This window comes from Staurois parvus, unplaced genomic scaffold (assembly GCF_062004578.1).
Source record: "Staurois parvus isolate SC_StPar_1 unplaced genomic scaffold, SC_StPar_1.0 ptg000246l, whole genome shotgun sequence".
Lineage (NCBI taxonomy): Eukaryota > Metazoa > Chordata > Amphibia > Anura > Ranidae > Staurois > Staurois parvus.
The window spans coordinates 2,816,880-2,961,058 of record NW_028318042.1 but is presented as its reverse complement, the minus strand read 5'-3'; the positions used below and the strand labels follow the sequence as shown (position 1 = coordinate 2,961,058).

The window sequence follows — 144,179 nt, the reverse complement described above, 5'->3', positions numbered from 1 at the left end:
GTATTGGAGCACCCTGTATTGGGGCACCCTGTATTGGAGCACCCTGTATTGGAGCACCCTGTATTGGGGCACCCTGTATTGGGGCACCCTGTATTGGAGCACCCTGTATTGGAGCACCCTGTATTGGGGCACCCTGTATTGGGGCACCCTGTATTGGAGCACCCTGTATTGGAGCACCCTGTATTGGGTCACTGTGTAGTAGAAGGTCCGTGTATCTCCCCGGTCGGACCGGGTGGCGGATGTATAGACGGGTCCCCCCTCCCCCCTCCAGGGTGTACAGACCGGGCACGGTTTCCCATCCCCCCCATACAGGACAGAAGGAATCCCCGGGAAGACGGTGTGCAGCAGTCGGGGATTCATGCACAGATGTCACTCACCGTGGCTCCGGGCCCCCAGGCCCCCGTGGGGGCAGCAGGTAAGGAGCAGTAGGCAGAGGACGGCGCCTCCATGGAGACCCATCCTGGTGCTGGAGCCCTCCGCGGAGTGTCGGATGAGGGGCCCCCGGGGCTCCCGCTCACACTGGGCACATACTTGGCGGAGCTCTCCCCGGCCGCGATCAGCACCACGGACAGCGACTGGAGAGCCGAGCGGAGACTGCGCCCGCTGACCCCGCCCCTCCGCCTCACTGCTCCGCCCCCCGCCTATACCGACCAGCAAGGAGCTCCTTATATGGACACGCCTCTTAACCCTTTCCTGTTCTCCGTGCCTGACCACCATGCCTGCTCCCAGGATGTAATAGGAAGGGTTGTCACCATGCTGCTGTATTGATTGATGCCTGGGATTAAAGGGCACGTATATATCTATATACATATATCCATTTTATATATATAGATATTATTTTTTATTTATTTATTTTTAATTATATATGGATAATTTTTTAACTATTTTTTTAAATTATTTTATATACAATATATTGTAATTATAGACATCATTTATATGTATATATCACTGTTTTAATTATATGCACACACTGCTCGAAAAAATGAAAAGAACACTTTGAAAACCCATCAGATCTCAATGGGGAAGAATCTCCTGCTGGATCTCTATACTGACATGGACGGGGTAATGTGTTAGGAATGTAAGGACACCCCATTGTTTGATGGAAATAAAAATGATCGACCTACAGAGGACTGAATTCAAAGACACCCCAAAAATCAAAGTGAAAAAATGATGCAGCAGGAGAGTCCATTTTGCTGAAATTTCATTGCAGCAACTCAGAATGGTCCTCAGTAGTCTGTATGGCCCCCACGTGCTTGTATGCATGCCTGACAATGTCGGGGGAGGCTCCTAATGAGACAACGGATGGTGTCCTGGGGGATTTCCTCCCAGATCTGGACCAGGGCATCACTGAGCTCCTGGACAGTCTGAGGTGCAACCTGGTGGCGTCGGATGGACTGAAACATGAGATTCCAGAGGTGTTCTATTGGATTTAGGTCAGGTGAGCGTGGGGGCCATTCAGTGGTATCAATTCCTTCATCCTCCAGGAACTGCCTGCATACTCTCCCCACATGAGGCCGGGTACTGTTGTGCACCAGGAGGAACCCAGAACCCACTGCACCAGTGTAGGGTCTGACAATAAGTCCAAGGATTTCATCCTAATACCTAATGGCATTCAGGGTGCCATTGTCTAGCCTATAGAGGTCTGTGCGTCCCTCCATGGATATGCCTCCCCAGACCATCACTAACCCACCACCAAAACAGTCATGCTGAACGATGTTACAGGCAGCAGAACGTTCTCCACGGCTTCTCAGACTCTTTCACGTCTGTCACATGTGCTCAGGGGGAACCTGCTCTCATCTGTGAAAAGCACAGGGCGCTAGTGGTGGACCGGCCAATTCTGGTGTTCAATGGCAAATGCCAATCCAAATCTATGGTGCCGGGCAGTGAGCACAGGGTCCACTAGACGATGTCGGGCCCTCAGGCCACCCTCATGAAGTCTGTTTCTGATTGTTTGGTCAGAGACATTCACACCAGTGGCCTGCTGGAGGTCATTTTGTAGGGCTCTGGCAGTGCTAATCCTGTTCCTCCTTGCACAAAGGAGCAGATACCGGTCCTGCTGATGGGTGAAGGACCTTCTACAGCCCTGTCCAGCTCTCCTAGAGTAACTGCCTGTCTCCTGGAATCTCCTCCATGCTCTTGAGACTGTGCTGGGAGACGCAGCAAACCTTCTGGCAATGACACGTATTGATGTGCCATCCTGGAGGAGTTGGACTGCCTGTGCAACCTCTGTAGGGTCCAGGTATGGCCTCATGCTACCAGTAGTGACACCGACCCTAGCCAAATGCAAAACTAGTGAAAAACAGTCAGAAAAGAGAAGTAGGGAAATAATGTCAGTGGCCTCCCCTGTAAAACAATTCCTGTTTTGGGGGTTGTTGTCCATCTAGTGTACCTGTTGTTCATTTCATTGACACCAAAGCAGCTGAAACTGATTAACAACCCCCTCTGCTACTTAACTGACCAGATCAACATCCCAGGAGTTTCATTGACTTGATGCTATGCTCTGAATAAAAAGTGTTCCTTTCATTTTTTTGAGCAGTGTATAATATATAAATATACAGTATAATATATATATATATATATATATATATATATATTTTTTTTTTTTTTATTTTAAATCTACACTTTATTGCCAAAAAAGTATTGGGCCGGCCCTCCAAATCATTGGATTCAGGTGTCCTAATCCCTTCCATGGCCACAGGTGTATACAATCAAGCCCCTAGGCATGCAGACTGCTTCTACAGACATTGGTGAAAGAATGGGTCGCTCTCAGGAGCTCAGTGACTCCAAGCGTGGTCCCGTGATAGGTTGTCACCTGTGCAATAAGTCCATCCGTGACATTTCCTGGCTACTAAATATTCCACGCTCAACTGTTAGTGGGATTATAACAAAGTGGAAGCAACTGGGAACAACAGCAACTCAGCCACATAGTGGTAGGTCACGTCACATGACAGAGCGGGGTCAGCGCATGCTGAAATTCACAGTGCACAGAAGTCGCCAACTGCAGAATCAATAGCTAAAGACCTCCAAACTTGGTGTGGTCTTCAGATTAGCACAACAACAGTGCGTAGAGAGCTCCATGGAATGGGTTTCCATGGCCGAGCAGCTGAATCCAAGCCTTACATCACCAAGTGCAATGCAAAGCCTTGGATGCTGTGGTGTAAAGCACGCCGCCACTGGACTCTAGAGCATTGTGCCAAGTGGAAAGTTTGGTGGAGGGGGGATTACGGTGTGGGGTTGTTTTTCAGGGGTTGGGCTTGGCCCCCTAGTTCCAGTGAAGGGAACTCTTAAGGTGTCAGCACACCAAGACATTGTGGAAAATTTCATGCTCCCAACTTTGTGGGAAGAGTTTGAGGATGGTCCCTTCCTGTTCCACCATGACTGCGCACCAGTGCACAAAGCAAGGTCCATAAAGACATGGAGGAGCCAGTTTGGGGTGGAGGAACTTGACTGGCCTGCACAGAGTCCTGACCTCAGCCCAATAGAACACCTTTGGGATGAATTAGAGTGGAGACTGTGAGCCAGGCCTCCTGCCCCGACATCAGTGCCTGACCTCACAAATGTGCTTCTGGAAGAATGGTCCAACCTTCCCATAGACACCCTCCTAAACCTTGTGGACGGCCTTCTCAGAAGAGTTGAAGCTGTTATAGCTGCAAAGGGCGGGGCCAACTCAATATTGAACCCTACGGACTAAGACTGGGATGCTATTAAGGTTCATGTGAATGTAAAGGCAGGTGGCCCAATCGTTTTGGCAATATACTGTATATAATGCATCTATTTATATATTATATGGATAAGATATATATATATATATAAAATATTTTAAATGATTATATGAGGGTTCTTCAAAAAGTTTCCACACTTTTTTTAACATGTTTATATGTATAAAAGTGCAGAAACTTTTTGAAGACCCCTCGTATATAGTTCATGTTGGCTGATCCGCCCTGAAAATGCTAGTTGCCTGGCTATCCTGTTGATCCCAATTCTTTCTAAATCACCGATCTGTGACATGCAGATCAGGAGTTCTGACCTCACTCAAGCTTTATTTAGCGACTCCGAGGGCAGCTTTTTTTTTTAAAAAAAAGGTCAACAATGGCTGCCTTTGCTATTTTTTTCCAATTAAGGTTTCCCTTAGAGCAGTGGTTCTCAACCTGTGGGTTGCGACCCCTTTGGGGGTCGAACGACCCTTTCACAGGGGTCCCCTAAGACCATCAGAAAACACATATTTCCGATGTGTAAAGAGCAGCTACTGTGTAGAAAGCAGCTACTGTGTTGAAAGCAGCTACTCTGTTAAAAGCAGCTACTGTGTTGAAAGCAGCAGTATTGGAGGTAAAACGACACTCATGAATTATAATTACTGGGTAAATAATTTTATGGTTGGGGGTCACCACAACAGGAGGAACTGAATTAAAGGGTCACGGCATTAGGAAGGTTGAGAACCACTGCCTTAGAGGTAACATTATTGGAGAAACAAAAAGGCTGGCAATACTGAGCTGTCATTCTGAAAATGCTAGCTGCTTGGCTGTCTTTCATGCTATAATAAGTTGAATTTCTGACTCGAAAACAGATGGGCCTCATTCACATGGACACTTGGAAGCACAGGGGTGGAAATCCCAGTGTTTTCCTACAGCCAAGGTGCATCAGGTGACACATGCAGTGACCATAAAGGTGAACAGCTGTATTTGCTTAAATATTGATGCTTTTTTGAATCGGCGTTTGCCTGCGTGTGTGTGACCTATTCCCCGAACAGGGACCTGCAGCCTGAATGTGAACGTTTTACATTGAAATACCCATGGACATGAAAATGTTGATTCAGCCAATCACCTCTATGGAGGACTGCACACACCGCCTGCAGCAAAATGTGAAGATTATTTTCTGTACCAGCATGACTCCATACAGCTCCATTGGACTTGCGTGTCCTGCACAGAACTCAGATCTCAACCCTACTGAACACCTTTACTGCAAGCCACTTTGCCTGAAGGGGCATAAATCTCCATGGACACACTCCAAAATCCTATGGAAAGCCTTCCAAGAAAAGTGGAGGCTGTTATAGTCACAAAGATATGATCCTTTACATTGGTGGTCAGTGTAGAGCTGACCTATTAGATTGGTGGCTTTATAGAGAAGTTACTTCTCTATAAAACCACCAACCTAATGAGTCAACTCCACCTTACATTGGTGGTCATTGCAGAAGTGACCCCTTAGATTGGTGGTTTTATAGAGAAGTAACCCCTTACATTGGTGGTCATTGCAGAAGTGACCATTAGATTGGTGGTTTTATAGAGAAGTAACCCCTTACATTGGTGGTCATTGCAGCAGTGACCCCTTAGATTGGTAGTCAGTGCAGAAGTGACCCCTTAGATTGGTAGTCAGTGCAGAAGTGACCCATTAGATTGGTGGCTGATACAGACGTGACACCTTACATTGGTGGTCCATGTAAAAATGACCCCTTCCATCAGGGTTGCCAACCTCCCAAAGTGTAATTTACTGACATGACACATAAAATTTACTGAAAGAGCCAATTTTTTACTGACAGTTCAGCAATTGGCCAAAATGACCATTTTCAGTGCAAATATCAATATTCAAGCTTCTGTACAAACATGTGCGATTAGAGATGTGCTTCAGGTATAACAAAAGGCAAAAAACATATTTCTCCTTTTACATGAGGGTCAGGTTAAAATAACCCAGCATAGAGTTTCTCCTTGCAGCAGAGTCTGCAGGGCTCCCCTTTACAGTGCAAATCTGTGAAGTCTAATGTAACAGGGAATGCTGCAGACTCTGGTGTAAAAAAAAACTGTGATGTAAGGAGGTCAATGGTCAGCAGAGCTCCCCCACCTTACACAAGATTCCAAAGAACTTCCCTGTACATAACAGTCCACAAACTTCTCCCTTACATCAGAGTCCACAGAGTTCCCCTTTACATCAGAGTTCACAGTGTTCTTCCTTACTGTAAGGGGGAACTCTGCGGACTCTGATGTAATTGGGAACTCTGTGGACCCTGATGTAAAGGGGAAGGCTGCAGACCATCTGGGATGTAAAGGGGAACTCTGATGTAAGGGGGTCTCTGGTCACCAGAGCCCTTCTGTCTTACAAAAGAGTCCACAGAGTTCCTCCTTACATCAGAGTCTGCTGGATTTCCCCTCACATTGCAAGGGGGAACTCTGTAGATCCTGATAAAAAGGAGTACACTCTGGTGTAAAGGGAAATACTGATGTAAGGTGGACTCTGGTCATCAGAGACCCCACTTACATCAGAGTCCGCAGTGTTCCCCTTAACATCAGGGTCCACAGAGTTCCCCCTTGTACTGCGAGGGGAAACCTGCAGACTCTGATCTAAAGGGGAACTCTGAGAACACAGGGAAGAACGCATGGATGTGTGTGTGTGTGGGGGGGGGGGGGACTCTATCCGTAAGGGGGTTTCTGATATAAGGGGGAAGCATTAGATCAGTGTACCCCTTACCTTAGTGTATTCGCTCCCCCCTCACATCAGTGACCACCCTTCCCCTCCGCCACAGAGACTATTTGGCCTAGCTGGAGGCTGGAGTAATGTCACAATGGCTTCCTCCATAAGAGAATGCTTCCTTGCTTGGCTTTGGGTGCAGCTCAGACAATCCTCTGGGTGACTCTCTCCTTCTCTGCTTTGTGAACCCTCACCAAGTCTGAGTTTGCCTTCCACCACCGGTCCTGTCCAGTCCCGGCAGCGCTCTGGACTACCAGCTCCCCCGTTCCTGCTGCAATTTGCAAAAGATGCCAAGCGGTACCATGACATCCCTACACATCGAAATCTGGCCATGACCAGCCGGCTTCAGAACTGCGCATGAGCAGCTGCGAGGACGGCCTGCACCCATATTTTGTTCGGCCAATATTTACAAATTGTAAATTTACAGACAGTTGGCAACCCTGTCTTACGTTGCAGAATGATATACAAATGACCCCTTAGATTGGTGGTCATTGTAGAAGTGACCTCTTACATTGGGGGTTGATATAAGAATTACCACATAAATTGGTGGCCAGTGCAGCAGTGACCCCCTTAGATTGGTGGTTGACATAGAAGTGGCCACTTACATTGTTGTTCAGTGTAGAAGTGACCTTTTAGATTGCTGGTCATTCTAGAAATGACCCCTTAGAGTGGCGGTCAGTGTAGAAGTGACCCCTTAAGTTGGTGGTCGATATTACATTGGCGGTCAGTGTAGAAATGACCTCTTAGAATGGTGGTCAGTGTAGAAGTGACCCCTTAAATTGGCGGTTGATATAGAAATGACCCTTTACATTGGTGGTCAGCGTAGAAATGACCTCTTAGATTGGTGGTCAGTGCAGAAGTGACCCCTTAGATTGGCAGTCAGTGCAGAAGTGACCCTTTAAATTGGCAGTTGATATAGAATTAACCTTTAGGTTGGTGGTCAGTGTAGAAATGACCTCCTAGATTGGTGATCACTGTAGAAGTCACCCCTTAAATTGGCAGTTGATATAGAAATGACCCTTTACATTGGTGGTCAGTGTAGAAATGACCTCTTAGATTGGCGGTCAGTGTATAAGTGATTCCTTAGATTGGCGGTCAGTGAAGAAGTGACCCCTTAAGTTGGTGGTTGATATAGAAATGACCCTTTACATTGGTGGTCAGCGTAGAAATTACCTCTTAGATTGGTGGTCAGTGCAGAAGTGACCCCCTAGATTGGCAGTCAGTGCGGAAGTGACCCGTTAAATTGGCAGTTGATATAGAATTACCCTTTAGGTTGGTGGTCAGTATAGAAATGACCTCCTAGATTGGTGATCACTGTAGAAGTCACCCCTTAAATTGGCAGTTAATATAGAAATGACCCTTTACATTGGTGGTCAGTGTAGAAATGACCTTAGAATGGTGGTCAGTGTAGAAATGACCTCTTAGAATGGTGGTCAGTGTAGAAGTGACCCCTAAATTGGTGGTTGATATAGAAATGACCCTTTACATTGGTGGTCAGTGTAGAAATGACCTCTTAGAATGGTGGTCATTGTAGAAGTGACCCCTTAAATTGGCAGTTGATATAGAAATGACGCTTTACATTGGTAGAAATGACCCCTTAGATTGGCAGTCAGTGCAGAAGTGACCCTTTAAATTGGCAGTTGATATAGAATTACCCTTTAGGTTGGTGGTCAGTATAGAAATGACCTCCTAGATTGGTGATCAGTGTAGAAGTGACCCCTTAAATTGGCGGTTGATATAGAAATGACACTTTACATTGGTAGAAATGACCTCTTAGATTGATGGTTAGTGTAGAAGACTAATGGTTGTCCTGGTAGATGACATCAAACTCCGGAATCCTGTTCCAGTGATCAGCACTTGGTTCTCGTACAGGTAGGGTTCAGAATATAGATTATCAGGAATATGTTTTTTATCTCTAGCATATAATATCATTTATCTCCTGTATGATGTATATATGTACATACATATATAAAAACAATTTTCAGATCACCACTCTAACACCCACTCACTCCGCTAGTAACCATAGTAATTGCATCATCTGTATGTCCACTCCACCCCCTATACATGACAATGATTAGTCTGGCAGATCTCCGTCTCTGGACTGCAGGGATGTATTATTGAACTGATGAAGCCTATAGCACCATACTGTCCAGTCTACACCTGTCCTCAGATGAAGCCTGATGATTGATGGGGGGACGGTCTATGGCTGAATGTCACCCTACCAGTGCATTCAGGAAAGACCAATGATGGCGTGGAAAGGCTAAAACCCCAATCAATTTTGAGGTCACTGGAGTCAGAACAATAAAAGATTATTGTTGATTGGTCGACGAGTTACTAAAAATAGCTTTTTGCTAAATTTATGGCCCAATAATGTGCACATTACATCAACGTACTGAATGTTACACGTGTTGGTGTGATGCGGTGCCATTCAGGATGAAGTGACCCCCTAACACACCTTGCCAATGGACATGTGTTGCTGTGCACTGATGTGCGGTGCATGGGGCTGCCAGAAATGGTACATGCACCTTTTCTGTGCGTTTTGTGCATTAGACCAGGTTCACACCTTTGCATTTTTATGGGCAGTTTGGGACACACAAAAACGCCTGTGTCATTTATTTATTTATTTCAGGTACTTGTATAGTGCCGTCAATTTACACAGCGCTTTACATATATATTGTACATTCACATCAGTCCCTAACCCAAAAGGGGTGTACAATCTAAGGTCCCTAACTCACATTCATACATACAAATATTAGGGCCAATTTAGACAGGAGCCAATTAACCTACCAGCATGTCTTTGGAGTGTGGGAGGAAACCGGAGTACCCGGAGGAAACCCACGCAGACACAGGGAGAACATGCAAACTCCACGCAGGTGGTGCTGTGGCTGGGATTCTAACCAACGACCCTAGTACTGCCAGGCGGAAGTGCTAACCATTTAGCCACTGTGCTGTCATAAAAATACATTGAATCCAATGGGGTTGTTCACATCTGTGCCCTGCATCTCCCGTCTTGAGTAACCTCTGATTCACATCTGTGCAGGTTAGTGCCGCTGCGGGACCAGCACACGTATCTGCAGCCGAACCACCCACACAGAGGAATGCAGGACCCACAGGCGGGTGCCACTAATTCTAATGGCACGCCGCCTGCACTGGAAATAGCAACCGTACTGGGAACATTGGTTCCCGTGCGGACTGCGATTTCCCAGGTACTGCAGGGACTTCTTCCCTGTGTGTCCCGGGGTAAGGAACTCCATTGAAATGAATGGGCTCTTGTGCCCACGCAAATCGCGGCCTGCATGTGAACCAGGGGTTAGATGGACTGAACTCGAAAACATTGACATTGCTTTGATTTATCTCCCCTGCAAGACCCATGAGTGACTCAAGGCCTGGTTCACACCTATGCGTTTTCAGTGCGTTTTCAGCTTGGCAGAAATGCACTACAGTCCATTTAACATGGTCTCTTATGGGTCACATCCACCATCTCTCCCACCCCACACGCCAAAGTCCTGGGTGTCACCCTGGACTCCCACCTCTCCTTCCTACCCCACATCCAACTGCTATCTAGATCTTGCAGGCTCCACCTCCGCAACATCTCCAAGATACGCACATTCCTCACCCCAGACACCACCAAACAACTCGTACACTCCCTCATCATCTCCCGCCTGGACTATTGCCATTCCCTTCTCACTGGCCTACCCAAACGAACGCTACCCCCACTCCGGTCTATCCTAAACTCAGCGGCCAGACTCATCCACCTCACCAACCGCTCCACATCTGCCTCCCCCCCTCTGCCAATCCCTTCATTGGCTCCCGATTGCCCAACGCATCAAATTCAAACTGCTAACTCTGACCTACAAAGCCATTCACAACGCCGCCCCAAACTACATAACTGACCTGATACCCAAATACTACCCTACCCGTGCCCTCCGCTCCTCACAGGACCTCCTACTCTCTAGCTCCCTGGTCTCCTCCTCCCACGTCCGATTGCAGGACTTCTCCAGGACTTCCCCCATCCTCTGGAACTCCCTACCCCAATCCATCAGACTGTCACCCACCCTCCTCACCTTCATGCGCACCCTGAAAACCCTCCTCTTCAGGAAAGCCTACCCCAACCTCACCTAACACCTGACCTCACATAACAACTAACCTCCTCTACTCCTCCCGGCTCTCCATCCCCCACAGCCATCTCCTCCTGTGCCACCTTCCCCTCCCTCCTAGATTGTAAGCTCAAAAGAGCAGGGCCCTCGAACCCCTCGTGTATTGTATTGTTACGGTCTTGTCTCATGTTCTGTCCCCCTTGCTCCTGTACAGCACTGAGCAAACCCTTTGGCGCTATATAAATACTGTATAATAATAATAATAATCTGTGTGTTTTCCACCAGTGGGTTTTTTTTGGTAAGGGTCAGAGTCAGGGGCTGACTGACAACTCATGGGGCCCCCGGGCAATAGGGGATCATGGGGCCCCTGTGTCCTTGCCCAAACTCAAAAAAGCCTATGAAAAAGGTATCAGGAGCATCTCATGGGGCCCCCTACTGACCTCGGGCAGTGCCTGAGTTTCCAAATGGTCAGTCCGCCCCTGGTCAGAGCCTTTTTATCCCGCAGCAGGTTGCGATTTTGGTTCCATAGATTTCATGGGAACAAAGCGGAAACTCATAAAAAATGCAGTGCTTGTGTTTTTGATGTGTTTCTTCTGCGTTTTTGCTGGTTTTTCCCACAAGACAACAGACACCTATCAAAAAAACCCCACAAAATGCATAAAAATGCATAACAAATTTGTCAAAAATGCATGTAAAACAAACACAAAATACAGTGGGAAACTGCATCAACTGCAATCTACATAGGTGTAAACCAGGGCTAAGCATTAATGAGCTATCCCTATCACTGGAAGGAGACATTCTCTGGGATAAGGCCTGCTTCACACCTATGCAGGGTGCAGTTAATGCGTTTCCCTTTGTGTTTTGAGTTTTTTTCCACACATGGTTTTAGGCGGTGTCTGTTGTTTTGTGGGAGAAACCAGCAGAAATGCAGCAGATTTGCATCAAAAATGCAAGCACTGTATTTTTTGTTCTTTTCTGCTGCGTTTGTCTATGAAGTCTATGGAACCAAAATTGCAACCTGCTGCTGGAAAAAGAAGTTGCTGACATGGTGGAAAACGCACAGATGTGAATGTGACCCATAGGAAACTATGTAAAATGGACTGTAGTGTGTTTCTGCAAAACTGAAAATGCACTGAAAAATGCATAGGTGTGAACCAGGCCTAAGACCTGTTTTGGATTTGTATGGAGCACCTAGACATGTACCTCATACATACAGTGCGGTCAGGGGCGTCCCTAGGGTTAGTGTCACCCGGTGCGATAACACTTGGTGACACCCCCTCCGGCAATCCCCACAGGATGGATCGGATCTGCGGATTGAGCATAATGGATCGGACTATGATCTATTATGCTCAATCCGCAGATCTGATCCATTCTGCGGGGATTGTCGGCTTGCTTTACAACTTACCTTTTCGTGGAGCGGGTCCGGTGTCACCCCGTATAGGTTGCATGACGATCCCCGCAGGATGGTTCGGATCTGCGGATTGGGGAGCATAATGGATCGGACTCCGGTCCATTATGCTCAATCCGCAGATCTGATCCATCCTGTTGGGATCGTCGGCTTGCTTTACAACTTACCTTTTCGTGGAGCGGGTCCGGGGTCACCCTGTATAGGTTGCATGACGATCCCTGCAGGATGGATCGGATCTGTGGATTGGAGAGCATAATGGATCAAAGTCCAATCCATTATGCTCAATCCGCAGATCTGATTCATCCTGCGGGGATCGTCGGCTTGCTTTACAACTTACCTTTTCGTGGAACGAGTCCGGTGTCACCCCGTATAGGTTGCATGCCGACGATCTCCGCAGGATGGATCGGATCTGCGGATTGGGGAGCATAATGGATCGGACTCCGATCTATTATGCTCAATCTGCAGATCTGATCCATCCTGTGAGGATCGTCAGCTTGCTTTACAACTTAACTTTTCGTGGAGTGGGTCCGGTGTCACCCTGTATAGGTTGCATGACGATCCCCGCAGCATGGATCGGATCTGCGGATTGGGGAGGATAAAGGATCGGAGTCTGATCCATTATGCTCAATCTGCAGATCTGATTCATCCTGCGGGGATCGTCGGCTTACTTTACAACTTACCTTTTCGTGGAGCGGATCCGGTGTCACCCGGTGCGGCACGCATCCCCCCCCCCGCACCTGCCTAGGGACGCCCCTGAGTGCAGTCACTACCCTTGAGACTAACTACATATGTATACAGTGCGTTCATAAAGTATTCAGACCCCCTTCAAGTAGTTCTAAAGCCTTAAAGGTTTTTCACCTTCATGCATTCTATGCATGAAGGTGAAATACCTTCTGTGCTGCAGCTCCCCCCCCCCTTTTTCTTACCTGAGCCCCATGCGATCCAGCAATGTGCATGAGAGCGGCGGCTCTATCTGCTGTCTCCCTCCTCATTGGGAATATTGATAGCTGTTGATGCTGTTAATCAAATAAAATACTGTGACACGGGTGCGGGGAGTAGGGCTGATCCGCCCGCTCTGTGTCAATGGATGCAGACGGGGCAGTTCAGGAGTGAGCCCACACGGGTGTCCCCATGGAACGAATTGCACAGAGCAGGCAAGTATAACATGTTTGCTATTTTAATAACAAAATATGAAGGTTTAAAATCAGTCTTACACTTTTTCACTTTTTTCAATGTCGTTATGTTGCAGCCTGATACTACAGTTGTTTAAATGTATTTTTTCCCTCTTTAATCTAGTACCCCATAATGACAAAGTGAAAACAGAATTTTAGAAATGTTTGCAAATATATGAAAAAGGAAAAACTGAAATATCACAGTCACATAACTATTCAGACCCTTTGCAACAACACTTGAATTGTAGCTCAGGTGCCTCCTGTTTCTCTTGATCATTGCTGAGATGTTTCAACACGTGATTGGAGTCCACCTGTGGTAAATTAAATTGACAGGACATGATTTGAAAAGGCACCCCCCCTCTCTATAAAAGGCCTCACAGCTGACAATGCATACTGTATCAGACCAAAAGCCATGAGGTCAAAAAAGGAACTGCCTGCAGAGCTCAGAGACAGGATTATTGCAAGGCACAGATCTGGGAAAGGCTCCAAAAAAATTTGTGTGGCACTGAAAGTTTCCAAGAGCACAGTGATTCCATTAATTCTCAAGTGAAAGAAGTTTGGCACAACCTGGACTCTTCCAAGAGCTAGTCATTCGGCCAAACTGAGCAATTGGGGAGAGGACTTAGTAGAGGGGACCAAGAACTCGATGGTCACTCTGACTGAGCTCCAGCATTCCTGTGTGGAGATGGATCAAAGTTCCAGAAGGACAACCATCTCTGCAGCCCTCCACCGATCTAGGCTTTATGGCAGAGTGGCTAGACGGAAGCCTACAAAACACATGGAAACTCGGTTGGAGTTTGCAAAAGAAGCACCCGAAAGACTCTTGGACTGTGAGGAACAAGATTCTCTGGTCTGATGAAACCAAAATAGAATTGTTTGGCCTCAATTCTAAATGTTATATCTGGAGGAAACCAGACACTGCTCATCCATCGGCCCAATACCATCCCAACAGTGAAGCACAATGGTGGCAGTATCATGCTGTGGGGGTGTTTTTCAGCAGCAGGGACTGGGAGACTGGTAAGGGTAGAGGGAAAGCTGAAAGGAGCAAAGTACAGAGACATCCTCAATGAAAACCTATTCCACAGCATTCAGGACCTCAGACTGGGCCACAGGTTCTTCCAACATGACAACCATCCGAAGCATACAGCCAAGACAACACAGGACAACTCTGTGAATGTCCTAGAGTGGACTAGCCAGAGCCATGACCCCTATTGAACATCTCTGGAGCAGGGGCGGACTGACCATTTGGAAACCCGGGCACTGCCCGAGGGCCCAGGGTCAGTAGGGGGCCCCATGAGATGCCCCTGGTACCTTTTTAATAGGCTTTTTTGAATTTGGGCAAGGACACAGGGGCCCCATGATCCCCTATTGCCCGGGGGCCCCATGAGTTGTCAGTCCGCCCCTGCTCTGGAGAGACCTAAAAATGTCTGTCCACCAATGGTCCCCATCCAACCTGGCTGAGCTTGAGAAGATTTGCAAAGAAGGGCAGAAAATACCCCAATCCAGGTGTGCAAAGCTTGCAGTGTCATACCCAAGATGACTTGGGGCTGAAATTGCTGCTAAAAAATGCTTCAAAAGGTCTGAGTAAATACTCTGAATACTTAAGTACATGTGAGATTTCAGATGTTCCCTTTAATAAACTCACAGACATTTCTAATATTTTGTTTTCACTTTGTAATTATGGAGTACTGAGTGTAGATTAATGAGGAAAAAATTTATTTAAACAACTATATTATGAGGCTGAAACACAAGATTAAAAAAGTGAAGGGGGTCTGAATACTTTATGAATGCACTGTATATTTTATATATATACACAAACAGGTGAAACCTAAAAAATTAGAATATCGTGCAAAAGTTCATTTATTTCAGTAATGCAACTTAAAAGGTGAAACTAATATATGAGATAAACTCATTACATGCAAAGCAAGATAGTTCAAGCCGTGATTTGTCATCATTGATGATTATGGCTTACAGCTCATGAAAACCCCAAATCCACAATCTCAGAAAATGAGAATATTGTGAAAAGGTGCAATATTCTCGGCTCAAAGTGTCCCACTCTAATCAGATAATTAAGCCATAACACCTGCAAAGGGTTCCTGAGTCTTTAAATGGTCTCTCAGTCTGGTTCAGTAGGAATCACAATCATGGGAAAGACTGCTGACCTGACAGTTGTGCAGAAAACCATCATTGACACCCTCCATAAGGAGGGAAAGCCTCAAAAGGGAATTGCAAAAGAAGTTGGATGTTCCCAAAGTGCTGTATCAAAGCACATTAATAGAAATTTATGTGGAAGGGAAAAGTGTGGAAGAAAAAGGTGCACAAGCAGCAGGGATGACCACAGCCTGGAGAGGATTGTCAGGAAAAGGCCATTCAAAAGTGTTGGGGACTTTCACAAGGAGTGGGCTGAGGCTGGAGTCAGTGCATCAAGAGCCACCACACACAGACAGATCCTGGACATGGGCTTCAAATGTCGTATTTCTCTTGTCAAGCTTCTCCTGAAACACAAACGTCAGAAGTGTCTTACCTGGGCTAAAGAAAAACAGACCTGGTCTGTTGCTCAGTGGTCCAAAGTCCTCTTTTCTGATGAGAGCAACTTTTGCATCTCATTTGGAAACCAAGGACCCTGAGTATGGAGGAAGAATGGAGAGGCACAAGGACCCCGAGTATGGAGGAAGAATGGAGAGGCCCAAGGACCCCGAGTATGGAGGAAGAATGGAGAGGCACACACTGCAAGATGCTTGAAGTCCAGTGTGAAGTTTCCACAGTCTGTGTTGATTTGGGGAACCATGTCATCTGCTGGTGTTGGTCCACTGTGCTTCATTAAGTCCAGGGTCAACGCAGCCGTCTACCAGGAGATTTTGGAGCACTTCATGCTTCCTTCCGCAGATGAGCTTTATGGGGATGCTGACTTCATTTTCCAGCAGGACTTGGCACCTGCCCACACTGCCAAAAGCACCAAAACCTGATTCAATGACTGTGGGATTACTGTGCTTGATTGGCCAGCAAACTCGCCTGACCTGAACCCCATAGAGAATCTATGGGGCATTGCCAAGAGAAAGATGAGAGACATGAGACCGAACAATGCAGAAGAGCTGAAGGCCGCTATTGAAGCATCCTGGTCTTCCATATCACCTCAGCAATGCCACAGGCTGATAGCTTCCATGCCACGCCGCATTGAGGCAGTAATTGCTGCAAAAGGGGCCCAAACCAAGTACTGAGTACATATGCATGCTTATACTTTTCAGAGGTCCGATATTGTTCTATGTACAATCCTTGTTTTATTGATTGCATGGAATATTCTCATTTTCTGAGATTGTGGATTTGGGGTTTTCATGAGCTGTAAGCCATAATCATCACAATTATGACAAATCGCAGCTTGAACTATCTTGCTTTGCATGTAATGAGTCTATCTCATATATTAGTTTCACCTTTTAAGTTGCTGCACTGAAATAAATGAACTTTTTTGAGTTTCACCTGTATATTATTATTATACAATATTTATATAGTGCCAACAGTTTGCTCAACGCTGTACATTACAATGGGAGACAATACATGAGACAGTACAATTACAATACACGAGGGGTTCGAGGGCCCTGCTCCTTGGAGCTTACAATCTAGGAGGGAGGGGATAGCGGTACAGGAGGAAATAACTGTGGGGGATGGAGTGGTAGGAAGAGTGGAGGAGTTCAGTAATTAGCTGAGGGCGGGCTAGGCTTTCCTGAAGAGATAGGTTTTCAGGGTGCACCTAAAGGTGGACAGAGTAGGTGATAGTTTGATGGATTGGGATAGGGAGTTCCAGAGGATGGGGGAAGCCCTTGAAAAGTCCTGGAGAGAAGCATGGGAGGAGGAGACCAGGGAACTAGAGAGTAGGAGTTCTTGTGAGGAGCGGAGAGTGCGTTTTGGGTGGTATTTGGATACCAGATCGGTGATGTAGTTTGGGGCAGTATTATGAACAGCTTTATACGTCAATGTTAGTATTTTGAATTTTATCCGTTGGGCAATCGGAAGCCAGTGGAAGGATTGGCAGAGAGGGTGGCAGATATGGAGCAGTTAGTAAGGTGGATGAGTCTGGCCGCAGCATTCAGGATAGACTGAAGCGGGGATAGCCTGTGGTGAGGTAAGCCGATGAGGAGGGAGTTACAGTAGTCAAGTCGTGATATAATAAGGGAGTGAATGAGTTGTGTATATATAGATGTATATATATATATATATATATATATATATATATATATATATATATACACACATACAGTATATAGTTTAAAAAACATTTTTTTTCCTTTTATTATGTGAGGAGAGCAGGGGGATAACAGAGGCATGAAAAGAACAGCACCACAAATGTTGGGTGCGGCCATATTGTGCTAACGGTGGGGTGGGCTTAAAGGGGTATGATTTAAAGTGGTTGCAAATGAAATATGAACAAAGCATATCCCTCTATAGTGTAAACCTGTGGTCAGGTGCATTGCTTTGGCCAATTACAAAGCACTGTCAGGGCGCAGTGCATTGCGGGAGCCCTTACCATTCGTGTGTTTGCCCCATACACCCCATCACTACTGGTGACAACCAGGGATTCCCTCACTCTGGAGGGATTTCCTCTCACTTCTGGCTTTGCAGTAGGACAGGAAGTGAAGGGAAGTCTCCCCAATGGTACAAAAAAAACTGCAGGGGTTACAACCTCCTTTACTCTTTCCAAATAAAGTTTTGTCTTTAGTTCTACTTTAGGCCTTAGAGGTGAGCCGTGTGCTGCATATAATGGGTACAACATGGTCTGCATGTCAGTGGCTGTTCTATAGGATGACTGCTAACAACACATTTTTCTCATAATGATGGTTGGTCTGCGGGGCTGTGAGGATGCACAGAGACATCTGCAGGGTAGGTAATGGTGGATGAGTGCTTTGCAATGAATGATACTTGCTCCCTTTGTACAGCGCCGGGCCTGAAGAGGCGGCAGTTATGACAGCCTGTCCTCTGGGTATAATTCTGGGAACTGGGTGACATTTCATCCATATTAACAAACAGAATTTGCAGGAGATAATGGCAGTAGCTGGAGGGGCTGCATTAAACAGATGTGTGAGATGCTTGGAAACAGACGACTAAAACCATTAAAAAGGAAACTCCGATTTTGTTGCAAAATGAAAATTACATATTTATCTGGTACATTAGATTTCAGCGCTGACGAGGATGAGCTCAAATGAAAAACACTTTTTCCAAGTCTACCTAACCTTTGACCTATGGCCGACTGTCAGACAAGCCCTAACATTTAACCCGTCTCCCAACAAACCCCAACACTAACCCTTTCACTGCCAGAGGCATTTTTGCAATTGTTGCATGTATAAAAAAAAATCGTTATAGGACAAGGGCGGACTGACAACTCATGGGGCCCCCGGGCAATAGGGGATCATGGGGCACCCTGTGTCCTCGCCCACACTCAAACCAAACCCAAAAAAAGCCTATGAAAAAGGTACCAGGGGAATCACATGGGGCCCCTTACTGACCTTGGGCCCTCAGGCAGTGCCCAAATGGTCAGTCCCCGTTATAGGATTACTTGAACACACACAATATTCTATATATTCTGAAAGCAGAGACCCTGGAGAATAAAATTATTTTATGTCACACATCAAGAGCTAAACTTCAGTAAAACAATACACTAAAGTTAATTGTAGGGCACATAAACACAATATATTACCTACTTTTTGGTAAAAATATAAAAGACGACCCCAAGGGTGGGGAATCAGTGTGTGGTTGTCCATCTGGTGCATCCCCTACCCTAGTGTGTCATGCCTGCCTTGTATTTATTTTCTCTTGCACTTGTTTCTTCCTCTCCCACCCACACCCTTTTCCCCACCTCCTACCCCCCCCCCCCCCGACATTTTTGGAAGGGTCAGCCTAGCTTATGAAGCTGGGCATTTCATGAGGAGCACTGGTGGCTACTTTTGTAGTGACCATAGGTGTGCACAGCCTGTGTGTGTGTATATATATATATTTTTATTTTAATTTATTTGTTAAGCAGTGCGCTATGTCCAGGGGGCAGCGCTAGAGGAGTGCGCCACGTCCAGGGGGCAGCGCTAGAGGAGTGCGCCACGTCCAGGGGGCAGCGCTAGAGGAGTGCGCCACGTCCAGCGCTAGAGGAGTGCGCCACGTCCAGCGCTAGAGGAGTGCGCCACGTCTAGGGGGCAGCGCTAGAGGAGTGCGCCACGTCCAGCGCTAGAAGAGTGCGCCACATCCAGGGGGCAGCGCTAGAAGAGTGCGCCACGTCCAGCGCTAGAAGAGTGCGCTACGTCCAGGGGGCAGCGCTAGAGGAGTGCGCCACGTCCAGCGCTAGAGGAGTGCGCCACGTTCAGCGCTAGAAGAGTGCGCCACGTCCAGCGCTAGAAGAGTGCGCCACATCCAGCGCTAGAGGAGTGCGCCACGTCCAGCGCTAGAGGAGTGCGCCACGTCCAGGGGGCAGGGGCAAGACGCTATCACCAGAGGTGGTGGAACTCTGTTCCAGCTGGAAAAAAAAACCCCTGTGCATACAGGGTGATTAGGGTGTGCCCAGACACATCTGGCACACCCTGTGCCCATGCATATGGGCATGATCAGTGACCTGGTGTGCATACAGTGGGACTTTTGCCTGGTCTGCAGGTGGCCATACCTGGATTGTGTTTTACCATGCTTAGTGTTAATTTTTAGGATATGGTATTCCACAGACAGTGCTAAAAACCTGGCAGGAGTTGTAATCATTCTCTACTCTACACACAAAACAAAAAAAATAATTTTTGCCTCAGTTATATTAAGTAACTGATGGGGTACTATTTTTCACATAATGTATGTTGTACCTTCCTACCCATTTACTATTCTAGCAGCAGAAGGAATAAAAATAGTTCATGTTGATGGACATAGTTTAGTTCCACTTTAACTCAGGGAGGTGAATTTGTACTTTAGGCTGGTGACATTATCAAAACCAAGAAAGGCCACAGACCTCCCTCTACCCCAGTGGTCTCAAAGACTTTCTATTGGCAATGCACAGGTTAATCACGTTTTTTTCACACTAGTAGGGATCTGTGCAATCTGCTGTGTCTGAGCACTTAGAGATATGGATCTACAACCAATGACGTCACGCATCTGGCAGGAGACCAGCAGGAAATTGGTCCAGGGAGGGAAAAAAAAAAAAATCTAATTTTGGAACCTGGAAGGAATTACCATTTCGTCCTTGCAGTGAAATTCTTAACAGTTTTATTGGAATCCCTGCATTGGCATTCCTGTGAATCAACAATGCCGCTATTCTGAATGGGCACCAAAAAACCCAATAGAACACACAATTAGAGAACAGATAAAATACGCACCTATAAAAATAAAAAGATGCATGGTTTTACAGCTTTTTCTCCTAGCAATGTATTACTTTTCAGAATTAAAGTAGATATAAACTGATCACTAAAGATGCCAAATTAAATCGTATAAAATTCTAATAAAATGATTATTAAAATTAAAGCTACTAATAAAAAAAAAAAAAAAAAAAAGGGATATAAAGCCAATCACAAAATATTATAATAAAATGATCAAAATTAAATTAAAATTATGAATAAAATAAAAAGGGGATGTAAAGCCGATTAAAAGATACCAAATTAAAACTAATAAAATAATTATAGTTAACACAAATACATTTATTAACATAAAAGGGAATGTAATGTAAACCCAATCACTAATCAAAATTATTAAAATCTAAATTAAATACAATTAATAAAAAAGCAGCTGCAAACTTTCACAGCTTTTTCCTGCAAATGTATTACTTTCTTGAATTAAAGTAGATGTAATCTTGATTACTAAAAAGGTACCGCATTTATAGCATGTTAATATCAAAAGACATGTTTGATCTGTTTAAATCCATATATTTAGAATACCTAGCAGTCCTGCCATAGTGGGCCTTGTCCAGGCATTTCCTCTTATGTGATGTGACAACACATTGTCCCCGACACCCAATTGCGCCCATACCTCCAGTGGAGACTTTTCTTGGCCATGCCAATGCTCCTAGCACTGGCGTGATCTATTGTTGTCGCCATTAAGGCTATGGCAAGAGGCATGTGTATCTTGGAGTGCATTTCTTCCAGATCTGTGCAGTAATCCAGTGTGAAACTTTACCCTCCTGTACTAAAGACTGCTCACTGCTGCTCTCTCTCCTTGTGCAGGGTGACTAGTCTTGTCTCCACCCCCTCCTGTAGTTTTCAACAGGCACCCTGTAGTGGGTGGAGCCTGATGGGCCCCTCCCATGGCTCTGCTCTTTGCAGCAGGCTGCAAACCCAGTTTTTACCTTGTAAAAGTAGTAATGCTATCAGCAAAGGCAGTTGGTGCACAAAAAGTGGATTTATACCTTTTGTGGTGATTGATCACAGAAACTGTCATTTAAAAATCCTCAAGTTCAACTTTAAAGAATAGTTCTAGGTGTGGATATTTTATACCTGGTTACACTGGTCCAGCTTGGACCTGTGTAACTATACATATACCATACGTGGCTGATGCCCCTGAAGGCTGGAAATCACTGAAGGGGACACTGTTACTCCAGTGAACTCCACCAGCTACTGGGTCTCGTGCCAAGTGGATATCCTGCTGTGATCTGAACACAAGAGGTCAGCTGCTCAGCATAGATGCCATTCAGAGAACAATTTTGCATTTTCTGAATGCATGCAAATCCTTCTCAGATTGGACAAGGTGGCGAGGAGGGGCTGCAATTTCAAAATCAATTGGTAAAAGACGATCATCATCAAGTCATCAAATGTACTGAGATTTTTCAAATGAACCATTCGTTCAAACATCTACTAGTGTATGGCCAGCTTTAAATTGTAACTAAGGCACAACAAAAAAAAAAATAATGACAGGCGTCAGGAACCCATGGACATTACCAAAGAATCAGAAAGGCGGAAACCCAGTCTTTGCATGAAGTCTGGCACCCATGGACATTACCAAAGACTGGGTTTCCTCCTTTATGATTCTTTGGTAATGTCCATGGGTTTCAGACTTCAGACAAAGAATCATAAAGGAGGAAACCCAGTCTTTGGTAATGTCCATGGGTGCCAGACTTCAAGCAAAGACTGGGTTTCCTCCTTTCTGATTCTTTGGTAATGTCCATGGGTTCCAGACTTCAGGCAAAGAATCAGAAAGGAGGAAACCCAGTCTTTGGTAATGTCCATGGGTTCCAGACTTCAGGCAAAGAATCAGAAAGGAGGAAACCCAGTCTTTGGTAATGTCCATGGGTTCCAGACTTCAGGCAAAGACTGGGTTTCTTCCTTTCTGATTCTTTGCCTGAAGTCTGGAACCCATGGACATTACCAAAGACTGGGTTTCCTCCTTTCTGATTCTTTGCCTTAAGTCTGGAACCCATGGACATTATCAAAGAATCATAAAGGAGGAAACCCAGTCTTTGGTAATGTCCATGGGTTCCAGACTTCAGGCAAAGACTGGGTTTCTTCCTTTCTGATTCTTTGCCTGAAGTCTGGAACCCATGGACATTACCAAAGAATCAGAAAGGAAGAAACCCAGCCTTTGCCTGAAGTCTGGAACCCATGGACATTACCAGACTTCAGGCAAAGAATCAGAAAGGAGGAAACCCAGTCTTTGGTAATGTCCATGGGTTCCAGACTTCAGGTAATTATTGCCAGTAAATGATTCTCAACAAAATATTAAAAAAATGAACATTTATGATTATATTCAATTGTCCAATTACATTTGAGCCCCTGAAAATGGAGGGACTGTGTAAAAATGGTTGCAGTTCCTAAAATTTGAACTTGATATTTATGTTCAACCCCTTGAATTAAAACTGAAAGTCTGCACTTGATTAATTTGGATGGTTTCATTTTAAAATTTATTCTGGTGGCATACAGAGCCAAAAAGTATATATACACATATACACACACTATATCTCTGAACTGATGATTGTGTGACTGGCAAGGCAGACAAACTGTCCTCCAAAGTGATGAGACACCTATCTCTGCAACTATTCTTTTATGCCATCAGAAAAGCGTATATGGTCACAGTGCCCCAGCGCTACCAGAGTATAGGCTCATTACCCGATCTTATTTGTAAGTGTTACCTGTCCTTAGTGCTGGGTTATCCATGGAACAACCTAGACAGGAGCCTAGGAACTGGCAGATGTCCTGAGGGCCCAACAACAGCCCTTCTGCTCCTGCAGTAACTCAGCAGGAGAGCACAATTATCAAATCTATGCACCTGCCAGTCACCTGTAGGCAGTTGGTGTCTGATAGGGCCAAGTCAATACAGACAATGAGGATTGCACAGAGAAGCTGCCCCAATTGCAAATCAATTGAAGGCAGGGGGGGGGTTGGGGTAAAGCTGCTATCTTGCCTAGGGCCCCATTCGTTCTTATTCCATTGCTGGTTGTAGGCATCTTTGTTACAGATGAATGTTATTAATGTACACACCAACTTGGTCTCAATCATGCCTCCCCCACCTTACTCCATGGCACTCCAAGCACAAATGGACACCCGAGGCAAACACCTGCATTGAGGACCCAGTTTGCAGACACCGGTGCCTGAAAGAGCAATTTCCAGCAACACAGAGGTATTCAGTGATCTAGCAAGACTATATTCACATGGAGGCAATGGCTAAGGCTCCGTTCACACCCATGCAGTTTGCTTTTTGTCAGTTTTGCACTTCTACCACGTTTTGTTCTAGGGTTTTTTTTTTCAATTGAATTTTTTTGTTGTTGGGCAGAATAAAAATGCAAAATTTTGCAAAAATGCACTACCATGCATTTCAGCATATTCTCCATTGAAATCTATTGTAGCAAAAATGCTGAAAAAAAAACAAAAAACAAAAAGTCCTTGATCCTTTCCAAAAATGTAGCAGCTCAAAAAAGCATAGATGTGAACATGTTCCATAGGAAACCATGTTAAATAGCCTGTAGTGCGTTTCTGCAAAAAGCACTAAAAACCCCCCCAAAAAAACAAAAAAAAAAACCGCATTGGTGTGAATGGAGCCTAAAATGCCACCTCTGGGTGCAGCAATACTCTGTGCTATGGCCGCATACAAACTGACTGATTAGCTGTGGCCAGAACGCTGCACCCCTAGATGCACATTGGGTCTTCAATTCAAAAGATTCACTCAACCGTAAATTCTTTCAATCCCCTGAAGACACCAAGTACACACCTCTATATAAGAAATCAGTAGAAATGCACTTTATCAAGTTTGGGCTATGTAACTTGACTCACTGCTTTTTGCCTTAATCACATTCAGACTTCCAGGGTAGGTCTAAATCCTATTCAAAAAAAAAAAAAGACCTTCAAACACATCTTATAACCAGCATTGTATTTTTACCATTAAGCACCCTCTTTCAAGTAGGGTTCTCCAGCAGGTGCGTTCCAGGCTCACCAGATTGCAGACAGAAGGGAGTGGGGTAGAATGGTTCAGTACAACTACGAATGCATGAAAAAAAAACCTGAATGACTCAGCAGGTCGGCTTTATACCGGGGAGAACCTTTAGGCTGCTTTTACATTGACTAGTTTTGTTCAGTTGTTCATTCAAAAAAACTGCGGAATTGCATTTGAAAAACCGCTGCACAAAAAATTGCAAAACCCACCATTTTTTTTCCATAGCGCCTCTGCTAAAAAAAAAAAAAATGCTGCCCAAGCCAAAATTTTTTATTTTTTTTTTTAGCAGAGGCCCTATGGAAAAAAATGGTGGGTTTTGCAATTTTTTGTGCAGCGGTTTTTCAAATGCAATTTTTTGGGAAAAATACACTTGAAATGAATTTCATTGCACACAAAACACAATACAATGTCTATTTTTGGGTAAAATGTAAAATGATGTTATGTCAAATGAATAGATACCAAACATGTCAAGCTCATATGACAGTCCACAATTGGCAAGTGGTTAAATGGAAAACACCTGAACAAAAGCACATCAAAAACTGACCAGTGTGAAAGGGCCATTTAAAACACGTGCCAAAAATGCAACAAAGGAAGCCTTTTAAAAATGCAACTGCACGGTGTGAAAACTTCCATAGGATTTAAAAAGGGATGCATTTTTCGTCCGCTTTCTTTTAACTGAAAAACTGATCCATGTGAAAGGCTCTTTAAGCTGAACAAAAAGCACATCAAAACTGATCAGCTTGAAAGCAGCCTTAAGGGAAGTGTGTTTTTGTTTTCCTAAATCTACACCCATGACAGGTAGTTGGTTTGGAAAAAAACAAAACAAAGCCCGAATTACACAAAACGTATTTATTTCACAGGCAGAGGGGCAGCTCTTTGTGCATTAACACCACACCCATCACACAATTAAACAGGGGTCCGGGCAAGTAGGGAGTAAGTGCTCTGATAAACGGATGGATGTGAACGTCTAATCCACCAGCAGAGAGCTGTTCACAGCTGGGTATTGTTCAAAGAATGCCTGCAAAGAAAACACAATAGATTTCAGTCACAACATACATAAAAAGAAGAAAAAAAAAAACCGCAAGATTTGGTCCTGTCAAAATTGCTTATTTGGATTGAATAAAAAAGAAAAAAAGGGAGAGAAAAAGGAGAAAGAGAAGGAGAGAAAGAAGGAGAGAAGAAGAGAAAGAGAAGGAGAGAAAGAAGGAGAGAAAGAAGGAGAGAAGAAGAGAAAGAGAAGGAGAGAAGAAGAGAAAGAGAAGGAGAGAAAGAGAAGGAGAGAAAGAGAAGGAGAGAAAGAAGGAGAGAAAGAAGGAGAGAAGAAGAGAAAGAGAAGGAGAGAAGAAGAGAAAGAAAAAAGAAGAGAAAGAGAAGGAGAAGAGAAAGAGAAGGAGAGAAGAAGAAGAAGAAGAGAAAGAGAAGGAGAGAAGAAGAAGAAGAAGAGAAAGAGAAGGAGAGAAGAAGAAGGAGAAGAAGAAGAAAAAGAGAAGGAGAGAAGAAGAAGGAGAAGAAGAAGAAAAAGAGAAGGAGAGAAGAAGAAGAAGAAGAGAAAGAGAAGGAGAGAAGAAGAAGAAGAAGAGAAAGAGAAGGAGAGAAGAAGAAGAAGAAGAAGAAGAGAAGGAGAGAAGGAGAGAAGAAGAAGAAGAAGAAGAGAAGGAGAGAAGGAGAGAAGAAGAAGAGAAAGAGAAGGAGAGAAGGAGAGAAGAAGAAGAAAAAGAGAAAGAGAAGGAGAGAAGAAGAAGAAGAAAAAGAGAAAGAGAAGGAAAGAAGAAAAAGAGAAAGAGAAGGAAAGAAGAAGAAGAGAAAGAGAAGGAGAGAAGAAGAAGAAGAAGAGAAAGAGAAGGAGAGAAGAAGAAGAAGAGAAAGAGAAGGAGAGAAGAAGAAGAAGAAGAGAAAGAGAAGGAGAGAAGAAGAAGAAGAGAAAGAGAAGGAGAGAAGAAGAAGAGGAGAAAGAGAAGGAGAGAAGAAGAAGAAGAAGAGAAAGAGAAGAAGAGAAGAAGAAGAAGAAGAAGAGAAAGAGAAGAAGAGAAGAAGAAGAAGAAGAGAAAGAGAAGAAGAGAAGAAGAAGAGAAAGAGAAGAAGAGAAGAAGAAGAGAAAGAGAAGAAGAGAAGAAGAGAAGAAGAAGAAGAAGAGAAAGAGAAGAAGAGAAGAAGAGAAGAAGAAGAAGAAGAGAAAGAGAAGAAGAGAAGAAGAAGAGAAAGAGAAGGAGAGAAGAAGAAGAAGAAGAAGAAGAAGAAGAAGAGAAAGAGAAGGAGAGAAGAAGAAGAAGAAGAAGAAGAAGAAGAGAAAGAGAAGGAGAGAAGAAGAGAAAGAGAAGGAGAGAAGAAGAAGAAGAGAAAGAGAAGAAGAGAAGGAGAAGGAGAGAAGAGAAGAAGAAAAGAAAGAGAAGGAGAGAAGAGAAGAAGAAGAGAAAGAGAAGGAGAGAAGAGAAGAAGAAGAGAGAGGAGAGAAGAAGAAGAAGAAGAGAAAGAGAGAGGAGAGAAGAAGAAGAAGAAGAGAAAGAGAGAGGAGAGAAGAAGAAGAAGAGAAAGAGAAGGAGAGAAGAAGAAGAAGAGAAAGAGAAGGAGAGAAGAAGAAGAGAAAGAGAAGGAGAGAAGAAGAAGAGAAAGAGAAGGAGAGAAGAAGAGAAAGAGAAGAAGAGAAAGAGAAGGAGAGATGAAGAGAAGGAGAGATGAAGAGAAGGAGAGATGAAGAGAAAGAGAAGGAGAGATGAAGAGAAAGAGAAGGAGAGATGAAGAGAAAGAGAAGGAGAGATGAAGAGAAAGAGAAGCAGAGATGAAGAGAAAGAGAAGCAGAGAAGAAGAGAAAGAAAAGCAGAGATGAAGAGAAAGAAAAGAAGAGAAAGAGAAGCAGAGATGAAGAGAAAGAGAAGCAGAGATGAAGAGAAAGAGAAGCAGAGATGAAGAGAAAGAGAAGCAGAGATGAAGAGAAAGAGAAGCAGACAAGAAGAGAAAGAGAAGCAGAGAAGAAGAGAAAGAGAAGCAGAGAAGAAGAGAAAGAGAAGCAGAGAAAGAGAAGCAGAGAAGAAGAGAAAGAGAAGGAGAGAAGGAGAGAAGGAGAGAAGGAGAGAAGGAGAGAAGGAGAGAAGAAGAGAAGGAGAGGAGGAGAGAGAGGAGGAGAGAGAGGAGGAGAGAAAGGAGGAGAGAAAGGAGGAGAGAAAGGAGGAGAGAAAGGAGGAGAGAAAGGAGGAGAGAAAAAAAGAGGAGAGATAAAAGGAGGAAAGAAAGAGGAGAGAAAAAAAGGAAAGATAAAGGAGGAAAGAAAAAAAGGAGAGATAAAGGAGGAGTGAAAGAGAAGGAGAGAAAAGGGAGGTGAGATAAAGGAGGAGAGAAAGAGAAGGAGAGAAAAAGGAGGAGAAGGAGAGAACAAAGTGTGAAAGGGTAGAAGAAAGCGAAAAAAAAAAAAAATTTAGTCCTGCCAAAAACAAAAAAAACAAACAAATACAAAGCTTATTTGGACTGATTGAAAAAGGAAGAAGAGAGCGAAGGAGAGTGCAAAAAGGATATAGAGCAAAGAAAAGAGAAAAAGGGATGGTGAGAGAATTTGATTTGTCCAAAAAATAAATAAAAATCTAATTTATTTTGACAGATGGAAAAGGAAGGAGAGTGCTAAAAAAAGGGAAAAAAAGGTGAGAGTGGAAGGAAGGAGTACAAAAAAGTAAAGGAGGAGAGAGCAAAAGAGGGTGCAAAAGGGAAAAAAGATCAAAAGGAAAAAAAAACACAAAAAGGAGTAGAAAGCAAAAAGGAGGATGCAAAAGAGAAGGAGAGTGCAAAAGGAAAGGAGAGCACAGGAGGGTGCACAAAAAGGGAAAAAAGAGCAAAAGGGAAGGGAGAGTGCAAAAAGGAGAGAGCAAAAGTGGGTGCCAAAGGAAAGGAGAGTACAAAAAGGAGAACAAAGCAGGGTGCAAAAAATGGGAAGAATGAGAGCAAAGAAAAAAGTGCAAAAGGAAGGGAGAGTGCAAAAAATGGAAAGAAAGATAGAGCAAAAAAAAAAAGTGAAAGCATTGGAGAGAGCAAAAAGAGAGAAAGGGAGAGAACAAAAAGAGAGAAAAGGAAAGAATGGGAGAGCAAAAGGCAGGTGTAAAAATGAAGGAGAGTACAATGAAGGGTGGAAAAGGAATAAAGAGCACAGAAGAGAGGGGAAGGAGAGAGAACAGAATGCAAGCCGCAGAACCTCTTTCACCAGTCCATGGAGTATAGAGAAATGGGATATTTGTATTATTTGGGAACGTGAGGCCTGGCACCGAGGGCCTCAGTCAGTAGTACATAATCTAGCATGGCACTATACACAGCTTTGTCAGCCCATATACAATAAAGCGGTGTCAGCCATGATTGTCCGTCGGGAGGATCACTGCCTGGTTATTGCACATTCTGTATTGGGGTGCTGCTCTGCGGTAACAGAGGATTACAGGACGCAATATGCGGCCCCGCCATCTCAACCAGTGTGAAACTACAAATCCCAGCATGCACCCGGCAAGGAATGATGGGATCTGTAGTTCCACGGGTGGCAGAATGCCATTTTTGCTCCTGTCATATACACTGGCTCCTCAGGATGTTCAGGGAAGAACCATGGTTCGATGAGGAGAAGCAGGACAAGGACCGGAGAACGCTCACACGAGGAAAACAAACTACAAGAAGGGGGGGGGGTGGGCTCATGTCACCATGGTGACCATTATATTATCTCATAGGCTAACACATCCTCTTTGCTCGTTAGAGATGTCTCAGTTTCACCATAGCAACCACTAGTCTAACCCACTGATGTCTGCTGTTGCCACAGCAACCACCCATTGACTTCAAGGCCAGTGTAGGTTGCCATGGCAACAGCCAATGAGGCCAAAGCACACACACAATTAGAGGCTCATACACACGACCCAACAGAGTCACACATGCAAAGAGATGCTTGAATACACAATAATATGAATGTACACAAACTATCCACAGCCCCAGATATACAGGAGAGGGGTGTGGAGGTTCTTCTACCTCTGAACAAGGAGTCACCCTTCTAAAACAGGGCACCGGGGTCACACCAACTAATAGGGGGGCATTCATGGGACAAAGCCGAGATCTGACAAACATTCGGAGCTGTAAGACGAGGGGTGGAATTGTCAGAAAGGTTAAACAATGATTTAATTGCAGAGGTAGAAGTGACTGTGAAATGCAGAGATTATGCAGCAGCACATCATGCATTTAAATCTCTTATTAAGGATCTGGAGCTGTGAATCAGCCAGAGATTGGAAGAAAGAAAAAAACAGATGTTTAAATACAACTCTGAAAATTATCTAAACCATTTGAAGTGATCATAACAAAAACAGCAGGATGACGCACTTGGGGGTCCCACATTAATGGCGCCACAACAAGAGAGAGAGAGCAAATGAGAGTGAAAGACAGAAAGCACACACAAGAGGGAGGCGGGGGGGGGGGGGGGGGGGGGTGAGAGTGCCAGAGAGATCGCATGCATAAGAGGGGGGGGAGAGCGCACATAAGAGGGAGGCGGGGGGAGAGAGCGCCAGAGAGAGCGCATGCATAAGAGGGGGGGGGAGCGCACATAGGAGGGAGGCGGGGGGAGAGAGCGCCAGAGAGAGCGCACGCACAAGGGGGGGGGAGCGCACGCATAAGGGAGGGGGGAGAGCGCACGCATAAAAAGGGGGGGAGAGCGCACACAACAGGGAGGAAGGGGGGAGAGAGCGCCAGAGAGAGTGCACACACAAGAGGGGGGGGGGTAGAGAGCGCACGCATAAGAGGGGGGGGAGAAAGCGCACGCATAAGAGGGGAGGGTAGAGAGCGCACGCATAAGAGGCGGGGAGACAGCGCACGCATAAGGGGGGGGAAGGAGGGCACGCATAAGAGGGGGGGGAGAGAGGGCACGCATAAGAGGGGGGGGGAGAGAGGGCACGCATAAGAGGGGGGGGAGAGAGGGCACGCATAAGAGGGGGGGGAGAGAGGGCACGCATAAGAGGGGGGGGAGAGAGGGCACGCATAAGAGGGGGGGGAGAGAGGGCACGCATAAGAGGGGGGGGAGAGAGGGCACGCATAAGAGGGGGGGGAGAGAGCGCACGCATAAGGGGGGGGGAGAGAGCGCACGCATAAGGGGGGGAGAGAGGGCACGCATAAGAGGGGGGGGAGAGAGCGCACGCATAAGGGGGGGGGGAGAGAGCGCACGCATAAGAGGGGGGGAGAGCGCACGCATAAGAGGGGGGGAGAGCGCACGCATAAGAGCAAGCACAAGAAAGCAAGAGTGTGCAAAACGAGAGAGAGTGCAAGCAAATAAAAGGAAAGTATAGAAAGACTGAGGAATAGGAGAAAAGAGCACAAGATGGAAAAATAATAGATTGCAAAGTGGAAGAAGGGAGTGTGAGTGCATGAGAATATAGAGGGAGAACAAGGAGGAAAAGTGAGAAAGGGTGAAAGAGGGAAGGAGAGAAAGAATAAAAAGGAAGGGATGAAAGAACTAAGGAGGACGAAGACGTCCATAATGGCAGCTCAGCTGCTTGTGCAAAGAAAAAAGAAAAACTGGAGAAGTGCAGAATTTTGTATATTCACTTTCATAGCGAAGGATAAGCAAATATGGAGGTTTACATTGCTATTCACCTTCATAAAATGCTAGATATCTGGCAATTTTGCCTCCAATTTTTTTTTTTTCATTGGTTGAACTGGATGAATTTGTAGCTCTTTATCAATCTGAACTATGTAACTCTGCACCGCAGCACATTATGCATCACCACAAAGCAGAATGTGAAGAGGACCTCATCATTAACCTATTTTTATTAGTAATTATTCTTCATTTGTGACACGGCGTTAGCCAATTACAATACCATCAGTAGACCTGTGCAAAAAAACAAAAAAAAATTGTTTACAACTAAATGAAATTTGTTAGATTTCAGAATGATTCAGTCAGTTCGTTCTTGGGATTCATTTCGGTAATTTGTATTCTAATTCCATTCGAAAACATTTCAACCAAATTCGAAAAGTCGTTTGCATTTGAAATGGATTCAACAAAATTTGTAAAAATTGTTCGAAATCAAAAATACTTCAACCAAGCTTAAAAAAAAAAAAAAAAAAAAACAGGGAGGAGGGGACCAGTCCTTAAAGCGGAACTTCCCCTTTTGGGTGGCGCTCCGACAAACATTTGAAAACAAATTTAAAGCGATTTTGTCTTCGAATTGAATTTTGTCCGAATTTTGTTTGGTTATTTTGAAATCATTTAAAATTACCAAATTTTTAGCTCCGTAAGATGCACGTCCCCCCCCAAAAAAAAATGGGGGAAAATGTCTGTGTGTCTTATGGAGTGAAAATGGAGTGGCCGGCCCGGTATTCCCTCCCCCCGTCGCCATGTTAGAATACCAGGCCGGCCGATTGGCTCTTCTGTGCAGCAGAACCTTCAGACCTCCCGCTGTCCTACTTGTTCCTCCAGCGGTGTCCTCACCGTCTTCTCTGCCCGGCACTTTTAGTGTGGGCACCTGGCTGCAGGGGCGTATCTGCCAGAAGGCAAACAAGGCGTTTGCCTAGGGCGGCAGTTTACAGGGGGGCGGCACACCCCCCAGGCAGAAGGGACACTGTGTGTCAGCGGCAGGGCCGCCATGGGTGAGGGTACAGCCAAGTCCACAAACAAGTAGGGTCACCCAGGCTAAGGGACCGGCTGCAGAGGAGAGCGGAGTGGTGGGTGGATCCCTTGTGTGCGCTTGAAGCGTGAGGGCCGGGCCCACTGTCAGTGTGCGCCGGGATGTGCAGGATGGCCAGAAGGTGCCAGCGGAGGAGGAAGAGGACGAGGTCAGGGTGGAGGAGCCCCCCGCTCTTTTGCAGCCACCGCTTGAGATCCTGGGGGAGATGGGACACAGGCGTCCCTCCTGAAGTGATCCTGACACCATCTGGAGGAGCCCCTGATGGACAGGTAAGAGCTTGGAGGACTGGTGCTTCCCCACTCCTGTGACCCTGACACACAGCCCCCCACCTGTCCCACTTCCCTCCCCCATACCATTGCCCCCTCTCCATCACACTGCCCCCTGTCACCCTGCACCCACCTGTCACTCTTTCCCACACCTGTTCCACTTCCCCCCTCCTGTCCCACACATTGTCACACTACCCATCTGTCCCTACTGCCCCTCACCTGTCCCTCTGCGCTCCTCCAGTCTTGCTGTCCTGATCCTGTCCCATGCCCCCATCACGCTACCCCACCTGTCCCCTCTGCGCTCCTCCTGTCCCACTGCCCCTCACCTGTCGTCCTGTCCCATGCCCCCTGCCGTGCTGCCCCCACCTGTCCCTCTGCACTCCTCCTGCCCCACTGCCCCTCACCTGTCTTTCTGCACTCCTCCTGTCCTACTGCCCCGATCCTGTCCCCTGCCCCCCACCTGTCCCTCTGCACTTCTCCTGTCCCACTGACGTTCACCTGTCCCTCTGCGCTCCTCCTGTCCCTCTGCCTCCCCACCCATCATGCTGCCCCCCATAATGCTGCCTCCCTCTTGTCCTGCTACCCTCCTATCTGTCCTGATCTCCCCCTTCATGCTGCCCCCTTCCTGTCCTGCTGCCCCCCCATCACGCTGACCGCCTCCTGTCTCGCGATCCCCCCCCCCCAACCATGTCACACTGCCCTCCATCATGCTCCTGTACTGAAAAGACGGATCTTAAACAGCAAGGGGAGGGACAAATTTAGATAGGGGGTGCCCGATTTTAGTCTTGCCTAGGGCAGCACAAAACCAAAATACACTACTGCCCAGCTGTGACAGCTTGCGGCTTCACGGCTGGGTGTCCACTGCGCATGCGCGAGAAGCTGGTCTCTGGTCATCTCCTGTACTACGTCAGCAGTCTCTGGTCATCTCCTGTACTGTGTATGCAGTCTCTGGTCATCTCCTGTACTACGTCCGCAGTCTCTGGTCATCTCCTGTACCACGTCCGCAGTCTCTGGTCATCTCCTGTACCACGTCCGCAGTCTCTGGTCATCTCCTGTACCACGTCCGCAGTCTCTGGTCATCTCCTGTAGTACGTCCGCAGTCTCTGGTCATCTCCTGTAGTACGTCCGCAGTCTCTGATCATCTCCTGTACTACGTCCGCAGTCTCTGGTCATCTCCTGTACTACGTCCGCAGTCTCTGGTCATCTCCTGTACTACGTCCGCAGTCTCTGGTCATCTCCTGTACTACGTCCGCAGTCTCTGGTCATCTCCTGTACTACGTCCGCAGTCTCTGGTCATCTCCTGTACTACGTCCGCAGTCTCTGGTCATCTCCTGTACTATGTCCGCAGTCTCTGGTCATCCCCTGTACTATGTCCGCAGTCTCTGGTCATCTCCTGTACTGTGTCCGCAGTCTCTGGTCATCTCCTGTACTATGTCCGCAGTCTCTGGTCATCTCCTGTGCCATTTCTGCAGTCCATTGGTTCAGAATATTTTTTTTCTAATTTTCCTCCTCTAAAACCTAGGTGCATCTTATGGAGTGAAAAATATGGTAGTAAACAAATCACTTAAGTGGGCTTCACTCTTCAAAAGGTTGAGCACCCCCTGATTTACACTATACAGATATCCTTTTTAGAATGCACTGACTGGGATGGCGGAAAAAATAGGGGACCCTACATGGAAAAAAACCTGAAAAAGATGGAAGATGAATAATTATGTTTAACCTCTTGTTTATTCATTATAGATTTTCTATAGTTCCTATAGAGGTATTACTTTTATTAAGTAAAGGAGTGCGCTCTGCATACTGAGGAACATATCGCCGCACTCCTCCCATGATAGATCTTCATATTACAAATGCTGACGTTCAGATGTGAGGTTTTTGAAGATCAAAAAGGTTCAGCAGTGCCCTCTAGTGGCAATCAGACGTACCTGGAACAGAGAGCTGGTCTGCAGGACCCCAGAGGTGCAGCACATCTCTCTTATGGAATGCATCGCCAGCTGAGGACAGCCCAAGTCCAGCACTCGCAGGCCAAGCTTACTGGCCAGGATTGGCCCAATAGTTGTACCGCATGGCACATCATTTCTCACCATGAACTCCTGGTGCAGGAAAAAAAAAAATTGCTGAAGAAAATAAAGCTTGTTGTCACATTTAGATACAATATTCTGTACTTTCAGTAGAAAAGCAAAAATAGACAATATGGAAAGCTAATCTCTTGCATTTAAAAAAGTGGACTTTAGTAGCGTTACAAGTTTACAAGATTAAATTCCTAATATCTCACATTATACAGTAGCTACAGGTATTGTGGAGAAATTCATCTTTCAGGTTTGAAAGAGGAGCAGAAATCCTAGCTCTTACTTTCTTCATAGCCTTGTGCAGAACAGAATGATCACAATGAACTGGTGTGGACTGGAGGGATTTCCACCTTTTTGTTGTTATTAAAAACAAAAAGGTAAAAAATGTATAACCTGCATATCCCTCCATATAGAATTTGTCTGACTTGCCCCTGTATATTCATGGAAGATGGAAAAAGGGTTGTCTAAAGCCAGCAATACATTGCAGGTTCAGCAGGGACTGGCCAAAATTTGATCCATGTATGGGCAGGGTGGCTGTACACTAATCAACCTCAGGTTACCACCATCAGAATACAATACCACAGTAGAAAGGATTCCCCCACCCTTGTGTGTGGATAGGGGAATCTGTTAATTTCCAATTTTCATTCAACAAATGAGTTGAATGTAAAAACAAACAAAAAAAAAAGAATAATAATAATAATAAAATTTGTGTGTGGCCAGCCTAAAGCTAGCCATAGATTTTGCTCTTGCTTAGCCCCACAGGCTGAACAGGAGAAATCCATCACTTCCCCTATCCATGCTAAACACAATGGAGGAATCTACACTGCCATCTTACACCCAGACAGCTGCATCACCTGCGGCTGTTTGAATATCTGAACAGCGACTATGTGATTGGATGCAGTCAGTCAACTATATTCTACCTGGCTCCTTCACATTTTCAAATTGAAATTTTACTGAGGTCACCCAGGGCATGAATATTAACCAATTGAGCAGGCATTCATTAAAATTTGAGCCATGTATGACCTGTTTAAGATCGGGTTCATACTGATGCATGACGCTGATGCGGGTGTCAATGTTACATTAATGATACCCCGAAACAGATCGCAAAATACAGTGCGATTTCCAGAAAACCGCATTGCATGGGTATAAGAAAAAATGAAAAAAAAACACAAACAAAAAAAAGGTCCTACACCTTTTTGGTGTGGATGCGATCTGATTTTAGCCATATAAAAAAAAAAAAAATGAATGGCTCAAATTGCACCACACACATGGCATGTAATTCACACAGGAATGCGGTGCGATTCCTATTTGAATTACTTGCGGAGTCCCACTCTGCATTATTGTGAACCGGGGCTGAAAGTCTAAACATAGGTGGTAGATGATTATATACATTATATACCCAAACACGGCGCACTCCCCGGAAGAAGCTAAGCTCTCTCCCTAATTATCAGCAGCTAGAGGGACCAACTCCTGGATCATGTGACCACTGTGATAGCAAATCACAATGGTCACATGATCGACAATCCTTCCCACCCCCTGGCTGTTCAGAACTCTTTAAAAAAGGGCAGAAAGGGCTTAGGAAGCTTACAATCTAAAGTCTCAATCCCATATACATATACAACACATACTAGGGCCAACTTAGACTGGAGTTCATGGACCTATCAGCATTTCCTTAGAGCAGCCTTTAACCTTTCTTACCCCCGAGGAACCCTCAAAATAGTTTTCAGGTTCTCAAAGAACCCCCGCTAAAAAGGGAATATACCTAGAGTGTGTGTACTCCAGCGCTCTAGGAAATGAATTGCCAAAAGGGAAGCCAAGGGGACCAGGACAGAGGTGGCCTAAAGATAATGCTTCAGGGGTGCAGCCCTCCTCAGACGGGGGAATCAACCACTGGAAAAAGAGCAGACAGATGGCGCACACAACTAGCGCATTATCCAAGATTTATTCAAAGATATAAAAGACAAAAACATACTCACAGACGAAGAAGCATGTATAAAAAGCTTTTGTATGATGGAGATGGCCACAACAGCGGGCAAGGTGTTCCAACTGTCAGTGCGGTCAGGAGGCTGACGCATTTTGGAAAGGGACGCATCAGCCTCCTGTCCGCACTGACAGTTGGAACACCTTGCCCGCTGTTGTGGCCATCGCCATTATGCAAAAGCTTTTTATACATGCTTTGTCTTTTGAGTATGTTTTTGTCTTTTATATCTTTGAATACATCTTGGATAATGCACTAGGTGTGTGCCCCATCTGTCTACTCTTTTTCCAATATACCTACAGTGCATACTTAATGTCCAGTCTAACCTTCACAGCCAGTTTACATTAGCAATTAGTGGAAAATTGCCCTTTTGCATTGGTGGTCAGTGAGGGTGAGAGATAAATCCACCATTTCTCAAGGCTCAAGGAACCCCTAGTAACCTCAGGAAGAACCATGGGGTTACAGGGAACCCTGGCTGAGAAAGATGGCTTTGGAGTGTGTGAGAAAACGAGAGTACCCAGAGGAAATCCACATAAGTGCAGGAACAGCCACCAACCCAATGCTGCCAGGCAGAAGTGCCATCTCTTAAGCCACTTTCCATTTAAAGGTTGCTCCAACCAACAATGATATTTTACTTATAAGTGACACCTGGTGGGCTGCATCAGTTCCCTGGCTCCTTATGGATCTTGGATAATCCAACAGTGAGACCTCTCTGCCAAAAAGTTCCTTATTCCACTCCTGTCCCTCAGGGCGTTTTGGGTGTTCTGACCCACTTATGTGTTCCAGGGATGGTGGGAGACCCTCATAATGGGTAAAGTAGGTGTGCAGACCCTGGAACCCAGAGATCTCACCAATAGCCCCGGGAAGATAAGAGTTATTGTCAGGTGGTTTAACTCCCTACTTTTGCGGGGTGGTGCAGTTTGCCATCAGTTCTCTACCAACAGGGTCTGTAAAAACAAAAAGAGCCAACGACCCGACATTGTCATGTTCCTCGGTGACCTATCAGTACCTGCAGGGGCACTCCAACGCGCCCAGCAATTTCACGCAACACAGCTTCAGTCACGGCAGTGGAGGCATAGCGCTGGTTGCTGTTCACTTTGATGACTGGTCCCTAAAAAAAAAAAATTAAAAAAAAAAAAATTAAAGTTATGTAGATAGCCAAAAGATTACAATTGGGAAGGATGACATAATTAAGAGTCGTAGATAAACAAACACAGAAGCTCACCTTGTGGAAAAGTGGCCTGTGATTTTCCTCATGTTTATCCCTGCAGAAGGAAAAACATTTATCCATATAAAGATGTATTCAACATACATATACAACAGTGAAAGCTTTCCAGTCTTTAGATGAGGTGCATTAGTACTCTTTTTTCCAGGCTAAAACATTTTCAGCAAGTACAGAAAATACCTACTGATCCTAACAGAAATGTGTCCTGTCACTTACTGTGCTTATAGGATAAGGGGAAGTGCAGCCACCCAGGGACAGAAGTGTGTTTAGGAAAAAGGTAAAAAAATAAAAAAAAAACAAAAACAAACAAAAAACAAAACAAACAAAAAAAAACAAAACACACCACATAGCCACATGTACAAGACAAATAACTGACACACACACTTGATCCCCTCCTGATATTGAATGTTTGCCCACTCACAAAGAAGTGATCAGTCTAAAGGCGCGCACACGCGCACACACGCACACACACAGATTTTGAATGTTTGCCCACTCATAAAGAAATGATCAGTCTAAAAATCGAATGTTCGGTGTATTGTAACACGGAGAGACAGAATAGCAACAAAAAGTCAAAACAAATGCATGTCTAACAAATGATGACTGATTTGCATGTTCCTGAGGGAAATAAGTATTTGATCCCCTATCATTCAGCAGGATTTCTGGATACCAGGTGTCTTTCATACAGGTAACAAGCTGAGATTAGAAGTAGTCTCCTAAAGGGAGTGCTGCTAATCTCATTTTGTTACCTGTATAAAAGACACCTGTCCACAGGAGCAATCAAACAATCAAATTCCAAACTCTCCACCATGGTAAAGACCAAAGAGCTGTTCAAGGATGTCAGGGACAAGATTGTAGACCTACACAAGGCTGGACTGGACTACCAAACCATGGCCAAGCAGCTTGGTGAGAAGGTGACAACAGTTGGTGCAATCATTCGCAAATAGAAGAAACACAAAACAACTGTCAGTCTCCCTAGGTCTGGTGCACCATGCAAGTTCTCAGCTCCTGGAGTGTCAATGATCATGAGAACAGTGAGGAATCATCCCAGAACTACACGTGAGGATCTTGTCAATGATCTCCAGGCAGCTGGGACCACAGTCACCAAGAAAACAATTAGTAACACACTACGCCGACAAGGACTGAAATCCTGCAGTGCCCACAAGGTCCTTCTGCTCAAGAAAGCACATGTCCAGGCCTATCTGAAGTTTGCCACTGAACATCTGAATGATGCAGAGGAGGACTGGTTGAAAGTGTTGTGGTCAGATGAGACCAAAATAGAGCTCCTTGGCATCAACTGAACTCGCCGTGTTTGGAGGAGGAGGAATGCTGCCTATGACCCCAAGAACACCATCCCAACTGTCAAACATGGTGGTGGAAAGATTCTGCTTTGGGGGTGTTTTTCTGCTAAGGGGACAGGACAACTGCACCGGATCAAAGGGACGATGGACGGGGCAATGTACCGTCAAATCTTGGGTGAGAACCTTCTTCCCTCAGCCAGGGCATTGAAAATGGGTCGTGGATGGGTGTTCCAGCATGACAATGACCCAAAACACACGGCCAAGGCAACAAAGGAGTGGCTCAAGAAGCACATTAAGGTCCTGGAGTGGCTTAGCCAGTCTCCAAACCTTAATCCGATTGAAAATCTGTGGAGGGAGCTCAAAGTGCAAGTTGCCAAACTTGCCAAAGACTTGGAGAGGATCTGCCAAGAGGAGTGGGACAAAATCCCTCCTGAGATGTGTGCAAACCTGATGGCCAACTACAGGAAACGTCTGACCTCTGTGATTGCCAACAACAGATTTGCCACCAAGTACTAAGTCATGTTTTGTGAAGGGGATCAAATACTTATTTCCCTCATGAACATGCAAATCAGTCATCATTTGTTAGACAGCAAGGAGAGCTCTGAGAGCAGATTGGAGGGAAGAGATACACCCCCTTCACACAGCACACTGTCAATCTGCTGGAGGCCCCTCCCAGTCACCATTTTTCTCTTGGTGTCAGGAAAACTCATCAGAAGTGACTCATGCTGACAACAGAGGAAGGAGGCAGCAGACAGAAATGACACTTAGTGCTCTTGAATGAGACAAATACATACTATAGAAGGATATGCTTGGTTCATATATCATGTCTGAGATTTACAACCACTTTAAAGGTTTCTATATGCATGCCATTTACTTACATGTAGTTAGGATGCACGGCGTGTGCCATATCAGCACTGATCATAAAGGATTTGGGCACAGATTCTTCAAAGGCAGTCAGATTCTGAGGGGTGCAGGAAATGCGACGCAAGATCAGCTCAGTAAGAAGTGACTCTGCTCCGTGCGCGCTCTCCGATCCCACCTGATTGGAAAAAAAAAAAAAACCATACACGTGACTAAATGGTTGAAAATCTGAAAAGAAAATCCCCAATATTTAGTAATAAATCTTCCTAACAGTTGTCAGCATCACCCAGTAAAATTCACATCAACATCCCTAATCGGCATGTCTATTCTGATCGGTTACTTAGGAAGTATTGAAGACAATGGGGTTGATTTACTGAAGGCAAATAGACTACGCACTTTGCACAGTGAAGACTTACGTCATTTACTAAGGTCTGGAGCAACTGCACTTTGCAAACAATAACCAATCACATGCAAGGAAAAAAAAAAAAAAAAAAGAAATGCATTTTTGGTTGCACGTGACCGGATTAGGGAAGTCAGCTCCTTTATTAAGCTTTGGAGCAACTGCACAGTCTATTTGTCTTTAGTAAATCAACCCCATTGGATCAACATGGCAGCCAGCCAACTAGCACCTTGTGACCACTGTCAACAATGGCAGCCTTTGCGTTTCCATCAGTAGAGGTTTTCTATTCTATGGGGTTGATTTACTACTAAAGGCAAAAACAGACCGAGCTCTTTGCAAAGTGCAGTTACACCCTGCAAGTGCATTTACTCCAGAGCCTCGTAAAGGAGGTAAACCTTACTTTGCAAAGAATACTCAATCACATGGAAGAAAAAAACAAAACAAAAAAAAACCCCACAAAAAAAAAAAAACAAAACCACAAAACAAAACCAAAAAAAAAAATCATACAAAAAAACCCCCTCCAAACCCAGCATTTTTGCATGTACATGATTGGATGATGGACGCCAGCAAAGCAGGACTACACTGGGGGAGTAGGGATGCTGCCATTCCTTCCCCCTCCCCTATATTTGAAAGAGTCTTTGATATTCATTTCTCCATTATCTTTGGAGCACACCTTGGATGGTCACCAACATATTTTCTGATACGATCAATTGTGCTTTTCATGGTGGATGTACGGCTCCACGTGCCTGGCGGTCACCGATACCTTTAGCTGAGGGCCTCTGTCCATACTCTGCCCTATATGTTATGCACTGGTCTTATGGGAGGCCATATCACCAACCGAAATGTATACTTTGTCTCCCTGAAGAAGCGGCCTTTGTCCCAAGAAACGTGTTGGAGCAATGAACAAAGTATCTACTTGTACTTAAATGCTGGAGCAATCAGAGTATTTTATCAGTACCAAAGATGTCAAGGAATCATCCTACGAGTATCATTATTTCAATCTGTGATTTATTGTCAGTAGGCTACATTTTGTAGTACTGTCCGTCCAACACATTTTGTAGTACTGTCCGTCCAACACATTTTGTAGTACTGTCCGTCCAACACATTTTGTAGTACTGTCCGTCCAACACATTTTGTAGTACTGTCCGTCCAACACATTTTGTAGTACTGTCCGTCCAACACATTTTGTAGTACTGTCCGTCCAACACATTTTGTAGTACTGTCCGTCCAACACATTTTGTAGTACTGTCCGTCCAACACATTTTGTAGTACTGTCCGTCCAACACATTTTGTAGTACTGTCCGTCTAACACATTTTGTAGTACTGTCCGTCCAACACATTTTGTAGTACTGTCCGTCCAACACATTTTGTAGTACTGTCCGTCCAACACATTTTGTAGTACTGTCCGTCTAACACATTTTGCAGTACTGTCCGTCCAACACATTTTGTAGTACTGTCCGTCCAACACATTTTGTAGTACTGTCCGTCCAACACATTTTGTAGTAATGTCTGTCCAACACATTTTGTAGTACTGTCCGTCCAACACATTTTGTAGTACTGTCCGTCCAACACATTTTGTAGTACTGTCCGTCCAACACATTTTGTAGTACTGTCCGTCTAACACATTTTGTAGTACTGTCCGTCCAACACATTTTGTAGTACTGTCCGTCTAACACATTTTGCAGTACTGTCCGTCTAACACATTTTGCAGTACTGTCCGTCCAACACATTTTGTAGTACTGTCCGTCTAACACATTTTGTAGTACTGTCCGTCCAACACATTTTGTAGTACTGTCCGTCCAACACATTTTGTAGTACTGTCCGTCTAACACATTTTGCAGTACTGTCCGTCCAACACATTTTGTAGTACTGTCCGTCCAACACATTTTGTAGTACTGTCCGTCTAACACATTTTGCAGTACTGTCTGTCCAACACATTTTGTAGTACTGTCTGTCCAACACATTTTGTAGTACTGTCCGTCCAACACATTTTGTAGTAATGTCTGTCCAACACATTTTGTAGTACTGTCTGTCCAACACATTTTGTAGTATTGTCTGTCCAACACATTTTGTAGTATTGCCTGTCCAACACATTTGGGCCTATTATGATATATGTGTCCTATTGTCATGCCCCACCAATATGATGGTTTTTTAGCTAATAAAAAGGCGGTAAACTTTTCTTCCACTCTTTTATTATTTTTGTTATATATGATTTGGAACATTAAAAACCCCATTAGTTTTTTTGGTTAGGGTTTTATTTACTTTTAAGTTCTGAAGCAATTGCACTTGCAAAGTGCACAGTCTTTCAAATCAACCCTTACATTCCATTGCTGAAGAAACATGCCACAAAAACATAAAATAGAGTGAGGTCAACATTTTGTTCTAATAATCCAAAATGCAATACACCAAGAATTTTAATAGAGTGTCATATTTATGTATTTTAGTTTTTTATTTTTACTACTGGCATGCTGGTGATACTTAGCATTCTGGACAGATTTACTGATGGTGTGATTGGTTTCACCAAAGTCACTCGCTATTCAAGTCTACTGCTGTAGGGCTGTGCTGGAACCATGGATCTATTAACATTGATATTATTTATTTCAGGTACTTATATAGCACCATCAATTTACGCAGAGCTTTACATATATATTGTACATTCACATCAGTCCCTAACCCTTAAGGGGCGTACAGTCTAAGGTCCCTAACTCACATTCATACATACACATACTAGAACCAATTTGGACAGGATCCAATTAACCTACCAGCATGTCTTTGGAGTGTGGGAGGAAACCGGAGTACCCGGAGGAAACCCACACAGGCACAGGGAGAACATGCAAACTCCAGGCAGATGGTGCCGTGGTTGGGATTCTAACCAACGACCCTAGTACTAGCCAGGCAGAAGTGCTAACCACTTAGCCATATATGATATATGGACACATTTATGGTAAACAGACTGTAGTGGAAAAAAAAAAAAACACTGATGGAGTAAATGGTAATATGAGTAGTGGCTGATGGGACATATCTCCAACAAGTTGAAGGTTACAAGTGCCAACAGACTAGTCATACGCGTGTATCCTTGTACATTTTGGGAGAGTTGCATCATGGACGCCTTTTCTGCCAAGTAAAGGTCACATGTTCTCCTGTCCATTGCAGCTGTCTGTAGGATTGCCCCCCCCCCCATACCATCTCCTTGTAATGTCCCCTCATATGCAGAGCGTGTGTCACAAGGACACAATGGGGGGAGAGTTACTAAAACTGGAGCACTCAAAAGCTGATCAGCCTCTATGCACAGCTGCACCAGATTCTAATTTCAGCAAGTAAAACGGAGTTCACCTTTTTATTTTTTAAATCTTTTTTGTTTTATTGAGTTAGTTGGGGGGACGACGACAAAAAAACAAAAAACCCACACACAAAAAACAAACAGTTGCCCTCGCAGGGGCAGGGCTAAGGCCCAACAAATCTAAAACATAGAACAAACTAAAAAGTGCAAAACAACCCCAAAAGGAGAAAAGGGGAGGGGGAGGGGGGGATTCAACTTTTGCTAAAAAAAAAAAAAAAAAAAAAGTGCCCATTTTTTTTTCACCTGTAAAAAGTGCATTTATTATTTTTTGTTGCAAGAACCTGTAAACCGTTGCGCCAGTGATCACTGGTGCCTTGCAAGTCTCCCGCAGACCTGTCCGTATATTTGCTTGCCCGTACGGGAAGTACAGGCACGCAGATATACTGACAGGAAGAATCGATGAACAACCACCGCGTTCCACAGTGCAATGGCAGTTCATTGAGAATTACAAGCCGACAGCCGCAAAGGCTGTTGGGACTTGTAGTTTCTCATTCACAGGACTCTCCGAATGAGTAACGTGGGCAGAAAGGTGCAGTTTTTAAAAATATTGACAGCTAGCAGGAGGAGAAGATCCCCGCTAGTTGTCAAAGCAGGGGGCGGTCACTTCATAACATGTTACACCCTGAATAGGAGTGTGACATGTATCGTGATATGAAAGGTGAACTTATCCTATAAGCTTTGACAATAAAATAGTTTTTAACCTCTGAAACTTCTAAGCAACTTATTCCCTCCCTTGTTATATCTCGCCTTGACTATTGTAACTCCCTCCTCATTGGCCGACCTCATCACAGGCTATCCCCTCTTCAGTCTATCATGAATGCTGCTGCCAGACTCATCCACCTTACTAACCATTCCATATCTGCCACCCCTCTCTGCCAATCCCTCCACTGGCCTCCACTCAGTCTCCTCCACCCCTCTCTGCCAATCCCTCCTCTGGCCTCCACTCAGTGTCCTCCACCCCTCTCTGCCAATCCCTCCACTGGCCTCCACTCAGTGTCCTCCACCCCTCTCTGCCAATCCCTCCACTGGCCTCCACTCAGTGTCCTCCATCCCTCTCTGCCAATCCCTCCACCCCTCTCTGCCAATCCCTCCACTGGCCTCCACTCAGTGTCCTCCAACCCTCTCTGCCAATCCCTCCACCCCTCTCTGCCAATCCCTCCACTGGCCTCCAGTGTCCTCCGCCCCTCTCTGCCAATCCCTCCACTGGCTTCCCATTGCCCAATGGATAAAATTAAAAAACATTAACAATCACATATAAAGTCATTTATAACTCTGCTCCCAAATACATCACCAATATTGTCTCCAAATATCACCCAAACCATCTTCTTTGCTCCTCCCACTACCTCCTGCTCTTTATTTCCCTTTTCTCCTCCTCCCATGCTCGTCTCAAGAGCCCCCCATCCTCTGGAAACCTCTACCCCAATTTATCAGACTATCGCTTACTCTGCTCACTTTTAGGCGAACTCTGAAGTCGTGTCTCTTCAGGGAAGCCTATCCTGCCCTCAGCTAATAATGGAATCTTCTACTCTTCCTACTAGTCCATCCCCCACAGATATTACCTTTTGTACCACCAGCCCCTCCCTCTTAGACTGTAAGCTCCAAGGATCAGGGCCCTCCTATCCCTCTTGTATTGAACTGTATTGTTGCTGTATTGTCTCTTTATATTGTAAAGCTCTGAGCAAACGGCTGGCGCCATATAAATCCTGTATTATAAGAACAATAAAATCTGGAAGCGGATTGGTTTCTATGCAGAGATACACCAGATTTTGCACCATGAAGTCTTAGTAAATAACACCAAATTTGTCCTGATAGGATGATTTCACCATCACTCCCAGCATGCCTCACCTCCTCGTTGTCATACAGCGTGATCATCCTGACATTGGAGTCATTGGTCAGAGAGGTGGATGACTCACAGGATTTCAGAAGAGCCTGCAGTATAAAGAGGAGAATGAGCAGAGAATGTATTAGGACACAGGAAGCATCAAGCAATGTAGAGCAGTTCAGGACTGACCATTTAATAACATTTCTTTTAGTTTTGCATAGAGGTTGGAGAGTTAAAAGTGTATGTAAACCCAAACACTGGTCTTCTCTAATGTTCTCCTTTTTGGTCTGTTAAAAGTAATTCTAAGAGGGTTTTTTTTTTTTTTAACCCCTTGTCGTCCGCCTGCTGTTTATAAACGGCAATGCGGTGGCAGTGCAGGGGTGGGTTGCCGTTCCTAAACGGCACCCGCCTTCTCTAGCTGTGCGTGCTCCCTGGGAGTGCGCAGCACCGCAATCCGGTGCCCGCTGTGTCCTCCGGACACAGTGAAACACCGATCGTCGGACGGGACCTCTGTATGAGGTCCCGATCATGTGATCACTGATTGGCCAATCAGTGATCACATGCAAAGTAGTAAGCAAGATGTCACTTGTGACATCATTGCTTACCACGTGTGAAATCTGTGAATGATCACAGAGGTCACATGGTACAAGGCTATTCACAACAGCCTTGTACCATGTGACAAGCTGTGACCAATCACAGCTCACTCAGTACTTCTCAATGACTGCAAGAATGCAGACAGAGAGAAAGAGAAATGATTGCTTTTACATCCTATATGGGTGTAAAAGCAATCAGTGTAAAAAAAGATATCTTCATCACCCCCCACAAGTAGTACAGTGTCACCATGGTGACACAGTACTGCTAGGGTGACAGTATGTAAAAAAAAAAAAAAAAATAAAAAATAAAAATGTAAAAAAAAAATGTTTAAAAATGATAATTTTTGGTTATAAACTAATTTGGATTTTTTTTTTTTTACTAAAAAAATAATGGAATACATTTTGGCCAAGATTTATGATGAAATATTATTTATTTGCAAAATGTTATAAAAAAAACCACTTTTTTTAAATTTTTGGACGTTTTCATTTACATAGCAAAAAAAATAAAAATCCCAGCGGAGAATAAATACCACCAAAATAAAGCTTTATCTGTCTCAAAAAAAATGGTAAAAAATTCATATGGGTACAGTATTGCATGACCGCGCAATTGTCATTCAAAGTGTGATAGCGCTGAAAGCTGAAAATTGCCCTGGACAGGAAGGGGGTGAAAGTGTCCGGACTGGAAGTGGTTAAACCACTTGCCCTCCTGAGGATTTAACCCCCCTTCCTGACCAGGCAATTTTTTGCGATACAGCACTGTGTTACTTTAACTGACAATTGCACGGTCATGCAACACTGCACCCAAATTAAATTTATGTCCTTTTTTTCCCCACGAATTGAGCTTTCAGTGGTATTTGATCATCTGTGTGTTTTATATTTTTTGGGCTATAAAAAAATAAAAAATAAAATTAGAAAAGCTACAATTTCTGGGAAAATTGTGTGAAGTGTCCTTGCCTCCACCAGTAGTCTACAACTGGAGTGGGCGGAGTAACTGGGTGGAGTGGCTTGTCACTCTGCTGCCTGCTCCCACACCTGGGTTCCTATGGCAACTCACTCTACAGCAAGGGCAGAGAAGAGCGGTTAAAACAAACTGCTCCAACTTGCTCACTTCACTGGCGGTTGCCATCTTCAAACGGTTGTAGTTTAAAAATGATAAATACTACACCGAAGAGCTTTATATTGTGAGAATCACAAGACCCAGACCTACATTTTGATGCATAGTATGTCTCTGAAATATTAAAAATGAAGGCACAGTCGCAGTTTAGAAATTGCCCTTCAAATTTGAGGTGGCTAGAGTGGAGTTTCAAGGAATGTCAATGGACAGCGTGAGTTGCAAACAAATGGTCATATTGTGAAAACTATCAGGACTATGGCTTAGCCGTGGACATTTTTAGTGGCAGCAGGGAAAGCTGAACAATTTCATATATAAGATTTGTGTAGGTGGGCTTGAAAATGAGGGAGTGATGGCAGTTTAGAAATCATGTCCTGATTTTTCATCTCCCACTCTAGTTTTGAACATTACGCCATTCATTCCTATAGGACCAATTTCACCACAAAAATGCAGATATTTTGTGAACCATTCAGCGAAATGCTCCACAAAGTAATAGCACACCAATCGGGAACAATCCGCACGTTTCGGTATATTACTGTCTATGTAGTGTAAAAACTGTGGGAGGAGTTAGGGGGGTAAATTTGGCTGTAATAATAAGAATATATAGGTGAGATAACAGTAAGTGGTCTGCCATGCAAGAATACTTAATAACAAAACAACAATTCTGAGAAAAATTTTTTTTTACATTTTGCTAATAAACATGTCCAGAGAAAACAAAACCAAAATTTTGTCAAATTTAGGCCAAAATGTATTCTGCTACAGGTCTTTGCTAATAAAAAAAAATAAAATAAAAATCCCAATACTTGTAAACTAATTGGTTTTCATGAAAGTTATAGCATATACAAATGGTGATAGAGATTACACACACTATATATATTTATTACACACACACTAATTATATATATATATATATATATATTTATATTATACACACACACACTTTTTTTTCTACTAGTAATGGTGGTGATCAGCGACTTATAGCAGTACTGTGGAGGACATCCTGGACACTGGGGGGGGAACTGACTTGGTTTCACTGACATCCCCAGTGACACCAATACAGTGATCAGTGCTAAAAACAGAAATAAATAAAAATAAAGCACTGACACTGTACTATTGGCACTGGGCAGGAAGGGGTTAACATGAGGGGTGATCAAAGGGTTAACTGTGTGCTGGGAGTGTTTTTCTAGGGGGCCATATCTGTGTGCTTCACTGTAAGCACACTGCCCTGGATGGCTGTGCACAACCATCCACAGCAGTGTGCCTGAGCTGACAGGGAGAACTGTTAGTAAACAAAACTTTGATGTTCGGGGTATCTTTGAATTCACTCCTCTGTAGGTCGATCATTTCCATCAAACAATGGGGCATGCTTATGTTCCTAACACATTACCCCGTCCATATCAGTATAGAGATCCAGCAGGAGATACTTCCCCATTGAGATTTGATGGGTTTTAAAAGTGTTTCATTAATTTTTTTGAGAAGTGTGTCTTCCCAGTTTTTTTTTTTTAAATCACAAAAAATGCAATAGGAGAAGAAAAAAAAAAAAGGAAGGAAAGAAGGGAAAGAAGGAAGGAAAGAAGGGAAGGAAAGAAAGAAAGAAAGAAAGAAAGAAAGAAAGAAAGAAGGAAAAGAAAGAAAGAAAGAAAGAAAGAAGGAAAAGAAGGAAGGGAAAGAAGGGAAAGAAGGAAGGGAAAGAAGGGAGGGAAAGAAGGGAAAGAAGGAAGGAAAAGAAGGAAGGGAAAGAAGGAAGGAAAAGAAGGAAGGAAAGAAGGGAAAGAAGGAAGGAAAAGAAGGAAGGGAAAGAAGGAAGGGAAAGAAGGAAGGGAAAGAAGGAAGGGAAAGAAGGAAGGAAAAGAAGGAAGGAAAAGAAGGAAGGGAAAGAAGGAAGGAAAAGAAGGAAGGAAAAGAAGGAAGGAAAAGAAGGAAGGAAAAGAAGGAAGGGAAAGAAGGAAGGGAAAGAAGGAAGGAAAAGAAGGAAGGGAAAGAAGGAAGGGAAAGAAGGAAGGGAAAGAAGGAAGGAAAAGAAGGGGAAGAAGGAAAAGAAGGAGAAGAAGGAAAAGAAGGAAAGGAAATAAGGAAGGAAAGGAAGAAAAGAAGGAAGGAAAGAAGGAAGGAAAGAAGGAAGGAAAGAAGGAAGGAAAAGAAGGGGAAGAAGGAAAAGAAGGAGAAGAAGGAAAAGAAGGAAAGGAAATAAGGAAGGAAAGAAAGAAAAGAAGGAAGGAAAGAAGGAAGGAAAGAAGGAAGGAAAGAAGGAAAGAAAGTGTTGGGAGTATTGGGGTAAACATCCAAAAATTACTAAGCCAGCAGGTGATAGACTACCAGACGTCACCCCTGATGGATGGATGAAAGCACGAGGTATTTGTACCAAAATATGACACTGGGCCTCCTGGCCCTTTAAGGCTACATGTACACCACTGCATTTACCCATGCAGACACCATGGAGTTTATTTACTAAAGCTGGAGAGTCCAAAATCAGACTCCCTTCTGCATAGAAACCAATCAGCTTCCAGGTTTCATTGCCAAAGCTTCATTGAACAAGCTGAGGTTAGATGCCGATTGGTTTCTATGCAGAAGGGAGTCTGATTTTGGACTCTCCAGCTTTAGTAAATAAACCCCCATGTATCTCTGGTGGACCGGATGTCCCAAGCAGAGTCATCCATATACTTGAATGGGTGAAGGTGGCAGTAATGTTGTATGTCTGTTATAGAGCCTTCTATTCCAAACTGCATACAAGCTTGTTGGCACCATTCAGAGAACACTGCATTTTTTTTCTCAAAGAAAGCAAACTGTTCTCCGATAGGACAAGGTGAAGATTGTGATGTCACCACCTCACCTCATCCAATCAGGGAAGTGAGCGATCTCCTGTGTGCACAATACAACAGGGCAGCCGCTCATCATGGGACAAGAAGCTAGTGGAAATCACTGGAGTAGTGGTGTCTACTACAGAAATTTCCAGCTTCCAAGGGTATCGGCCAGCTATGGCACATACATGCTCATCTTGGTCCTAGTTGGACTAATGCATGCCTGGAATTCAGCTTTAAGAAGGGTGTCTTTACAGTAACAGCAGTAAAGCCATGAAATGTTTAGACAGCTAAGTAAAAAGGCAACGGGTGTTTTTTTTTTTACAATTTATAACCTCCAAGTGTATAATAATTTAAGCCTGACATAGTAATATTTGATCCAGGAATGGATCCAGCCGCTTTTGGGGGTGGGGTGATGACTGTGCTAGAATTACCCTAGGGGTTTTGTTCTCTTACTCGGTTTCAAAACCGTTGGCGTTGTGAAAGGATGAACGTAGTCTTTTCTCAGTCTGATTAACTTTGTATGTATTTAGCTGCCAGGCATGGCTCATAGTATGGGGAAATTTGTTTTGCATTTAAACAGTTACGTAGAAAACTCTTCTTCTGTCTTCTAATGTGGATGCTGCAATTAATCCTCATAGTGGTGAAAAATAAGCTTCGTTCCAACTCCACAAATAACAAATCTGATTAATTTCCCAGATCAATCATGGATGAACGCCAATAACTACAGACACCATTTTTCATGGAGGTCAGACGGGTGATTTTAGACTTGCTGAACTCGCGTGATGGGGGTGGGGTATGAACTGCGTAAAAAGGTGTTTATTTTTGTCTACCCTAGATGACGTGGGAAACCAATGCTATGATATTCAATAAAAAAAAATGGCTTTTTACATAGTTTGTGTAAACTTGTCTTAAAAAGGAACACTGATGTCAACATTTTTTCCACAATGCCAGTGTATTGGCTGCCCTGATGTGATGCCTTTTCAGAATTACATCTGGTTTCTTTCCAGGTCCTCCCCTAGCACTGGCACCATGGTCTGGGTGGTGGGTGACCCCTACAGTGGTCCAAGGAGTCACCCTAGCGTGCATGCTCCCAGCCTGTGTCCATTCTTTGATAGTGCCCATTTGCAAGCCAACCCTCCTCCCATGTCCCCCCCCAGTACACACCCTCTACACAGAAGTTCACAGACGCTAGGGGGTTTATTTACTAAAGCTGGAGAGTCCAAAATCAGACTCCCTTCTGCATAGAAACCAATCAGCTTCTAACCTCAGCTTGTTCAATGAAGCTTTGGCAATGAAACTTGGAAGCTGATTGGTTTCTATGCAGAAGGGAGTCTGATTTTGGACTCTCCAGCTTTAGTAAATAAACCCCTAGGAGTCAGTACTGCAGGACATGGAGATAGCGTGTTGGACAAACAGAAGGGTGTGGGGGGGGAATTTAAATGTACAGGTGCATGTTTGACTGCTTGGTAGCAGCATATTAACAAGTGTTAGTATGAATTTAGGACTGAGGTGAATGCGCAGTACTAAAGTAAACGTCTTGGCACTATAGAAAATACTGATAAAAAAAAAAAAAAGTGTATCAAGTTCACTAAAGGAAGTTCTTGCAATGCAAAGGGCAGCTTTGATTCCTCAGCACTAGAAGGGTAACCCCTCATCTTATTAAAGTGGATCTAAAGCCCCATTTTTTTTGCTAGCTTTGGACAGAGTGTAGAAAAAGGTTATACCTATGAGGAGGAGTTTAGTGCTTTGCCTCCACTAGGGTGTCTGCTGTCTCTGAGCCTATGAGGAGGGAGAGAGCTAAGAGAGACACTGTTCTCACGCACAGCACTGGATTGAGTTTGGGCTTAAAGTGGTTCTAAAGGCTTAAGGTTTTTTATCTTCATCTATTCTATGCATGGAGGTAAAAAAAAACAAAAACCTGTGTTACTTGAGCCCCTTCCAATCCTTACTTGAGCCTCTGCTGTCTGGAGACTCATCCCCCTCATTGGCTCCCGATGCTGTCAATCACTGTCAGTGAGCCAATGTGGAGAGAACGGGGGGGGGGGGGGGAACGGAGGTCGAGCCAGACTCTGTGTCTAATGGACGCACACAGCAGTTGCTCAGGGACGAGCATGCAGCAGTGCCCCCAGGGTGAGTGGCTCTCTTGGGGCACTGCTCACGGGGAAGAGCAAGGAGCACCAGCGGGGAACTGGAAAAAGGAGAAGATCAGGGCTGCTCTGTGCAAAACCACTGCACAGAGCAGGCAAGTATGGCATGTTTGTTATTTTAGAAAAAAAAAATAAATAAATAATATATATATATATATATATATATAAAGGAAGCTTTTGTGTCACTTTAAGAATGTATAAGGGGGTATTGCACGTACTAAGATTTATTGCCCTATTCAGAGGCAAATAGCATATATACCCTGTCCCAGGTGGCATGAGTCTCTCGCTCTGGAATCAGACTGGTGGGGAGCGAGCTGTGCACAAAGGAGACCCAGTAGCGCCAATATGGATCAATGCCGTGCCACAACAGGACGGGGAAAGCTCTTCTAGCGTAGTATGTGAAAGCTTTTTATTAAAACCGCATCAATAAAAACAAACAAAAGTTGGAAATACACGAACATTAAAAATAATAAAAAAACAGAAACACGGCTGCCTATCTCAGCAGCAGCATATGACAGCAACAGGCAACAACTCTGCCCTGTACAGGTTTAGTCTGAATGGACATCTTTAGTGGCATCAGACGAAACCTGTACAGGGCAGAGTTGGTGCCTGTTGCTGTCACATGCTGCTGCTGAGATAGGCAGCCGTGTTTCTGTATTTTTATTATTTTTAATGTTCGTGTATTTCCAGCTTTTGTTTGTTTTTATTGATGCGGTTTTAATAAAAAAAAAAAAGCTTTCACATACTACGCTATAAGAGCTTCTTTCCCTGTCCTGTTTGTTGTGGCAATGCACCGATATCAATTCATATCACCTATCAGATTGTAAGCTCCTAGGATCAGGCCCTCCTAACCCTCTTGTGTTGAACTGTATTGTCTCCCTTTATATTGTAAAGTGCTGAGCAAACTGTTGGCGCCATATAAATCCTGTATAATAATAATATAACCATGATGGACAATCTTCCCCAATCTTTTGGTTGGACACTTTCTTACTTTTGTGATACTTGTGTGGCACTATTGTATGCGTTTCAGGATTTATTTTATGACTGTGTATTTTAGGTTGCACATATTGTTTTTGTCTTGGATAGAGCGGAGTTATTTACACCGTCATCCTATCATCATTCCACTTTTAGGTGCTGTATTTGTCCTTGCATGCATCTCTGCAGGTGCCAACTACCTGTTAGTGCAGACTTCTTCGATAGTTACTTTAGGGGGGATTTACTAAAACTGGTGCACTCTGGTGCAGCTGTGCATGGCAGCCAATCAGCTTCTTCAATAAAACTTGGAAGCAGATCGCTCTCTATGCACCAGATTTTGCATTCTCCAGTTTTAGTAAATCTCCCCCTTTGAGTCTATATATGGACAATCTTTGCTGAACTTTTGATGGACACTTACAACCCCCCCCCCCCCCACACACACTTTTGTGATATCCGAGTTTGGTACTATTTTACGTGTTTCATTATTTGTTTTATCACAGTGTATTTTGGGTTGCCCATACTTTTTATATATATATAGTTGAGTTATTTGCAAAATCCATCACCATCACCTTTTTACTTTTAGGTGCTGCATATACCCTTATCTGTTAGAAATTTGCATGCATCAAGTCCTTGCAAGTTGCCTCACTACCTATTAGCACAGACTCCAATAGTTACTTTAAGTATGGAGGGGGCTGGAGGAAAGACTGTACTCAGGGGTTTTTTTTCACCTTAATGCAGAGAATGCATTCAAGTGTTCCTAAACCCAGGCCCCTGCCTTTACTGTATCCGGTCTCCCCGGACCCCGCCTTTACTGTATCCGGTCTCCCCGGACCCCGCATTCCCTGTATCCGGTCTCCCCGGACACCGCATTCCCTGTATCCGGTCTCCCCGGACACCGCATTCCCTGTATCCGGTCTCCCCGGACACCGCATTCCCTGTATCCGGTCTCCCCGGACACCGCATTCCCTGTATCCGGTCTCCCCGGACACCGCATTCCCTGTATCCGGTCTCCCCGGACCCCGCATTCCCTGTATCCGGTCTCCCCGGACCCCGCATTCCCTGTATCCGGTCTCCCCGGACCCCGCATTCCCTGTATCCGGTCTCCCCGGACCCCGCATTCCCTGTATCCGGTCTCCCCGGACCCCGCATTCCCTGTATCCGGTCTCCCCGGACCCCGCATTCCCTATATCCGGTCTCCCCGGACCCCGCATTCCCTATATCCGGTCTCCCCGGACCCCGCATTCACTATATCCTGTCTCCCCGGACCCCGCATTCCCTATATCCCGTCTCCCCGGACCCTGCATTCCCTATATCCGGTTTCCACGGACCCCGCATTCCCTATATCCGGTCTCCCCGGACCCTGCATTCACTATATCCACTCTCCCCGGACCCCGCATTCACTATATCCGGTCTCCCCAGACCCCGCATTCACTATATCTGGTCTCCCCGGACCCTGCATTCACTATATCCGGTCTCCCCGGACCCTGCATTCACTATATCCGGTCTCCCCGGACCCTGCATTCACTATATCCGGTCTCCCCGGACCCTGCATTCACTATATCAGGTTTCCCACAGTACACACAACATGGAAATGCAATTTTAGTAAATATAAAACTGCTAAAATTCCTTTTCTCATCACCAGTATATAGCAGTCTTGTGACTTCTATCAACGTCTGGCTGAGCACTGGTTAAAATTTGTAGGAGGAGTTTTGATTCTCCCCTATGAGGCTGAATAACCCCTGACCCTCTGTCTGGACAGTGCCGATTGGCCTTGTTCTGATCACGCGCACTCTCCCAGAAACGAAAAAAAAAATTTAAAAAAACCCTCTCCAGCAATACACAACAAATTGAGCATGTGCAGTGTGACTCCTAGAGCTCTGTTCTATCAAGAGATGAGTTGGGGACAGGATAAATCTTTTTACATGATGCCGAAGATTAACCCCTTACTTTCCACAGCGAGTATCATAAGTATGCTTTACTGCATATACAGACTGATTTTACTGTTGTGGGTTTAGTAACACTTTAAATTGGTTCCAAAGGCTAAAAGGGACTTCTTTTTTTTTTTTTAAACAAAAAGAAAATGACACATGTGGCTTAAGCCTAAGTTAAAGCACTGAAAACTAACCTTGTGAAATGTACTATATTTTTAAACCCATTTAAAAAAATCTTGCATATATAAAAAATACAATTTTAAAAAAGGGTAAAACCACAGGGGCGATGAGCTATATTTAGAAGGACTCTAACGAATGTGCAAAAATAATTAAACAAAAAGGATATTTGAATACAGCTGAACTTTATATAAACCCCTGGGAGACATCAGCCCAGGATATTGATGAAGAAAGCGGTGATGGATGATACAAATAACTGCTCTCCCTACCATCATCAATCCCGTCCCCTCACCTTCAAGCGATGGGTGCTGGAAGCGTCAGCGTGATGGATCACGTGTCGGCGGCTCTGGCTTCGGAGTCGCACGGATTACAGCGAGCCTTCGATAGATTATCTACTGGATTCACAACGTGTGTGTGTGTGTATGTGTGTATGTATGTATGTGTGTGTATGTAATTTTGCATTTCTGGGTAGGGGGCGCGCACACCCTACCTGCGCTGCCATTGGAGGCGGTCACTCACCAAGTCCCGACCCGCCGGCGCCCGGTGATTACCAAGAATCTCTGATTTGGGAGGAAGGCTGTTTTGTTGGGTACCAACCTGAAGGGCACAATAGCAGCTGTGCAGATTGTCCAGGCGTGGTCCAAAGATAAACTCTTCATAGGCTCCTCCTAGAGTCTGATACAAAAAGAGTAGAAATTCAGGAGAAGTGATGATTGGCCTATCCACACATCAGGTGATAAATAAAACCGTACTCATTCAGTACAGATCATATATACTGGACTGTAGGCGTTGCTTTGGCACCACCATACATCACAGGGAATACAGCACTGCCACAAGCATTAACAGCCTATTCACACTAAAGCGATCCATCGCAATGCGGTAATGTGTATTATGCCGCTCATTACCATGTGTTGTGTCAAGGCAGCCCAATCATTATGAATGGGCAACCGAAGCACCAACTCGGATGAAAAATATCTGTTGCGGTGCATTGTACTCGACTGAACAATGAGTAGTACTGCAACACACGGAGTGAGGGCACTGCCATGCACTGTGGAAACGCTCGCCATTTTGTTTAGTTGCTACAATGCACATTTATGAATGGGTCCCAAATGACATCCTTTTAACCTCCCTAGCGGTCTGATTATGTCAGTATTTCTGTGCTCAAAGCGATACTTTTTTTGCATGGAAATATGTATTTTTTTTTATTGTAGGCCTGTAATTTTTAGGAATAACTCACTGAAATCTGTCCAGACAAGAGTCTAGTAAACATCCCGGGTATGATAAAACTTGAAACACGAAATTATAAATTATAATTTAATAAATAATCATAAAAAATATAATAATAAATTTAATTCAATAATATAATCAAACTAAAAATACTGAAATTTGAAATATAGCGCCAAGTCTGCACATCACTGAGCAAAGTCGCAGAATCGTTTTCAGTGTCTGATGATGAATTTCCCCCATGAATCATTATCACTCAATTCTGCAAGTGGTTCTGATTTACTATCGCTGTTCTCTAGCCGGTCTAAAACCGCTTTTGACCTAAAGGGACGCTTTTTGGACGCCATGGACGTTTCTCAGTTTCCAGGCAGAAAGAACAGTAAAAATGCAGGCAGGGCGCCGGACAAAGCACTCGGGACAAAATGTATGTGAAATGGTTTGATACAGGAATGTTATACTATGTGATTTTAGTGTATTTAGTGAATGTCACTTTTTGTCATTTTCAAATTTCCCGCCAGTTCCGTCCCCCGTACGTCCCGATGTCGCAGGGAAGGAAACCCAGATGACAGATGCCGGCATCCGCCGGATTACATTGCCTGGGACACTGCAGGAGGGACATCGTGGGAGCGCAGGACAAGGTAAGTGATCGAAGGATCGCGGATCAGCGCCACATGCTAAGCCCGAGTGTAGCTCGGGGTTACCGCTTGTGGTACTGAAACTTTACCCCGACCTACCCTCGGGAATACCGCCAAGGAGGTTAAAGAGCAACTCCATCTTTGTTGAGAGAAGGCAATCCCCTCTGGGTGCTCTATGTACATTGCAGGGATTTTAACTTTTTAGGGCTCATGTACACTGCAGCTGATAAACTGACGTATAGGAGCTTTTCTGCGTTTTTCTCAGCAGCACCTGAACTCTCCCTAATGTTTTCCTACGTGTCCATGTACACATCGTCAACAGTCAGTTTTTTTGAACGCACCAAACTTGTGTTCAGGAGTAGATTTTACCGGCGTTTCAATCGCTTGTAAACGCGGTTAACTGAGTTTATAAGCGTTTGCGTTTGGAAGCTTTTAACTGTTCAATGTCCAGAGCCTTTTTTCATCATCAGAAATGCATGCAAAGTGTTTTCCATGTACTCAAAATAGACCCGGTATACCAGCGCAGTCAGTTCCAGCTTTCGTGTGAAGGAAAAAAAAATATGGTAGAACGTGCCGCATTATGCTCAGGATGGGATCCATAGTGAATACAACCAGAAAAGACAGGTCATCTCCACACATACTGCTCTCTCTGCTTTTGCTCTCAAAAAAATATCTGAAACAGCTAATTTTTTTTTTACTATTTTTCAGTGCATTCTGGGCATTTGGGAAGGTCTCCTGAGGATCTTTTAAAAATGCTTCTAAAAACGCAAAACACTCAAACGCGGTATGCAAATGCGGCTAAACAGACGTTTTCCAGCAGTCAGTTTCCATCATTCAGAAGAGTTTTGCAAATGCCCCGTGACCATGAGCCCTTAAAATTTGATACAGATTCCTATATTTTGTTGTTCTGAGGCAATATCCATTTTTTTGTGTGCAGAATGAATCTGAATGGGAGTGACATTTTCATTATTATTTAGCGGATTCACTTGCAGTGTCTTAATGAGAAAAAAGTTGCAGGGTCTGCACTCTTTTAGAAGGGACTATCCCTTTGGGAGACGCTCTCCAAAAATTACATTTATGTTGCAGAGGATGCCTAAATTTTAACTTGTATCTTAGTGCAGAGTTCTGGGAAACTCAGGGAACCAATCACACAAGCAGGAATTGACATTTCTGGGGACGTTCTGTACACAAACTTTGCACAGAATCTCCAGGTTGCCATATAGCATTGTTTTTTTTGCAGATTGTTTTTTTTTTCCCTCACGAGAGTGGAGTGACCATATAAAGTCCAACTGAAGTCATGGGTCTTGATATTGCAGCAGTATTTTCACAGAAAAAAAAAGCCACAAAACCTGAAATGCAAAAAAATGGTACTATAAGAAAAATCCAATTTGCAGGATATCAGGATAGGCAGTGTCAATGTAGACCAGTACTGGACACCCAGGGGTTGATTTACTAAAGGACCTTGCAAAGTTCAGTTGCTCCAGAGCTTAGTAAATGAGGTAAAGCTTCGCACTTTGTAAAGAATATTCAATCACGTGCAAGGAAAATAAACAAACAAAAAAAACAAAAAAAAACAAACAGCATTTTTGCTTGCATGTGATTGGACGATGGAAGTCAGCAGAGCTTCTGCTCACTTACTAAGCTCTGGAGCAACTGCTCTTGCAGAGTGCACAGTCTATTTGCCTTTAGTAAATCAACCCCCTGGTGCAGTCTAGTCGGTGCAGTCCCCGATTGGACACCCGGTGCAGTCCCCGATTGGACACCCGGTGCAGTCCCCGATTGGACACCCGGTGCAGTCCCCGATTGGACACCCGGTGCAGTCCCCGATTGGACACCCGGTGCAGTCCCCGATTGGACACCCGGTGCAGTCCCCGATTGGACACCCGGTGCAGTCCCCGATTGGACACCCGGTGCAGTCCCCGATTGGACACCCGGTGCAGTCTGTGTGGTGCAGTGTCAAGCTTCTTTCCATCCAATCCCAATGACTTACCGCGGGTTGTGTGTCGGTCAGGCACAGATCCATTTCCAGGATGGATTCAGCTTTCACCCCGAGCCTTTCGCACAGCAAACTGAGCAGCAGAGAGTGATGGCGCTCCGTCTTATTCAGGAGACGAAAAAAAAAACACACACTTTTTATAAAGCAAATTACCTGGAGGATAAAGTCCTAATTTTAGTGTGTGATAAGCTACATTTTAAAAGTTTGGTTCGTACAGAGTGGAGAAGACTAAATCCAAAAACAATTGAATCTGGATTTGTTTCTGGAACTGATAGGGTCTCCATCAAGCCCCACTCTGGGCTGCTGGGGGGAGAGAATATATATATATATACATATACACACACACACACACACACACACACACACACATACATACATACATACATACATATACACACACATATATATATACACACATATATATACACACACATACATACATACACACACATACATACATACATATATAGAACATACATACATACTTTCACCCCATCCAACACTATATGGGCTAAAATGACACTAAACCACATTCTTCTCCAAAAATAACTCATACACCCACTACTTCATGGCCCTGTAATCCATTTTTCATGAAATAACTTCTGGGTTTTTCCTGTGTCTTTGCAATGTCCTCCATAAGCTCCCGAACCCTTCCCCCCCCCCCCCACTGTCATTTGTTTCGCACAAGAAGTGCATGTTGGTTGTGGTCATGTGCACTGCTCTATAGACATTAAAAATCCCATAGTCCATCTCGGGAGGAAGCAAGAGAGGGTGGCTACATTGCTACCAAAGTAGCCACACTCTTACAGGATGTCAGAGCACAGTAACAAAAAAGGCACGCAAGGGAGGCAGAGAGCAATAGAAAGGACTTTTTGGCGTTTAAAAAAAAAAAAAAAAAAATAGATTAGTATCACTTTAAATGCTTGGTTTTGTCTAGGGGAGAATAAAGCTGAATTACTTCAGTTATTCCTTGGTCCTGTAGGCTTCCTCTACATTGGACAACTAATCCCTTGCAGACTTTTTGCCACTTGCAGCTCTGATGTCTGTACCATACAATGCAGGAGTTGCAGTCCTGCACTGTACATGAGGATGCCAAGGGCCCGCATCTCACATCTCAGGAGCATCAAGAGCCAAGAAGAGTACAAGCTACCAGGGGAGCGAAGTGTAATTTTTGTTTTTTTTCCTCCCCCCCCAAAGTCTGTACTTCTTTAGCCATGATTCACTCCGCTGTGACTTCAGGTGCCACATGAGATTTACAAATCGCATATTTTATTTTATTTGTTTATTTCAGGTACTTATATAGCGCCGTCAATTTGCACAGCGCTTTACATATAGATTGTACATTCACATCAGTCCCTAACCCTCAAGGGGCATACAATCTAAGGTCCCTAACTCACATTCATACATACACATACTAGGGCCAATTTAGACAAGAGCCAATTAACCTACCAGCATGTCTTTGGAGAGTGGAACCGGAGTACCTGGAGGAAACCCACGCAGACACAGGGAGAACATGCAAACTCCAGGCAGGGTGTGCCGTGGTCGGGATTTGAACCAGCAACTCTAGTACTGCCAGGCGGAAGTGCTAACCATTTAGCCACTGTGCTGCATATGAAGTCACATCTAATGCGTTTCTATGGCACGGTCTTAATAGGTGCAATATCAAGTAGCTCAAGCATGACTTTCACCACTTCAGTGTGATTTAACCCTCATATACTAAGGTAAATGGCGCTGAAATCGCACCTGTGTCTAAATCAGCACTTCTTTGAAGTAGCACTTCAAATGGGACCAAATCACACCACTTTGAAATCGCATTTGGTGTGAACGAAAAACTTAGAGTTAGAATGGGAAGTTCGATCAAATGGCCAACCATAGCGCTTAGAAATATGGAAATTTTTCGTAACTCAATTGTGCTACTAAAATTGTTAATTGCTATAACAATTAACTCAATTATTAGATGGAACAAATGGCACCCTTAGGAGTGGGTTACAGTAGGATCTTGTAATCGTTTTCACATGATTAGAGCAATTCCCAGATAAATAGAAGGACAGCACAGTGGCTAAGTGGTTAGCACTCTCACCTGTCAGCACTAGTCATTGGTTCGAATCCCAGCCACGGCACCACCTGCCTGGAGTTTGCATGTTCTCTCTGTGCCTGCGAGGGTTTCCTCCAGGTACTCCGGTTTCCTCCTACACTCCAAAGACATGCTGGTAGGTTAACTGGCTCCTGTCTAAAATGGCCCCAGTATGTGTATGTATGAATGCACATTAGTTAGGGATCTTAGACTGTACGCCCCTTGATGGTTAGGGACTGATGTGACTGTGCAATATATATGTAAAGCGCTGTGTAAATTGACAGTGCTATTTAACCTCTTGGCCGTACGCAAATGTGCGGCCTCCCAGCGTCTGGGCCTAGACACCGAGTGGCTGCACATTTGCATTATAACAACAAAACAAAAAAATAATATATTTATTTCTGAGAGCGCGCGCCCAGCACACGTGTTTGGTACTCACGGAAAGGTCCCGATCTCCTCTTTTGATCTGGACCTTTCCCAATCATGTGACCACCGTGACAGCGAATAACAGTCACATGACCCTAAAACCCCGCCCCGCCTCCTGGAACCCTGAAAGGGCCAGGAGGCGCCGGCGCCAAGGGGTTAAGTAATAAACAAGTTATTCATTCTTACATTCTTGGTTTTTTTTTTTTGGCCGGGGTAGGGAATGGGTCAGTCCTTTCCCACTAGTCAAGGAAAGCATTTCCCCATGTAAACCAATCTAATCTGATAGGACTTAAATCTACAGTTTTTGGAATGACCCTTAAATGAAGCAGTCTGGTGATTCATACTATTCTTTCTGTGAAATATATTTGTTTGAAATTCCCAGTCAGGGTTCCCATCAGACTCAAAGTCTTTACTTCTGCTGCTGCAATTGGGATTACACGTGCCATTTCCATGTACACTAGTGGCAACAATGATCTACATATACTAGATTACAGATGGGCAGCCTCACCGGGTTTTGGGTCCCCGTAGTGGAGCGGCAGGATGACCCAGAATCCATGGGTTCCTTTTCCAGACCTTCTTGTATGGAGGAAGCCAGGATCGGAAGCCTGTAGCAGGAAGTATTGAAATTATGAATCTCACGTATGAACAGCGGAATCTGCACAGGCTCCAACTTTACTCACAGGTGCTGCTCCGTATTGGGTCCAAAACTTTCATTAATGTTCCTCTGAAGGTGAATTGCAAGGTGAGGGATGCGCAGGATTGGGCGCTCCACGTAAACCAGGCGGTGCTGCAGCCGGTGCCCTTCCTGAGAAAGACACAAGAGGTGATGTTCCCTTGGAAAGATAGTGTCAGTCAGTAGAGACCAAAAAGCAATATGAGACACCTAGATATCACACAATGTCTTATTCCCCTGTCCTACTGACCGAACAGATACATTGGTTTTAATATACTGTGCATATGGCAGCCAAGACTGGTTGCCAACGTTCAGCCCTTTGGTACTTTGTGTGGCTCTTGGACCCCAACAATCAGCAATGGTGATATTGATTTGTAAAGGGGCATCGATCACAGTGCATTATGTATTCCATCTTCAACCACACCCATAGCATGTCCCCAGTCTGTGACCAATTTCTTCTAGTAAGTCCTCAGTCTCTGACAGTGTACTGTAGTCTTAGCTAGTAGTACATTTGACGGAACTTGTTCTGTAATACTTAAGATGTTTTTTAGCTTCTTCAAGCCACTTCAACAAGTTTCAGGAAGATACCCCAACATTTATATCCACAAAAAGGTAGCACCAACACCTTAATCCATCCTCTGAAAATGTGTAGATGTGATTGTCCAAGAACAGGATGGGAGGTGTGAATGTTGTGGAATTACTATTCTAGTTCTACAAGCCCATTCTCAGTGTCAAGAAGTCTACACAAGCCCATCCTCAGTGTCAAGAAGTCTAAATATGTGTTAATTCCTCAAGCATAATGGCTAAAAGTGTGAATTGTTGTCAATCTCCAGGGTAGAAATGTTGAAACGGCACTATTTGTCAGAGACAGTAGGTATTGAAGGTCCCCACTTGGGTTCTAGCTTGACGTAGATGGATTCTTTCATGCCTGTGCACATTGCAAACCATTTGTGCGGTCTAAAATATGCACTTCACTGTCCTCAATGTTCTTGGAGGATCAAGATCTACCACATTCCATGGTGATTGCAATAAGGTATCTGTGCTACCTCGGTATGTAAATGTTAGGGTATGTTCCTCAAATGCATTAGAATTGAAGTGGCTTGGACAGCTAAGAAACGTCTTCAATATTACAAAACAGGTCCACTGAAAGTGACCAAATACTACTACTAGATGTACTCTACCATAACCTGGAGAGAGGCTCTCAACCTTTTTACCCCAGAGGAACCCCCAAAATAATGAGGTCTTGAGGAACCCTTCTAAAAGCAAGTCTTTGTGGTACAATGGGTCAAAAAAAAAAAAAAAAAAAACTTACATTGGTGATCAGTAGGAAGAATGCCTCCTTACATTGGTGGTCTGTATGAACGATATCACCCTTACAGACAACTAAAATAGATCATTGATGTCATGCTGCTGCCACTGCCAAGCAGTGTTGGCCCTGGAACTATGCAGGCACCATCAAATAGGAGGTCACTCAGTAAAAACCCAAGGCACCCCTGGTAAGCTCTTGAATTCTAGGGTGCCACGGAACCCTGGTAAAGAATAGCTGTTCTATAGCATTACATATACAGAGCATTATGTCCAATCCCTTGGTGATGAGGGCTGTAGTTGAGGTCCACATGATACCTGTCTTGAGGCCAGGCACTAAAATTCAAACAACTGCTAAGAGGGCCAATGCCACATATTGATAATATTGGCACAGTACTCACAAACATCCAATAGGAATATTCTAATCCTAACCCCCCCCCCCACTAATTGGTTGCACCCAATCAGAAGCCACATTCATTAGTCCCTGGTCCTCAACATTTGTCCTCAAAGCCAATCCATGTCTAACAAACAATGTTACGGGTTTGCTAAACATTTCAAAGGCTTTTGGTTAGCATTTCCCCCGCATTCCTTGTAAAAATATACAAGATAAAAATATTACCTGCTATCCAGTCATTCTTTTGATACAAGAGGTGTAAAAGATAATAATGAAGACCTTAATATAAATAATGAATATTCTAAGAAGGGGCAGGAAATGTTTGAGATTGCCTTGGTAATGCCCAACTTAATCTTCTGAGAGTATCAATTAAAATGTATGTACGCTCTTAACAGTGAACTTCCCCTATTTGCTCCTTTTTGGCCTGTACAGATACAATTCCAGGTATGGCAATTTTTCTATAGTTACATTGGTCCAGCTTGGAGCAGTTTAAGTCTGTATTTGCCATACCTGCAGGATCCCCGTTGAAGCTGGAAATCACTGAAGTACACAACGCTACTACAATGATCTCCACTAGCTTCTGGGTCTTATGTTGAGTGCATGCCCTGCTGCACTGTGAACACAGGAGGTCGCTTGCTCAGCACCTGCTCCAGAGCAGAGCAGAACAGCAGAGCAGGAGAAGAAGAGCCGAGGAGAGAAGAAGAGCCGAGGAGAGAAGAAGAGCCGAGGAGAGAAGAAGAGCCGAGGAGAGAAGAAAAGCCGAGGAGAGAAGAAGAGCCGAGGAGAGAAGAAGAGCCGAGGAGAGAAGAAGAGCCGAGGAGAGAAGAAGAGCCGAGGAGGAGAAGAAGAGCCGAGGAGGAGAAGAAGAGCCGAGGAGGAGAAGAAGAGCCGAGGAGGAGTAGAAGAGCCGAGGAGGAGTAGAAGAGCCGAGGAGGAGTAGAAGAGCCGAGGAGGAGAAGAAGAGCCGAGGAGAAGAAGAGCCGAGGAGGAGTAGAAGAGCCGAGGAGGAGAAGAAGAGCCGAGGAGGAGAAGAAGAGCCGAGGAGGAGAAGAAGAGCCGAGGAGGAGAAGAAGAGCCGAGGAGGAGAAGAAGAGCCGAGGAGGAGAAGAAGAGCCGAGGAGGAGAAGAAGAGCCGAGGAGAAGTAGAAGAGCCGAGGAGAAGTAGAAGAGCCTAGGAGAGGAAGAAGAGCCGAGGAGAAGTAGAAGAGCCGAGGAGAAGAAGAAGAGCCGAGGAGAAGAAGAAGAGCCGAGGAGAAGAAGAAGAGCCGAGGAGAAGAAGAAGAGCCGAGGAGAAGTAGGAGAGCCGAGGAGAAGTAGAAGAGCCGAGGAGAAGAAGAAGAGCCGAGGAGAAGAAGAAGAGCCGAGGAGAAGTAGAAGAGCCGAGGAGAAGTAGAAGAGCCGAGGAGAAGAAGAAGAGCCGAGGAGGAGAAGAAGAGCCGAGGAGGAGAAGAAGAGCCGAGGAGGAGAAGAAGAGCCGAGGAGGAGAAGAAGAGCCGAGGAGGAGAAGAAGAGCCGAGCAGGAGAAGAAGAGCAGAGGAGAAGAAGAAGAGCAGAGGAGAAGAAGAAGAGCAGAGGAGAAGAAGAAGAGCAGAGGAGAAGAAGAAGAGCAGAGGAGAAGAAGAAGAGCAGAGGAGAAGAAGAAGAGCAGAGGAGAAGAAGAAGAGCAGAGGAGAAGAAGAAGAGCAGAGGTGTCCCGTAGTCCTGCCCCAAGGCCCACCACTGCTTCTTCATAGATACAAATATAGAAGATCACCGCACAGTTTCACCGTTTGCATTGGCGATAAAACAAGGTTAGACATCCACTCACCTTAACGATCACTCTCCCTGCCACTGTCAGATCCCGGTCAAACCATGTGCTCCAGATTCCTCCACCGTAGCACTCCACCCCAACCTGAATGTAGCCAGCTTGACCACGAGTCGACCTGCGTTTTACCTGCATTCAGAAAAAGCCACAAAGAAAACTCATGGGATGGCTGAAAACACACAGATAGGACAGCAGTCCACTGACCCAGAGAGATCTTCTTACCCTCAGGCACGGGCTGTCCGTGTGGGCTCCAAGGATGGTAAATCCGTTTCCATGCTGGTAATGCCCTCCCACGGCAAAGGCCACCAAAGTGGAATAATTGCGGGTTACAAAGTACTAAAAAAGGAGATTGGAGAGAGTAAATAAATTGCAGCAATGTGCCTGATGTTCCAGGTTCTGGGGCAGAGCTCATACCTTGTGGTTGGGTTTGATGTCCCAGTGTTCAGTTTCCTTCAGCTCCTGGAATCCGGCCTGAAGAAGACGATTCTTACACTCCTCAACCACTGGAGAGGAAGACAATGAGTTCTATAAATTATTATTCAACTACTATGCAGCCCAGGGATAGCAATGACTGCAGCATCTTCACCTGTATGAGCAAAATCAGCATAATAAACATTAAAGCAGAATTCTGGCCTCCCCTTCAGTCTTGCACAGTTGTAGCGGCTCCTCTCCTGGACTGAAATGGCTTCCTCTGATTTCACTGCACACTGTGAGCCTCTCGCAATGTGCATTAGAAACTGCAACAAATTAGAGCCCACCTCATTTCCTAGCTGGAGGACGTCCTGCATCATCTAGCGCTTTCCTCCCCAGCCTGTCCCTGGCCTGCCCCTTTCATTCATTGGACTTCAGATCTCTCAATCATAGACGCTCAAAATCAAATGTGGAGAGCAAACAAGTCTGACTGTATGGAGCTGCAGTGACAAGTTTGCACAAAATGGTCTCCTAAGGGCAGGGGAGGACTGACAATTCATGGGGCCCCTGGGCAATAGGGGATCATGGGGCCCCTGTGTCCTTGCCCAAACTCAAAAAAGCCTATGAGAAAGGTACCAGGGGCATCTCATGGGGCCCCCTACTGACCCCGGGCCCTCGGCAGTGCCCGAGTTTCCAAATGGTCACTCCGCCCCTGCCTAAGGGGGGCAAGAGAGTGTGACCTTCTGTAATGTAAGAGGTCCAGGACTTAAGGTGAGAGCACATGTGGTGGAAGATAGATACATATAAAGTGTGGATTAATACTGGGGTGGATCATTGGGTCTATGCACTGATCAGCCATAACATTCTAACCACTGTTAAGTAAAGTTAAGTAACAAGGATTATCTGGTGACAATGGCATCTGAAAGGGAGTGAGACATAATAGGCAGCAAGTGAACATGTTGTCCCTGAAGTTGTGTTGAAAGCAGAAAAAAAAAAAATGTGCAAGTGTAAGGAATTGGGTGACTGTGAGGAGGGCCAAATTGTAATGTCTAGATGACTGGGAGACAGAGAGTATCTCCAAAACTGCAGCTCTTGTGGGATGTTCCTGGTCTGCAGTGGTCAGGACTAACCAAAAGTGGTCCAAGGAAGGAAAACTGATGAACCGGTGACAGGGTCATGGGCGGTTATGGTAGGCTGGTCCATATAGTCCAATCCAATAGAAGATCTACTGGAGCTCAAATTGCTGAAAAAAAGTTAATGCTGGTTCTGATCGAAAGGTGTCAGAACACACAAGTCCTGACAGTGGTCAGGGTGCCCATGCTGACCCGTGTCCACAGCCAAGCATCTACAATGGACACATGAGCATCAGAACCATCCAATCTGATCCATGGAAGCCCCACCTTACAGGACTTAAAGCGGAGCTCCACCCAAAAGGGGAAGTTCCGCTTTAAGGACTGCTCCCCCGATCTCCATCAAGGATTGACACCTTTGGGGAGCCGGTCCCCGAATTTGGCAGGTACCCGCTCCCACTTCTGGTGGGCCTAGGCGATCGGAAACGGAAGGTGTCCTCCCTCCCCATAGTCTTTTGGGACACGGGACAGGTCCCAGAAGACTACAGGACCATTCATGAAGTGCAGCGCTTCTCGCACATGCGCAGTGGGTACCCGGCTGTGAAGCCGCAAGCTATCACAGCCGGGTGCCCACAGTGAAGATTCCGGCCTCCTGGAATACAAGACGGCAAGTGAAACGGGCTGCGGGAGACACACCACGGGACCGAGGGACAGATAAGTGGCTGTTTTTTAAAAGTCAGCAGCTACCGTTTTTGTAGCTGCTGACTTATTTTTTGATAGGTCGAGTGGAACTCTGCTTTAAAGGATCTGCTACTGACGGCTTGGTGCCAGAGACCACAGCGTACCTTCAGAGCTCCATGCCTCAACAGGTTATGGTGGGTGGTCATAATGTTATGGCTGCTTGGTGTATGGCAGGGGCGGACTGACGATTTGGAAACTCGGGCACTGCCTGAGGGCCCGGGGTCAGTAGGGGGCCCCATGAGATGCCCCCGGTACCTTTTTCATAGGCTTTTATGAATTCGGGAAAGTACACAGGGGCCCCATGATCTCCTATTACCCGGGGGCCCCATGAGTTGTCAGTCTGCCCCTGGTGTATGGTGAAGATTCGCACAGAAGATTTTTCAACTGTATAATGAGCAAATCGGTCGTTTACCGTTTATGGGTGGACTTTGTACAGCAGTTTTCAGCGGATATGCTATGCAGTGATTGATTGCAGTTTTTCATGGATTGGGGATTTGTCAGTAATAGTGGTGTATTTTTTTTTTCTAATGGCACTAGTATAACATTTTGATGAGAATATCTCCCATATACACATGATCTAATCTTTATATTTAATCCATTTGTTTTGAGATTTGAGATGTTGCATTTTTTATAGTTTCATTAAATGTTCTCTATGGAGTCATTTACAGCGTTGTACACCCTGCATTCTTTCCACAACCCAAAAAACAAACATTTTGCTAGGATTTGCGTTTTATCCGAGTGCTTCTTGCATGACACTCAACAGTTAAAGGGGGTTTATGTATAAAAGATTCATTGTGTGGAGAACAAAACGGAGGAGAAAATTACCATACAGGCGTACCTCGGTTTACAAACTCCTTGGTAAACAATTTTCAGTTTACAAATGAAAATCCATTGAAAATAATGGCTCGGTTTACAAATTTTTTTTTTCGCAATACGAACGGATTAATTGGTTTTCAATTTTTTTTTGTAGTCATGTCCCTGTACAGTACTATGCCCTTAAAGTGCACTTTATAAAGAGCTTTCAACAGATAAGACTTGACTTTCTGACCTCCGGAACGGATCAATTGGTTTTCAATGCATTTATGAATTTTTAAATAATGTCCCTGTACAGTTTTTATGCCTTTAAAGTGCACTTTATAAAGCTTTTTGAACAGATAAAAAGACTTTTTTCTGACCTCCGGAACGGATTAATTGGTATTCAATGCATTCCTATGGGAAACTGCTTTTTGGTTTACAAATTTTTCGCAATTAGAAAAATCCCGCAGAACGAATTAAATTCGTAAACCAAGGTATGCCTGTACTTCCTCTATTACGGGATTCCTATATCCTACAAAAATAAATTTATATATATATATATATATATATATATATATATTTTTTTTTTTTTATATTAAAGTTTTGTGGCCATTAGATGGTGCTGATCATATAGGAATTGTACACAATAGAGGAGGTAATTCAATGCTCGCCCTGATTGTCACGTCTGCACAACCATGATTTTATGTATTATTTATTTCAGGTACTTATATAGTGCTATCAATTTCCGCAGCGCTTTACATATCTATTGTACATTCACATCCGTCCCTAACAGGGGCGCACTGACAACTCATGGGGCCCCCGGGCAATAGGGGATCATGGGGCCCCTGTGTCCTTGCCCAAACTCAAAAAAGCCTATGAAAACGGTACCAAGGGCATCTCATGGGGCCCCCTACTGACCCCGGGCCCTCGGGCAGTGCCCGAGTTTCCAAATGGTCAGTCTGCCCCTGGTCCCTAACCCTCAAGGGGCGTACAATCTAAGGTCCCTAACTCACATTCATACATACACATACTAGGGACAATTTAGACAGGATCCAATTAACCTACCAGCATGTCTTTGGAGTGTGGGAGGAAACCGGAGCACCTGGAGGAAACCCACGCAAGCACAGGGAGAACATGCAAACTCCATGCAGGAGGTGCCATTGGTCGGGAATCGAACCCATGACCCATTTACTGCAAGGCAGACGTGCTAACCACTAAGCCGCTGTGCCGCCCATGATATGTATAGTCCCCAAAGTGTCATTCCAGCCAATAAATAAACCCTCCTTTGTGTTGTTGCCACAAAATATACAAATATGTTACGGTTTTGTTTTAATTTTTTTTTTCCTTTTACTAGCCTTACATTATATGCAGGGTGGATAAAAATCAATGTTTTAAAAAAAAAAAAAAAAAAAAAAAAAAAAAAAAAAATCGGATTTTTTTTTATTTAAATAGAATTTTTTTTAAATAAAATGCTTGAGGAAAATATATTACCATCCAAAGGTTATTCCATCATGAAATAAAGATTAGTTTTTTAATTATGTAGAATAAGGCTGTATATGTTTAATTTTTTTGGTAAATAAATTCCATGAATCCATTCACAATGTCATGCTCTTCCAGAGGTTTTTGTAAGATTATTGGGCAGTTTCTCTGCCTACAAGATATTATCACAGATGTTGGTTTACTTTTGCAGTTCTCAAAACTGAATTTGACTCAGCGGAGATCACATGCCTCTTCTTCACAGCAAAAATGTTATACCGTATATGCCGGCGTATAAGACGACTTTTTTGCCCTTAAAAACATGCCTCCAAGTGGGGGGGTCGTCTTATACGCCGGGTGCACTTCAGTTGGGATAAACATAGCTGCCATAGTGGCCTCCCGATGCCCGCCCACCTCATTCTACATACCAGCCGCGGCGGGTCATCAGTGTGGCTGCGGCGAGCATCAGCAGCGATACAGGGGTGCCAGCCTTTTCGGCGTGACTGGCCCGTTCTGCTCGGCGGGAAGCAGCGGCACTCCGGCCCGCCCCTTGTCTACTCAGAGCTCGCGCATGCGGACTTGCGCACTAGTGCCAATTACAGGGAGATGCAGGGACATGGAGACAGGGAGGGCAGACAGGGAGCAGGGACCAATCCAATCAGGCTTTGTATACAGCCAACCACAGTACTGCACCATTGTACAGTACAATACAGCATAGAAAATGTCCAGCAGTCAAAGCCCTATCAACCCTATCATGGCACCAGCAAAAAGAAAGAGGGGGTAGTCTTATACGGCGAGTATATAACAAACTCTATATTTTGAGTGGAAATGTTGGGGGTCGTCTTATACGCCGGCAAATACGGTAACATGAACAGAGTTAAGAAAAAGACCTTCATCCTAACTTCTACAAACCTATGAATACAGAATCAACCCCTTCACTGCTAAGTTTCAAGAAGTTCAGTGAATAGAATAGAAACAATATTTTTCTGATTGTTTGGAGTGGAATAGATCTGCACAAGAAGAAAGTGAAACTAAGTGTGAGGAGGAAGGGGCTGACAGTCTAAGTTTCTTAAAATATATATATTTTGTTTAGCCAAATTAGTTACCAAACATGGATGTTGAAGCAAATCACATATGCTGGAATGTTATTGTTTCAGATGAATAAATCTATTTAAATTGTTATTATTAAGGTGATGATTATTTTTCTCCTTCCTAAGTACAACAGAAAAGTTGTCCAAATATGAATGATTAACCTATTAAACTGGGGATAAAAAAACTAATATGAAAAGTTGTTATTCTAAAAATCTTCATCTACTTGTATATTAAAGTTATACCAGCAAGAATTAGTCTTTATGTAGAAAACTAGGATTTAAATCAAGCCTTACTGACTAGTGATTTAAATCGTGATTTAAATCAGTTTGATTTAAATCAAATCCACCCTGATTATATGAATGCATTCAGCTGAATAAGACCATATTTCCTGTGCTGGGCTGACAATGTGATTCAGCCACTAGGCAAAATCCCCACAGCTTTGTGGCACCTGGAAGCAGTCTAGCATGCATGCACAGTTAGCCCTGGTTCACACGGTCTTGAGGGATGCGTTTTGTGCGGGCATGAGAGCTCATTCATTTGATGGATTCCCATGCCCTGTGGACACGGAGGGAAGGAGTCCTCAGTTCCCAGCACGGTTGCGTTTTCCAGTGCGTGCGCCGTGCCATTAGAACTAATGGCACCCGCCCGCGGGTCCGCATTCCTCTGTGCGGGTGGTACAGCTGCACGGATTTTCGTTCGGATCCGCAGCGGCACCACCCGCACAGATGTGAACCAAGCCTTAGTCCTCATGCACACTGGACGTTTTTATGGCGGCTGTTTTTGGCGGGTTTTTTTCCTACAGCCAATAAACCCCCCAGCATGTTCTCCTATGTGTCCATGCACCCAGACTGTAATCAGCTTTTTTTTGGCAGGGGCGTTTTATTTGGCTGGAGAAAACCCAGGACTAGTGGGTTTCTAAAGGAATTTATTTTTAGCTGTAAAAACGCTCTAACGCAGCAAAACAGCATTTTTAGATTTTGTGAGAAAAAAAAAAAAGCCACTAAACTAATACAAAACCGCTAAAAAAAAAAACCTCACTGTTTTAACGTGACTTTACACAGTTAACGTGATAAGCGTTATAAAACCGCCCCGTGTGCATGGAGCCTTAGCGTGACTGGCAGCTCACATGCAGTTAGTGACGTAGGCTTTGACCTGTGCATAGACTCCCTCTAGTGCACTGTTAGTATGACTGGCAGCTCCCTCTAGTACAGTGGTTCTCAACCTGTGGGTCGTGACCCCTTTGGGGTTCGAACGACCCTTCCACAGGGGTCATCTAAGACTATTGGAAAACACATATTTCCGATGTGTAAAGAGCAGCTACTGTGTTGGAAGCAGCTACTGTGTTGAAAGCAGCTACTGTGTTGAAAGCAGCTACTGTGTTGAAAGCAGCTACTGTGTTGAAAGCAGCTACTGTGTTGAAAGCAGCTACTGTGTTGAAAGCAGCTACTGTGTTGAAAGCAGCTACTGTGTTGAAAGCAGCTACTGTGTTGAAAGCAGCTACTGTGTTGAAAGCAGCTACTGTGTTGAAAGCAGCTACTGTGTTGAAAGCAGCTACTGTGTTGAAAGCAGCTACTGTGTTGAAAGCAGCTACTGTGTTGAAAGCAGCTACTGTGTTGAAAGCAGCTACTGTGTTGAAAGCAGCTACTGTGTTGAAAGCAGCTACTGGGTTGAAAGCAGCTACTGGGTTGAAAGCAGCTACTGTGTTGAAAGCAGCTACTGTGTTAAAAGCAGCAGTATTGAAGGTAAAATGACACTCATGAATTATAATTACTGGATAAATAATTTTATGGTTGGGGGGTCACCACAACATGAGGAACTGTATGAAAGGGTCACGGCATTAGGAAGGTTGGGAACCACTGCTCTAGTAGGTATGTGGGGTGATGGTTTCATAAGCTCTGAGAGCGGCACAGTGGCTTAGTGGTTAGCACGTCTGCCTTGCAGTAAATGGGTCATGGGTTCGATTCCCAACCATGGCGCCTCCTGCCTGGAGTTTGCATGTTCTCCCTGTGTTTGCGTGGGTTTCCTCCAGGTGCTCCGGTTTCCTCCCACACTCCAAAGATATGCTGGTAGGTTAAATGGATCCTGTCTAAATTGGCCCTAGTATGTGTATGTATGAATGTAAGTTAGGGACCTTAGATTGTACGCCCCTTGAGGGTTAGGGAATGTGTAAAGCGCTGCGTAAATTGACAGCGGTATATAAGTACCATAAATAAATAAATCTAGTGCACATGTGCAGTTATTGCATCAGTCTCCAGGATGTGTTGGCTCCCTCTACTGACAGGTTTAGGCTCCCACTACTGCATGTCTGCTTTCTGTCCTCCTTTAGTGCACAAGCATCAGTCCCCTTGCAAATCTCTGCCCACCACTGGAAGAGAAAAAGGACCATCATGGAGGTTTAGCGGTCACATGATTGCAGAGAAAAAAGTAAAAAATGCCAAACACTTTTTTTTTATTAGTGTTTGGCATTTTTTACTTTTCTTTTTTTAATTCTCTCTTTGCAATCATGTGACCGCTAAACCTCCATGATGGTCCTTTTTCTCTTCCGGTGATGGGCAGAGATTTGCAAGGGGACTGATGCTTGTGCACTAAAGGAGGACAGAAAGCAGAAATACTACTTCTCCTAGGTTTGATCCGCTGAGATTTAAAGCAGACGTTTCGGCAATATCCAATCAATGGCTCAAGTGGTCTCTATATTATATGTTCACTATCTGCTGTTTAATTTAAAAATAAAAAAAAAAAAAGTAAAAAATGCCAAACACTAATAAAAAAAAAAAAAAAAAAAGTGGTTTGCATTTTTTACTTTTTTTTTTTTTTTTAAATTAAACAGCAGATAGTGAACATATAATATAGAGACCACTTGAGCCATTGATTGGATATTGCTGAAACGTCTGCTTTAAATCTCAGCGGATCAAACCTAGGAGAAGTAGTATGTGTCTCTCATCTTATCTCTCAGATTGGTCTTCACTGAAGTCCGTACAAAGTCCATATCTATGCTTCAGAATAAGGACTTCAGCCTCAGAGCAAAGGGCAAGTTCTCCCCATAAGAAGCACAGGACACCATGTGAGAGGGCTGATGGACATGGAGCACAATCCAAGGACAATGTGCTACAATCAGTCCGATCTCATAGTAGATCTCAGATGACCATTCTCCAGACTACGTCTATCGGTGACCACCATGAAAGGCACCCTGGGCTCAATTCGTTTACTTATGGAAAGTAGACTTCAGGGGCGGACTGACAACTCATGGGGCCCCCGGGCAATAGGGGATCGTGGGGCCCCCGGGCAATAGGGGATCATGGGGCCCCTGTGTCCTTGCCCAAACTCAAAAAAGCCTATGAAATAGGTACCAGGGGCATCTCATGGGGCCCCCTACTGACCCCGGGCCCTCGGGCAGTGCCCGAGTTTCCAAATGGTCAGTCCGCCCCTGGTAGACTTTCATCCTAAACTGCTGACACTGACCTGCCTCCTCCTCTCCCTCTCTCACAACTGGGACAGAAAAAGATAACAATTTTTTTTTTTTAATTTTAAAGGGTAACTGCACTTTCATGGAAACAATAGCAGCAAAAAAATAAATAAAAAAAAAGTATATTTTATATATATTGCCATTTTGTTTCCATGAAAGTGCAGTTATCCTTTAAAATTAAAGAAAATAAATTTATGCAGATCTGTTCCTTGCCAGCAGAGGTTATATGCATGTAACTTCAGCTGGCAAGGAACAGATCTGCATGTAACTTCAGCTGGCAAGGAACAGATCTGTATATAACTTCCGCCGGCAAGGAACAGATCTGCATGTAACTTTTGCCGGCAAGGAACAGATCTGTATATAACTTCCGCCGGCAAGGAACAGATCTGCATGTAACTTTTGCCGGCAAGGAACAGATCTGCATGTAACTTCCGCCGGCAAGGAACAGATCTGCATGTAACTTCCGCCGGCAAGGAACAGATCTGCATACAACTTCAGCTGGCAAGGAACAGATCTGCATGTAACTTCCGCTGGCAAGGAACAGATCTGCATGTAACTTCCGCCGGCAAGGAACAGATCTGCATGTAACTTCCGCCGGCAAGGAACAGATCTGCATGTAACTTCCGCCGGCAAGGAACAGATCTGCATATAACTTCAGCTGGCAAGGAACAGATCTGCATGTAACTTCAGCTGGCAAGGAACAGATCTGCATGTAACTTCCGCTGGCAAGGAACAGATCTGCATATAACTTCCGCCGGCAAGGAACAGATCTGCATACAACTTCCGCCGGCAAGGAACAGATCTGCATATAACTTCCGCTGGCAAGGAACAGATCTGCATATAACTTCCGCTGGCAAGGAACAGATCTGCATATAACTTCCGCTGGCAAGGAACAGATCTGCATATAACTTCCGCTGGCAAGGAACAGATCTGCATATAACTTCCGCCGGCAAGGAACAGATCTGCATGTAACTTCCGCTGCGTTTATCTCTGAAAGTACAGATGGCTCGGAAATGAAGCATCCTCTGTTTTCCGGCTGCCATCTATTGCATTGTACTCAGGTCTGTGGGCTACATACCCCCCTACCACCTTTTTATAGAGGCAAGGAGAGAGTGAGGGGTTCTGTAGTCCTGGCACTCTGTTCTTGGGTGACAACACTGCTCCTAAATTGATACTGTACATTTAGCGTTGTCACCCTAAGACAAAGTATCTTACTGGCAGGATCAGCAGGTGAAAAGGAAAAAAAGATTGAAAAAGGAAAACTAAGGCAGCCATCACATCCAAGGACTGGCAAGCTGCAATATATTACATTTTTGTTGGGTTTACGGATTTATTCAACACCGTTTTTTTTTTCATATAAATGGCAGGCACACTGAACTTACCATGGTATGGGGAGACACCACGGTTCAGAAACTTGAGGAACTCCCTGGCTGCCAACAGCGATGCTTCTCGTGTGCCCTTCATGGCTGCCTGCTGCAAAATAAGGGAAGGTCACTATTAGGTGTTTTAAATGACACAAATCAATAGATGGCATATGTATGCTTACTGCAGGTAAGGAGAAAAAAAACAAAACCAAAACAGATTTTTAAGGGGTGTGCTTATAAAAAAAAAGCTACAGAGCTATTCATCCCTTATAATTACATGTACATTCGTTCTGTGTGAATGGGGGGGGGGGTCTAACTGAATTGTTAGGGTATTTTCTCTACAGAGAGAATCAGGAAAATACTACAATATGGCCACTAGATGGAGCCAACGATAAGAAATAAGTATTTATTTACTATGATTCTCAGCTCCATCTAGTGGCCAAGAAACGCCATTTCCCTGATTCAGGTCACATGTTCTTTATACAGAATAGCATGAATCAGGAAAATACTAAATTATGGCCACTAGATAGAGCTAATGATAAGAAGTGGGGGGGGGGGGTAGCACAGTGGCTAAGTGGTTAGCACTTCCATCTGGCAGCCCTAGGGTCATTGGTTCGAATCCCAACAGCAGCACCACTCGCATGGCATTTGCATGTTGTCCCTGTGCCTGCGTGGGTTTCCTCCCGAACTCTAAAGACATGCTGGTAGGTTAATTGGCTCCTGTCTAAACTGGCCCTAGGATCTGTATGTATGAATGTGAGTTAGGGACCTTAGATTGTACGTCCCTTGAGGGTTAGGGACTGATGTGAAAAAAACAAACAAAAAAAACGATTATTATATATATATATATATAAAATTTTCACATCAGTCCCTAACCCTATATATATATATCTCCTATGGGACACATTCACATCTCCGTATTTTCACCCGCTGCGTTTTTTGGAAAGGGTCAGGGACTTTTTTTTTTTTTTTTAAACACAAAATGTTGCATTTTTGGCTCTATAGACTTCAATGGAGACTGCAGAAAAGCATGTAGTGCATTTTTGATGCGTTTTATTCTGCCCAGCAACAAATTGAAAGACAAAAAAAAAGTAAAAAAAAAAAAAAAAAAAGAAAAGCAAAACGCATCATAAAACGCACTACGCACTGCAAAAACTGATCAAATGCAAACTGCATAGGTGTAAACCTAGCCTAACAAAAAAACTTTTTACTAGCGCCATCTAGTGGCCATGAAGCGTTATTTTCCTGATTCACTATTCTGTATGAAAAACATTCGACCTAGACAGAAAATAGCCCGATAACATTCATGTTTCCCTCTATTAAAGGATGAATAGCTCTGCCAGGTTTTTTTTTTTAGAAATACAGCCTTGGATAATCAGAGGTCATTAGTTCAAAATGTGCGCTGCGTGAAGCAAGGTGTCACGTGTCCCCGGACACAACACCGGGTTTTCTACAAGCTGAAAGGTATTATCTCCTTCTGGTACATGCTGTTACTTTGTGTAATCCAGCCAAAGTGCAGGATCATATTAAAGGAGGAATACGGAGAGTCCTACAAATGCCATATGGGGGGATGGATGGACGGGCGGATAGACGGGCGGGCGGATGGATGGGTGGGCGGGCGGACGGATGGATGGACGGGCGGATGGACGGATTGATGGACGGGCGGATGGACGGATTGATGGACGGGCGGATGGACGGATTGATGGACGGGCGGATGGACGGATTGATGGACGGGCGGATGGACGGATTGATGGACGGGCGGATGGACGGACGGGCGGATGGATGGGCGGGCGGATGGATGGGCGGGCGGATGGATGGGCGGGCGGATGGATGGGCGGGCGCATGGACGGGCGGGCGCATGGACGGGCGGGCGCATGGACGGGCGGATGGATGGAACGGATGGGCGGATGGATGGACGTGCACACTTCAGCCTAGGCAGCGCCTGATCATTTATCTCGCCATATCTGACCGCACTGCTGAATCTTTAGGAAGGTGACCAGTCTTTACCTCCTCCCAGAGAGGTGCCCGAGGACCCGTCTAGGCTCCTGTGTGCTTTACATGCATTTTCACGCCTGTAGCATTGTGCTGTAAACACGTTAAATCTGACCTCGCAGCTCCTCTCCTGGACTGAAATGGCTTCCTCTGATCTCACTGCACACTGCGAGCTTCTCACAATGTGCATTAGAAGCTGCAAGTCAACTTCCTGGCTGGAAGACGTCCAAAATTATCTAGTTCTTTCCTCCACAACCTGTGTTCTTTCGATCCTTGAGGCTCAGCATCACATGTGGGCATGACCTAGGGTGGTATGCATGCAAATACAGCCTGCCTAGGAATGCCAATTCCTCCAGACCGACATCCACCCATCAAGACATTTTGATATTTGCCTAAAGTGTTACTAAACCCCGGACCCCGCGTTCGCTACGCCCGGGCTCCCCGGACCCCGCGTTCACTACGCCCGGTCTCCCCGGACCCCGCATGACCCCTGACCCTCTGCCTGGACAGTGCTGATTGGCCCTGTGCTGATCACATACACCCTCCCAAAGAAAATAAAAACCTTAATACTCACTTAACTGAGCATGTGCTGAGTGACTCCTAGAGCTCTGTACTATCAGCAGATGGATTGGGGACAGTAGAAGGAGAGGATCAGAGAAGACAGGATCAAACAGCCTTTTTAAAGAATGCAGAGGATTAGCCCCTTAGGTTCCACAGTGAGTATAACAAGCATGCTTTACTTCATCTACAAACTGATTGTACTGTTGTGGGTTTAGTAACACCAACTCCTTCCAGGAGCCAGTCCACTGCTTGCATCAGGGCTTTAGGCTCCTGAGAGGAGTATAATGAGGCAGGGGGCTTGCAATGTTTTCAGGACGTTATGTACAGAACCTTGCCAGCCATGATCTACCTGCATTACATAGAGAAGCACAGAGAACCAGTGATGACCTCACTGAGATTAAAATAAAGGTATGTAAAGGAAGCAGACAGACGGACACGCACAAAACGGGACAGACACACGCACGCACGCAAGACGGGACAGACACACACACACGCACGCACGACGGGACAGACACGCACGCAAGACGGGACAGACACACGCACGCAAGACGGGACAGACACACGCACGCACGCACACAAGACGGGACAGACACACGCACGCACACAAGACGGGACAGACACACGCACACACACAAGACGGGACAGACACACGCACACACACAAGACGGGACAGACACACGCACACACACAAGACGGGACAGACACACACGCACACACACAAGACGGGACAGACACACACGCACACACACAAGACGGGACAGACACACGCACACACACAAGACGGGACAGACACACGCACACACACAAGACGGGACAGACACACGCACACACACAAGACGGGACAGACACACGCACACACACACGCCGGGACAGACACACGCACACACAAGACGGGACAGACACACGCACACACAAGACGGGACAGACACACGCACAACAGAATAAATCACTGCTTGCCTGGCTTTCAATGAGATTCGAAAGCCTACAGAACCTCACCCTCTACTTTAAGAGAAGGGAGGGGCAGGTTTCTGTAGTCCTGTGCTAGGGTGACAACACTGCTTCATTGTAGATACAGGGCAGTGAGTGATGTTGTCACCTTAAGACAAAAAGTGTGATATTGGCAGGATCACCAGGTGAAAATAAAAGTTAAAAAAACAAAATAAAAAAAATAAAAAGAAGCCAACACCTCCAAGCACTTGCAATATCTCCTAGATTGTAAGCTCCCAGGATCAGGGCCCTCCTATCCCTCTTGTATTGAACTGTATTGTTACTGTATTGTCTCCCGTTATATTGTAAAGCGCTGAGCAAACTGTTGGCGCTATATAAATCCTGTATAATAATAATAATAATAATAATATAAATCCTGTGTAATAATAATAATAATAATAATATAAATCCTGTATAATAATAATAATATAAATCCTGTATAATAATAATAATATAAATCCTGTATAATAATAATAATCCTGTATAATAATAATAACACAAAATCCTGTATAATAATAATAACACAAAATCCTGTATAATAATAATAATACAAAATCCTGTATAATAATAATAATAATAATATAAATCCTGTATAATAATAATATAAATCCTGTATAATAATAATAATATAAATCCTGTATAATAATAATAATCCTGTATAATAATAATAACACAAAATCCTGTATAATAATAATAATACAAAATCCTGTATAATAATAATAATAATAATATAAATCCTGTATAATAATAATATAAATCCTGTATAATAATAATAATAATAATAATAATAATAATATAAATCCTGTATAATAATAATAATATAAATCCTGTATAATAATAATAATAATAATATAAATCCTGTATAATAATAATAATAATACAAAATCCTGTATAATAATAATAATATAAATCCTGTATAATAATAATATAAATCCTGTATAATAATAATAATAATAATAATAATATAAATCCTGTATAATAATAATAATATAAATCCTGTATAATAATAATAATAATAATATAAATCCTGTATAATAATAATAATATAAATCCTGTATAATAATAATAATAATAATATAAATCCTGTATAATAATAATAATATAAATCCTGTATAATAATAATAATAATAATATAAATCCTGTATAATAATAATATAAATCCTGTATAATAATAATAATATAAATCCTGTATAATAATAATAATAATAATATAAATCCTGTATAATAATAATATAAATCCTGTATAATAATAATAATAATAATATAAATCCTGTATAATAATAATAATAATAATAATATAAATCCTGTATAATAATAATATAAATCCTGTATAATAATAATAATATAAATCCTGTATAATAATAATAATAATAATATAAATCCTGTATAATAATAATATAAATCCTGTATAATAATAATAATAATAATATAAATCCTGTATAATAATAATAATAATATAAATCCTGTATAATAATAATAATATAAATCCTGTATAATAATAATATAAATCCTGTATAATAATAATAATAATATAAATCCTGTATAATAATAATAATATAAATCCTGTATAATAATAATAATATAAATCCTGTATAATAATAATAATACTAATATATAAATCATGTATAATAATAATATTTAATGACATTGTTCGTAGGTTTAGTTTCAGTTCACACTATTGCTACCTGAAAGTCATGCGACTTGGCCAGGAACTACTTTGAAGCAACTTTCAGGGAATGTCTGGGTAATCTTCCTGTAATGTCGGATCAAAACACATCAACATAGAGGAGGATCCGACTTGGAGGCAACTTCCACTAAAGTCTATGGGCTGAAGTCAGAGAGAAGTCGCCTTGAAGTAGTCCAGGAACCTTTTCTAAACTCGGAGCGACTTCAGTAGTGCGGATTCTGATCGCTCCCACTGACTAACATGGGATTTCGCACGTCCTGCGACTTTGGGTCTCACCAGTCAGATCCCAAGTTGCAGAAGTGTGAACTGAGCCTTACACCCCGGTCACATCAAACCCGACTTCAAATCTTTCAAATCCTGCGACGTACAATGAATTTGCACGACATCCAACACAGAAGTCTATGCAAAAAAAAAAAAATATGATATCACACCAAAAGTAGTGCATGTACGACTTTAGAAATTGGTGCAGCTCCGACCATGTTGGAACCGCACCAATACGGCCGCTGTAGTCGCAATAGGGTGCGACTTGGCATGCGATTTGCAAATCGCATGCCTTTTCGCATCCAGTGTGACCCGGGACTTAGGCTGGCCACACACTATACAATTCTCTGTCCAATTTCCTATAGAAATACCTTCAACTACGTACTGCAAGAGCCCGCCTCATTGGATACAACTGAAAGTGTTGTTAGGTTTGACCTATTATATGGTTTTTGGTCAATCTAAACCAAAAATCTCAAGAAAAATTGTATAATGTATGGCCAGCCTTAGAGACACTTTAATAAGTCACATCCACATACAATGTATCCAATCTAGCAATCACAGAGCTGAGCTACTCCCGCTGCAGGTCAGAGAGGGAACTCCTCGCCCCGGCTGCGGGTCAGAGAGGGAACTCCTCGCCCCGGCTGCGGGTCAGAGAGGGAACTCCTCGCCCCGGCTGCGGGTCAGAGAGGGAACTCCTCGCCCCGGCTGCGGGTCAGAGAGGGAACTCCTCGCCCCGGCTGCGGGTCAGAGAGGGAACTCCTCGACCCGGCTGCGGGTCAGAGAGGGAACTCCTCGACCCGGCTGAGGGTCAGAGAGGGAACTCCTCGCTCCGGCTGAGGGTCAGAGAGGGAACTCCTCGCCCCGGCTGCGGGTCAGAGAGGGAACTCCTCGCCCCGGCTGCGGGTCAGAGAGGGAACTCCTCGCCCCGGCTGCGGGTCAGAGAGGGAACTCCTCGCCCCGGCTGCGGGTCAGAGAGTGAACTCCTCGCCCCGGCTGCGGGTCAGAGAGGGAACTCCTCGCCCCGGCTGCGGGTCAGAGAGGGAACTCCTCGCCCCGGCTGCGGGTCAGAGAGGGAACTCCTCGCCCCGGCTGCGGGTCAGAGAGGGAACTCCTTGCCCCGGCTGATAATCTGTAACATTGGGGGGGAGATTTACAAAGACCACACGTTGCAGCTCTGCACAGAAACCAATCAGCTTCCAGGTTTTACAGTCAAAGCCTAACTGAACAAGCTGAAGTTAGAAGCTGATTGGCTGTCAGGCACAGCTGCACCAGATCCTGAGAACTCCAGTTTTAGTAAATCTCCCCCACAGGGATTTCTATGGAGGCAGCTGTCAGGAAGGGGTTAAACCTCCCCAGCCAGGCGGCTCAGTGTCGTACGTCGCTCCAGCCTATGTCAGCGATGTCAGGGAAGCTTCTCCTACCTGGTGTCACTCACCTGCATAGCTGTGCTGTAATAAAGTGATGTGTGCGGGGCAACGGGCACTTCCTACAGACTCAGCCAGGATCATTGTCTGCGCTACTACAACTCACAGCCTGCTACGGCGGGGACCCCTAGAGGAGGGGAGGTGGTACTGCATCCATCTACAAACCGAAAGTCAGCGCTTCCCTGCAGTGTTCACATATCATGTCATCCATCAGAGCAGCGCGGAGTGACGGGATACAGGGGCCTTACATGTGCTGCTGGGGATCAGCAAAGGGCCACACATAATATACAGGGAATGTAATGCTATAGACAGGGGGGGGACTGACCATTTGGAAACTGGGGCACTGCCCGAGGGGTCAGTAGGGGGCCCTACAGGGACGGACTCACCATTTGGAAACTTGGGCACTGCCCCAGGGCCCGGGGTCAGTAGGGGGCCCCATGAGATGCCCCTGGTACCTTTGTCATAGGGTTTTTTGAGTTTGGGCAAGGACACAGGGGCCCCATGATCCCCTATTGCCCCATGAGTTGCCAGTCCGCCCCTGGCTATAGACAGCTGTCAGCCGTGATACAGGAGATGGTCAGAGACTGCGGACATGATACAGGAGATGGTCAGAGACTGCGGACACGATACAGGAGATGGTCAGAGACTGTGGACATGATACAGGAGATGGTCAGAGACTGCGGACATGATACAGGAGATGGTCAGAGACTGCGGACGTGATAGAGGAGATGGTCAGAGACTGCGGACGTGATAGAGGAGATGGTCAGAGACTGCGGACGTGATGCAGGAGATGGCCAGAGACTGCGGACATAGCACAGGAGATGACCAGAGACTGCGGACATAGGACAGAAGATGACCAGAAACTGCGGACATAGTACAGGAGATGGTCAGAGACTGCAGACATAGCAGAGGAGATGGTCAGAGACTGCGGACATAGCACAGGAGATGACCAGAGACTGCGGACATACTACAGGAGATGGTCAGAGACTGCGGACATAGCACAGGAGATGACCAGAGACTGCGGACATACTACAGGAGATGGTCAGAGACTGCGGACATACTACAGGAGATGATCAGAGACTGCGGACATACTACAGTAGATGGTCAGAGACTGCGGACATACTACAGTAGATGGTCAGAGACTGCAGACATGATACAGGAGATGGTCAAAGACTGCAGACATGATAACAGAGATGGTCAGAGACTGCAGACATGATACAGGAAATGGTCAGAGACTGCAAACATGATACAAGAGATGGCCAGAAACTGCAGACATGGAACAGGAGATGGTCAGAGACTGCAGACATGATAACAGAGATGGTCAGAGACTGCAGACATGATAACAGAGATGGTCAGAGACTTCAGACATGATACAGGAGGTGGTCAGAAACTGCAGACATGATACAAGACATGGTCAGAGACTGCAGACATGATACAGGATATGGTCAGAGACTGCACACATTATACAGGAGATGGCCAGAAATTGCAGACATGGAAAAGGAGATGGTCAGAGACTGCAGACATACTACAGGAGATGGTCAGAGACTGCAGACATGATACAGGAGATTGTCAGAGACTGCAGACATGATGCAGGAGATGTCCTCAAACTGCAGACATGGAACAGGAGATGGTCAGAGACTGCAGACATGATACAAGAGATAGTCAGAGACTTCAGACATGATAACAGAGATGGTCAGAGACTGCAGACATGAAACAGGAAATGGTCAGAGACTGCAGACATGATACAGGAGATGGTCAGAGACTGCAGACATGATACAGGAGCTAGTCAGAGACTGCAGACATGATACAGGAGATGGTCAGAGACTGCAGAAATGGAACAGTAGATGACCAGAGACTTCAGACATGATACAAGAGATAGTCAGAGACTGCAGACATGATACAAGAGATGGTCAGAGACTGCAGACATAATACAAGAGATGATCAGAGACTGCAGACATGGAACAGGAGGTGGTCAGAGACTGCAGACATGATATAGGAGTTGTTGTAAACTTAGGACATACTTCAAGAGATGATCATAAACTAGAAACATGTTACATGAGACTGCCAAAGCTCACTATTGTAGCCTGTAGGTGGGTCTTGTAGCTGAGAGATCACACACAGTCCATAAGGTTGTATCATTTCTTGTATACTAAGGTATAATTAACAGACGTAAGTACAATTACTGGTGCAGATGCCAGCATTCGAGTAACACACTGCGACTGTCCATAGAGCTGTCATAGAAGAGTCATTAATGTTGCAGCGATAATACACTCAGTCAGGCACAGCACTGCAGCAGCAGGTTACTCGGCAATGCACAGTCTAGCATTGTTATCTCAGTAATGGCTCAGTATTGCAGTACATATATTTCTTCTGGAGGGGGGACAGATAGTGACTTAGACCTGGTTCACAGCAATTCTGTGCGGGAAATTCTGCGAATCCTGTGTGTTTCCGCATTGCATGTTCATGCGATCTGGTGCGGGTGTCAATGATAACTTAATGACACCCCAAAACATCGCAAAATGAGATGCGATTGCCACAAATCTCATCACATGGGTAAAAAAAGGGTCCTGCACCTTTTTGGTGTGGATGTGATGCGATTTGAATCATACATAATGTATGGCTCAGATCATGCCGCACAGACATTTGCATGTAATTCACCCAAGAATGCGGTGCGATTCCTGTGCGAATTACATGCAGTGTCCGGTGCCGCATAGCGTGAACACGAGCTTAAAGTGGCTGTAAACCCTTCCATATCCTCAGTGAAGTGAATGGCCTCAGGTGATACACAGAGATGAAACAAATCTTCCTACATAAGTTGTACCTGTTTATCTACGGTGCTCTGTCCCCTACATCCATTCAAAGTGCAGAATTTACACAGGATCTCTCAGCTCTGAAAAGCAGGGGGCAGGGAGCTGAGGTTACATCAGCAAGTTGAGAGCTGATTGGAAGGAAGGGACGCACCCCCCTTCACACAGCACACAGGAACAGAGCTGAGGCTGTCAATCTGCTAGAGATCCCTCCCTTGTCACCATTTTTCTCTTGGTGTCAGGAAAACGTTTCAGAAGTGACTCATGCTAATATCAGAGGAATGAAGCAGCAGACAGAAATGACACTTAGTGCTCTGGACTGAGACAAGTACACACTATAGAGGGACATGCTTTGTTCATAGTTCATGTCTGAGGTTTACAACCACTTTAAGGCAGCAGCACTCTATTCCCCAAATGTCAGTCCTCCAAATACCAGAATGCCTGAAGAGAAATCAGATGTGTCCCCTCACTGTTACGTTCCCTCTCCTATCCACTTGCTCCAGACTAACCCAATGGTTCAGGTACCCCAATATATAGAGTACCATCAAATAAATGGCCACCAGAAGTTGCAGCATCCAATCAGACAGCTGCAGCCTTTGTGACACCCATGGAGTCTCTCAAAGATCCATTTTTCTATAGAGATTCCTCTCTGTCAGCACAATGCCACCTACTGGATGGAAGACAAAAAGCACCATCCTACAAGCCCTTTTGTGGCAGCACCCAGATATTGCAGAGTTCCCCTTTAAATTCTAACACTTCTGGCAGCCTCTGTTTGCAAAAGCAAGGTCACCAGATCACTTCCCCCCCTCCCTAATTTCCTGTGGAGTAATGTGTTCCAGCTTGTAGCTGGTATCCTTATCTGTAGCTGGAATTCAAGGCTATATACTGCACAGTTTAGAAAGCCTTTTGAATGTACAGAAAGTGAAAGAGGAAAAATATGCATTGTGACGTAATTGTTAATATGTATACTCTGTGAGATGTTTTTGAAGCCACTTAGCTTTGCAGACATGAGTCTGGCTAAGTCTCAACCAGCGCTGGTTAAATAAAAGGTTTGTTTTCCTCAAGGTCATGTCCGGAGTTTACCTGCTATCACCAACGTTGCCGCTACACTTTTACAAATCAGTTCTCCCACAAGTCATAGAGGAGCTTCGCCCCCCTTTGCTTTCCTTTCCTTCCCATCTTATCTGTTATGTGGGGTTATCTTAAGAAAGCATACCTGCCTGCCCAGTGAATCCAGCGTTGTCTTGTTGCCCCTCCTGCCACCCTGCTCCTGTGCCATCATCTTCCCTTCCTACATCATTAGAGTTTGGCTATCCCTTTCTTATAGCCGGCTGTGGGTCCCTACTCCTGCAGCCTCCGGGGATATGTCACCAGAATATCTCCGAAAAAATGTAGGAGAAGGACTTGTCTTTGGCCTAGGTAAGAATGGAGGCAGGGATGGGACGGAGTTAAAAAAAAAATATACAACTTTTGTACTGTGTATTAGGGGTTGCAGGGATCAAAAGTCTATTTTAGGAGAGAGGCAGTGGTGCCACTATGGGGGTATGGGGGGTGCGGACCGCACCTGGGTGACACCCGCCAGAGGGGTGCCATTCATAGGCATGCGCACAGGGTGTGCCGGTTGTGCTTGGGTACACCCTAGTCAGGGGCAGACTGACCATTTGGAAACTTGGGCATTGCCCGAGGGCCCGGGGTCAGTAGGGGGCCCCATGAGATGCCCCTGGTACCTTTTTCATAGGCTTTTTTGAGTTTGGGCAAGGATACAGGGGCCCCATGATCCCCTATTGCCTGGGGGCCCCATGAGTTGTCAGTCCGCCCCTGGTAGGGGGCCCCATGAGATGCCCCTGGTACCTTTTTCATAGGCTTTTTTGAGTTTGGGCAAGGACACAGGGGCCCCATGATCCCCTATTGCCCAGGGGCCCCATAAGTTGTCAGTCTGCCCCTGACCCTAGTCACCCTGCACCCAAGCATACCTCCCAATCTGGATTTGCCGGCACTTGGCTCTACTAATGTGCCAGGTAGGGGCGTATTAGAGCGGGCACTCTCTTCATTTTGTGGTTGACCGGGGCACTTCCTTGCATATGTTGATATTCTGGGGATTGGCAGAGTCCAGAGGTAATGATATGATTGGGCAGGACTGCGGCTGTGTCCGTCCGATGCTCTTGGGCTGAGTACTGCGGGAGTGGTTGGGTGAGACTGCAGGTCCTGCGATTTGGTGGAGTCTGGCGCTGGTTGTAATAGAGACATGCGGGATCAGTTGGAGGAGACTCAGGAATTGGCTGATGTCACTTTGGAGATCAAGTAAATCACAACCCCCATCCCCCTCCAGGGGAAACAACCCCCACATTCTCTGAGATCATATAACACACTGGTGATGTTTGCGGGGCGGGTGACACCATGTTTTACTGCACCGGGTGACACCAACCCTACAACGCCAATGGACAAAGAGTCCACTTTAAAATATTGTGAAAGAAATAAACCAGCCAGTTCAGACCAAAACACGGTGAGAGAAATCCACGTTCCGTGTGCATTTCCTGCACCATGTTTAAAGTGCAGAATTACTGCACATGTGCAGTAAGGTGAAGAGCATAAATTGTAGGGATGGAGACCATGAGTGGGTGATCCCTGCAAATTTTGAGGTGTACTCACTCAGATCCTCTCCTGTACCTCTTGCTGGTTGGCTCCATTCCCTGCCTTACAGGTGATCTTTGCTCAGGGGGCTAGTAAGTCCCAAGTTTTTCTCCTTTCCAGTTCCAGGCTCGCAGGCAGGCCCCATCCCACTAGGCCTCCTGGCAGCCTTCTTCTTCCAGCCTTACATCTTCCTCCAACTCTTTACACCTCTCCCATCACCACACTCCTGCAACTGAGCAGGCTCCAACACATTTAAGGGAGTCCCAGCCTCTTGCCAAGCCTCCTGGTTGAGGACTGACTGAGGTCCCTCAAGAGTGCAACCAATCACTCCTCAGACCCACTCACTGCCTCCAAGGCCCTTCTCCAAAAACCTCAGAACAGGGGGAAATTCCAGAGGGGCTGGCTTGCAGAGTCTCTCAGCCCTGACCACAATTCGACCCATCTGACTATCACACCTGAGTTGCTAACCATCTTCTGGCTAACCATTGGGATCTAGCTCCCCTTAGCTGAACTAGGAGGGTGCTACAAAAGCAAAGTGCCTTTGTGTATAGGCTTTTGTCAAACAAATTTTGCATCTGCATGTAAAAAAAAATACAAAGCCTGCTTGAAGTATGTAATCGGGCTAACAAAGCGTACCCAAGAAATGGGAGACGTCAATATACAATAATGCTTAAACATTGCTTTATGGTGTTCAAGGTAGGTTTTCTTATTAAAATTCTGTTTTTTGCTTCAACATACCTCCTTACACCTGTCTGTTTGGACAGTATAGTCACTTGCTGACTTGGCACCATCCACAGGCAGCTTTAAGCAGTAGTAAAGGTTACAAAAAATAAATCCTGCAAGGTAAAGGCATATTGTGCTAATTGCATACTAGCACTTCATGGAAGACTTACCTTGAAACAAAGCCATCCAGAAGCATGCTGTCACCGCTGCAGAGACTTCCATCTTCCAGGTTCATGGGCTGCGGCTGCTTGAATGGCTGAGCCGCAACGACGTCACTCCTGGGCATGCGCGTGGGAGTCACGGCAATGGTACAGAGCTCGGAAGGAATGGAATGGGCATGCCATTCCTTCAGAGCACATGCGCCAGTGACGCAACCAGCTCCTGCTCCCTAGAATATGCACCGTACTCCGTTTAGGAGATATTCTTTGAACCTACAGGTAGGCTGTATTATAAGCTTACCAGTAGGTTAAAATAAAAATTCAGCGTTTACTACCACTTTAACTCTTCAGTAAGACATAGAATTTGAATCCAATGTATTGATACGTCAGCAATACACAGAATGTTTTTTTAGTCTTTTGAAGTTTAAGAAGACAATGACTTTCCTAGGCCCTGTCTCTACAAAGTACTAATGCTGACACAGGGTACAAGGAAGAAGCAAGAAGGATCTAGCTGCGGCTGAATTAAAGCAGAGCTCCACTCAAAAGCGGAAGCTCCAGTTATTTGCCTCCTCCCCCCTCCATTGCCATATTTGGCACCTTTTTGGGGGGAGAGGATACCTGTTTTTGACAGGTACCCGCTCCCACATCCGACTCAGTATGCAGTGGTGAAGTAAGCCAGAAGTTCGGCCCCCTCCTTCCTCCTGCAGTCTCCTGGGAACCTTCACAGGTCCCAGAAGACGGCTAGACCAAGCAGAATGCACAGCGCGACTCGCGCATGCGCAGTGGGCTCCCAGCTGTGAAGCCACAAGCTATCACAGCCCGGTGCCCACAGTTGTGATGCCGGCACCGGGAAGAGAAGAGGCAGACAAGGGACGGTGCAGGTGAGCACATCTCTGGACCCTGGGACAGGTGAGTGTGTGTTTATTAAAAGTCAGCAGCTACAGTTTTTGTAGCTGCTGACTTTTAATAAACACAAAACTGACTGGAACTCCGCTTTAACTATCACTAAACAGGAGGGGAGGTCAAAGAGAGATACCATTCACATAAGTAAACAAGTAGCCCGGAACAGCCACTAGATGTCAGTATATTACAGAACAACATTGGCCTGCTGCAGTTCAATAGTACACAGAAACATGCATATAGCAAGTAGGACAGAAAAGTAGAATTCACAACTGGAGTGTGATGGCTTACTGACGGGGCTCATAGGATTTACAGCATATACAGGCGGAGAGGTGATGGCTGACAACAAGGGGTTTCCTTGGCTAACTGTAGGGGTGCAAATTCCTTTCCTTTAGAGGCGGTACCAGTTTATTATAGTTATGAGTCTTTAGAAAGTCTGTGCGGGATGCCAAGCTGGCTGTAGTGATGCCCTTCAAGGGAAGCCTGTGCTAGCTGATCTCATCTGGTTCCTTTATCCTAGGACTACACTTATTCTCCCCAACCAGGCAGGGGGTGTGTCCCTGTCCTACCAAGGGGAGTATTTACCACGAGGCGAACAAGGTGTTTGCCTTGGGCGGCATTTTTCATTGTTGCCTAGAGCACCACAAAAACAAAATACACTACTGGTCCTACACCACTGCTCCTACACCACTGGTCCTACACCACTGGTCATACACCACTGGTCCTACACCACTGGTTCTACACCACTGGTCCTACACCACTGGTCCTACACCACTGGTCCTACACTACTGGTCCACTGGCGTTTGCCTTGGGCGGCATTTTTCATTGTTGCCTAGAGCACCACAAAAACAAAATACACCACTGGTCCTACACCACTGGTCCTACACCACTGGTCCTACACCAGTGGTTCTACACCACTGATCCTACACCACTGGTCCTACACCACTGGTTCTACACCACTGGTTCTACACCACTGGTTCTACACCACTGGTCCTACACTACTGGTCCACTGGCGTTTGCCTTGGGCGGCATTTTTCATTGTTGCCTAGAGCACCACAAAAACGAAATACACCACTGGTCCTACACCACTGGTCCTACACCAGTGGTTCTACACCACTGGTCCTACACCACTGGTTCTACACCACTGGTCCTACACCACTGGTCCTACACCAGTGGTTCTACACCACTGGTCCTACACCACTGGTTCTACACCACTGGTCCTACACCACTGGTTCTACACCACTGGTCCTACACCACTGGTCCTACACCACTGGTCCTACACTACTGGTCCTACACTACTGGTTCTACACCACTGGTCCTACCTCTACACTGCATGTGGGCTAGGTGCAGCGTAGTGAGGCGGCAGTAAAGACATGGAGGCCTGGATGCAGAAATGAATGTATTCAAGAACTTGTCACAACAACCTGGCAGAGAGAATGCATGCCCAGGATCTTGCAGTCAGTGCAGGGTAGCGGTAGTAGGCCTGAGCTGAAGACAGTGCCTGGTGATGAGGGTGGAATGTGGCGTGGCCAGTCCAACCCAAGCGGGAGCTTGCGGAAGTGTAAATGTAGCCCCTACGCTTTCCCTACTCCTCTGGAACCTCTTGTCTTATCATCAGTGCTGTTTCTGACAGACGAGGTATCTCTCCCTACACTAGCCACTTCATAAATGTGCATTAAAACCTGGGGGCAGGCACTTAAAAAGGCTCAGCTTGACCCAAGATGTCTGCCAGAGTCACCTGGATGCAGAGTAGCCAACCAGAACGCTGCTCCAGGGGACCAAGGAAACCATAGAGTAACCAAATTTCTGTTAACCTCCTCTCCAGCTGCAGTACTGCTCCTTTTGAGCGCCACCTAGAGTGGAGAAAGCAGACTGCACCTGCCTACATGCGGGCATGTCAGGGTGACACTGAATATCAAGCACTTCTGTATCAAAGATGGTGTCCAAGTATCAAAGGGGGGAGTGTGGTCAGGTTGGCAGTATGTGGGGGGTGAGATCAGGTTGGTGGCATGTGTTTGTGTGTGTGGGGGGAGGGTGCGATCAGGTTGGCAGTATGTGTGTGTGGGGGGGGGGGGGTGTGTGTGTGGGGGTTCAGGTTGGCGGTATGTGGGGGGGTGTGTGATCAGGTTGGCGGTATGTGGTGGGGTGCAATCAGGTTGGCTGTATGTGGGGGGGTGCGATTAGGTTGGTGGTATGTGGGGGGTAGGTGTGTTCAGGATGATGGTATGTGGGGGGGTAATCAGGTTAGCAGTATGTGGGGGGGTTATAAGGTTACCGGTATGTGGGGGGTACGATCAGGTTAGTGGTATGTGTGGGAGGGGGGTGCAATCAGGTTGGCGGTATGTGTTGGGGGATGTGATCAGGTTGGTAGTATGTGGGGGTGTGTGATTGGGTTAGTGGTATGTGGGGGGGGTTGTTCAGGATCATGGTATGTGGGGGGGGGTGATAAGGTTACCAGTATATGGGGGGATTATCAGGATACCGGTAAGAGGTTGGGGTGCAATCAGGTTGGCGGTATGTGGAGGGGTGCAATCAGGTTGGCAATATGTGGGGGGGGGGGTGTTCAGGTTGACGGCATGTAGAGGGGCAATCAGGTTGGTGTTATGTGGGAGGGGTGATTAGGTTGGCAGTATGTGGGGGTGTGTGGTCAGGTTGGCGATGTGTGTGTGGGGTGATCAGCAGGGTATGCACTGGGGTATATGTATGGGGTAGTAGGCCTGAGCTGAAGACAATGCCTGGTGCGAAGGTTGGAATGTGGCATGGCCGGTCTAACCCAAGCAGGAGCTTACGGAAGTGTAGATGTAGGCCCTACGCTTTCCCTACTCCTCTGGAGCCTCTCCCCCTACCGTCAGCACTGACAGATGGGGTACCTCTCCCTACACTAGCCACATCACAAATGTGCACCAAAACCTGGGGGCAGGCAATTAAAAAGGCTCTGCTTGACCCAAGATGTCTGCCTGGATGCAGAGTAGCCAACCGGAACTCTGCTCCAGGTAACCACGGAAACCAAGTTTCTCTTGACTTCCTCTCCAATTGCAGTACTGCTCCTGTTGAGCGCCACCTACAGTGGAGAAAGCAGACTGCACCTGCCTACACGAGGGCATGCCATGTTGATGCAGAAAGTCAAGCACTTCGGTATCAAAGATGGTATCCAAATCTCAAAGGAATTTGGAGTCCAATTGGAAACGCCGGTCTCCCTCGATGGCTACCTGGAGCCCATGACGGGGACAACTTAGTACCCACTGGGTTCCTGCAAGCCTAAAGTAGTGACTCAGCGCCCTCTTCTGGTCGTTGGACACACTGCAGCACTGAGCCTGCCGACAAGCAGGTCAGAAGGAGGTCGACTGCAGGTCAATGAATTCTAAATGATCTCAGAAGCATCTCAAACTGATTCTATCTACACAAGCCTAAAGCCCACCTAGATAGACCCTATATAAGTTCCTGAAGATCTCTGTTGCCCAAGCACAATTTGTGTTCGAATTTTTGTGTTTGTGTTCAGATAACGTTGATAAAATGCATCGAGCAGCAGTAAGTGTGCGCTCTGCATCTCCATGCCAAGCTTGTCTCTTCTCGCATGTCAATCACAATAGCCCCGCCCCGATATGAGCAAATAAGCTTTGTCTCTGTAATCTGCTATATAACCTTATCTGACCCACCACCATAGGGAGCCCCCTCCCCCTCCTCTGTGCTGTAGGATACGGCGCTCAGCCAATGAATAAATGTTACTTGTCCATATTTTATTATCTTTTCCATCCTCCAACCCAGCGTGCCGCAACTTACGTAACGCTCCCCACTCTCGCCATAGTATTTCCTTATTTTCACTTCAAGTTGACCTACATACAGAATTTTACATAGCACTGCGCAAGTTCGGTCTGGTGCAGCTGTACCGCCACTTCCCATCACACATTCGCATCCCCAGCAGCGTGTCTGACGGCTACTGTTATACCGCTTGACACTAATCTCTTCTGAAAATAAAGCGTTGTCATAATAATTAATATTTCCCTACTTGTTGTAGTTCCCAAACAATTCTGTCGTTAATCCTAAAAGTGTAACCGGATGAGTTTAATTACTGAGACTTCAAGTGGAGGTTAGGATTTGTGGTTGCAAGCAAAAAAAGAAAATGGAACTTACCATTAAGATATCAGATACTGTTACACAGAAGGCTAATTATTTTACTTTGGACCATTTAAAGGAACTGTCCACTAGTTTCTGCAGTTAATCGGGATTTTATCTTACGTGATGTGGAACGTAGTTGTAAATTAACATGACAAAGGTTTTTTTGGCTAAGTCATAGATAAGTTAATGTCCGTCACTGACCAGTTTTTGTTTTTGAGATTTTAGGCACGCTTGTAATGTATGAACAACGATGTGTACACACTCAACAGACAGTCTGGCTTTTGGATAAGAGGATCAGGTTGCAATCATCAATGTCTGTGTGAACATAAAATTTCAGTATAGCTTCAGTCACTTCATCATGTAATGCTGGACAAAGATTTGGAATGCTGTTTATTGGCAAACTGAATATGTGAATGCATTTCCTAATACTCCATTTATGAAATAAGTATTTTTGACAGCTCACATATATATTATGTTGGATGACCAATTAAATATATCGTTGTGGGAGTAATGATGAAACCATTGTTGGCAGAGAAAGCTTGCAGTAAAATGGCCAATATAAGGTATCTTCATTGGGTATAATGATGATGACACCGTGTCGGATAAAGAAAATGTAGTATTATTGAAATGATGAAATCTTGAATCTAAAATATATTTAAATGAACAATAAGAAGTATCTTCATCAGGTATAATGATGACACTGTGTGAGAAAAAACAAACAGTATTCTTTAAAGCTTGTACTAAAATGTATTCAGTTGACTAATCCAAGGAATCTTTATCAGGTTTAATGATGACACCGTGTCAGAAAAAAATAGAATAGAGTATTCTCCAAAGCTGGAAATATGAAGTATCTTCATTGAGTATAATAGTGACAGCATACCTGACAAAGGCAAATGAGAATTCTCAAAAATGTGCACTAAAATATATTTAAATGGACAATTTGAGTTATCTTCATCAGGTATGATGATGGCATTATGCCAGAAAAAAAGGAAACTAAGTATTCCCAAAAGCTTGCACTAAAATATATTCAGTTGACTATTACACTGAATTTTTATTAGATATGATGATGACGACGCCATGTTTGACAAAGAGAACTGAGTATTCTCGAAAGCTTGTACTACAGTTTATTCAAATGGCTAATATAAATTATCTTCATCTGGCATATTGACAATGGCTAACAAAGAGGACTGATCATCCTCAAAGCTGGTTCCAAAATATATCCAATTGACTAATAAAACCTATCTTCATTGGGTATAACAATGACCCCATGCCTGACAAAGAGAACTGAGTATTCTCCAAAGGCTTGCCCTGAAATATATTCAATTGACTAATATAAGGTATTTTTTATTGGGAATAATGATGATCACATGCCTAAGAACAAAACGGAGTATTCTCAAAATCTGCCACTAAAATATATTCAATTGACCAAAGCAAGGTATCTTTATTGGATATAATGATGCTTGACAGAGTACTCTTGAAAGCTTGCACAAAAATCTGTTCAGTTGATTAATTCAAGTATCTTTATTGGATAGAATGATGACACCATGTCCAACGAGAAAAGACAGTTCTTGAAAGCTTGTTCTAAAATATATTCTAATACCACATTTTTGTTACCTTTATCTGGCATAACAAGGACCCCATGCCTGCCAAAGAGAACTTGAACAAAAATATATTCAGATATAACATATCTTTATTAGGTATATTTAAAACTGGTTCAATTGGTTCAATGGCTCTATTGGTTAATCTTTATTGGGTATACTGATAACCTCATTCCTAACAAAAGGAACTGACACTAAAATATATTCAATTGACCAATACAAGGTGTAGTGATGCCTGACAGTACTCTTGGAATCTTGCACAAAAATCTGTCAAAAATCTGTTCAGTTGATCTCTTCAAGTATCTTTATTGAGTGTAATGATGCCACCATGTCCAACAACAGAAACAGAATCCTTGAAAGCTTGTCTTAAATATATCGCAATACCACATCTATGTTACCTTCATCTGGCATGTTGATGACCTCATGCCTGACATAGAGCACTAAAATATATTCAGATATAAAAAATCTTTATCAGGTATATTGATGATCCCATGCCTAACTGAGCATACCTGAAAGCTGGCACTAAAATATATTCAATTGACTAATACAAGGTATCTTTGTTGGGTATAATGATGACCCATTCCCTGACAAAGAGAGCAGAGTATTCTCGAAAAGCTGGCACTAAAACATATTCAACTGACTAACGCAAGGTATTTTTATGGGGTATAATGATGACCTCCATGCCAAAGAAAGCAAACTTAGTATTTTTGAAATCTGGCACTAAAATATGTTTAATTGACTAATGCAAATTATCTTTATTGGGTATGATGATGACTCCATGAAAGAGAAAGAGAACTGAGTATTCTAGAAAGCTGGCTTTAAAATATATTCAATTGACTAATAAAACAAATTGTCATTGGGTATAACGATGACCCCATGGCTGACAAGGGGAACTGAGTGTTCTCGAAAGCTGACTCTAAAATATATTCAACTGCCTAATACGAGGTATTATTATTGGGTATGATGTTGATCCGATGCCTGACAAAAAGAACTGGGTATTCTCAAAAGCTTGCATTAAAATTGACACAACATCTTTATGGGGTATAATGATGACCCTATGCCTAACAGAGGGAAATGAGTATTCTTGAAATCTGGAACTAAAATACGTTCAACTGACTAATACAAGGTATCTATGTTGGGTAAAATGATGATCTATGCTTGACAAAGAAAACAGAATATTCTCAAACCTGGCTGTAAATTATATTCATTTGACTAATACAAAGTATCTCTGTTGGGTCTAACGATAGCCCAATGTCTGACCAAGAGAACAGAGTATTCTCAAAAGCTGGCTGTAAATTATATTCATTTGACTAATACAACAAATCTCTGTTGGGTCTAACGATACCCCAATGTCTGACCTAGAGAACAGAGTATTCTCAAAAGCTTGCACCAAAATGCTCAATTGGTTCATCTTTATTGGGTGTAATGATGACCTATGCTTAACAAAGAAAACAACGTATCTTTCTTGGGTCTAACGATAGCCCAATGTCTGACCAAGAGAACAGAGTATTCTCAAAAGCTTTCACCAAAATGCTCAATTGGTTAATCTTTATTGGGTCTAACGATAGCCCAATGTCTGACCAAGAGAACAGAGTATTCTCAAAAGCTTTCACCAAAATGCTCAATTGGTTAATCTTTAGTGGGTCTAACAATAGCCCAATGTCTGACCAAGAAAACAGAGTATTCTCAAAATATGGCTGTATATTATATTCATTTGACTAATATAACGTATCTCTCTTGGGTCTGACGATAGCCCAATGTTTGACTAAGAGAACAGAGTATTCTCGAAAGCTTGCACCAAAATGCTCAATTGGCTAACCTTTTTGGGGTATATTGATGACCCCATTCCTAACAAAAGGAACTGATATTAAAATATATTCAATTGGCCAATACAAGGTGTAGTGATGCCTGACAGTACTCTTGGAATCTTGCACAAAAATCTATCAAAAATCTGTTCAGTTGATCTCTTCAAGTATCTTTACTGAGTGTAATGATGCCACCATGTCCAACAACAAAACCAGAATCCTTGAAAGCTTGCATTAAATATATTTCAATACCACATCTGGCATATTGATGACCCCATGCCTAACAAAGAGCACTAAAATATATTCAGATATAAAAAATCTTTATCAGGTATATTGATGACACCATGCCTAACACAGAGAACGGAGTATTTTTTTAAAACTTGCACCAAATATATATTCAGTTCATCAGTAAAATATTCAATATTTACTAAATCTTCACTTTCTTGCTCCTATGGCTAACCATAGGGTACCACACATTACTGCTGATAAAACCAACCTGGCATTTCAAATGCTCTTCAGCAATGAAAGATATAACTTAAATTCTACTTTTGCTCACATCACAGATGACTTAATACAAACTTTAAATCTCACGGTGTTTAATGCATGAACATATGCGTCTGGCACATATTAGCCGGTATTAAAAGGATGGTCTGCTGGTAGTGTTACGGCTAGGGGTCAAGGGCAGCTGGGGATTTACCTGTATGTCTGGGTATCCTCCCTCCTCCCAGGTTCTCTTGCCCAGGCGAAGCATTTTAAGGTTCCCCCCTGCTGCCATTTCGACTTCTCGGTGCTGACTGTCTGCCTGGCTGTGCAGAGTGTATACTGCTGAGGTATGTGCGTGTCACTGTGTGTGCATGCATGCATGTGTAAATGTGTGCTCCACACAGAGGCGGGGGCTGTACACAGAGAGAGAAAAGGGGGGGCCAGCAAGGATTAGTGAGGTGCGGCCAGGGACAAATGAGAACACGCTGAGGCAAGCAGTACCGGGCAAACTGTTAACCTAATCACAAAGGTATAGAGAGGCACCCGGGGCGAGTATGTATAGAGGATCAGGAGAGGCTATACCCAACTGTTACAGCTCAAAAGTCAATCAGATTCACCCAGAAGGACAGCATATGTCACCGCACCAGGTGAACCATGCATACCCAACCCATCACACCACCTGTGCTTCAACAACGCACATTCACCTAGGGTGTATATTGGTGGATGAGTGCAGTCGTAAAAAATATATTAAAAGAAATGCACACAAATTAAAGTTATTATATTTAAAGTGCTGGTTTTACATGAATTAAAAAAACAGGTATTTACTGTATATACTATTGTCAATTTTATGTAGAGCTTTGCATTCACATGAGTTCCTGCCCCCAAGGAGCTTACAATCTAAGGTTCCGATTGCACGCACATACACACACATACAGTACATACACATACTAGAGCCATATAAACAGGAGCCAATTAACTTACCATCATGTCTTTGGAGTGTGAGAAGAAAACACCAATGAAGTCAGAAACAGCTTAAGCCCCACCCCATATATTGGCCACACCTCAGAGCATACTATTTTTGTGAACCCCCCCCTATTAATTTGATAAACATTTAATCACCATAACCAGTTCCCATTATTTTTCTGATAAAAACAGGTTCATATGAAGGCCGAGAGTTTCTTAAGGCTGACCTTAAACTTAAAAGAAATGCCTATATATTTATTCCCTGTCCCAACTCCAAAAGGCCAAAGCAAAATAAAAGACTTCCGTACCTTACCTTGGTTTCCACCCGCAGAACCTTGGGGAGTGGGAACTCACCATCTTTCTTGCAAGATTCCGGGGAAAACTGAGTATTACAAATGTAGTGTACCCCTCAAAGGGGCTCTGGTGAATTTAGTCCTATTTTCCCACTTAAAGCACACATAGCCAGGGTTGCAGCATTTTCTTCACTCTTTTACTGGCTCCAATGAACAGTCTAGGCGTTACTTTTAGAGATCTTGGATAGGGTGGGGGAACATGGGATACCCCAGAAGTGAAGAAATGGACATTCTGAGGACTCCTAGCTTGCTGAACTGTACTGAAAAAAAAAATCGAATGCTGACGGTGACTATGAATCCTCCCAGGGACTAAAAAGTCCAGCACATGAACCATCTACTCATACAGCAACAGGACCATTGGTTTCCTCCTTCTGACATCCATCAGGCTCTTCCTGGTAAGGGAGATGCAGGCTCACATCACCATAGGACAATTGGACACACTCTTTCCCCCCAACTTCCTTCTGGCTCTCCAGTGAGCTCTCTCCTGATCCAAATTGATTCCAAGACTTAAGCTTGCAAATAGACCCCCCAGCTAAGCCTAGGTATGTCTTCACAAGGGCTTCTTTAGCGCTCCTGCCTCAGGGGCAGATCCCCTGCACAAGGGTCTCCTCCAACAGGACTGGACCAAGGAACTTTGCACTGCTCCCTCAGGCCTCAGACTATTTATAGGTGCTCCCACCACCTACTGGGCACTGATCCCCATATATTGGTTGGCATCCCATAAATAATCAGGCTGCCTGCCTTGTTTTTCCTCTCACTATAGTTCTAGGTATTCTCTAGAAAACAGGGGGAAGTAATCACTGCAGCAGCCTGTTAGACACTAAGCAGTCCTAAGCAATCAGCCCCTGCTCCACTGATTACAGTGGAGCTAACTAAATTTACCTACTAGCATACACTACACTAGCAGGTTGCTATCCTTGTAGGAAGATGTTTCTGCACTGTGTATTATTTGATCACACAATCCCTGTATTGCTACATGATCTTGGACATGAGCGAGTATTCTTCATTTCAAATATTGAGGATGAAGAAAATAGTGCCAAGACCGATGCGGCATGGAACATCAGGAAGGGAGCAGCAAGAGGCAGTGATGCTCCAGCAGCTAGAGCTTACTGCCAAGTGGCTTCATCAGTGAGGAAGGGGCAGATGATGAGATGGTTGATCTGTTGTGGGTGTCACCGATTAGGTAGGAGAAAAGTTTTGAAGGGAGGACTTTTTCCAGGGGCAGCTTTGGGAGAACTGGAGGGACCAGCTTTCCTAATTCACAGGTACATATCACTGTTATCCTCAAGAACGGTTCACAGAGATTTGCAGCATGGATCTTTTTGAACATATCTGCTGCTGATGGACTGGAGCGTACCAGACAAGGTACTAGCCATTTGGTCATCGCATGCACATGGAGAAGCACAAAGCTCAGTGGAAGAAAACCGCTCTGAGATGTCATCAGCAAAAGACCCACACTCCTTTTCCTTTATTTTTCACATCTTTCCCTCCCCCCAGCCCCATCTCAATCCAGCGATGTGCACGAGAGCCTCGGCTGTCCCGGCTTTTGCCCTCCTCATTTGCTGAGACTGCAGCAGGATCCATTGGCTTGTGCTACACCACGGTGGCAAGTATCCAGACACCATTAATTTTCCCTGACGGCCATCCCTGCCCTCCACCAGCATGTGGAATGTGGAATACGTTTGTATTGCTGGACCACTCAAACAGCAACAGGGTACACAGGACCAGCAAGCATGAAGAAGTTATGTATCCTTCACGGCACATTGGCTTAATCTTCTGGTGACTGGGAAGGATTCAGGATGGGGAACACCACTCCTCGGAGCAGGGGCGGACTGACAACTCATGGGGCCCCCGGACAATATGGGATCATGGGGCTCCTGTGTCCTTGCCCAAACTGAAAAAAGCCTATGAAAAAGGTACCAGGGGCATCTCATGGGGCCCCCTACTGACCGTGGGCCCCCAATAGGGGATCATGGGGCCCCTGTGTCCTTGCCCAAACTCAAAAAAGTCTATGAAAAAGGTACCAGGGGCATCTCATGGGCCCCCTACTGACCGTGGGCCCTCAATAGGGGATCATGGGGCCCCTGTGTCATTGCGCAAACTCAAAAAAGCCTATGAAAAAGGTACAAGGGGCATCTCATGGGGCCCCCTACTGACCCCGGGCGCTTGGGCAGTGCCCGACTTTCCAAATGGTCAGTCCGCCCCTGCCTCGGAGCCACCAGTCCCCCCTCAAAAACCCAGGAACATAAGTCCCAGGTATTATGTACCCCTTACACTTTTTTTCCCAAAAGCTTTTTTTTTAACAAATAAAGGAAGCCTGCAGGGAAATGTGAATTACTGGTATTTTAAATTACTTGTTTTCCTTTGTACATGTCAGTTCTCTTTTACTATTTTGTTTACATGGTAGAGATGCGCCACTTAACAGACAGGTTTAGGGAACCTCCCAAGCAAGCTTTTTAATGGAATAGTGGATTTTTAATGTTGTACTTTCAGCATTATTAAATCCACTGCTCTTTGCAAAACAGTATTTACATTTTTTTTTCCATTGGTACATGCCCAGCCAGGCCCCCATGCACTTTTTCATCAATCCCTTGCCTATTAGCTTTTAAAATTATTTAAACCAATAATTTTATTCAAATAATACATTCTATTGTTTATAGCCTCTCTTTCTATCTTACATTGTGGCCTTACCAAGCTGCTTACATACTTTTCTATGACAATAGTTCAGTCAATAGTACAGTCTACTGTTTATTTCAGGATAAAATCTGCCTTGTCTCTCCCTCTTATGATCTTACCAAGCTGCTTACATACTGTCCAGCCACTGTACAACATTTGTGGATATTGTCTTTCAAATAATACACTCAAATTTATATTTCAAGATAAAACCAACCTTTTCTGTCATTCTCATATTGTGGCCTAACTAAGCTGCTTACATGCTGTTCAGCCACTGAACAATATTCGTGGTTATTGTCTCTCAAGTAACACAGTCTAATGTTTATTTCTGGATAAAACTTGCCTTATCTCTCCCTCTGGCCATAGACTGATCAAAATTCATCCGGTTCAGCAGGGGCCAGCTTAATTTTGATCCATGTATGACCATTCCTGCTAGATAGAAGTTGACCTAATGATTGGCTTCTTTTGAACGGGTATGTTGGAAAACGTTTGTTGATCAACAGCTGAGGAGTCCCACTATTATAATACAATGTCTCAGCAAGGAGAATTCCTCTATCCATCTCACTTGTGTGGATGTGGAAATCTGTTAATTTTTTTCAGTCAGCCCGCTGGCTGACCAAAAAAAAAGTAATCTATGGCCAGCCTTACATTGTGTCCTTACTAAGCTGCTTATATACTATCCAGCTTATATACTATCTATCCATATGTGTGGCTGCTGTCCTCAAATAATACACTCTAATGTGTATTTGAAAACAAAACCTGCCTTGTCTCTCTTTCTTATATTGCAGCCTTATTACGCTGCTTACATGCTTTCCAGCCACTGAACAATATGTGTGGCTATTGTCTCTAAAGTAATACACTCTAATTTCTATTTCAAGATAAAACCCACATCGTCTTTCCCTCTTACTCTGAGGCCTTAAAAAGCTGCTTACATACTGTCTAGGGGCTATATATTTTTGAAGATCACAGATATACGTTGTTATTGGACATTATTTGAGATTTTTATCTATTACAATATATGTGTGGTTGATGTTATATTTTAGAGATTGGTTTATTTATTCATTAATTAAGATTGGCACTGATCACATTTTTGATTGCTTCCCCTTTGACATAAGGGTTCACTTATATATATATATCACATTATTAGTTCATTTATTGAGTCCCTTATTTAGGGACAATGGGGGGGAGGTTGCTGTATTTTTATACAGGGATTCACAGAGTGTTGCAACAGGTTATTCCTGTGTGTCTCACTAGTTTTGCACTTTAGTTTTCAATGATTGGATCCTGATTGGATCAGAGCACTGTGTGTATATTACTATATGTTTATTATTCATTTATTGTATTATTTATATTTATTTATGGTTTAGCGCTTCACCATTTTATTTATTCATTTGAACAAACAAAATGAATTCTGAAAATAAATCACCTCCTCATAAGGAACAGAAATTCTTCAATGAATGAATGCATCCAAAACAAAATAATTGTAGCGCTACCCTCGAAGGAGCTGATGGGTTTGGGGCCTATTTCCCCCACACAGCACCCACAGCCAGGCAAAAGGAATTTTCCACATTCTCTCTAAAGGATCAATAAACAGTCTAGAGGATTTTGTTATTTTGGGGTTTACTGTAGAAAATGGAACTTGTATGGGGTTGGGGGAACATAGGCTGCTTAGAACTAAAGAACAATCAAACTTCAAACACATGATTGAGGTTCTGCTAATGTCTCTGGCCACTATATACCGACTCACACTAGGCACCAGTGGGACTGATGGTGCCACTGCAACAACAGGTAAAGGTTCCAAAAGACAAAGTCAAAGATGCAGCTCCTGGCTGTATTGCATGGCACTTGGTTGCTCTTGGTCAAAACGTAGAGATGTGGGAGTGCTTCTGGCTGTCTTGTACTGTATATAAGCTGTCCACTCAGTCCCAGACATGTGCAGTATTGCACTACACTGTCCTCCCTGTGGCTTTGGGTGTGATGACTGGTGTGTATTCACTCAGTCCCTTTAAGTAGCTGCTGCTGCACTGGCCTCTTTGCTGCACAGGCTAATTCTGGCTTGGCTTGAAGTATCCTTCTAAGCCTAGATAAGACTGTGGCTGAGTGGTGTCCTGGAGTCTTCCTCTTCTGTCTCTTCTCCTGCTCTCATCCTTCTGCCTCAGGAACAGAGACCACCAGGACACAGGTGTCCCTTCCAAGTGATGGGACCCTGGACTCTCTTCCCAGATTTCCAGGCTTCAGAATACTTATGGGCTACTTCCCCACCTTCTGGGTCCACTTTCTCAGGAATTGGTTTAAACCCCATAAAAACTAAGGCTGCAGCCCCTGTCCCTCCACCCACTATGTTCTGGAAGCATCCATTGGGTTCCAGAAGGCAGGGGGAGGTAACAAAGCCACAGCCTGAGAAGCTCTGTACAGCCTCCCTAACCAATTACTCCCTGATCCTCTGCCTATGGAGGAGCCAAACTAAATTTACCTACACTAGCAAATTAGGAGAGTGCTACACCCATGGCAATGCCCTTTTCTGACACCACTTGGCCCATTAGCCTTGAAAAGGAACAGAATTTAACCCCTTGGTGCCGAGCGTACAGAAATTAGTGGCCCCGCTGGACTGGCCTTTTTTCCATGGGGCCGTTAATTTGCATACCTGTCTTTGTGCTGGGAGTGCGCCGTGAGGGCTGGGTTGTCAGTGAGATCCCCGAGTCCCTTTCTAATGATCGGGACCCGGAACTCCTGATTCCAGGTCACATGATTACTGTGAAAGTTGGCCATCACAGTGATCAGTCTCTGTGAAGCCTGACCCCTCTTGTTTTCTCTCTCTGAATGGAGGAGAGAGATACATTGTATCTCTCTCTGTCCTTTCAGAGAGAAAAAAAGTGCTTGGAAAAAATAAATAAATAAAAATAATAAAATAAAAATACCTAGATCAAGGTTTGATCCAGGTCAGTGCCAGGGTTCGTGTTTGGGTCAAGGTCAGGGTCAAAGGTCAAGGTCAGGATTTAAAAAAAAATTAAATTAGTATCAGTGTCAGTTAGTGGCAGGATAAAAAAAAGCAAAATGTGCACTATTGTTTCTGGGCCGCACTACGGGTACAAACAACAGCTAACATACACATATGTGGTATCGCTGCAATCGTTAGGAGCAGGAGAAATTATTTTTGGGTTGTTTTTTGGTGGTTGGTCATGGTCAGGGGCGGGCTGACCATTTGGAAACTCGGGCACTGCCCGAGGGCCTGGGGTCAGTAGGGGGCCCCATGAGAAGCCCCTGGTACCTTTTTCATAGGCTTTTTTGAGTTTGGGCAAGGACACAGGGCCCCATGATCCCCTATTGCCCGGGGGCCCCATGAGTTGTCAGTCCGCCCCTGGTGGGGACACTCTACTACAGGAGGAGTGTTACTGGCCAGATCATCAGGTGAAAGCCTAACATAAGAAAACTAATGCAACCACCACAGCTCCTCTAGGGGTGCTAGAGAGGTAAATTTAGTGTGGCTCACAGTAGTGAAGTGAGCATGTCTGTTTGGGTTACTTTAGGACAGGCTGGAGGGCTCTACAGGTCAGGTCTCTGGCACTTCCCCCTGGTTCTGGTGTCTTCCTGGAGATTCTATAAGCTAGTGGGCGGAGGGGTGGAGACCAAGATCTGCATATTCATGGAAGTCTGACCAATCCCAGGCAGGAGACCTGGCAGTGTGCTGCATGGAGAGGAGAGAAAGCCACAGGGATTTCAAATCCCTAGACCTGTGAAGCAGCTTTCTCTCCTCTCCTTGCAAGTGATGACAGTTGGGGCTAGATGGCATCTGATTGGTCAGCACCGTCCATGTGATGGTGCTGCTGACCAATCAAAAGTCAAAACTGTCATCGCTGCAAGGGGAGGAAAGAAAGTAGCGGGGATTTCAAATCCCCACCACTTTCTCCCCTCTCTTACCATCAAGACTCAGCATGGGATGCCTGCAGGGAGTTTTCCTGCACCACTTCTGTGTGAACTCGGGCTATGACAAGCCTGGATTCACACAGGAGCAGTGGGGAAACCGCATGCAATTTTGACAGGAATCTCATTCCTGTTCAACTTGCATGCTATTCTTTATGGTCCACAAACACAAATTGCACTGCAGAGTATTGGTAACCGAAATCAGGGAGTACTTGACTGAAAGTTTTGTTACCCGTACTTGCCGATAAAAAAAAGGTAATTGTGCATCCCTACTTACAATTGTGTATTTAAAGCATAATTAAAGTAAAAAAAAACAAAAAATACATGTACAGTATGCTTCAAGTTTCAATTCTCATTTGATTCATTTTTTCTTCTATAAAACTGTGTAGATTCAATCCCCATAGATACCTTAGGAATGTTCCACAGATGCCCATCTGCATTCATCTCCTTTATGCTTGTGCCAGTGATGAGCCTGTGTGAAAAAACACATCTGTGGTCTCCCTTTAAATGAGCATATTCCTGTCTACTGGTCACTGGATGGTGCAGGTTTTAGCTGTCCTGCTGGGGATCAGCAAAGGGCCACACATAATATACAGGGAATGTAATGCTATAGACAGAGGGGGGACTGACCATTTGGAAACTGGGGCACTGCCCGAGGGGTCAGTAGGGGGCCCTACAGGGACGGACTCACCATTTGGAAACTTGGGCACTGCCCCAGGGCCCGGGGTCAGTAGGGGGCCCCATGAGATGCCCCTGGTACCTTTTTCATAGGGTTTTTTGAGTTTGGGCAAGGACACAGGGTCCCCATGATCCCCTATTGCCCGGGGGCCCCATGAGTTGTCAGTCCGCCTCGGTCATGGTAGTAGCAAGAAATATACAACTAAATTAAAAAATATTTTTTTTTTTACTATTTTGGGCCAGTTTTCCTTTGATAATAAAAAAAAAAATCAGGAGATATCCATTACCATTTACCACCAAATAAAAGCCCAATTTGTCCTGAAAAAAACAAGGTATAATCCACCTGGATGTACAAAGTAGCTGTGATGATATGTACGGTTTTGCTAACACATGTCAAAGTTGCAAATTTGTGCTTAGGCATTAAGATTTATTTTATATTTAGACATGAAGAAGTTAATATCAAGAACCCCCCCCCCCCCAGAATACAAAAGAATTCTCTGGTAAGTTCGGTGTTCCCGTGTTTGAAGTAGGATTCAATAAACTCAGGCCGATTTACTTATCCCTTTTACACATTTATAGGGAAAACAAATAAATGCAAAATATGACATAGAATCCAAAAATATCCAATAGAAACCTAAGGCAAAATAGATATTGTCAGATCACGGAACAGATCGCAGTGCAGACGTGACAACTGTTCCACATGGGGGGCTGGGCCAAATCTGAGCTTAAATATTTGTCTGTCTGGTATTCAGTTTTCTATATTTGAAATAAGGTAATTGTCTGCTCCTTTTGATGCAGAATTTATTGTATTTATTTATTAAAGGTACTTTGCTCAGTTTATGCAGCTCTTTATATATACTGTATATATTGTACATTCACATCAGTCCCTGTCCTTAAGAAGCATACAATCTAAGGTCCCTAACAGGGGCGGACTGACCATTCGAGTACTCGGGCACTGCCCGAGGGCCCGGGGTCAGTAGGGGGCCCCATGAAATGTCCCTGGTACCTTTTTTATAAGCTTTTTTGGGTGTGGGCAAAGACACAGGGGCCCCATGATCCCCAATTGCCCGGGGGCCCCATGAGTTGTCAGTCCTCCCCTGGTCCCTAACTCACATTCATACACATACTAGAGCCAAGTTAGACAGGATCCAATTCACCTACCAGCATGTCTTTGGAGTGTGGGAGGAAACCAGAGTATCTGGAGGAAACCCACACAGGCACAGGGCGAACATGCAAACTCCAGGCAGGTAGTGCTGTGGTTGGGATTTGAACCGACTATAATTGGATCCTACCATAATAAAACCGCAGGATGGGGCACAGAGACAGAACACACAGGGAAAGTTTACTTACACAAAGGACTATGTCCAGCTTAACATATGCTTAACCCCAGTCACTAAAATCTCATGTGAACTTTAATATGTTGCTGTAATACCAAAAGTAATTGTCTGTATTTTTATATCTGCACTCCCCATTAAATAGTCTATAGGGATCCTTGTTCAGGCTCATCCTGTTGCAGGGTGACAACATCCTGCGCTTGATATATGCTGACAGGAGGAGAGAGCAGAGTGAAAGGTAGAATAGCTCATCACTTTCATCTGTTTTACTGTCAAGTCACAGCAGACGGTGAATAACCTACACTCAGGGGCGTCCCTAGTGTTGGTGTCACCCAGTGCAACTTGGTGACACCCCCTCCGACGATCCCCGCAGAATGGATCGGATCTGTGGATTGAGCATAATGGATCGGACTCCGATACATTATGCTCCCCAATCTGCAGATCCGATCCATCCTGCGGGGATCTTCAGCTTTCTTTACAACTTACCTTTTCGCGGAGTGGGTCCGGTGTCACCCCGTATAGATTGCATGACGATCCCTGCAGGATTTTACTCCCCAATCCGCAGATCCGATCCACCCTGCGGGGATCGTCTGCATGCAACCTATACGGGGTGACACCGGACCCGCTCCACGTAAAGGTAAGTTGTAAAGAAAGCCGATGATCCCCGCAGGATGGATCGGATCCATCTTGCGGGGATCGTCGGCTTGCTTTACAACTTACCTTTTTGTGGAGCGGGTCCGGTGTCACCCCGTGTGGTAGGTGTCACCCGCTACGGGCCGCACCCCCCCGCACCTGCCTCGGGACACCACTGCCTACACTCACTGGCCACCTTATTAGGTCCACCTGTTCAACTGCTTGGTAACACAAATTGCTAATCAGCCAATCACATGGCAGCAGCTCAATGCATTTAGGCATCTAGACGTGGTGAAGACGACTTGCTGAAGTTCAAACCGAGCATCAGAATGGGGAAAAAAGGGGATTTAAGTGACTTTAAACGTGGCATGTTAGTTGGTACCAGACGGGCTGGTCTGAGTATTTCAAGAAATGCTGATCTACTGGGATTTTCACGCACAACCATCTCTGGGGTTTACAGAGAATGGTCCGAAAAAGAGAAAATATCCAGTGAGTGGCAGTTGTGTGGAGGAAAATGCCTTGTTGATGTCAGAGGTCAGAGGAGAATAGACAGACTGGTTGCTGTGACATTCAGATGGTAGGGTCAGAATTTGGCATAAACAACATGAAAGCATGGATCCATCCTGCCTTGTAACAACGGTTCAGGCTGGTGGTGTCATGGTGTGGGGGAGATTTTCTTGGCACTAGCAAGGTGTACCTAATAAAGTGGCCGGTGAATGTATAATGGTCTGGACTTGGTGAAAATAGGTTGAATGATGCTGGCTAACACTCAACCTGCAAGACTGAAGACATCTAATGACAGAAAAAGGTACTGCAGGTGACAGCTCTGGGTTGGCAGTGAGTATTGCAGGAGAAAGGCTTTTTTTCATGGACTAATAATTCTTTTTGTTTTACGTTTTGGCTGACGTTCGCTTCTGTCACACTGTAGGTTACAGTAATGGGTAACCTAACTACTTGTTATTACATACAGTATATAGCTGGGTCACACACCTGCCCCCAGCAGGGCCGTGGATAAGGGGGTATCACGAGTCCTCTTGTACAGGGTCCAGGCAGCTGGGTGAATTGGATGTGGGCAGGGGGGTGATCGGCACGATAGCGGGGGCAATTACTGGAACCGCTCCCCTGCATGACTCTCTCTACAGCAAATGAAAGCCGGCTTCTTCTCCTCTCCTTCCTGCTGGAATTCAGCTGCTGCAGAGAGAGCCATACAGGGGATCGGTTCCAGTAATTACCCCCCCCCGTCAAACCCACCACCCTCCCTGTGCACCATGCAATTCCCCCTTCTGCCCAGGCCCCCCTGTGTGCCTATAACCCCCACAGTGCTTCCGACTTCCCTCCTCTTGTTCCCACCAGCAGTTGCAAGCACACAATCGGATCTTCAAGGATGAAGAATGGGGAAAGGGTCCAGTAAATATGTCACATTTGCCAGCTTATTCCTTCCCTGAATGAACACAGTGGGTGATCGGTACCACTCACTATGTTCATTCGTAAGTGAAGCATAGTAAACTTTGTTTTCTTTGGGGGCTCTGTCAGGTTGGATGTATGGGGCCCTGTGGTTTCTAACAGCAGCCCTGGTCCCCAGGCTGCTGATTGGACCAAGAACACAACAGAGAAACAGTCCACTGATAAGTTCCCCCCTGTGCGCTCCACTCCTGGATGCATTGAAATGACAGCATTGTAGGATACAGGGGAGCTTGATCAGCTTGCCCTACTGCCCCTCTCTCTTCCAGTCTCAGCTTCAGTTTCCCAAGATGTTTATATAGTCTTCATATACTTATACACTCAGTATTTACAGCACACAATTGCATAGAAATGTGGCTGTTTATAGCACCCTCCCCACTGTCTCCCATGGCATTCAACATCTCTGAAAAGCAAACCAGTAATGTTCATCTGCAGCCTTTTTATTATCATAATCAAGTTCAACTCAAACATCAGCCATTTGTTTGTACGAAGAACACACGAACGGTAAGGGCCTTCGGCGGCCTGTTTGCTGGCCACGCCCCACAATGCACCGTGCTCTAACAGTGCATTGTGATTGGCCAAAGCAATGCACCTGACCGCAGGCCAGGTGCAATGCTTTGGCCAATCACAGCACACAATGATGTCACAAGGGGACGGGGTCACCTGATTGACATTTCTGGGTGGCCCCACCCTTTAGATATTTAAGAACTGCCAGGCAGGTGCAGCTGTTAGATGGCCTGGAACCAGCGTCAAGAGCTGAGCGGTTTTTATTTCTTTTTTCAGGTTGTTGGTGATGGCGGGCATCACAATTGACGGATCTACTTCAGGGGACTTTTTTTAATTTTTGTTTTTAATAAAGGACTCGTCAAAGACTCTTGTTTGTCATTTTTTACACTGTACTCTTTTTTTCATGAATGAGTAGCAGTACCATTTACCACATACTCATTCACATGGGGGGTTGGAATCTGGGGGCCCCCTTGTTAAAGGGGGCTTCCAGATTCCAATAAGCCCCCCACCCGCAGACCCCCACAACCATTGGCCACAGTTGTGGGGAAGAAGCCCTTGTCCCCATCAACATGGGGACAGGACAAGGTGCTTAAACGGGGGTGCTTAATTTTGTAGGAAGACGAGAGGCTGCATCAGGGGCTGATTTATGTCAGATATTTGTGAACCCAGAACTGCACAGGCAGCACAATTTACATTGTGTTACCCATGAGCTGTCATCTCAGTCCAGGAGGTAGACGCTGACCCTGGATGATGCCTAAACAAAGGTGGCTCTATCCTTCTGGAGAAAAAGGCAGATTAAGGCATTGTCAGGGGGAGTGCTGTAATGTCTATGAGAGGTTTTAAACACCTGGAAGAGTTCCCGTTACACATTACTTAGTATTCAGGGACATAACACTAAAAATATCTGACTTTAGCGCCAATTTATCGGCTTCCTGTCCACCCACATTACATTTACTGCGGGCGGGCGGGTGGGCGCATGGGCAAGCTCAATCACGTACATATACAGTTGGGGCCATATATATTTGGACACAGGCACAATTTCCATATTTTTGGCTCTGTATGCCACCAGAATAAATTCAAACGAAACAATCCAAATGAATTTGAAATGCAGACTTTCAGCTTTAATTCAAGGGGTTGAACATAAATATCAAGTACAAATTTTAGGAACTGCAACCATTTTTATACACAGTCCTTCAGTTTTCAGGGGCTCAAATGTAATTGGACAAATTAATATAATTTAGTTTTGCCTTCAGCAAGTGAAATGCATGCTCAATTGGGTTGAGATCAGGTGATTGCCTCAGCCATTGCAAAATATTCCACTTCTTTTCCTTCAAAAGCTCCTGGGCTGCTTTTGCAGTGTGTTTTGGATCATTGTCCATCTGTATTGTGAAGCCGTCCAATCACCTTTGCTGCATTTGGCTGAATCTGGGATGACAGTATATCTGTAAAAGCTGCAGAATTCATCCGGCTGCTTCTGTCTTCTGTCACATCATCAATAAACACCAATGACCCAGTGCCACTGGAAGCCATGCATGCCCATACCATCACACTGCCTCCACCATGTTTTACAGATGATGTTGTGTTCTTTGGATCATGAGCTGTTCCAAGCCTTCTCCACACTTTTTTCTTCCCATCATTCTGGTACAGATTCAGCTTAGTTTCATATGTGTAAAGAATGTTTTTCCAGAACTGTGAAGGCTTTTTTACATGTTTTTTGGCAAAGTCTAATCCGGCTTTTCTATTCTTCAGGCTTATGAATGGTTTGCACCTTGTGGTGAACCCTCTGTATTTGCTCTTGTGAAGTCTTCTCTTGATTGTTGACTTTGACAATGATACGCCCACCTCCTGGAGGGTGTCCTTCACTTGTCTGGATGTTGTGAATAGGTTTTTCTTTACCATAGAGAGGATCCTGCGATCATCCACCACTGTTGTCTTCCATGGACGTCCATGCCTTTTTATGTTGCTGAGCTCCCCAGTGCGTTCTTCTTTCCTCAGAATGTACCAAACTGTTGATTTGGCCACTCCTAATATTGCTGCGATCTCTCTGATGGATTTGTTTTGTTTTTGAAGCCTTACAATGGCCTGTTTCACTTGCATGGACAGCTCCTTTGAACGCATGATGTAGGTTCACAGCAATAGATTCCAAATGCTAATACCACATTTAGAATCAACTCCAGACCTTTTACCTGCTTAATTGATGAAGAAATAACGAAGGAGTAGCCCACACCTGGCCATGAAACAGCTTTTGATTCAATGCCCATGCCATCACACTGCCTTCACCATGTTTTACAGATGACGTTGTGTTCTTTGGATCATGAGCTGTTCCAAGCCTTCTCCACACTTTTTCCTTCCCTTCATTCTGGTACAGATTCAGCTTAGTTTCATCTGTCCAAAGAATGCTTTTCCAGAACTGGTCTGGATTTTTAGATGTTTTTTGACAAAGTCTAATCTGGCTTTTCTATTCTTCAGGCTTATGAATGGTTTGCACCTTGTGGTGAACCCTCTGTATTTGCTCTTGTGAAGTCTTCTCTTGATTGTAGACTTTGACAATGATACGCCCACCTCCTGGAGAGTGCCGTTCACTTGTCTGGATGTTGTGAATGGGTTTCTTTACCATAGAGAGGATCCTGCGATCATCTACCACTGTTGTTTTCCATGGACGTGCATGCCTTTTTATGTTGCTGAGCTCACCAGGGCGTTCTTCTTTCCTCAGAATGTACCAGACTGCTGATTTGGCCACTCCTAATGTTGCTGCTATCTCTCTGATGAATCTGCTTCATTTTTGAAGCCTTACAATGGCCTGTTTCATTTGCATGGACAGCTCCTTTGAAAACATGATGTAGGTTCACAGCAATAGATTCCAAATGCAAATACCACACTTAGAATCAACTCCAGACCTTTTACCTGCTTATATGATGAAGAAATAAGGAAGGAGTAGCCCACACCTGGCCATGAAACAGCTTTTGATTCAATTGTCTAATTAATTTTGGTCCCTTGTAAGAGGGGGGATGGCTACTCCTAAGAGCTGTAATTCCTAAACCCTTCCTCCAATTTGGATGTACATACCCTCAAATGAAACCTGAGTGCGCACTTTCAGCCCATATCCATTATATAACTATAGCTGGAATATGTTTTGATAAATATCTGGAAAAAAAAAATAAAATTGTGCCTGTGTCCAAATATATATGGACCCAACTGTAGGTCTGTTCCAGGTTAGGGAGTACATCGGCGTGCCTGCTACTAACCCCCGCTGTCACTTGCTACAACAAGATTTTGTAATCAGGTCCCATCCAATGATTTATGGCTAAGACCTGCTGATTGGCTGTAGCCAATCAGAGCACAGAGTCCTGTGTTTACAAACACAATCTGTACGCAGATCAGCAATCTGACTGTTTCTTCTCCCTGCAAAGCAGGGAGATAAAAAACGCCAGATCTGTATGTAAAAACAGCACATATTACACTTGTTAGACACACAGTTAACCCTTTGATTCCCAGTTGATGTTTACCCCTTCCCAGCCAATGTAATTAGCACAGTGACAGCGTACAGTATTATATCTGATTACTGTATTAGTGTCACTGTTGATGTCAGTGTCAGTTAGTGTACCTCCCAGCGAGGGTCTGTTAGTGCCAGATTGCCCGCAACAGTATCACAGTTCCACTAAAAGTCATTGATCACTGTCATTACAAGTATAGTATCATAGCTGTACAAATCACAGTCCACATACCATAGTTTGTAGACGCTATAACTTTCACACAGACCAATTAATATACATTTATTGGGAATTTTCTTACCAAAGACTTGCAGCAGAATACAATTTGACCTCAATTTATGAAGAAATTAGAATTTATTGGATCTTTTTTATATGAGAAAGTAGAAAACGTTTTTTTTTTAATTTTTCTGTATTTTTTCATTTATATAATATAAAATAAAAAACCCAGTGGTGATCAAATACCACCAAAATAAAACTCTATTTGTGTGAAAAATATGATATAACATTAATTTGGGTACAGTGTTGCATAAACAAGCAATTGCCAGTTAAGGTAGCACAGTGCTGAATAGCAAAACAAAAAAATGCCCTGGTTGTGAAGGGGGTAAAACCTTATGGAGGTCAAGTGGTTACTTAGGTTTCCTTTGCTGGTTTACTAAATAACCCAAATTGAACAACCCTAAAAATCTCAAAACTCTAAATAAAAAACAAATCAATTTTTTCAGGCAAATTTTGTCTAAGCAGCTCAAGACTTTCAGCTTCTGGGAAATTTCGCCAGGGGTAAAAACGATATAATTTGTTGGAAACATCGTTTTTCCGAAATCATGATGCTCCTCCCTACTCAAAACACATTTCAATTCATCTTTCCCCAATCTGCCTTCAGCAAATTGAAATTTGGTTGGTTCCAATGTATTAGCTCACTCTACACCCCATCATTGCCCTTCTGCCTTAATAACCCCATCTGCGTTCACATCTCAAATGTTCTCAATACACAAAGGCTGCGTGTTTAGAAGGGGTAGGAAGGTGTACTCCGGAGATCTTTGGATGCTCCAGGCCAGGCAACAGACTGCTGAGGCTTCACAAGCACTTACGTCCGCTTGGCTGCAAATCGACAGAAAATTCTCAGCTTTGTGCCTGGGGCCCCCGCCTCTTCTGCATGCCCAGGTGCAATGCGATGTGACTACAGAACTTACGCTTTGTTAGCTGCTTGGAATGGAGAACACGGCTCCTCCCTACTCAGTGCCTCCCCTACTAATCATCCTACACACCCTAATCCTCCCACATTATCTGCCTTCTTGCCTTTTCCCACACAACCACTGAGTTGGACAAACCAACCTGCCCCAGATGTTTTCAGAAAAAATCCTGGCCTATTCGAGACTGTGAGGGTTCTCATTTTTCCAGATCATGATATAGCTAGTAGTAGTTGGTCACATTCATCTGGACTTGTTCTGTGACATTGAAGATGTTTGATAGCTTCTCCAGCCCACTTCTTCAGTGCTAATAAGTGTCAGGAACATGCTCCCAATTTTGTATCCTCACAGGTAGCATAGCCACCTTAAACAATCACCATGGAATGTGTCAGGGCAGATGCTGATTGTCCAAGAGCAACATGGGAAGTGTCCAAGAACAGGGTGGGAGATGTGAAAGTTATGGGACTGCCCTTTTCTAGTCATGGAATGAAATTAGGTAAATTGAACAGGAAGGTTCCACAACTTTCACACCTTCCATCCTGTTCTTGGACACTTCCCATGTTGTTCTCTTGATACTTCCCATGTTGTTCTTGGACACTTTCCATGTTGTTCTTGGACACCTCCCATCCTGTTCTTGGACACTTCGCATTTTGTTCTTGAACAACTTCCATCCCGTTCTTGGATAACTCTCATCCTGATTTTGGACAACCCCCATCCTGTTCTTGGATAACTCCCATCGTGTTCTTGAACAACTCCCATCCTGTTCTTGGACAACTCTCATTCTGTTCTTGGACAACTCCCATCCTGTTCTTGAACAACTCTCATCCTGACCTTGGACAACCCCCATCCTGTTCTTGGACAACCCCCATTCTGTTCTTGGACAACTCCCACCCTGTTCTTGAACAACTCCCATTCTGTTCTTGGACAACTCCCATCCTGTTCTTGGACAACTCCCATTATGTTCTTGGACAACTCCAATGCTGTTCTTGGACAACCCCCATCCTGCTCTTGGACAACCCCCATCCTGTTCTTGGATATCTCCCATCCTGTAGTTTGACACTTCCCATCTTGTTCTTTGACATTCCCCATCCTGTTCTTGGACACTTCCCATCTTGCTCATGGTCAACCAACATCTGCCTTAACACATTCCATGGTGATTGGTTCAAAGCTGAATTCCAGGTATGGCTTTTATAGCATAGTTACAATGGTCCAGCTTGGTCTCTGGTCTCCCACATGTGTACTGTGGGAGACCAGATATAGTGAATGCAAGGTTCAAGGTTTAGTAACACTTTAACTTCCTCTCTAGCCTCTCTAGCTGCAGTACTGTCAAGCACTTCTATATCAAAGATGGTGTCCAAGTCTCAAAGGAGGGATTGTGGTCAGGTTGGCGGTATGTGTGGAGGGGGTGCGATCAGGTTGGTGGTATGTGTGTGTGTGTGGGGGGGGGGGGGTGCGATCAGGTTGGCAGTATAAGTGCGTGGGGGGTGTCCAGGTTGGCATTATGTGTGTGGGGGGTGTTCAGGTCAGGGGTTCTGCATCCTCCTAGAGCACAATGAAAACTTCTACATGCTTTAACATGTTCTCTGCTGGATACTGATAGAAGTCACAGGACTGCTATATACTGCTGATGAGAAAAGGTATTCAGCAGTTTATATTTACTAAAGTAATTGCATTTCCATGTTCTGTGTACTGTGGGAAACCAGACATAGTGAATGCAGGGTCCAGGGAGACCAGATATAGTGAATGCAGGGTCCGGGGAGACCGGATATAGGGAATGCAGGGTCCGGGGAGACCAGATATAGTGAATGCAGAGTCCAGGGAGAGCGGATATAGTGAATGCAGGGTCCAAGAGACCAGATATAGTAAATGCAGGGTCCGGGGAGACCAGATATACTGAATACAGGGTCCGAGAGGCCAGATATAGTGAATGTAGGGTCCGGAGAGACCAGATATAGTGAATGCAGGGTCTGGGGAGACCAGTTATAGTGAATACAGGGTCTGGGGAGACCAGATATAGTGAATGCATGGTCCGGGGAGACCAGATATAGTGAATGCAGGGTCCAGGGAGACAAGATATAGTGAATGCAGGGTCCGGAGAGACCAAATATAGTGAATGCAGGGTCTGGGGAGACCAGATATAGTAAATGCAGGGTCCGGGAGAGCGGATATATTGAATGCAGGGTTCGGGGAGACCGGATATAGTGAATGCAGGGTCCTGGGAGACCAGATATAGTGAATGCAGGGTCAAGGGAGACCAGATATAGTGAATGCATGGTCCGGGGAGACCAGATATAGTGAATGTAGGATCCAAGGAGACCAGATATAGTGAATGCAGGGTCTTGGGAGATCAGATATAGTAAATGCAGGATCTGGGGAGAGCAGATATAGTGAATGCAGGGTCCAGGGACACCGGATATAGTGAATGCAGGGTCCGGGGAGAGCAGATATAGTGAATGCAGGGTCCGGGGAGACCAGATATAGTGAATGCAGGGATCAGGGGGGACCGGATATAGTGAATGCAGGGTCCGGGGAGACAAGATATAGTGAATGTAGGGTCTGGGGAGACCAGATATAGTGAATGCAGGGATCAGGGGGGACCGGATATAGTGAATGCAGGGTCCGGGGAGACAAGATATAGTGAATGTAGGGTCCGGAGATACCAGATATAGTGAATGCAGGGTCCTGGGAGACCAGATATAGTGAATGCAGGGTCTGAGGAGACCAGATATAGTGAATGCAGGGTCCGGGGAGACAAGATATAGTGAATGTAGGGTCCGGAGATACCAGATATAGTGAATGCAGGGTCCGGGGAGAGCAGATATAGTGAATGCAGGGTCTGAGGAGACCGGATATAGTGAATGCAGGGTCTGGGGAGACCAGATATAGTGATTGCAGGGTCCGGGGAGACCAGATATAGTGAATGCAGGGTCCGGGGAGACCAGATATAGTGAATGCAGGGTCCTGGGAGATCAGATATAGTGATTGCAGGGTCCGGGGAGACCAGATATAGTGAATGCAGGGTCCGGGGAGACCAGATATAGTGAATGCAGGGTCCGGGGAGACCAGATATAGTGAATGCAGGGTCTGGGGAGACCAGATATAGTGAATGCAGAGCCCGGGGAGACCAGATATAGTGAATGCAGGGTCCTGGGAGATCAGATATAGTGATTGCAGGGTCCGGGGAGACCAGATATAGTGAATGCAGGGTCCGGGGAGACCAGATATAGTGAATGCAGGGTCCGGGGAGACCAGATATAGTGAATGCAGGGTCTGGGGAGACCAGATATAGTGAATGCAGAGCCCGGGGAGACCAGATATAGTGAATGCAGGGTCTTGGGTTTAGTAACACTTAAAGAATAAATGGCACCCGAATGCACGTTGTGTGTTTTACCACAATTTTGCATCACAGACAGAGTCGTGGTCTGACAGCGATTCCAAATTTCCAAGTGTGAATAAGGCCTTACCTTTAATAAGCATATAAAAGTAATAATAAACATAAGAGAGATTCCAACAATTCATGGCTGGCTTTATCCAGTGTGATGTAGTAATGATCACTGAACACTAGATGGCGATGTAACAAATGGTAACACCACAGTCACTGGTTTGGTATACATGGAGAAGGCAGATGTAGTATAAAAGTTATACATTAATAATTGATATCCTGGATGTGTTTATGACTAAACATATAAATAATTTAGGAACAAATGAACCTTTTGTGTCAAGGAAAAAAAATCCTATTTTTCTTCTCTTTGTTGATTCCATGCCTTCAATACATTGATCTTTAAAAAAATGATTTAACTGCCGCACATTCATGTCACATTGTCAGCCCATGTACAGGAAAAGAAGAATATAGAAGGATAAGAAATAAAACATTTTAAGAGATGCTGAGTTCGTACCATGTGACATCAGCCAGACAACTGGGAGCAGGATTTTGGTGCTAGGAGGCCTTGTATGATGGGACTCCTCATACACCCCGAGATTCACACACCCAAGGTCTGATTATAGACTGCACACAGTTTACAATAAAACATAAGGAAAATGGGACCGGATGGGTCTTTGTTTACATTTTTCAAAGCACTCCCTTATGCGGTTTCACTTACCCTTGAGTTTAATGATGGGTAACGCAACACAGCAATGAGTAACATTTAAAGAATATGTAAACCCAACATTTCCTATTCCTGATATGTGCCTGCTGTACCATGTACTTGTAGGAAAAAGTCTCCTGTTCTCTCTGTTTTGCTTCTTTTGTGTGAATTCTCTGGTGTTCCTGCCAGTTACTGCTTTCCTTTTAGAAACTGACCACGCTACACATAAGAGCAAAGCGTGGTCAGTTCTCTAGCTGCGCTGTAAACTCTGTATGCTCTCTCCCAATGATCAAACATGTCCTGACATGCCCCCCCCCCACACAGCTATTCACTGGTAAGACCAGTGTCTGTTATTTCTCCTCCTCCAGATCTATTTGCAACTGAGAACAGAGGAAATGTGGTCACTTATAAAAAAGGGAAAAGGATATTTTTAATGTTTTTATATCTATCCACAATTTTTTGTTGCCTTTCATTTCTATCTTAACCACATCCCGGCCTATTGTAATATGATGGCTGGGCGGGATTTTGACGATCCGGGTGGATATCATATGACGTCCACCTAGAACGCACCTTGCGCACAGCAGTGGGAAATGCTGCAGCACGATCTGTCACCGGTTGTGTCCACCCGACACAGTCAATGAACGATCACTGTAGCGGCCTGCTGCCGGTACCATGTTATTGCTGTGACCAATCACAGCAGATCACAATTGTAAACACAATTGTAAACAATGAATGGCTTCCTTTCATGCCATTTATTTGTGTTTCTAGGTGTGACTGATCACAGTGATTACATGGCACAGAGAGGGCCAATCACAGCCAACCTGTACCATGTGATTAGCTAATCAAATCATAACAATACACACTGAATGAATCAGTTTTATTTAGTAAAAATGGTTGTTTATACCAGTGAAATTCACTGATCACAGTGAAACAAATCCTGGTCACTTGCCCAGAGTAGTACAGTGTTACTATGGTAACACTGTATTGCTCTGGTCACAGGGGTAAAAAAAAAAAATAATAAAAAAATAGTAGCCGCAACCTATTAGATTGTAAGCTCCCAGGAGCAGGGCCCTCCTAACCCTCTTGTATTGAACTGTATTGTTGCTGTATTGTCTCCCTTTATATTGTAAAGTGCTGAGCAAACTGTTGGCGCTATATAAATCCTGTATAATAATAATAATAGTAATAAATTTTTTTTGAATGTATTATTATTTATTTATTTTTTACATCTTGTCACCAGTCAGTATCCCTGATCACCACCACGCCAGTTATATGATACTGCTATACTGTACTGGTGACAGTATGTAAGAAAAAAAGTGAAAAAAAAACATTTTAATTTCTTCATATTCCAAAAAATTGTGACAAAAAATAACAACTTAAAAAAACTCGCCATGCCTCTTACTAAATACCTTAGACTGTCATTTGGGGGGTATTTGTACTGTCCTGACATTTTTGGGCCGAAATGAGATTGGATGTCAGTATATCAGGATTGATCAATTTTCAGATATATTACACAGATTGTAGATTCTTTAACTTTCCTACCAACTAAATAATAAATACTGATTTGGGTTATCTTCAAAGAAATGTAGCAGAATACATTTTGCCCTGAATTTATGAAGAAAAAATATTAATTTACAAATTTTACAACAGAAATAGCAAAAAACACATTTTTTTTCAACATTTTCAGTCTTTTTTCATTTTTTTTAGCAAAATCTAAAAAAGCAGTGGTGATTAAATACCACCAAAAGAAAGGTTTGTTTGAGTGAAAAAAAACATAAAAACTTCATATGGGTAAAATATTGCATGACCGCGCAATTGTCATTCAAAGTGTGATGGCACTGAAAGCTGAAAATTGGCCTGGACTGGAAGGGGGGGAAAGTGTCCGTTATTGAAGGCGTTAAACTGAATGGGTTGCTGCACAAGGTCAGGGTTTACATATATGTTAAGAGTTTTCTCCTTCCAGGAACTCCGACATTCAGAAGGGCTAAACATACGCCGTGTGTGCATGAGGCCTAAAGGAAATACTATCCCCTCTGTCCTCTACTAACAAAGTGATTTAAAGTATATGTAAACCCTCGCCTTCTAAAAATACCCATTCAGTTTAAAATAGAATATAAAGGTAAAATGTCTGTGTATAGATAAAAGAAAATTGTTAATAACTTTTTTTTCTTTTTCTGTGATCACATAGTTACATAGTTAGTTGCTGAAAAAAGACAAAAGTCCACCCAGTTCAAAAAAAGTTATAATCCTATACCCACAGTTGATCCAGAGGAAGGCAAAAAACCCAGCAAAGCATGATCCAATTTGCTCCTGCAGGGAAAAAAATACCTTCCTGATCCCCCGAGAAGCAATCGGATATTCTGTGGATCAACTTTACTTATAAATATTCGTATCCAATTATATTCTGTGTATCCAAGAAACAATCCAGGACTTTTGTAAAGCAATCCACTGAGCTGGCCACAACCAACTCTTGAGGGAGTCTATTCCACATTTTCGGACAGAAGGGGGCGCCAATCTGAGTGTAGAGGGTTATTGATTTATTAATAACATAAGGTAATACAATTTTCCTCCAGTCGTAAAGAGTGCCCCCTTGTCCTCTGTGATGACCTCAGGGTGAATAACTCTACACCGAGTTCACTATATGAACCACTGATGTATTTATACATGGAGATCATATCCCCCCTTATGTATTTATACATGGAGATCATATCCCCCCTTATGTATTATACATGGTGATCATATCCCCCCTTATGTATTATACATGGAGATCATATCCCCCCCTTATGTATTATACATGGAGATCATATCCCCCCTTATGTATTATACATGGAGATCATATACCCCCTTATGTATTATACATGGTGATCATATCCCCCCTTATGTATTATACATGGTGATCATATCCCCCCTTATGTATTAAACATGGAGATCATATCCCCCCTTATGTATTATACATGGAGATCATATACCCCCTTATGTATTATACATGGATATCATATCCCCCCTTATGTATTATACATGGAGATCATATCCCCCCTTATGTATTATACATGGTGATCATATCCCCCTTATGTATTATATATGGAGATCATATCCCCCCTTATGTATTATATATGGAGATCATATCCCCCCCTTATGTATTATACATGGAGATCATATCCCCCCTTATGTATTATACATGGAGATCATATCCCCCCTTATGTATTATACATGGAGATCATATCCCCCCTTATGTATTATACATGGAGATCATATCCCCCCTTATGTATTATACATGGAGATCATATCCCCCCTTATGTATTATACATGGAGATCATATCCCCCTTATGTATTATACATGGTGATCATATCCCCCCTTATATATTATACATGGAGATCATATCCCCCCTTATGTATTATACATGGAGATCATATCCCCCTTATGTATTATACATGGAGATCATATCCCCCTTATGTATTGTTGTGGTGGTTTATGTAAGGATATATATTATTTATAAAGGGCGTGTCCCTTTCCCTTAGATGAAATATTACAGTGCCTCCAGCCGTTAAAATACGACAAATATTTAGTAAACCAATAATTTGGACACTTTGATAATTTGATCACCACTTATTATTATACCTTGAATTCTTTTAGCCAATATGATTTCGTACCATACACACAAAATTTGCCTTATAATAGATAAATATAAAAATTTATTTATGTACAAAAATTATATATATATTAACACAAAACGCAAAAGACTGGTGATAAATGAACATTGGTACACACAATCAAAAATATATCCTACCAATGTGAGACACAATAATAAGGTCTCTAACTAATTACATCAATCACAAATTTTTAATGATATGATTTTTATTAAATTTATTAATAATTAATAATTTCGAATATCTCAAAGGTTATATTCTTACAAGCCGTGGCCATAGGATTGCAAGAAGGAAGCCCTTGATATATGATACTCTGGTTATTAATATTCAATAAATTATGAAATATGAAAAAATTTATAATATGGCAATAAACAATTTTTAACAGTAACACAGTATCTTTCTACATATATCTAACTACTCAATATTGTTATGATACACTGAGGTAATTTTATGATTCCACACAACAGAGAAAATAATTAATACAAAAATCAAATAAATATCTCACCACACCCGGAATTCAGACTAGGCAACTCTCCCGTGGATTTAGCTGGCAGTGGAACGCCTTTAGACTGATATATAGGGCAAGTGATAGATTCAGTAGGGGAGAATGTAGGAAGTTATCAGATTAGAGGTTTAAAGTTTTAGGAAGTTTGAAAAGATGGAAGAGTAGTTATTCAGCAGATCTTCTTCAGATGTCAGGTCTTTCCATGAGGTTTTTATGAGGGATTTTTTTTTTCCTTAAAGCACATGGGCTTTTATATCCACTAGTCCATTGTTCTAAGATACCTTCCCACCAGGCTTCCTGATTGGCTAGTTGAGAAATGTGTGCACATAAGCTATTTCTCACCTGCCCGCCAGGTGGCGGTCATGTATCACAGAACAATGTGAGTATTTGAGATGACTCATACCTTGGGTGGAATCTTCAGGTAATTTCAGGAATAAAATATACGGCTCTATCCAGATATAGCAGTGATACCTATATTATTCTAAATAGGGACCATGGAATATAGGTGTATATTCGGTTATTCCTCCTTGAAGTACCATCCTGTTTGTTTCCTGATAAGACATGTAACTAATGCTAGTCTATAATACATCTTACTTCCCATCATCTCAATACTCAAATTAGTGATATATAGTTCCCATTGCTGAGTATTTAGTGGTGTTTAAAATCTATAACATCTTATTTATGATATGTTTTTGTAGTATATTTTTGTCATGATATACAGTGAACTTTTAAACTTAAATGTCCTGAATTTCACCCCTTTGTTTCAGAATCAACATTTTCTCTGTGTAGGAAAAAAAAACTCTCTGTTTGCATGGCCCTTGTATTGGACTCATGGTAAACAATTGTTAATGCTTTCACCCTTGGTGAACAATAGTATATGGTAATAGTTTCAGAGGTCTGTTAGTTCATCACACTCTACAGGTTTTGGTTAAGCTTTCAACCAGTTGAGTTCCCGTCTCATTCTTGTTGAAATGTTTAAAAGTCAAAGTCCTATCTGGCTATGTGTTTGACTTTTCTGTATGTGCATTCTTCTCAACCTCCATATACAAATAGTCCTTGTTGACAGTTCAAACAGGCTTATTGTCTTGGAAAAGACTCACTTCCCCCATTCTCCATTTCTTAACTAGAATCCTTGATGGTTCAACCAAGACAAAATTAACTCTTAGCATCCGGCTATACTGAGCTGTTTGCCACATAATATTATGTCTTGATAAAAGTCATATTTTTGAGACGTGATTCAAAAGTCCACAACAAATCCCCCTTTGTTTTTGGGGTATAGGCACGCGTAGAGGGGTGTCTGTATCGAAAAACATGAGTGGGACTTTTGGTTAGAGTGATCGTTCGTCTTCTCCGGTGAAGTGAATGAAATTAAAAAAAAAATTTTTTTTTTTTTTTTTTATAATAAAATGGCAGCGGTGATGCTGGTTGGTCCTCAACTTGACTCGGCGTCTTTAGATGGATACTTCCGATGACGATCCTGGTCTTGTGATGAGGCCGGCCTGGCCTGGCACATCCACCTTGGGGTCCATGGGTCCTCCGCACGACAGGTCTCTTAGACGGTCTCCTAGGCGGGTCTTTTCCTCTGGACTGGCCCTTGGTGGCCTGGGACATCAGGTTATCGTCTCCGGATCGATCTCTGGCATCTGGCCTTTCCCACAGGACATTATAGCTTCCTTCTAGGGTCCGGTCATTGACACCTCCGATCGCCGGTCTGGTCATAGTCTGGGCCTTCCTTTCTAAATTATTAAAATGAACAGTTTAAGTATGGGATATACATAAAATTATGTTACTGGATCCTGTAAGGCAAAAGATGAATTATATGTTTAAAGGAAATTTAATAATGATCTCAATATCTCCAGATAGGAATTGGTGGGTTCAGTCTTCCAACAACTGCAATTGAGACTTCGGATGGCAAGCACGTAATTGATTGATGTGCACCCATCTATCACTGATTTCACCATACCGGGTAACCTGCAATTTATATGCGACCGGAGAGATTTTATCAATGATAGAGAACGGACCTTTCCAAGATGGAAGGAATTTCCGTTCCTTGATCTGGTCTCTTGCAAAGTTGTATAGATAGACCTTGTCACCAATCTCATATTCCTTCTTGGAGGTTTTGAGATCATAGTATGTCTTAGCACTAGTTGCAGCTCTTTCCAAATTTCGCTGGGCAAAGGCAAAAGCATATTGCAGATGTTTACGTAAATCCTCTATGTACTGGTGTGTGGTGGTAGCATTGATCAAATTTTGATCTGTAGTGCGATACAATAAGTGCTGGGGCAGTACCATCCGTCTACCTGTCATCAGTTCAAAAGATGACATTTTTGTAACTGTATTCGGAGTAGCCCTCAACGCCATCAGGACCAGCGGGAGCTTGACATCCCAATCTTTGCCTGTTTCCTTAACAAATTTCTTAAGGACATTAACGATGGTCTGATTGTATCGTTCTACACCACCACTAGAGGCTGGCCGATAGGCAATATGCAATTTCCTTTTAACCCCCAAAATTTTCCACAATTTGGCCATCACTTCGCTAGTGAAGTGCGATCCTCTATCAGACTCTATCCTCTGAGGTAAACCAAAACGTGAAAATACATGATTTATTAGCAATGCAGCACATGTCTCGGAGCTGTTATTTGGTGCTGGTATACATTCGACATACTTGGTGAATAAACATGTAACTGTTAACATATACCGATTTCCTCGTGAAGATTTTGTTACGGGCCCAATAAAATCCATCTGAAGGTCTGACCAAGGCATACATATCCCCCTCTTCTGGAGAGGTGCTCTGTGAGTTGGCTTGGTAGGTTGAAATTGGGGACATATTAGGCAACCTTGGCAGTACTCCTTCACATCACGTAACATATGAGGCCAGTAGGCATAATCCCGCAGGATCTCATACGTGATCTTCTCTCCACGATGACCGGAAGTGGGAGCATCATGGGCATGCTGTAGCATCAAACCTCTAAATTTAAGTGGGACGACCCATTGTTGTACGCCACCCTTTGAGGTTCGTATCAACAATCCCTGGTATAAAGAGAATTGGGATTTGGATTTCATTAAGATACGTAAATCCTCCTTCCCACTACATACTTCCTTATTTATGGGATTTTGGTTGGGATCTTCTATATGACTATAAAACAAGCCAATTATTGGGTCTTCTTTTTGGGCAGTAATTAAATCCTCACTAGGAGAATCGTGACTCCACTGTAATGCATTCGGATCACCAGCTGTTCTGGCCTGTTGCCTGGTGACAGCTTCAACCTGTACGGTACCTAAAAATTGATCAATGTCTAACAGTTCACCGGTGATTGCCCCTTCCTTGGCTAGAGAATCGGCCAGATCGTTCCCTTCTTTCTCGGCACCTAGAACCTTGGAGTGGCCTTTGGTCTTCTTGAAGTGCAGGGTGAGATCATTGGACCTTACCAGTTCATCGATGTGACAAAAGAGCTTACCATGTTTCACGGGTTTGTGATTACTCTTGTTCATGTTGTTTCGCTTCCACCTAGGGAAATACTCCACAAAACTATTCCTGACATAATTGGAATCGGTTATGATGGCACACTCTCTGATGTTGAACTCTATAGCCATCTCAACTGCTCTAAGAATTGCAGTAAGTTCAGCAACCTGACTGCTTTTTGGTCCAAGTTTGTATCCCACAGAAATTGGGGTGACACCTTGGGTCCAAACGATTCCAATACCTGCCACTAGTTGGAGCTGTTCCCCATCCTTGTGATGAAAAGCACAACCATCCACATATACACACGGCAGCTGTTTACAGTATTCTTCATCGTAAACCTTGTAGGGAGAGAACAGTTGTTCTTCCAGAAAGTCAGTGTCCGGGCCCTCCATAGCAGGCGTAGTTGCGGAACAATCATGGAGCTCGGCTAGGCCCTGGGCTACTGGACTTTCCTTGTTCTGTTTGTACCGAATTTCAAGAGGCCACCCTTGCAAAGACAAAGTCCAAGCAGTGATGCGGCTATTAGACACATTTCCTCCCTTGATACGTTCACTCTTTAAATACTGTAAAGGCTGGTGTGCCGTTTCAACAATGATTCTCTCTCCCTGAATGTAACTGCGGAAATTCTGTAATGCCCACACGGTGGACAATAGAGCTTTTTCACAGTCACTGAACTTTACTTCAACCGGGGACAAAGTTTTACTGGCATAGGCAATCACCTTACTGACATCATCACGTTTCTGGTAAAGAACAGAACTCATACTTACCTGCGTAAACCCTGTCTCTAGATAGAAATTTTTACCCCCTTCGGGATATCCGAGACACGGGGCTTGTGTGAGACGTTCCTTTAATTCCTTCATGGCGTCCTCCTGTTTCTTACCCCACGACCATTCGACATCCTTCTTCAGTAGGTGAAGCAGTGGCTTGCTTATCTCGGCGTAATTATCAATAAACTTACGCGAGTAGTTTACCATACCTAGGAATGATCTCAATTCTTTAAGGTTAATAGGGACTTTACAATTCAGAACCGCCTCAACTTTCTTCTTTTGCGGGTTCAAACCTTCAGCAGTAACTTCATGGCCTAGGAAGTTTACCTTCGTGCGACACCACTGGGCTTTTTGTAAGGACAGTTTTACTCCTGCTGCTTTTAATTGGCCCAGGACATGCCGAAGTTCTGTAATGTGTTTGGCCATATCTGTACTTTTGATCAGGATATCGTCCACATATGCCAACGTCCCCCTTTCGAAGGCGTCTGGCATGGCCTTGTGCATGAACACAGCAAATTCATGTCCGGAATTTATGAATCCGAAAGGCATTCTCACCCAACAATATTGTCGATTCCCAAAACTGAAAGCCAGTTTGTATTGGTCTTCCTCACTCACCTTTATGGTCCAATACCCCTGTGCACAATCCAAGGCTGTGAAAACTTGGGATCCTTGGAGCTGGGCGAGACATTGGTCTATGTATGGGACAGGCCATCCTGACATGTACACACGTTTGTTCAGCTGATGGAGGTCAGCGCACAAACGCCATTGTCCATTGGGTTTTAAAATACCCAGGATCGGGTGGTTATAGGAGCTGTGGATGGGCCGAATTATACCCCTTTCATGTAACTTCCTGATAATCTCAGCTAGAGATTCATAGGAAGCTAATGGTAACCTATACTGTCTTACAAATACTGGTGGGGCATCTGGATCTGTTTGGATCCTAGCGATGTGTAGGTCAGTAGTCCCACAATCGTAAGAATCCTTGGCAAAGATTTCTTGGAATTCAAGGAGAAGCTCTCGGAGCAATTGTCGGTCGAGATCATTGGAACACGCATCGGCGAGGGCCACCATCTCTTCCACTAACTCCTTGAATCCAGGAAAGCTTTCCGGCTGACCTATCTCATATGCCTCTTCAAGTTTTGTAGTGAGGTCATTGGGTATGTGATGTGTGTGTGTGTTCTCCTGCCATCCAGGTTCTTTGGGGTACTCTTGTTCTTTGATTGGGTGATCAAAGACGATTGATGTCTCTTCGATTCGACAGGTGCCATCTTTAGAATTGAATGGATAAATGGACTCTATGGTGAAAATACCCTCTGGTAATGAATGGAATGTTTGTTCAATTAATTGTTCCTCCGACAAATATTCATCGGGGATGAGTCCAATCACCTGGTTGGTGACCCCAAAGGTGTAATATTCAGTCTCTACCGCTAGACCAATAAGGGTCTCTTTGGGTAAGACGATGTCCTGATTGGACAGATTATGTATGTAAATGTACATCGGGGATTGATGTGTGTTGACTAGGGGCGTGTGTGTAATGTTCAGTCCCTCCCCCTGCATTTTATGGGAGAGGCATACCAATGCATCTGACCCCTTCAGTCTATGTCCCTTTTTAACTTGGATGGGGAGTATGAAGTTATTTATGCCCTTAGGAATTGTAATCTTTTGGGCTACCTGGACTTCAACAGCATAAGGCATCTGTTGCTGGGATTTTAAAGCTAAGTCCAGATTTTGGTATTTTTCGGGGTCCCCCTTTAGTCGACTCCATAAACAGTCATTAATTAGGTCGACTTGCATTGCAAAGCGATGTAATACATCGTTGCCAAAATAAATTTTAGTTTGGGGATTATCCAAGACTAGGAACACATGGGTGGCTGTTTTGTTTCCTACAGTGACGTTTAAGAGACACCTAGCCATTGAATTGTGATCATCAGAGTCATCAAGGGAGTCTGAAATCCAATGACGCTGAGGTGTGGAGAAACGGATCATTTCCATTTCGGTCAGGTGTTTTATCAACCCATGGCTTACAAAGCTGTGTTCCTGTCTCAAATCTAGTTTGGCATATTTTGACCTATTAAGACCATTTATCCGGATGGGGATAAACAAGTCGCTGTTAACCCTTTCAATACCTGTCAAGAATTGGGTGTGATCTCCCCCTTTTCTTGGTTTATCCTCCTGATGAAAAGATATCGTAAGGATGTCATCTTGGAGGGAAATATCTTTTATTTTATCTTGGGGAATTCTAAAAATGTGTTCCTCATCTCTTCTGATAGGGTTATGGTCATCAGGTTTGATAACCGTTACATCAGGAAGTTGGCTGTTCCTGAAATGGATTTCTAATGATCCAGGCCTTTCTTCCACCAGGTGGCAGTGTTGTCGGGAATGGGGAGTTTTAAGTTTTCCATATTTAATCGGGGTATTTACCTGTGACCACAGTACTTGGTTCACACAGTCAACTATGGTGTTCAGCCTTTTTAGGAAGTCCATCCCAATTATCATGTGGTGCTGGGAGATACTGGCAATGATGATGGGGTGTCTCAGTTCCTTATTACCCAGTTTCAATTTAAGCCAGGCGGTACCCATGACTTGTAACGGGTCTTCACCTACACCAATCAATGAGCTGTCAAAACTTTTAAGTCTCGGCTTGGTGGGCATGACATTCGCCACTTTGTCAAAATGTTCCTGTGACATGATGGTTGCTTGGGATCCAGTGTCTATTAAACCGACAATCGACAGATCACTGGCATCCTGCACCTGTACTGTGGCATAATATCTCCCATCAGATTCAGTCAGCTCACACATGAAATTAGTGTGGTTGAAGATCTGTGGGCCCTTCAATAACATATGGCTGGCTCTTATCTCACCGCATGTGGTGGACACATTACCCTTATCCTCCCTGGTGGGATTCTTGGACTGTCTCAAGACAGAAGCACAACTAGAAGTTGGTGCTCCGTCTGGCTTGTCAATCCCGACGACTTCCGATGCCGCGACTATATTAGGGGCAATAGATGGACACTGAAAACCAGGAGAATCATTAATAACCAACAACTGGTCCCCCTTTGCCTGAGAACTAGATTCTCTATTAGTAGGCGTGTCAGGGACGGGGCACACATCTCCTGTCATTTGACTCAGTGTCCTCCCCTGTTGGTTTAAGGCTTGGTTGCCTGTTAATTCTGTGACCCTCGGTTGGTCACAGGAGCTGCTCCTAAAAAAGGATTGGATGGAAATTGAGTGACAAGCCTGTCCATTTGTTCAGCCATTTTGCTGACCTGTGCCTCTATTTGTCCAATACGCTCAGAGGAGTCATTCTGTTGATTCCCCCTTTTCCTATACTTGCGCTTGTATTTTGGACGAGACTGGTAATGAGACTCAGAGTCAGAACTACTGCTCTGGTCCCGACGCCATTGTTCTCTCTGAGGTTTTGGGGTCTCCCTGTTATTAAAGGGAGCCTGGGGTACTGTATCCCCCCTTTGAGCCTGAGGGTGTTCTTGGCGTGGAGGAAATCTTTGGAAGTCGGAGTTTTTATTAAAATTGGGATTCTTATTGTAATTATGGGGCCTGTTGAAATTGGGGTTCCCATAAAAATTCCCATGTTGGTTTTGGCGAGGATAATAGAACCTCTGAGGATACCATTGCCTCCTTTGATTCTCATCACTATACTGGCCCTTACCATACTTTTTATTCTTCTCACTTCCACTACCGTAGTTCCCTGGCTTTTGTCTATCCTTTCTCACCCACTGGTTTTGGGGTGCAAAGTTATGGACCTCCTTCACTTGCTGGGTTTGAGGTACAAATCTAGGGGAACCATTGGTTTTACCCCCACGGACTACTTCCGCATATGATTTCTTCTCTGCCTGCAAATTTGGATTTGGAGGGGAAACGGTAGTGGCTGCTACTATCTTGGGGCTATTTTTGGGTTCTCTTTTTATCCCGCCCTCACTGGACTGTTGGATCGAGAATAAATAGTCACTCTCTCTCACCAACCAATCAAGAGAGCATCCCTTTCTGTAATCCTTTGCAAGTCCCAATTTTATGTAAGCAGGTAATGCTTCATAGAATAGTGTCTTGAATTCTGGCTGGTTAGGATTGGGATCCTTTTCAGCCAGGAAATAGGCATTTCTGAGGACAGCCAGAAATTCTGCAGGGCTTTGGTGAGGACCACACTTTAAATTGTAGGCCGCAGCCTTGGCAGAGGTTACAGTTTTATAAGGCCCAAATTCCATGTGGCACTTATGTTTAACCTCTCTCCAGGACTGATTGGAATAGGCCCTCAAGGTCTCAAAGAATTGCCGGTATTTCTCTTCAAACACCCATGGCAGCAATTCTATTTTGGTGTGGTCATCTCTAATGCCCAGAATCTCTAACGTCTGTTCATATGTTCTCATGTGTTCGGTGATCTCAAGGGACCCTTTCTTAGAAAACATAGGAACAGTGTCCTTCAGGAACTTAATGACCTTTGGGGTGTCATATCTCCTGAATGACCCCTGGGATTTCCCTTCCTGCCTATATGAAACCTCATATTTTTCTTCTGAGCGCTCTGGAGTATATCTTGAAAGCTTAGGAGGTGACCTATATTCTGACCCTGACTCACTATCAGATACTTCGCTGTGATGCGGGTATCTCCGCTCATCAGCCTCTGGCTTGACTGGGTTGGTCCGTCTTTGAACCCCAGAATTTATTTGGGCCGTCAACCTTATAATCTGCTCCTCCAGAGTTTTCTGCTCAGATTTTATCAAGGTAAGTTCTGACTGGTCATGCTTATCCCCTGGGTGAACTTTAATTTTGACAGGAGATAACCTCTCTGATCTGAAGTACTCCACCTCATCTTTTAAGTCCTGATACTTCTTTTGAAGTTGTTTTAATTCCTGAAAGTTTCTTTCATATAGGTCCTGAGCACTTCGAAAGTCTCCGACCAATCTATCATAATGTTTCTCGGATTCGTCTAAACGAACACCGGCATGACCAAGCTTCCCTTTCAAAGACTCAATGTCCTGATTTTTGCTTTCTAACAAGAGGCGGGCCTCTGACAACTCTTCCCTTAGAGTCATGGTCTGCTGGGCAGCTCCAGCGGTCATGAACCATAACATGGGCCAAGCTTCTAGGAGAAGTCTGTCACGGCTTCTATCACTTTCTGCTCCAGCAAATGCTATTAAAAACCCAACAACCTGGCCCTTTTGGTTGAACAGGTCCTCAAAAGTGCTAATAGCCTGCTTTTTCTCTTCATCCACAAATTCCTTATTGCTATCCCCCAAACTTAATCTCTTGTGGAGATAATCTATTACTTCATTTTCAACATACTTCTGCCAAGCACCGGCAGCTTTCCGAGCTGGCTTCATAGCTTCTTGCTCAATGCCTTGAGCCGCCATATTTTCCTCGTTATGCTTGGAAGAGGTGGATCCGTGATTACTGGATGCCATTTTGATACAAAATATATGTTTGATAAAGTGTACAAATATACAATCACCAGTGCGTTTTGTGTTATGGTACGATTTCTATGGCTCTCAGCAGTGCCTCCAAATTTATGTTGTGGTGGTTTATGTAAGGATATATATTATTTATAAAGGGCGTGTCCCTTTCCCTTAGATGAAATATTACAGTGCCTCCAGCCGTTAAAATACGACAAATATTTAGTAAACCAATAATTTGGACACTTTGATAATTTGATCACCACTTATTATTATACCTTGAATTCTTTTAGCCAATATGATTTCGTACCATACACACAAAATTTGCCTTATAATAGATAAATATAAAAATTTATTTATGTACAAAAATTATATATATATTAACACAAAACGCAAAAGACTGGTGATAAATGAACATTGGTACACACAATCAAAAATATATCCTACCAATGTGAGACACAATAATAAGGTCTCTAACTAATTACATCAATCACAAATTTTTAATGATATGATTTTTATTAAATTTATTAATAATTAATAATTTCGAATATCTCAAAGGTTATATTCTTACAAGCCGTGGCCATAGGATTGCAAGAAGGAAGCCCTTGATATATGATACTCTGGTTATTAATATTCAATAAATTATGAAATATGAAAAAATTTATAATATGGCAATAAACAATTTTTAACAGTAAAACAGGATCTCTCTACATATATCTAACTACTCAATATTGTTATGATACACTGAGGTAATTTTATGATTCCACACAACAGAGAAAATAATTAATACAAAAATCAAATAAATATCTCACCACACCCGGAATTCAGACTAGGCAACTCTCCCGTGGATTTAGCTGGCAGTGGAACGCCTTTAGACTGATATATAGGGCAAGTGATAGATTCAGTAGGGGAGAATGTAGGAAGTTATCAGATTAGAGGTTTAAAGTTTTAGGAAGTTTGAAAAGATGGAAGAGTAGTTATTCAGCAGATCTTCTTCAGATGTCAGGTCTTTCCATGAGGTTTTTATGAGGGATTTTTTTTTTTCTTAAAGCACATGGGCTTTTATATCCACTAGTCCATTGTTCTAAGATACCTTCCCACCAGGCTTCCTGATTGGCTAGTTGAGAAATGTGTGTACATAAGCTATTTCTCACCTGCCCGCCAGGTGGCGGTCATGTATCACAGAACAATGTGATTATTTGAGATGACTCATACCTTGGGTGGAATCTTCAGGTAATTTCAGGAATAAAATATACGGCTCTATCCAGATATAGCAGTGATACCTATATTATTCTAAATAGGGACCATGGAATATAGGTGTATATTCGGTTATTCCTCCTTGAAGTACCATCCTGTTTGTTTCCTGATAAGACATGTAACTAATGCTAGTCTATAATACATCTTACTTCCCATCATCTCAATACTCAAATTAGTGATATATAGTTCCCATTGCTGAGTATTTAGTGGTGTTTAAAATCTATAACATCTTATTTATGATATGTTTTTGTAGTATATTTTTGTCATGATATACAGTGAACTTTTAAACTTAAATGTCCTGAATTTCACCCCTTTGTTTCAGAATCAACATTTTCTCTGTGTAGGAAAAAAAACTCTCTGTTTGCATGGCCCTTGTATTGGACTCATAGTAAACAATTGTTAATGCTTTCACCCTTGGTGAACAATAGTATATGGTAATAGTTTCAGAGGTCTGTTAGTTCATCACACTCTACAGGTTTTGGTTAAGCTTTCAACCAGTTGAGTTCCCGTCTCATTCTTGTTGAAATGTTTAAAAGTCAAAGTCCTATCTGGCTATGTGTTTGACTTTTCTGTATGTGCATTCTTCTCAACCTCCATATACAAATAGTCCTTGTTGACAGTTCAAACAGGCTTATTGTCTTGGAAAAGACTCACTTCCCCCATTCTCCATTTCTTAACTAGAATCCTTGATGGTTCAACCAAGACAAAATTAACTCTTAGCATCCGGCTATACTGAGCTGTTTGCCACATAATATTATGTCTTGATAAAAGTCATATTTTTGAGACGTGATTCAAAAGTCCACAACAGTATTATACATGGAGATCATATCCCCCCTTATGTATTATACATGGAGATCATATCCCCCCTTATGTATTATACATGGAGATCATATCCCCCTTATGTATTATACATGGAGATCATATCCCCCCTTATGTATTATACATGGAGATCATATCCCCCCTTATGTATTATACATGGAGATCATATCCCCCTTATGTATTATACATGGAGATCATATCCCCCTTATGTATTATACATGGAGATCATATCCCCCCTTATGTATTATACATGGAGATCATATCCCCCCCTTATGTATTATACATGGAGATCATATCCCCCCTTATGTATTATACATGGAGATCATATCCCCCCTTATGTATTATACATGGAGGTCATATCCCCCCTTATGTATTATACATGGAGATCATATCCCCCCTTATTTATTATACATGGAGATCATATCCCCCCTTATGTATTATACATGGTGCTCATATCCCCTCTTATGTATTATACATGGAGATCATATCCCCTTATGTATTATACATGGAGATCATATCCCCCTTATGTATTATACATGGAGATCATATCCCCCCTTATGTATTATACATGGAGATCATATCCCCCCTTATGTATTATACATGGAGATCATATACCCCCTTATGTATTATACATGGAGATCATATCCCCCTTATGTATTATACATGGAGATCATATCCCCCCTTATGTATTATACATGGAGATCATATCCCTCTTATGTATTATACATGGAGATCATATCCCCCTTATGTATTATACATGGAGATCATATCCCCCCTTATGTATTATACATGGAGATCATTTCCCCCCTTATGTATTATACACGGAGATCATATCCCCCCTTATGTATTATACATGGAGATCATATCCCCCTTATGTATTATACATGGAGATCATATCCCCCCTATGTATTATACGTGGTGATTGTATCTCCCCTTATGTATTATACATGGTGATCGTATCCCTCTTATGTATTATACATGGTGATCATATCCCCCCTTATGTATTATACATGGTGATCGGATCCCCCCTTATGTATTATACATGGAGATCATATCCCCCCTTATGTATTATACATGGAGATCATATCCCCCCTTATGTATTATACATGGAGATCATATCCCCCTTATGTATTATACATGGAGATCATATCCCCCCTTATGTATTATACATGGTGATCGTATCCCCCTTATGTATTATACATGGAGATCATATCCCCCCTTATGTATTATACATGGTGATCGTATCCCCCTTATGTATTATACATGGAGATCATATCCCCCCCTATGTATTATACATGGTGATCGTATCCTCCTTATGTATTATACATGGAGATCATATCCCCCCCTATGTATTATACATGGTGATCGTATCCCCCTTATGTATTATACATGGCGATCATATCCCCCTTATGTATTATACATGGAGATCATATCCCCCCTTATGTATTATACATGGTGATCATATCCCCCCTTATGTATTATACATGGAGATCATATCCCCCCTTATGTATTATACATGGAGATCATATCCCCCCTTATGTATTATACATGGAGATCATATCCCCCCTTATGTATTATACATGGAGATCATATCCCCCCTTATGTATTATACATGGAGATCATACCCCCCCTTATGTATTATACATGGAGATCATATCCCCCCTTATGTATTATACATGGAGATCATATCCCCCCTTATGTATTATACATGGAGATCATATCCCCCTTATGTATTATACATGGAGATCATATTCCCCCTTATGTATTATACATGGAGATCATATCCCCCTTATGTATTATACATGGAGATCATATCCCCCCTTATGTATTATACATGGAGATCATATCCCCCCTTATGTATTATACATGGCTATCATATCCCCCTTATGTATTATACATGGAGATCATATCCCCCTTATGTATTATACATGGTGATCATATCCCCCCTTATGTATTATACATGGTGATCATATCCCCCTTATGTATTATACATGGTGATCATATCCCCCCTTATGTATTATACATGGAGATCATATCCCCCCTTATGTATTATACATGGCTATCATATCCCCCTTATGTATTATACATGGAGATCATATCCCCCTTATGTATTATACATGGTGATCATATCCCCCCTTATGTATTATACATGGTGATCATATCCCCCTTATGTATTATACATGGAGATCATATCCCCCTTATGTATTATACATGGAGATCATATTCCCCCTTATGTATTATACATGGAGATCATATCCCCCTTATGTATTATACATGGAGATCATATCCCCCCTTATGTATTATACATGGAGATCATATCTCCACCTATGTATTATACATGGAGATCATATCCCCCCTTATGTATTATACATGGAGATCATATCCCCCCTTATGTATTATACATGGAGATCATATCCCCCCTTAATCTCCTCTTCTCCAGAGAGAACAAATTCAGTTCCTCTAATCTTTCCTTATGGCTGAGCTCCTCCATGCCTCTTTTCATTTTGGTTGCACTTTTCTGTACTTTCTCCAGTTCCCCAATGTTTGTTTTGTGAATTGGAGCCCAAAACTGAACTGCATATTCCAGATGAGGTTTTACTAATGATTTGTACCGGGGTAATATGATATCTCTCCATAGGTGCAGCTCGGCCTCTGCTGATGAACGGGAAGAGAAGGGCAGAAATGCCACAGTGATCAGCAGCCGCCAGTCGGTTTGCAGTAAGGGACTGAGTCTGAGAGGTACACTGGAATGAGCAAAACACCCTCGTGTTTGGTTCAAGGTCAAACATTCAAACCTAATGAATGTTCAACTGTGAACTTCGAACTTAATGCAAGTCTATGGGACTTGAACTTGTGAATTCAAAAGTGCCCATTTGGAAGGCTTATATGCAAGTTATTGGCCATAAAAGGGGCATGGGGACTCGGGTTCTGCCCTGAGGGACAGGAATCAGTGAAATAAAAAAATTCAAAAAGTACAGTTTTTAAAGGGGCAGTCATTTCTATTGCTTAAATATAAAAAAAAGAAACATTCTTTTAATTATCATGCCTAGATGTCCCCTTAAACTACTTGCAAAATGTCATATCTGTACAATGTATAGAATCTGGCAGGAAGGTTAGGAGGGACTCCACAGTATTCAAAAAATAAAGTGCGTGGGGTTCCCCCTAAAAGCCATACCAGGCCCTTTTTGCCTGGTAGGACTTTTAAGGGGAGCCCCACCCCCCAAAAATGGGGGGAGTGTATGGGGTTCCCCCTAAAAGCCATACCAGGCCCTTTAGATCTGGCAGGACTTTTAAGGGGAACCCCTTCCCCCACAAATGGAGGAAAAAAAGCATGGGGTCCCCCCTAAATTCCTACCAGATCCTTTATCCGAGTACAGGCCTGGCAGGGCAGCAAAGAGGAGAGGGGACGAAGGAGCGCGAACCCCCCACGCAGCTTACCAGGTCATGTGCCCTCTGCATTGAGACGTGTCCCCATGCCTTTAGGGACAAGGGCCTCTTCAGCACAACCCTGTCCCAGTGATTGTGGGGGTCTGCGGGCAGGGGAGTTCTTTAGCATCAGGGTAACCCTTTAAATAAGGGGACACCCAGATGCTGCCCCCCCCCCTTGTGAATGAGTAAGGGGTACTTGTACCCCTACCCATTCACTAAAGGGTTACACTTCGTAAAAAAAAGAGACCAGTCTTTTGAAAAATTCCTTTATTGATTAAAAAGCAACTTTTCGACAAGTCCTTTATTGAAAAAAAATAACAGCCAAAAAAATGGTTCCATCGTTGTAATCCATCACAATCACGGTATTCAGCATTGTCATGATGACGCCGACTAGCTCCACCCAAATGTGCTGTGATTGTCCTGTGGTCAGGTGCATTGCTTTGGCCAATCACAATGCACTTTGAGAGTGAAGTGCATTGTGGGGTGCGGCTGGTGAACTGCCCACCGAACGCCCTTACCGTTTGTGTGTTCGGCGAACACACGAATGGCCGATGTTCAAGTCAAACTCGACTTGAACATCTAGCCCATCCCCAGTCATCAGTAGGAAGAATGCTCCTTACGTTGGTGGTCTGAGGGAAGAATGTCCCTTACATTGGTGGTCTGAGGGAAGAATGTCCCTTACATTGGTGGTCAGTGGGAAGAATGTCCCTTACATTGGTGGTCTGAGAGAAGAATGTCCCTTACATTGGTGGTCAGAATGCCACCTGACAGCTAAAAAGATAACTTGTATCATGCTCCTGGTTTTGGTAAATGGCATTGGCCAGGTCAATCAGCCACAGCTCAAGGAACCCCTAGCAAACTTTGGAGGAACTCTAAGGTTTCATGGAACCTTAGCTGAGAATGGCTGGTCTACACAAATGTAGCTTTCAATAATAAAACGTCAGGGCATATCCTACACTCCTAAGTCATACTCTGTCCAGCTTTGCCCCGCATCTGCTCATCGTTCTCTATATTGCCAAGCTGGATGCCTGGGCAGTAACATCATATAACGCCATTGAGTCAGCGATGATATTCACACATGTGAATTTTAGAATGGGGTGCCTCAAGTCTCTCCATAATTTTAAGGGGTGCCTCAGGACTGTCTATAATTTTAAAGAATGGCTTGACTGAAAAAAGGTTGAGAAACACTGCCTTAGTGTGATTGCCAGCAATATTCAATCCACTTCCTCTGAGCCCAGGTCACCCTAGTCCCACCCCAGCCTATGACTGGACAGTGATGGGCTCATTTCACTGTCACTCTGCTCTCTCTCTTTCTAGCAGCATGCTCTTCATCAGCACATGAACTGATCGTTCAGCCAGGGGGTTGAATGTAAAAAACTGAACCGATTCCCCCATTCACACATTCAAGGTGGATGGTGGAATCCTCCTAACTGCGTTATTTTATTCTGAGAGTGGGGAGACGCCTCCGCTGTCAGAATACACAGATCACACTGTTTTTTTTGCCTTCCTCTGGATCATCTGTGGGTATAAGATCTTGGATATGGAGGTTTTCTATTTGTGTATGTATGTGTTTTTTCTGTGGGTTGAACTGGGTGGACTTGTGTCTTTTTTCCACCAGATTAACTATGTAACTATGTAAGATCAGAGCTTCAGCCGCTGATTGAACAGCTTTTATCTGGCAGGGTGGTTGACTAGAATTGGTTTGGTTGGTTGACTTCTATTCAACTGCAGTGGCCACACATGGACAGAAATCCATCCAGTCCTTTCTGAACCGGCCAAATTTCATTCCATCTATGGCCACCTTAAGTCAATGACTTAAGACAATATGGAGATAAGAAAGTCGCAACTCTTTGATGTGCAAAACTACTAGTACCTCAGTATTGGAGCCTCAGGATGGACATGAAAACCAGGTCACTAGCATTCTCAACAGCAACTCTAAGGTTTCATGGAACCTTAGCTGAGAATGGCTGGTCTACACAAATGTAGCTTTCAATAATAAAACGTCAGGGCATATCCTACACTCCTAAGTCATACTCTGTCCAGCTTTGCCCCGCATCTTTGTCCCTTACATTGGTGGTCAGTGGGAAGAATGTCCCTTACATTGGTGGTCTGAGGGAAGAATGTCCCTTACATTGGTGGTCAGAATGCCACCTGACAGCTAAAAAGATAACTTGTATCATGCTCCTGGTTTTGGTAAATGGCATTGGCCAGGTCAATCAGCCACAGCTCAAGGAACCCCTAGCAAACTTTGGAGGAACTCTAAGGTTTCATGGAACCTTAGCTAAGAATGGCTGGTCTACACAAATGTAGCTTTCAGTAATAAAACGTCAGGGCATATCCTACACTCCTAAGTCATACTCTGTCCAGCTTTGTCCCGCATCTGCTCATCGTTCTCTATATTGCCAAGCTGGATGCCTGGGCAGTAACATCATATAACCCCAATGAGTCAGCGATGATATTCCAGGGTCTCCCCGTATCATATAAATAGTCCAATAAATATACGTGCCGTTTAGAAGTCACTTATCCCAGCCTACAATATCAGCAGACGTAGACTGCGCTGATTGGACGTTTGGCCAGGTAGCAGAAGAAGCTTCCCGGAATTCTCACCCCGGGTTTGTTTGTTAGACGTTGCTGGGTTGGCGATGAGACGTTCTGGGAACAAAGCCAGACTGGTACAGAGAGAAGAGAGCTCTGTGCAGTGAATGTCTGTATATGGAGAGGGAGGCAGGAGAGGTGGAAGTACACCATGAAGTGAGGAAAGACAGATAAGGAGGCCAAGGATCAGAGAGATCAAACAGATGCTTCATAAGTGGCACAAAGGGAGGAAACATACAAATATGTCCTCAGGCTTTAAAGTGCCCATTAAAAAGAAAAACCTATTTATAGCTCGAGCTCTTGTATTCTGGATTTTTCCCCCCATGATAAAGTATCTTCTATGCATTTGTAATGTTATTAGGAATACTTTGAAAATGTTTTATGAATTTCCACCTGGCTTTTATTGATATTATGTGTTTATATAGCACCAACAAGTTACGCAGCACTTTACACACAATATATATTGTACGCCAGGGGCGGACTGACCACTTGGAAACTCGGGCACTGCCCGAGGGCCCGGGGTCAGTAGGGGGCCCCATGAGATGCCCCTGGTACCTTTTTCATAGGCTTTTTTGAGTTTGGGCAAGGACACAGGGGCCCCATGATCCCCTATTGCCCGGGGGCCCCATGAGTTGTCAGTCCGCCCCTGTTGTACGCTCATTCACCTCATCCATTGCTGTAGCGCTGCATTACCAGGGTACAATGCTTAGCTGAGATAAGTCCCTTCTATTTCTCCCAGCCTCCTCCAAACCTCCAAATTCCTCCTTTGCTACTGTGATCTGATTTCCTGTTAGAGGGTGGCTACCTTTGTTCTCCATGGTCCCACTGAGTGTAGGAATATAGTCACCCTCGCTTGTTCACTCCCAAGATGGATGGGATTTGTAGTGTTCATAGAGCAGTGTACATGTCCACAACTATTGTTCACTGCTTGTTCCAAACAAATGATGTTCCAGGCAGGGGTGGACTGACAACTCATGGGGCCCCCGGGCAATAGGGGATCATGGGGCCCCTGTGTCCTTGTCTCAAACTCAAAAAAGCCTATGAAAAAGGTACCAGGGGCATCTCATGGGGCTCCCTACTGACTCTGGGCCATCGGGCAGTGCCCGAGTTTCCAAATGGTCAGTCCGTCCCTGGTTCCAGATGTCCTTAGTGCAGCCTTTCTCAACCAGGGTGCCCAGGTACCCTGGGGTGCCTTGAGGTGTCTTCAGGGGTGCCTTGGCAAAATGTCCAAAAATTGCCCAAAACTTGTATACAAGCTAGCAGGTGGAAGAAGCCGGCCTTTTAGTTGCATAAAGCCATAGGTTTTCATTGTGCACCATTACGACCTTCTAGCCGCAGGCGTCTTGACAACTAATGACACCATCAGTCGATAAGGAACATGTCAGCCGCCTGCACAGCATCCTAGTTTGATCATCCCCTGCCTTTCTCTGTCAGTGCTGGGGTCACATTAGCTCAGTGATGGAGAAAAAATGAGGGAGAAGAGAAACATGGGAACACTAGTCAGTACCAGTGTGCAGAAGTGTATTTGCTTTGAAATAATAAATCACCTCTAATGTTGGGTGTCCTACATGTGTGGATGTTGCTGCTTTATATAAAACTATTAGAATAGTTTTTCACATTTTAGAATGGGGTGCCTCAAGACTCTCCATAATTTTAAGGGGTGCCTCAGAACTGTCTATAATTTTAAAGGATGCCTTGACTGAAAAAAGGTTGAGAAACACTGCCTTAGTGTGATTGCCAGCAATATTCAATCCTCTTCCTCTGAGCCCAGGTCACCCTAGTCCCACCCCAGCCTATGACTGGACAGTAATGGGCTCATCTCACTGTCACTCTGCTCTCTCTCTTTCTAGCAGCATGCTCTTCATCAGCACATGAACTGATCGTTCAGCCAGGGGGTTGAATGTAAAAAACTGAACCGATTCACCCATTCACACATTCAAGGTGGATGGTGGAATCCTCCTAACTGCGTTATTCTGAGAGTGGGGAGACGCCTCCGCTATCAGAATACACAGATTATACTGTTTTTTTTTTGCCTTCCTCTGGATCACCTGTGGGTATTTTCTGTGGGTTGAACTGGATGGACTTGTGTCTTTTTTCCACCAGATTAACTAACTATGTAAGATCAGAGCTGCAGCCGCTGATTGAACAGCTTTTATTTGGCAGGGTGGTTGACTAGAATTGGTTTGGTTGGTTGACTTCTATTCAACTGCAGTGGCCACACATGGACAGAAATCCATCCAGTCCTTTCTGAACCGGCCAAATTTCATTCCATCTATGGCCACCTTAACCCCCCTGGTGGTATTCCCGAGTGTAGCTCGGGGTAAAGTTTCAGTACCACTAGCGGTAACCCCGAGCTACACTCGGGATTACCATGCGGCGCTGCTCCGGGATCCCTCGATCACTTACCTTGTCCTGCGCTCCTGCGATGTCCCTCCTACAGTGTCCCCGGCAATGTAATCCGGCTGATGCCGGCATCTGTCTTCTGGGTTCCGTCCCCTGCGAGCGTCGGGACGTACGGGGGACAGAACGGCGGGAAATTTGAAAATTACAAAAAGTGACATTCACTAAAATCACATAGTATAACATTCCTGTATCAAACCATTTCACATACATTTTGTCCCGAGTGCTTTGTCCTGCGCCCTGTCTGCATTTTTACTGTTCTTTCTGCCTGGAAACTGAGAAACGTCCATGGCGTCCAAAAAGCGTCCCTTTAGGTCAAAAGCGGTTTTAGACCGGCTAGAGAACAGCAATAGTAAATCAGAACCACTTGCAGAATTGAGTGATAATGATTCGTGGGGGAAATTCCTCATCAGACACTGAAAACG

General features: G+C 44.1%; 2 protein-coding genes across 6 annotated transcripts in view; both read right to left on the bottom strand.

Annotated features, from left to right (window-relative positions):
- Positions 1–614, bottom strand: part of PTPRN (protein tyrosine phosphatase receptor type N) — a 179,680-nt gene extending 179,066 nt beyond the window's left edge. The window contains exon 1 of one of the 2 annotated variants that reach the window (XM_089680614.1): positions 378–614. In XM_089680614.1, coding sequence (XP_089536740.1) covers positions 378–459 — 82 coding nt within the window. In that variant the 5' untranslated portion in view covers positions 460–614. The remainder of the gene's footprint in view (positions 1–377) is intronic. The other variant, XM_089680615.1, reaches the window with a different exon arrangement.
- Positions 615–25,328: 24,714 nt separating this feature from the next.
- Positions 25,329–98,532, bottom strand: DNPEP (aspartyl aminopeptidase). Of its 4 annotated transcripts, none has more exons than XM_089680609.1 (15): positions 98,398–98,532; positions 76,069–76,159; positions 66,053–66,141; positions 65,861–65,974; positions 65,642–65,767; positions 62,143–62,267; positions 61,971–62,067; positions 58,957–59,064; positions 55,705–55,782; positions 45,396–45,479; positions 39,828–39,988; positions 37,652–37,691; positions 37,436–37,537; positions 34,305–34,472; positions 25,329–25,512 (listed from the first exon to the last, which is right to left on the bottom strand). In XM_089680609.1, exons 1-15 carry the CDS (start codon positions 98,473–98,475, stop codon positions 25,462–25,464), a joined length of 1,512 nt encoding a protein of 503 aa, XP_089536735.1. In that variant the 5' UTR covers positions 98,476–98,532; the 3' UTR covers positions 25,329–25,461. The 4 variants fall into 4 exon arrangements, with proteins under 4 accessions (XP_089536735.1, XP_089536736.1, XP_089536738.1 ...); XM_089680610.1 differs by having other exon boundaries at positions 76,069–76,156; positions 98,398–98,490; XM_089680612.1 differs by lacking the exon at positions 98,398–98,532 and adding an exon at positions 82,974–83,093.
- Positions 98,533–144,179: the final 45,647 nt, after the last annotated feature.

What these genes read in the sequence shown, in the direction of transcription:
- DNPEP (XM_089680609.1), bottom strand. Translation starts at nt 98,475, where the DNA reads ATGGCAGCAGGGGGGAACCTTAAAATGCTTCGCCTGGGCAAGAGAACC. An exon ending in GCCGTGCATCCTAACTACAT is followed by an intron (nt 37,692 to 39,827) that starts GTAAGTAAATGG and finishes TTCCTTCTGCAG; the next exon opens with GGATAAACATGAGGAAAATC. An exon ending in GCGTTGGAGTGCCCCTGCAG is followed by an intron (nt 34,473 to 37,435) that starts GTACTGATAGGT and finishes TTCCTGCACCAG; the next exon opens with GAGTTCATGGTGAGAAATGA.